Source organism: Microtus oregoni, unplaced genomic scaffold, assembly GCF_018167655.1.
Source record: "Microtus oregoni isolate MIOR12 unplaced genomic scaffold, Mior012 000003F_ref0000135, whole genome shotgun sequence".
In the NCBI taxonomy this organism is placed as follows: domain Eukaryota; kingdom Metazoa; phylum Chordata; class Mammalia; order Rodentia; family Cricetidae; genus Microtus; species Microtus oregoni.
In genome coordinates, this window is record NW_024543062.1 from 21,782,509 (window position 1) to 21,898,572 (window position 116,064).

At 49.0% G+C, this 116,064-nt stretch overlaps 3 protein-coding genes across 4 annotated transcripts; 1 reads left to right on the forward strand and 2 right to left on the reverse strand.

The window, feature by feature from the left end:
• Nucleotides 1-4,031: 4,031 nt before the first annotated feature.
• On the forward strand, nt 4,032-36,134 carry Tctn1 (tectonic family member 1). 2 transcript variants are annotated; one of them, XM_041649162.1, is made up of 15 exons: nt 4,032-4,344; nt 8,713-8,833; nt 13,766-13,896; nt 15,690-15,841; nt 20,112-20,211; nt 22,117-22,226; nt 23,014-23,034; nt 24,484-24,618; nt 25,579-25,704; nt 25,990-26,075; nt 26,966-27,106; nt 27,949-28,111; nt 31,357-31,476; nt 32,142-32,304; nt 34,591-36,134. In XM_041649162.1, exons 1-14 carry the CDS (start codon nt 4,032-4,034, stop codon nt 32,283-32,285), a joined length of 1,863 nt encoding a protein of 620 aa, XP_041505096.1. In that variant the 3' UTR covers nt 32,286-32,304; nt 34,591-36,134. The 2 variants fall into 2 exon arrangements, with proteins under 2 accessions (XP_041505096.1, XP_041505097.1); XM_041649163.1 differs by lacking the exon at nt 34,591-36,134 and adding an exon at nt 33,070-33,206.
• Nucleotides 33,185-59,529, reverse strand: Hvcn1 (hydrogen voltage gated channel 1). The gene is made up of 8 exons (XM_041649164.1): nt 59,449-59,529; nt 58,963-59,015; nt 53,556-53,677; nt 40,790-41,062; nt 36,682-36,786; nt 35,416-35,647; nt 33,621-33,733; nt 33,185-33,310 (listed from the first exon to the last, which is right to left on the reverse strand). The coding sequence occupies exons 3-8, from the start codon at nt 53,574-53,576 to the stop codon at nt 33,245-33,247; spliced, it is 810 nt and encodes a 269-aa protein (XP_041505098.1). The 5' UTR covers nt 53,577-53,677; nt 58,963-59,015; nt 59,449-59,529; the 3' UTR covers nt 33,185-33,244.
• A 13,479-nt stretch (nt 59,530-73,008) lies between these two features.
• Ppp1cc (protein phosphatase 1 catalytic subunit gamma) lies at nt 73,009-90,515 on the reverse strand. Its single transcript, XM_041648951.1, has 8 exons — nt 90,231-90,515; nt 78,993-79,124; nt 78,080-78,310; nt 76,211-76,315; nt 75,221-75,444; nt 74,893-75,027; nt 74,139-74,199; nt 73,009-73,300 (listed from the first exon to the last, which is right to left on the reverse strand). Exons 1-8 carry the CDS (start codon nt 90,283-90,285, stop codon nt 73,230-73,232), a joined length of 1,014 nt encoding a protein of 337 aa, XP_041504885.1. The 5' UTR covers nt 90,286-90,515; the 3' UTR covers nt 73,009-73,229.
• Between the last annotated feature and the right edge of the window lie 25,549 nt (nt 90,516-116,064).

A 116,064-nucleotide genomic window follows, 5' to 3' on the forward strand; every position in this document is an offset into this window, starting at 1 on the left:
ACCTCAACATTAAACTACAAAGTCAACATGTCACTTCACGTCAATGGGATTAAGAGCCAACTGAAGGTAGGTTGAAGATTACACACACCTGAGGTCCATCATCAGGGAAGCTGGCTCAGAAAGGATGAAAGCTACACAGTGAATCTCTCTCTCTCTCTCTCTCTCTCTCTCTCTCTCTCTCTCTCTCTCACACACACACACACACACACACACACACACACACCAAACAAACAGCAGCCGGGAATATGGTTCAATTCATAGTGTGTTTATTTACTACACAGGAAGCCTAGGTTTATCTCTGGTGTCATGTACACTGGGTATGGTGACATGCACCTGCTATCCCTTTCACTGGGGAGGTGGGAGCAGGGGAGCAGGAAGACCAGAAGTTCAAAGTCATTCTTACTTATCTGAGAGTTTCAGGCTAGCCTGTGCTGTGCGAGAGATTCTATCTTTAAAAAAAAAAAAGCCAACTAGTTAATTAACCAGCAAAGAGATAACAACAATGGCCTTTCAAGTTAGCAAAAAAACAAAAATGGAAATAAAATTGAGTAGACCTCAACTCCCAGTGTTTCAAGAGCTTGTGAAACAGGAGCTAATATACAAGTGGGGGACAAACTGGGAAGTCACTCTGGAGAAAAGTTGGGCAGTTTCTTATAAACTTCCAACACACATGACCATAGAACTCATCCCTAGGAAGGGCATCCAAGAGAAATGAAAGCATGTGCCCACTTAAAGTCTATGTTGAACCTGTTAGAGTGGCTATATAAAAATCACTGAAGCCAGGCAGTGGTGGCACATGCCTTTAATCCCAGCACTCGGGAAGCAGAGGCAGGCAGATCTCTGATTTTGAGGCCAGCCTGGTCTACAGAGCTAGTTCCAGGACAGACTCCAAAGATAGACAAAGAAATCCTGTCTGGAATAACAAACAATTTTTTTTTAAATCATTGAAAACTGAAAACAAGCCGGGCGGTGGTGGCGCATGCCTTTAATCCCAGCACTCGGGAGGCAGAGGCAGGCGGATCTCTGTGAGTTCGAGACCAGCCTGGTCTACAAGAGCTAGTTCCAGGACAGGCTCCAAAACCACAGAGAAACCCTGTCTTGAAAAACCAAAAAAAAAAAAAAAAAAAAAAAAAAAAAAAACTGAAAACAAACCAAATCTACTACCCAATAAATGGATGAGCAACTGCAACACATCCAGTTTTGGAATACTTGTTGTTAACAACAATGTTGGATGGGAAGAAACTCCAGCATAGATGGATTTACTGGCTATTTTTATTTAGGTAGTTTTTATTTTATTTATTTTTTATTTATTATGTATACAACGTTCTGTCTGCCTGTACACCAGAAGAGGGTGCCAGACCTCATTATAGATGGTTGTGAGCCACCATGTGGTTGCTGGGAATTGAACTCAGGACCTCTAGAAGAGCAGGCAATGTTCTTAACCACTGAGCCATCTCTCCAGCCCCCTACTTAGTTTTTAATAATCAAAGTGTCACATTTAGATTTGCTCTCTTATTTGTGGGTGCACACATGCAATGAGGTGCCCACGGGGCCAGAAGAGGTTTTGCATCCTTTAGAGCTGGAGCTGCAGAGGTTGTGAGGTGTAGGTGAACTTTCCTTTCCTGCCTACCAGTTCCCAAATAACCAATGCAGATACTTAATATTTATAAATGCTCAGCTGATCGCTCAGGCTTATTACTAACTAGCTCTTACAACTTAAATTAATCCATTTCTATTAATTTATGTGCTGCCAGGTAGCTCATGGCTTTACCTGTTCTTCAGCATGTCTTGCTCCCTCTGCTTCTCGTGGCTCTCTCCTGACTCTGTCCTCTTCTTCCCAGAATTCTCCTAGTCTGTTCTCCCACCCAATCTCTCCTGCCCAGCAATAGGCCAGTCAGCTATTTATTACCAATGACAGTAATATATATTTATAATATACAAAGATTGTTCCACAGCAGTGAGACACCGTGCAGGTGCTGGGAACTGAACCCTGGTCCTCTGCAAGAGCAAGTGCTCCTAGCTGCTGAATCATCTCTCTAGCTCCTAGGTGGACAGTTTAGGTAACCCACATACCAGTGTTTTGGGCAAAATATGGAACTGTGAATTTTTTAAAAAAAATAGTCTTGCCGGGCAGTGGTGGCGCACGCCTTTAATCCCAGCACTCGGGAGGCAGAGGCAGGCGGATCTCTGTGAGTTCGAGACCAGCCTGGTCTACAAGAGCTAGTTCCAGGACAGGCTCCAAAACCACAGAGAAACCCTGTCTCGAAAAACCAAAAAAAAAAAAAAAAATAGTCTAACAGAAATGGTCACCATTGTCCCTAAGGCTTGCAAAATGTAGGAGCAGATGCAATCTATATTTTGACTTGTAAAGAAGTCAAATATCAAAAAATTACATTGAGTTTATCAGGGATTGCAATTGGACAAGAGGACTTTGCGGACTTTTCACAAAATGTTTGAAAGCATGAGGCTTTAAGACTTGAGAAGTCAGGCAGTGGTGGCGCACAACTTTAATCCCAGCACTCGGGAAGCAGAAGCAGGCAAATCTGTGTGAGTTCAAGGCCAGCCTGGTCTACAGAGAAAGTTCCAGACAGGCTCCAAAGCTACAGAGAAACCCTGTCTCAAAAAAACAAAAATCAAAAAAAAAAAAAAGGACTTGAGGAGAGCTGGATAGTGGTAGTGCACACCTTTAATCCCAGCATTTGGGAAGCAGAGGCAGGTGGATCTCTGTGAGTTTGTTCAGGACCAGCCTGGTCTACAAAGCAAATTCCAGGACAGTAAGGACTGTTTCACAGAGAAACCTTGTCTCAAAAATAAAAAATAAAAAATAAAAAATAAATAAATAAATAGACTTAAGGAGGGGCTGGAGAGATGACTCAGCCGTTTAGAGCATTGGCTGCTCTTCCAGGGGTCCTGAGTTCAATTCCCAGCATCTACATGGCGGCTCACAACTGTCTATGACTCTAGTTTCACGAGTTCTGCTGCCCTCTTCTGGTGTGCATGCATATGAACAAAACACTCATATACATAAAATCTATAAATAAATAAACTTTTTGAAAAAAGAAGGACTTGAAGAAAACCTCCCAATTCATATAATCAATCATAAAGGCAGAAATGGAGGTTGGTGTGGTGGCATATGCCTGTTGTTGGAGACTGAGGCAGGACTGTCATGAGTTCGAGGTCAGTCCGGGCTACACAGTGAGATCCTGTCTAAAACAACAACAACAACAACAAAAAATTAAAGGTTCTTTTGTTCCTTCATCATAATACGTGGCTAGAGTAGTCTGGTGACCTTCTGCGGTGTATCGATAGGCAAAGAAGGCAATGCCTGGGGTAGGGAATTCAAGAACGGTGGAGAAGGGCTGGAGAGATGGCTCAGAGGTTAAGAGCTGCTCTTCCAGAGGTTCTGAGTTCAATTCCCAGCAACCACATGGTGGCTCACAACCATCTGTACTGAAATCTGGCGCCCTGCTCTGGCGTGCGGGCATACATCGAGGCAGAATGTTGTATACATAATAAATAAATAAATCTTTAAAAAAAAAAAGAACGGTGGAGAAGACTGAACTCCATATTCCTTCAAAGGTCCCAAGACGCTTCTAAAGTTCCCTCCACCCATCAGCAGCGGATTTTTTATTAGAAATACTCACTCCTAGGTTCTGTTTAGAGTTGACTGACTCTAAATACCATGAGGCTGTAGCTGGGATTCTACATTTTTAACGAAACCGCCACGCGACCCGCAGGGTCTTACAACAAAGTTCCTTAGAAAGAGCAGCCTCAGGCTCCGCCCCGGCGGGTTCTGGCCCCGCCCCTGCAACGCCCACCCAGCCCCGTCCTTCCCGGCGCGGCGTAGTCTCCGCCCCTAGCCCCGCCTCCTTGCGGAATCCTCGGGCTTTAAGCCTATCCCCACTGGCCTGGCCCCAGGCCCCACCTCCTCCTTCAGACTTTCCCGGCCTCGGGAGCCCTTTCCCGTGATACCTTGCGCTCGGCTGTGGCCGTTGCCTGGCAACTCACAGGCCTGGCTGCTGTGCTCGGCCATGGGGCCGCGGGGCTTCCCGCCGCTTCTGTTGGTGCTCCTGAGCTGCTGCGCTTCAGCGAGCACCCAGGCCGTGGCCACCTCGGCTGTGGCCACCCCAGCCATGACGCAGGAGGACCTCAACTCCACCGAGGCCACCCCAGACATGACGCAGGAGGACCTCAATTCCACCGAGGCCACCACCCCAGTCATGACGAAGGAGGACCTCAACTCCACCACTCCAGCCACTCTCCGAACCTCCGGGTCGCCTAGGACCCCGGGTACTCCCAGGGCCCCGGAGCTCTCTGGCCCCAGGCCCACCCCGGTCACTGACGGTGGGTACAGAGTGTTAACTCCCTAGAGCGGGTAGTGAGAACGTACGAAAATGATAACCACTCAAAGTTCCATCCTTGTTAGCCTCCCTGTCATAACCCTGAAAGAAAGATGGGATCTCCGGCACACAAAGTGGAAGGCAGGGGGGCCTAAATGAGACACTCTCAGATCTTGGAAAACTTCAGTAGACCCGAGCAACGTTAATGCCAAAGTTTATAATGAATAAATTTGCCCAGCTGAAGATAAAATTAGATAGTTTCTGGAAGGTGGAGGAAATGAACGCATAGACTCTGCTGAACTTTTCAGTTTATACATTTCAGACACCAAAGGTGTAGCTCACTTAGAATGAATAGGGAGGGCCCTTCTCTGTTGATTTCAGAGTGCCTCCTATGTTGTTTGGATGTGGGAGAGTGTAAGGTGAGGGCTTAGGCCCGGATATTAGGATTTGTGTTTATGGATAATGAATGCATCAGAAACTGATGTTACTTCAAAACAACATTACATTTACTTATTTATGTGTGTGGTGATGAGGTACCATGGCATGTGGAGGTCAGAGTACAGCCTGAATTTTGCTGCTCCCAAACCAAGTGGCTACCAGGCCTTCTGGTAAGTGCCTTTATCTGTACATATCACCAGCCCAGAAACTGATCTTTTCATCTTGCTTTACACATTAGAGAATTTTTTTTTTTTTTTTTTTTTTTTTTTTTTGGTTTTTCGAGACAGGGTTTCCCTGTGGTTTTGGAGCCTGTAATCTGACTTTACACCTGTGGCTTCAGGGTTCTGTGACCCTTTGAGTGTGTAAAATTTTGTAACCGCATTTTTCTAGGGTGAGGGATTGTAGCAGTCCTTAGGTTCTCCGTGGAGCTGTGATTTCAAATCAAGAACTTTAGATAGTCTTGTCCAGATTGAGAGAAAGAGTGTGTGTGGGTTTTTTTTTTTTTATTACTGTTTGAGAGAAAAAGATCTTTCACCCAGTAAGGCTGAGAGCATAGATCACTGAAAGAGCTGTCTTTGACTGGTGTCCTGAACTCTTTGAGCTAATTTCAGGTCCTTCTTCTTGGAGGCCTTCTATGAAAACTGGTTTGTGAGAAAAAGTACGAGGGCTGGTGGGTGGTGCGGGTCAGTGGTTGGGTGTTCACTTAGCATGCAGGAGGCCCTGGGTTCAATCCCCAGCACCAAAGGGGGAAACAAATCAGAAATACACTTGATACTTTAATATAGGAATCAAACTCTCTGCTTTATATTTCACCTGCTGACTTGTGAATTAGCAGAGATGTCCCGTCATTATATGTGGGGACAATATAGCCAAGTGTTCGTGTCTGAAACTCTACAAGGCTTTTTTAGGGGGAGTTTTTTTTGGGGTTTTTGTTTGTTTGTTTGTTTGTTTTTTCTTTCTTTCTTTCTTTCTTTCTTTTTTTTTTTTCGAGATAGGGTTTCTTTGTGTAGCCCTGGTTGTCCTGGAACTCACTCTGTAGACCAGGCTGGCCACAAACTCAGAGGTCCACTTGCCTCTGCCTCCTGAGTGCTGAGACTAAAGGCATGCGCCACCACCGCCTGGCTTCTCTAAGGTTTTTGAACTGGAATGTTGTTAATCCAGGTCAGTGCACCCATTAGTGATTTTTCTCCCCCAGATGAAGCTGTGCCTGAGCTGACATGCCTAGGGCTCATGTTCAGCGCTGGCATTCCAGGGATAACTATCTCACTTATTAACTGCCGTGCAGCAGGCACCCTGCCGTAACTCATTTAATCCTCACAACAACCCCCCCCCCCATGTGTCTCATCCTCATCCAGTTACTTACCAAGGTCGAAGCTTTGACTCGTGCTTACAATCTTAGACACGTGAGGAAACGGACCTGATTGCTCACTTTATTTTCTCATTGCGGTTCAGGAATTTTGGTATTAGTAAGCATACACAGGTGTCCTTGGCTAGAGAGAATCCTTTTTAGAGGGAGTACATTTGTCCCTCGGACTAAAGAAAGTCCTATGCATTTATCAATAAGCTTTCGTTCCTCTTCATGCTTCTCCAAAGCATGTTATACCATTTTTTGGAGAAGGGGATCTAAAACTTTAAAAAAGAATTTTATTTTAAATTATGTGTGTATGTTTTTTTAATTTATTTATTTATTCATTATGTATACAATATTCTGTCTGTGTGTATGTCTGCAGGCCAGAAGAGGGTACTAGAACTCATTACAGATGGTTATGAGCCACCATGTGGTTGCCGGGAATTGAACTCAGGACCTTTGGAAGAGCAGGCAATGCTCTTAACCACTGAGCCATCTCTCCAGCCCCCATGTGTGTATGTTTGTATATCTCTGTGTGAGTATGTGCACATGTGTGCTGGTGCCCTCAGAGGTCAGAAAAGGGCCCCAGAGTCCCTGGAGCTTGGTTAGGTGATTGTGAGCTGCCTGACTTGGGTGCTGGGAACTGAACTTGGGTTCTGTACACAAGCGGTATGTGCTTTTAGCTCCTGAACCATATCTCCAGCCTGCTCTAAAACTCTTCCAGTCTCCCACCTTCTCCTTCCTTCCCAGCTTCCTTCCTGACGGTTTTGCTGAGTGGCCCAAGCTGGCCTATAACCTGCATACATACCCTCTTGACTCTGCCTCCCAGCTGATGGGAGGCACAGGTGTGGAGCCTCTCATCTCCATTCATTCAGAGATCAAGAATGTTGGTGTGACATCCTATAAGCATTTGACTTAAATTCTTTCCTTTGTTTGTTTGCAGCTTAAGATTATTTTCAAAAAAAAAAAAAAAGAAGGAAACAAAACATTACAGTTAAGATTCAGTGATGCCCAAGCTGGGGGAAGGGAGGAACCACGGTACACGCCTGTGATCCTGAATTTTCTACATAGAGGTGGGACAATTAGGAGGCCAGCCTGCACATGAGCCTCTGTTTCAGGAAACACAGAACAGCAACAACAACCAAAAAAAAAAAAAAAAAAAAGCCCTGAATTTATTATTTCCTCCCTCCTCACAATAGTCTGTGTCATGAACTCAGTTTGTTATTTTCATGCTCTGGTATTATTTTGTTTTTTAAGATTTATTCATTTTATCTTATGTGGATGGATGTTGTCTTATATCTGCATGTATACTGTGTGTTGTAAGTGTGCCTGAGGCCAGAAGAGGGCATCGGATGTCCTGGAACCAGAGTCACAGATGGTTGTGTGCTGTCAAGTGGGTTCTAGGAACCAAAGTTAGATCCACGGCAAGGGCAGCCAGTGAGTGCTCTTAGCCACCCAGCCTTCTCTTTGGGCTCTCTTACACTTGCAAAGGGTTTTCTCCGTTTGACAAGAATGAATGCTAAATTGAAACAGTGTCACATTCTCAGCTCCCAGAGCTCTCCGAGACTGTTGGAGGAGGCTGTCTTCTGCGCTTGTGCAGGTTCTCTGTCTGCTAAAGGGACTGGGAGAGGAGCACTGAAGTCATGATGACCCGCAGAGTGGGCACAGGCAAAGTTGCTACGGGGTGGATTCCTGCTTTTCCTCCATGCTGTATTATCCTGCCATAAATTTATTACCCTGTATTGTAAATTTTTAAAGAACATTTTGACTGGCAGTGGTGGCACATGTCTTTAATTCCAGAGACAGGCAGATCTCTGCGTTCAGGGTTGGTCTGGTCTACAGAGTAAGTTCTAGGACAGCCAGGGCTACATAGAAAAACCCTGTCTCGGGGCCGGGCGATGGTGGCGCACGCCTTTAATCCCAGCACTCGGTAGGCAGAGGCAGGCAGGTCTCTATGAGTTCGAGACCAGCCTGGTCTACAGCAGAGCTAGTTCCAGGACAGGCTCCAAAACCACAGAGAAACCCTGTCTCGAAAAAAAACCAAAAAAAAAAAACCAAAAAAAAAAAAAAAGGAAAAACCCTGTCTCAAAAAGGAAAAAAGAAAAAAAAAGGACATTTTAAGCCAAAATAGGAACAGTTGATTATTGGTCAGGATCTTAATGACTAGGAGTTTATAGTTTCAAACCAACTGGCCAAAAAAGCCTTTAACCCTAACAGTTAATTCCAGCCTCAGGAGGCAGAGGCAGACAGATCTCCCGGTTTGAGGCCAGCCTGGTCCACAGAGTGAATTCCAAGATAGACAGGGCAAAAAAAAAGTTGGAAAAGAAAAAATTAAGAATAAAAAGCAACCAGGACATGTGAGGAAAGGGATGAGGTGGCCAAGAGTTAGATTCTACACTGAAGTAGGAGCGCAGGCATCTGCGGTCACCTCAGGGAGACACTGGTGTCCACAGGTGACTTTCCCCCAAGCACAATAGGAAGCAGACATTTTGTGACATTGACTTCTGGAATCCTTTGGTGGCAGGGAGCAGAAACAGCCTGCCTGCTATGGTCCTCTGACCCCCACTGTTTTTTTTTTTTCCTCAGTTGCTGCTCTGTGTGTCTGTGACCTGCTTCCAGCACGGTGTGATGTCAACTGCTGTTGTGACCCTGACTGCAGCCCCACAGATTTCAGCGTCTTCTCTGCCTGCTCAGTCCCAGTTGTCACGTAAGCATATGACAGCATTTTGATGGCAGGTTGGCTTGGGCAATAAAATTTGGGGACAGAAAGAATGTTCCTTGCTATTCAGAAACCCTACTGTGCAAAGTCCTGCACTGTCAGAAGCTGTGGTTTGTCTGCGTGCAACCCCACAAGAGTATGGGCAATGGAAGGGCATGCGTGTTGCCTCTAGAGCAGAGGTTCTTGACCTGTGGGTCGTGACCTTTGGAGGTCGCATATCCAATATTATGTATATCAGATATTTACATAGCCTTTTATAACAGGAGCAAGATTACAGTTATGAAGTAGCAATGAAATAATTTTATGGTGGTGGGGTGTCACCACAACATGAGGAAGTATATTAAAGAGTCATAGCATCAGGAAGGTTGAGAACCTCTGCTCTAGACTGTTATGAAGTAAGTCTCTCTGTCTATAGAGTAATAGGTGCATAGATAATGTGTTACCAGTTTGTACTTGTGAATTAGTCTCATACAGCCTAGGTGTGTGTGCACACCTTTGTGTGTGTGTAGTATATGCATGTAATCTTTACATTCGTGTGTTTGGCAGAGGTCAACATGGGTTTCATCATCTATTTCTTTTTATCTTACTTTTGTTTGTTTTTTTCGAGATAGGATTTCCCTTTGTAGCTCTGGCTATCCTGGATCTCATCTGTAGACCAGGCTGGCCTCCCCAGTGCTGGGATTAAAGGTATTCACCACCACCACCCGGCTCCACCTTATTTTTGAGGTGGGGTTTCACATTGAACATGGAACTCTTTTGGTTTTTTGGCTAGACTGACTGGCTAACAACTTGTCTCTTCTCTTGCCCAGTGTTACAGGTACCCACCAACATCTAGCTTTTATCCATGCTGGGATCCGAACTCAGGCCCTCATGCTTCTGAGACAAGCAATTTACCCACTGAGCCACCTCCCAGCCCCTGGATTTCCCAGCTCTTTCTGTAAACATTAACTAGGATGGTTTGTGTGAGACTCTCTGGTTGTAAACAAAGCGAGGATTCTCAGTTCACAGTACATGGGCAATGATGGAGAGAGAGATTCTCATGAGAGTACAGGTGAAGAAGTGATCCATTCTGAGTGATCTTGGCTCGTGGTTCAGAGGTTTTTCAAAAAAAAAAAAAAGCAGCCCTTTGAAAAGGCTCATGCATTCAGGGTGGGACCAGCTTACTGCGGAGAGAGCTGACTGAAATTCAGTGACAGCCACCTGGCAGCTTAGTCCTTTTGGAAACACAATGAACTCTTCCCATGAGAAACCCATTTTATCAACCCAGTGGAGAAACTGAATCCCCCTCAGATGTAAAGAAGTCTGGAGAGTGGGTTGCTGGAGGGGGTCCTTTTCTGGCCTCAGGACTAGAGCAGGGATTACCCTTTCTAGAAATCAGTTTGCTCTCATCTTGGGTCTTCCAGCATGCACCACCAGTCCTACAAGAATGTCATTTTTTGAATTGGATGCCATTTATTAAAATACAGTAATTTAATTTTTTTTTTGAGATAGGATTTTGCTGGGTAGCTCCAGCTGGCTTAGAACTTCTTATGTACCACACTGCCTTAGTCTCACAGAGATCCACCAATCTCTGCCTCCCGAGTGCTGGGATTAAATGTGTGCGCCACCACCGTTCAGCTACCTTTATTATTTTTATTTTTAATTATGTGTATGGATGTGTATCTTAGGCAGAGGGGGGCGGTAATGCACACGAGTACGGTGGCCTGCTGAGGCCAGAAGAGAGTATTGGATCCCTGAACCTGGAGTCATAGGAGGTTGTGAGCCACCCAACATGGGTTCTGGGACCCGAACTCAGGTCTTCTTCAAGAGCAGTACATACTTTTAACTAACTTATGAGTCACCATTCTGGCCCCCTTAAGTTTCTGAGACAGGGTCTCTTTATGCAGCCCTGGCTGTCCTGGAGCTCACTCTATAGACCAGCCTGGCATTGAACGCAAGAGATCTGCCTGCCTTTGCCTCTTGAGTACTGGGATTAAGGGCATATGTCATAACACCCAGCCCCTGTACAACTTTTTAAAGTTACGTTTTTATTTACTTTTTGTGTGTGTATGTTCATACTTTGGTGCTCATGTGGAGGTCAGCGAACAACTTTCGGGAGTCAATTTTCTCCTTACATCATGTGGGTCTCACGGGTCAAACTCAGGTCATCAGACTTGGCAGCAGGGACCTTTACCCTATGAGCCATCTTGCTGACCCCCAAATATGGTAATTCTAGATGTAAACAATAGTTTTTAGAACAGAAGATGGCAAGCTTTGAGGACCAGCCAGGCCACATGTTGGTCTGTGCGTGTCACTTGGGTGTCTGTTGCAGCTGCTGCTGCTATGGGAATGAGCAGGTGCCCTGTGTTGTGTAAAGCTTTATAAAAACAGACTGCATTTGTAGACTTGAGAGTTTGTTGTGGAGTATTAGTTTAAGATGTGTTACATTCATTAAAGCTGTGGAATATTTGTTTAATGGTGCAAAGGTTTGCATTATGTTGCATTTGTTTAACTCTGCAAAGCTGTGTTACTTTGCCTGTCGAAAACATTTGATTGGTTTAATAAAGAGCTGAACAGCCAATAGCTAGGCAGCAGAGAGGGATAGGTGGGGCTGCCAGACAGAGAGAATAAATAGAAGAGGAGAGGAAAAGGGGGGGAGGGGAGGAGAGGAGAGAAGGAGAGGAAGAGAGAGGAGGACATCAGGGGCCAGCCACATGGTCAGCCACGGAGTAAGAAGGGGGAAAGATATATAGAATAAAGGAAGGTAAAAAGCCTAGAGGCAAAAGGTAGACAGACTAATTTAAGTTAAGAAAAGCTGTCTAGAAACAAGCCAAATGAAGATCAGGCACTCATAAGAAAGAGTAAGTCACCATGTATTTATTGGGAGCTGGGTGGTAGGCCCCCAAAAGAGTTTTCTTTAAACAAACAAACAAACAAACAAACAGCTACAAGGGTTAGGGTTAAATCTTTCAGGAAAAGACTTCAGTTTTTTAAAACTTACAACCTCCCCCCAAAATATGAACCAAATTAAACTCTACTTAGCCTTAACTCCTTGGGGATGCCTGGGTCAGGAGGATCATTTGAGCTCTGGTGTTGGAAAATAGCCTGGACAATTATAGGGAGACCTTATCCCTAAAATCGAAAAAAAAAAATAGCAAAAGTCATATGCTAATTTGTAGAGTGTCCATTATATGGGCTTCAGTTCATAAAGGTTTCATTATGTTTAACTGCCAACAACTCCTCCTGCCATATAATGACTCGGTGGGCATCCTGAGCGAACCTATCCCTCATCAGATGGAACCTTCGTGAGCACAGGAGTGTGTTATAGGTGCTGTCAGTGCCAGCCCAGCTGATACCATGTAGTGGGCCTTCATTAAACTGTCTTGACTGGCAGGAACACTGCTTAGTGAGAGACTGCTGGCCTGGCACGTGCAAGGCTCTAGGTGTGTGTAGTCCCTGGTAACACACACCAGCTGACTAAGTGAGTAGAGTCCTGGTGTGACCTCTGCCTTGTCACCTTTCAGCAGATACCAGGGCAGAAGGGGACAGGATGGCAGCAGGGCTTGGCACCGGCTAGGCAGGTACTCCACACTTGGTCGGTCACCTTCTGTGCCTTTTTGAGCACCTCCTACTAGCCTAGAAACATAAAGCCGAGTTTGCCCTGCTACTTTTAAGAGCTTACTGTTAGATGAGGGAGAGGGGTGAATGAGGCAGGGCCCCGAGGAACACCAGAGATGCCAGAACACTCAGCTAGGCCAGGGAAGGCTTTCTAGAAAAGATGGTCCAAGCGGTGTTGAGTCCTGAGGGACAAGTACAAGTTGGGCAACATAAGTTTGTGGATAGGCATTCTGGGCTATGGCATAGGCTGAACAGGTAGCTGAGATAGAGAAGAACGGGCAAGAGAGCAGGGCAGGATGACCCAGTGGGTCAAGGTGCTTCCTACCGAGCCTGCCGGCCTGAGCTTGATCTCTAGCACCTACATGCTACATAGCAGGAGAACCAACTCATATAAATTGTCCTCTGTTTTCCACAAACACACACATACACACCAGACAAATATAGCAGAAATACTTCTAAAACTTCCTAGAATGTTTTTTTTTGGTTGTTTTTTTTTTTGTTGTTGTTTTTTTTTTTTTTTTTTGGTTTTTCGAGACAGGGTTTCTCTGTAGCTTTGGTGCCTGTCCTGGAACTAGCTCTTGTAGACCAGGCTGGCCTCGAACTCCCAGAGATCCGCCTGCCTCTGCCTCCCGAGTGCTGGGATTAAAGGCGTGCGCCACCACCGCCCGGCCCTAGAATGTTTTTATATTTATTTGATTTATATATGTGTGTGCATGTATGTGCTATGTGCACTAGATGCATGCGGTACCCACAGAATCCAGAAGAGAGCATCATATCCCCTGGAATTGGAGTTGCAGGCATGGGCTGCCTTGATGTGGGTTCTGGGATCTGAACCTAGGTTCTCTATAAGTGCAGGAAATGTTTAACCACTGAGCCACCTCTCCAGCTCCCAAAATATCATAATCTTAATGCTGACCAAGTTTATGGAATAGTGCTCTGTACTATATTCCACACCCAGCAGCCTCCCCTTAATATTATTGTTGTTGTTGTTATGTTTTTGAGATAGAGCTTCTGTATAGCTCTGACCGATGTAGAACTGCCATGTAGACCTGAACTCACAGACCCATTTGTCTACACCGCCCTAGTGCTGGAAATAAAGGTGTGCACCACCATGCTTGGCAGGAGTTATTCTGCATGTCCTCTTTCTGTTAGAGAGAAAAGCTTCGGTGCCACCCTCTAACAGAAATAAATACAAATGTTTGGACGTCAGACTTCATCAGTGCCCTTGTGGTTCTTCTTAGGGCAGTAACGCGTCTGGAAGATTAGGGTGATCTGGCTTAGATTGTGGACTGAAAACTTGCCGTTGTTTCCTTTCACTCTCAGGGGTGATAGACAGTTTTGTAGTCAGAAGGCCGCTGTCTACTCAATGAATTTGACAGCAGACCCTCCTCACCGGGTCTTTAAACTCATTGACCAGATCAACCCTTCCGTCTTCTGCATCCATATTTCAAACTGTAAGTATTTGAATTTGATAGATTTTGTGAAGCCCTGTTTTTCTTTTAAAAGTTGCTTTTTGGGAAAACACCTTATTCAGTTCCATTTAAAGCGCCCATTCTGTGTTTTGGCTGTGTGAATACTTCAAGGCTGGAGGCTGATTCGCAGGTAACTATAGACCCTTGGCACACAGTGTCTTCAAGTCCTTGTGCTGTCGCTGTCTTTATCAAAGATGTTTATGCCTAGTAACCATGGGAATCCAGGTTGTGTGTGTGCATGCATGCATGTGTGTGTGTGCACGTGTATGTGTGTGCACGTTTATTTCCTCTTGGGGTAATAGTTGAGAATCAGTTTCATCTTTAAGTGTTACCTGTGGTTTCCATTTCCCTTTTCTTTTTTATTTTTACTCAGAGTATTTGCATGAATACAGGATCTTTATTTTTACCTGAGCAGTCAGCCTAGGCAGTGAGTTACTCCTGAGGGTGTGCTGTTCTCGGGATATCAAAGAGCACAGGCACACTCACGGCTCTGTCAGTTAACCTTCATTATCTCATTCCAAATCTTCCCTATTTGGGATTTGTTCCCTCATGCATAAAGCCTTAGGGGTACTGTGCTGTGATTTGTCCTACGTGACAACTGACAGTGACTGTTTAAGCCACAACAGCAGCCTAATGGACATGGAGCCTGCCTCTACCTCGCCCTTCATGCCATGAATAAGTCTTATCTTCCCACAGCCACCCAGAGAGAATGTCCCCAGGAGGGGGTAAGAAGCAGACACTTGTCTGTGTGCTGGAGAAAGTGACCAGCTCTGTCCCTTGATTTCTGCTGTGTTGTTTTCTGCAGGCCTTCGAAGCAGTTACTACCAACCACACTGTTAGATGCAGCCAGGTCTAGTGATCCTGTTTGTTTGGTTATTGATTTTTCAAGATAGGGTCTTGGCCTGGAACTCATCATATAGACAAGGGTGGTCTTAAAGCCATGATGGTAGGGATTCTGTTCATTTAAGAAGCCTTAAATCCTGGGAGATGCTGGGCAGTGGTGGCGCACGCCTTTAATCCCAGCACTTGGGAGGCAGAGGCAGGCGGATCTCTGTGAACTTAAGGCCAGCCTGGTCTACTGAGCGAGTGCAAGGACAGGCTCCAAAGCCACAGAAAGCCCTGTCTCAAAAAGAAAAAAGAAAGAAAGAAAATCCCAGGAGAGGCAAATATAAAAGAAAACTTTTTATTTCTTTTAAGATAGGGTTTTTCTGTGTAATCTAGATGTCCTGGAACTCACTATGTGGACCATGAACTCAGATCCACCTGCCTCTGCCTATGCTAGGACTAAAGGCTTGTACCACTACCACCCGACTTGAAAACATTGAAAACTACTTTTATTTATGAGTATGCACATGCATGTACGCGTGCATAGGTTAGAGGGTGTCTTTTCTAGAGTTAATTCTCTCTTTCCACTATCTGGGTCCTGGGGATCCAACTCAGGTTGTCAGGTCTGGCGACAAGTGCCTTTATTTACGGAGCCATAAAGAAAGTCCAGAAAACCTTTTATTATATCAGCCTTTTTGTTTTGCTTTTTGAGACAGGGTTTCTCTTTGTAGCCCTGACTGTTGTTGAACTAGCTTTGTAGACCAGGCTGGCCTCTAATGGACTCAGAGATCTGCCTGCCTCTGCCCACCACGTGCTGGAATTAAAGGTGTGCACCACTACCGCCCAGCTTTTAACATCGGTCTTGTTGCTACTAAGAATGGGTTTCTAAAGTAGGGATGTCACATACTCCATACATTTCTGCTGATTTTCAATGCTTTGTCTAAAAACAGACAAGCCTGCTCTGTCCTTTGCTAACCCGGAAGTGCCTAATGAAGACAATTTCGACAGACTGATACAAGCATCGGGTGGCTTTATGCTGAGTGCCACATCTGATGGTCCTTCTACAGCCACCTCAGATTCCCCACAGCCCACTAAATACGAGGTGAGCCAACAAGGTGATGGAAGTCTCTCACACATCCTGAAATATCAGCTAATTTCAGTGTCAAGATAGAATGCCAAACTGCCAGCCCTTGGGACATAGTTGACACCACAGAGAGTCATTGCTGCTCCTCTCAAGGATCATGGGAAGCCAAGTGAGGGTTCAAATTCTGAACCCAGGATTTGAGGCTACTTCTGCAGTTGAAATTTTCTTTTCTTTTGTTTTTGTTTGTTTGTTTTTTCAAAACAGGGTTTCTCTGTGTAACAGCTCTAGCTGTCTTGGAACTCACTCTGTAGACCAGACTGGCCTCGAACTCGCAGAGATCCACCTGCCTCTGCCTCCCGAAGGCTGGGATTAAAGGCGCATGCCACCACCGCCTGGCTCTGTGGTTGAATTTTTTTAATTAATTTATTTATAATTTAATTAATTTATAATTTATTATACAATTATTTATTAAACAATATTCTGTCTGTGTGTATGTCTGCAGGCCAGAAGAGGGCACCAGACCTCATTACAGATGGTTGTGAGCCACCATGTGGTTGCTGGGAATTGAACTCAGGACCTTTGGAAGAGCAGGCAATGCTCTTAACCACTGAGCCATCTCTCCAGCCCCTGTGGTTGAATTTTTTTTTTTTTTTTTTTGGTTTTTCGAGACAGGGTTTCTCTGTGGTTTTGGAGCCTGTCCTGGAACTAGCTCTTGTAGACCAGGCTGGTCTCGAACTCACAGAGATCCGCCTGCCTCTGCCTCCCGAGTGCTGGGATTAAAGGCGTGCGCCACCACCGCCCGGCCCTGTGGTTGAATTTTATGTCACAAAATTTTCTGTTCTTTTCAGCCCAAGAGACCACAGCAAACTGATTGAAGCCTGCCTCTGGGCATAGGGAGTGGACTGCCTGGGTGCCAGGTCCTCGTCTCAGGATCATATTTTGTTTTACAGATATTAGGAAGCTGTGTGCTATTTTATATATCCCTTCATTAGCAAACCAGTAAAATATGACCCGTTAATGATGCATGTACTTTTTTTATTGATTTTTATTGAGCTCTACATTTTTTTCTGCTCCCCTCCCTGCCTCTCCCCTCCCTTTCAACCCTCCCCCAAGGTCCCCATGCTCCCAATTTACTCAGGAGATCTTGTCTTTTTCTACTTTCCATGTAGAGTAGATCTATACTGGTGCCCACCTATAATCTCAGCATTTGGGAGGTGGAGGCAGGAGAAGCAGGAGTTGAAATTTAAAGCAGCCTGAGCTACATGAAACCCTGCCTTCAAACAAAACAAGAGGTGTGTTGAGATCACTAAGTGGTTAGGTACTTGAGCCACAGCACAAAGACAGGTGTTCAGATCTCCACTATCCTCATAAATGCTTCAGGAGGTCAGCATAGAAAGGTGGACATGGGATCTCCAGGAGAAAGCTGGCTACAGACTAACTCTATCTGCATGCTCAGGGTTTAATTGAGAGACCTTGCTTCATTGAATAATGTAGTTGAATGACTGCAATGCTTCCTGATATCAACCTTAAGCCTCCATTTATTTGCCCATGTACCCATGTGTCCATGCAGACACACAGACACACACACACGTGTGTCCATGCACATACAAACAATTATATCATATACACACATGTGTATGGAAAAGGAAGGGCAAAAATAACCTTTTCCGAAGCATCCTTGGGAAAGGGAAGTCTAATATAGACTAGTTGGAGTGGGAAGCAGCAGAGGAGCCTCAGTAAAGATGGAAGACTCTCATTGGTAGAGTGCATGCTTAGTGTGCTCCAGGTTGTGGTGTCAATCCTGCTCTGCCCCTCCCCCCACAAAAAAAAAGTCCACATTGCAAACCTTTGTAAAAAAGGCTGGCTCTTATTAATCCTGGTCTGTAACTGTATCTACAAAATTTGTACATAATTGTAGAAGCAGGGTTCATGGCCACATTGTTCTAGAAAGCTCTCTTGTTTTTCTACAATAACCTTTGTGTCTTGCCATGTCAATAGAAGGCCAGTTACTGTTCTTTGAGCATTCCCTGTGTGCTGGGCACTATGGGGGCTTTCCCAGCATTACTGAATACAGCATACCGATCACTGCTGTCCCACTAAACAGAGAAATGGGTGCAGGAGAAGAGCTGTGGACCAGTGTCAGAGCATTTTGACAAGCCCGCCTGTGCGTGTCCCACCATTCCAGTCTTGGCAGCACTGGGGCTGGAACCACGCTGCTCATGGATCCAGCACACCAGTCCCAGCCCTTCTATATGTTTTTAGTTTTTCTTCTTTGATTCTCACTGTATGTTCAGCTGGTCCTTGAAATGATAATCATCCTGTCTCTACTTCCTGAGTGGAAGAGTACACCAGCTCTATCCATTCTTTTTTATTTTAATTAGAAACATTAATTATGTGTTCCTATTTCTTTATTTTGAGATAGGGTCTCACTCTATAGCCTTGACTGTCCTAGACCTTGCTATGTAGAATCAGGCTGGCTTCAAACTCATAGAGATCTGCCTGCTTCTGCCTTTGAGTGCTGGGATCAAAGGTGTTAGCTTACGTTGTGGTGGGGCATGTGCAAGTGAGTGTAGTGCCTGTGGAGGCCAGGAGAGGGCGCTGAGTTACAGGAGGTTGGAACTGCCTGATGGGGGCAGGTTAGAAACCGAATTGAGTCCTCTGCAAAGGCACTATGTACTTTTAGCATCTGCCCCACCATCCTTTCTTAGCAGATGCAAGCAGACCTGGTCTCAAAAACTAAGGTGAAGAGCAATTGAGGAAGACATCCAGTTGACCTCTAACCTATGGCCCCTCTCCCACATCCACACACAAAATCTTGTAAGATTTTAATAAGTATCACAACTGCCATTTAAATGAATGTTACTGAACAGTGATTTGTTCACACCTGTGCTCAGCCATCCGATTCCTGTTCACAGAGGGAAACACTACTTCAGCTTCTCAGCCTATGCCAAGGGGCATTCCATAATGAAACAGGGGACTAGAGTGACAGGCACACACAGGTGCACATGTTCTTTTTAGCCTGTATTTATTTACTTAAGGAAGGATCTCACTATTTAGCTGTGGTTCACCTAGAATTTCCTATGTGGACCAGGCTGACGTCTAATTTACAGACATCTGCCTGCCTCTGCCTCCCAAGTAGGAGAGGATTATAGTTAAACCTGGGTTAAAGGCATAGACCATCATACCTGCCTTAAACAACTTTAATCCCATCATTTGGGAGGCTGAGGCAGGAGGACCACTTGAGCCCTTTGAGCCTCAGAGGAGTTCAAGACCAGCCTGGGCATCATGATAAGACCTCATCTCTAGATAGATAGATAGATAGATAGATAGATAGATAGATAGACAGACAGACATATATATACATACATGAAAATTTAAGGGGCTAGCGCAGTGGTTCTCAACTTTCCAATGCTGTGGCTTTTTAGTACAGTTCCTTGTGTTGTGGTGACCCCAACCATAAAATTATTTTTGTTGCTACTTCAGAACTGTGATTTTGGCTGGGCGGTGGTGGCGCACGCCTTTAATCCCAGCACTTGGGAGGCAGAGGCAGGCGGATCTCTGTGAGTTGGAGACCAGCCTGGTCTACAGAGCTAGTTCCAGGACAGGCTCCAAAACCACAGAGAAACCCTGTCTCGAAAAACAAAAAACAAAACAAAACAAAAAAAAAAAAGAACTGTGATTTTGCTACTGTTATGAATGGTAATGTAAGTATTGATATGCAGGATGGTCTTAGGGAATGCCTGCGAAAGGGTCATTTACTTCCAGGTTGAGAATCACTGATCTAGGCCTCTTCCTCACAACTCAGCTAATTTCTGCTTCTTCCAGGCTGCTGACTGGTCTGAGAGTCTCCTTTGCAGCTCTGTTTATTTAGTCCCAGAGGGACTCTCATCTTTTATTGCTTACTCTGGCAGGGAGGGGCCTAGTGAATCTGTTCAGTTTCAGGGATTTCCTGAAGTTCCTTAGAGTTGTTTCCCTTCCTGCTTAAGGAGCTTCCCTGCAGGGCAGTATGTTTCAGTCATGGAGGAAACCATTACACAACAGTTTTAGCTGTGGAGCCTGGGCTGGCCTTAAACTCATAAAGATCCATCTGCTTCTGCTCCGAGTGCTGGGATTAAAGATGTACACCACCACATGAAGCTTAAAATTTATTTTAAAAAGGTGTGTTTGTGTGTGGTTGACAGCTGTGCTCAGCACTGCGTCCCCAAACCCACAGCTCTGTGGGCACTGCCATGTGTCCAGCACATGCTGGAGGAACAGTCTGGCTCACCTGTATGCTCTGTGTTTGCAGTACGGAGTTCCTCTGCAGACTGCAGGCACATCTTCAGGTTCATTTCTTAGACTGCCTTCGCCTCTCATGTCATCTCTGTGCACAGATGAGAACCCTGCAGGTAAGAGAGTGCCCCTGCTCTTCCTGTTAGTCAGTCACTTCAGCTTGCCAGTTAAACAGGCTTCATAGCCTAAAGACTTTTGAGGTAGAAAGGCCTAGAAGGTTGCCTGCCTGAAGAGGTCCTTTCTACCCTGGTCAGTGACTGCCTGAACCCTGCGGTAAGCACCTGGAAACAGTGACATACGGGTACACATTTCGGGGATTACAGATCTCTACAGCATTTGTTTAAGTACTTAAGTGTGCTGGTCGCCATGCTTCATGAGGCTGGTTCCTCCGGTTAACCATAACCCAGGGGCCAGTGACATGGCTCAACAGGGAAAGGTGCTTGCTACCAAGTCTGACGATTTGGGTTTTATTCCTGAGACTCATGGAGTGGAGGGAGGGAGTTGACTTCCACAGGCTACCCTCTGCCTTTCAGCCATGTGCTGTGTCTCTCAGGCAGCCACCCACCCACAAGTCAAATGTAATTAAAAAAAATTAAAATTGTTTTCACAGTATCCCTTGAGGCCATGCTAACATCGCTAGGGTTTTTCCCCCCAGAAGTTCAGTGGTGAGGTTTTCAATTTCTTTTCATTTGTGTTGTTTGTTTTTAGTTTTTGGATGGCTCAGAACTTGATGTGTCAGGCTGACCTTGAGCTCACAAATCTACCCACCTCTGTGCCTCCCTGTGTCTTTCCAATGCTGGAATTAAAGTCCCATGCTACCATGTCTGGCTCTCGCTTGTTTTCTGAGTCAGGGTCTTTTGTGTATCTCATCCTGGTCTTTCCAACTTTGTCTCCCCAGTTCTGGGATTCCAAGTGTGCACCGCATGCCTGCTTGTGTAGGATTTCTTTTGCTGAGTCTCACAGTGGGAACACTGAGACCGTTGTGCTCAGGGGCCTGGGTAAGAACCACTTCTTCCAGGAGCACAGAGAAGCCAAGGCCTAGGGCCTGGGCAAAAGAAGGCCGAAGCAGTGGCTCTCTAACCCTCAGCCAGCTGTGAACAACTGTGATGAATGACTGGCTAACAAGTGCTGATGAGAAGAAGCTTCTCTGCACAAAGAGGCCAAGGCCAGTTAAAACCAGCTGAAGCCTGGTGAGGCAGCATGCCTCAGACCCTAACTCTTGGAATATGGAGGGAGGATGACCAGTTTGAGGCCCACCTGAACTACATAGTGAGATCTTGTCTCAAAAAGCAAACAAGGCAAACTAAGAAGCCATTTCCACTTTTCAGAGTGACAAAGCTCAGAGAGTTTGAAGCTGTGGGGAACAGATATTCCCCTGCAGGAGCTGGTGGAACAATTGGTCCCACCCTGCCAAAGGCAGTATAACATGAATCAAAATTAGCGAAGCTCCTGCAAGAAGGCTTGGCCCACATACAAAAGCCCCATGCAGACTGTGACAGCGACAGCCAAGGCAGAGACAACTGCAGTGGCCATTAGCAGGGAGCTGGGGAGTAATTATGCCACTTCCACAAGAGAACACTAATTATCTCTTCACGGCTGCTGCAGAGTCTTCAGGATACACTCATTGCTCACGGAAAAGACGCACAGTTTAGTGCATCATGTGCACAGCTGTGTCCAAAGGGGGAAATAATTGTTTTTTAAAAAAACCTTTTACGTATGTGTTTTATTTGCATAGTATCTCTGAAAGCTTCAGCAGGCAGGCGCGACACTCCCTTGGGCAGGGACCTGGGCAGGAAACAGAATTGGGGAGACACTGTTCAGTATCTTTTGTGTCTTTTAAGTTTAGAATATTTTGTGCATGTATTTCCTAATTGAAACCCAGTTGTTAAACCCCATTTTAAACATGCTGCATTTGTGTTGTAGATTATTTTGCCTTTTATACAGTTTTTGTTCCCATTTGTTAGCTAAACATGTCTGTATTACCCCTCTCCCACCCCACCCCGGGATGTCACCTTCTCCAGCATTCCTGGTGAGCCAGGCCTTCGAATGCAGCAGAAGGGTGGACATAGAAGAGTGTGAACAAGTGGAAGCCCTCAGCATGGCTCATTACAGCAGCCCTGCCATCCTGAGGGTAAGGATCAGCTGGTGCACAGCTCTGTCTGTGTTTTGGTCTTCACACCCTCAAAGATTCAGAGTGATCTCAGCATGTGCCTGACATGGGTGGGCACTTGTGTTCTCTATCACTGTGGCGACAGTGGCTGCTGAAGTGATCTTTAAAAAAAGATTTATGTATGTATTTTATGTATATGCGTCTACATGTACATCTGCACACCATAAAAGGGCACTGAATCCCATCACAGATGGTTGTGAGCCACCCTGTGGTTGCTGGGAATTGAACTCAGGACCTCTGGAAGAGCAGCCAGTGCTCTCCCCTCTGAGCCATCTCTCCAGCCCCTGCTGAAGTGATCTTTATGTACTTGGGTTGTATCTTGTTTTTATTCAGTTTTAAAATTCCCTTCATTCAACCTTGAAAACAGCCGACCAAGGCCAAGTTTTGAGTGACTGCAAACAGCTTTGGAAGTCTGGTGTTTAGTGCCTGTGGTGTTAACAGTCCTGTGGGCACCAAAAAACGTGGGCCCTCAGAAGCAGCAGGGCCGTGAGGTGGTACGGAGTAGTGACACCAAGAAGGCAGGCCTCTGGAATGGTGCTTCTCATGGGAAGGACAAGGTTGTAGAAGGAAATACGGTGATTGGCACATAGATAGGAGCAGAGAGGACCAGCCTAAGTGGAGAGATTGCTGTCGTCTTAGCGATAACTCTAATGGATGACAGTGGCCTTTAGCTGAGGCCTGAAATGGCTGTAGAAATGCACCTGTTTCTTGTGCCTAACTAAGTTTATTGTGGTTTGCTTTTGTGCAGGTGCCTAGTTCAACGACACAGGTAAAAGCATTTCACTCTCTATCTCTGTCTCTCTTTCTCTCTCTCATTCTTTGTCTCTCTGGGGGTGGGGATGTGCACGTGTGTGTACATGTGTGTGCAGATGTTTTTGTCCAGGGGTCAGCCCATGAGTATTACATTCCACAAGTCATCCACTTTTTTTTAAGATTTATGTGTACCATCATAGAAGTAAATGTCTTTACTCCCAGTAATTGGAAGACAGAGACAGGCAGATCTCTGTGAGTTCCAGGCCAGCCAGGGCCACACAGTGAGATCCTGTTCTCAATCAAAACAAAGAAAAGAAATGTCAGGCCTTTCTGTGATGTCCTTCCAGCCTCTAGAAAGTGCTTTGATTCTACCATCCCAAACAGCTGGCCCAGTCACCATGGCGTCTGTAAGTCACAGACTCAAGCTGCTGGGGCGGCTTGGTAGGCAGACAGTTGTGGAGATTGCCTTTTTCTTTTTCTGTCACCCATGTCCCCACACTTGTCTGCATGGGAGCGAGTGATCTGACCTGGAAGGACAGTTGTAGGTTGTCTTGGTCATGGGAGCAGGCGTGTAAAGACTGCATCTTTATTTCTAAAGTGACAGCTCCGGCACTTGCCAGTTTAAGTTAGAAACATCTTTGCGTTAACTGAAGACAGTGTAAGAGCAAGTGTTCCGGCACCTTCCCAGATAGGCCTCCAAGAACTGAAGTGGAGCATCCCGTCAGAAGCGGCTGGGCTGTCTTCAGGAGATTGCTTGTCACTTCGTCACTCTTCTGGTGTTGGTCACAGTGACAAATGTCCCGTAAAAAGTTTGTCTGGCTGTCTTTCCTCAAACCTGCTGCCTACCTCGCCAGCAACTGTGTGAGGTGCCTGTGAGGTCCATCTCCTGAGGCAAGGGGCTGCTGAAACTGGGGTTCTGACCAATTCTGTGGCATTTAGTACTGCAGTCTAACCCCAGGATGTTTTCATCACACCGAAGAATCCCTGTCCCTGAGGTGTCGCTCGGCAGTCTCCTCTGTTTGCTCCAGTCTATGACAACCACTTTGGTTTCTGTGGATTCGCCTGTGCGGACATTCCATGTTTAGTGGAGTCTGCAGTATGTGTGACCTTTGGTGTCTGGGTTCTCTCACTTGATGTTTTCAAGACTCACCCATGTGGTAGCATGTTTTGGGATTTGATTTTTTATGGGTGAATAGCGTTCCTTGTGGAAATGGACTCTTGGGCTATTTCCATCTCTGTGATGAATAGGATCTTAGAACACTGCTCCAAATTTTCTCTGATCGTGTAGATATGTGTGTTTACATGGAAATATCTGCAGCATGCACAGGGCATGGCAGTGTGCATGTCCTCTACTTTGCATTATTGTCACTAAAGGTTCATTTTAGGCTTTGGTTGTTGTAACAGAGTCACTTGTGTTATATATAACCTGTAGTAGCCTCATAACCAAGGCTAACTTCCCTCCCAGGTCTCCATCAAGATCCAGTCTGTTCTGTATCAGTCTCTCAATCACACACTGACCCGGTTAGAAGGCCATGGCGTCCTGCGGCCTTCTCTGGTCAGCACTGGGCAAGACAGACTCTGCAGCAATGTTGTTCTCGAGGTGGGTGCCCAGTGTGACTCTGAAGTCCTGCTCTGATGCCTGATTCCAGCCTGTTGGCCTCCAGGGAAAACTCTGGCCCACACCATGATGGCACTTCTTGGTCTGACCTCCAGCTGCTTCCGCTGCTCTGTGGTCTTATCAAAGGACACGTCTCTCCATGTCTCCATAAATCCAGCTCCTTGCAAGGATACAACAAAGTTTCCTTGTCAGGCTGAGGAGATGGGGATAAGAATGTTTGTTTCACATGCATAAGGACCTCAGTTGGAAGCCCTAGCGCCCATGTAAAAAGCCAAGCATGGCTACTATACCGGCTGTAACCCCAGCTTTGGAGGACAGACAGGCAGAGCCCAAGAGTGCACTGTCCAGGAAGCCTGGCTGAAATTGAGAGCTTGTGGTTCAATAAGAGACTATGTCTCAAGGCAATAAGGCAGAGAGTTACAGAGGAAGACATGTCATGCTCTGCCCTCTATGTGTGTGTGCATGGATACATACACACATGTACACGTGTATACCACACGCACACAATTTTTTTTTGTTTTTGTTTTTTGAGATAGGGTTTTTCTATAGCTTTGGAGCCTGTCCTGGAACTTGCTCTGTAGACCAGGCTGGCCTCAAACTCACAGAGATCCACCCACCTCTGCCTTCTGAGTCCTGGGATTAAAGGTGTGTGCCACTACCCTCTGCCCCCCCACAATTTATTGTCACCACCACTTATTGATTAGATCTTCTCTGCTGCAGAAGTAGTCTGTTCAAATCATGAGTCAGCTGCTCTGAAAGATAAAAAATTGATTACAGAGAGACTGAGGGGGCTCTGTCCACTGGGACACTAAGGGGACATCACTGATGTGATTGGACAGCAGAGTTGGGGGTTGTGGCTTTTTTGGGACTGCTTCATCAGAGGTAGTAACATGGCTGCTGAGCAGTGGTGAGTGGAGATTGATGAGCCCCATTCTGTTCCAGGTGAAGTACAGCCTGCTGTACACAGCCACAGGCCAGATATGGGAAGCGGGCCTCTCCCTCGTATTGGGGACATTCAGCAGCACAGTGACTCTCCTGCAGCAGAAGTTTGAGATCCACTTTATTCAGGTAGGTTTGAGTGTTCTGTTCAATTATTTGGCTGCCAAGTTGAAGGAAAGCCTGACTTCTGGGTGAGGTATTTTCTAGAAGCATGACCCGGCTCCCCAGCCTGCACTTGCAGTGGTGTGTGGGGTTTGCCTGGAAGCCGGGTGCTGTCCCGTGCCTCATGTGGGCTCACAGAGCACTGTCCTCCCACTCTTGGGGATCCATTTATACTCCAGATGTTGTAAGGAGCACTGTGTTGCCCCCGCTGTGCCTCAGCAGTGCTGCACAGGATGTCACCTTGCTTTTCAGCACGACACCAAGCCTGTTCCTCGCAGCGGCAACCCTGGTTACAGGGTGGGACTCCCGCTGGCCGCTGGCTTTCAGCCTCAGAAGGGGTATCCTTTTTTTGGATCTGTGGAGAAGGTCACCTTCCCTGTCTGCATGGATGGGCTGTGCTTCCATTTGCTGCCAGGGATGCTGTAGGCAGCTTGTAGGAAGGAGACACCTGACTCGCCAGGGCTTCCTCTGAGCCGGTGAAATGTGGTGGGGCTGGGTGGAGTAGAGACTGGTACTTTAGGGGAAGAGAACACTGAAGTTAAAAGGGCACCTAAACTGGGTGTTGTGGTGCACTCTGGAGACGGATGCAGGCGGGTCTCTGTGAGTCTACAAAGCCAGAACTACTAAAGAAACCCTATCTTGAAAAAACAAAACAAAGCAACAAACAAAAACAACAACAACAAAACAAAACAAAAAAACAAGGACACCTGGAGGCAGAAGGGTTAGAATCATTCATTCCTTCACTTTTGTTTTTGTTTTGTTGAGACAGGATCTCTCTGTGTCCTGAAGCTCGCCATGTAGACCAGGCTGGCCTCAAACTCAGATTCTCCTTTGGGACTTGTGCATACCAGGAGAGCACCCTGCCACTGAGCTGTGTGTTCCTCAGCCCTTTCCTTATTCTTCATTTTGAAACAAGGCTTTGGCAAGTTGAGCTGGCTAGTCTTGAGCTCATTCTAGTTCAGGAATCCTCAAATGTGCAGCCCTCCTTAGCCTTTTTAGTGTTTTTATTACAGGCCCAGCCACCACACTTGGTTGGAATTAATTCTGAAGGTGAGCCAGTAGAAAGATTTCCTGGTGTCTTTTTGCCCCATTCTGGGAACAACCAGAGGCCCAGAGAAGGGAATGGATGGCACCTCGCTCGTGTCTCATGTCATATAGTGATGCCACTTTCTTCCTGGACAGTCAGGCTGCTCTGGAACCGTTACCTGTCCCTTAACAACCCGTGAATGTCTGGGATTATTCAGACAACAAACAGACAAGAACAGTTTACCATTCTTCATAGCACAGGCAAGCAGGACTGCCTTGCCAGCGAGGGGCTCCGGGACCCCGTGTTGTTTGGCTACAATGTACAATCTGGCTGTCAACTCAGGTGAGAGTGACTGCGGCAGAGAAAGCATCCTCCCTTCTCCTGTTTTAACCAGGTCACCAGCAAAACCGCTGTAGCCTTTTCGTTCCAAACACGGCAGAGGATGGATGGCAGAGCTTTGTGTGCTTCGTGGTTAAGGTTAAATAGCTTTTGAGTTCTGAGCAGAAAACATTTCCCTTGAAAGTCCTTCCTATTTCTGGATTTTTAATTTTACAGCATAAGAGAACCACTGAACAAAACTGGAATGTGACATGGGGGATAAGGTCTCCCTGCATAGCTCAGGCTTGTCTCAAACTCCTGGTCCTCCTGCCACACCCTCCTCGGTGCTGGAGTGGCATTTCTAGATCTTTGGTTCTGTGAATTTGTCACTTAATTCCCACTCTGTACAAACACGTGCCTTTGTCCCCTTCATTTCCTCTCTACCCATGCCCTCCCCACATCCTTGGCGTGGCTCTGTTAAGAGTTTGATTGCTAGCTCTGATCTCGGACCAGCATTTCTTCTGAGGGTCCCACTGAACACTTCCCACAGGATGCCAGGAGGCAGCAGCCCAGGATAAACCCTGGTTCCCTCCTGTGGAACTCACATGTGCCAGCGCCCTTCAGGAGGACAGGATATGGGAAGGCACTGTCCTTGCCATGCACATGGTACAGAGAGAGAGATGGTGGAATACAGGCTGGGAAACTGTTGGGGTCATCTCCATGACCAGGATGTCCCAAAATCAGGACCGCCCCAGGGGTTAGATGATCGCATTTTTGGAGAGGAAGAAAGGATGGAAGTATATAGTTTAACATGTCCTGGAGCTTGTCAGTGCCCCCCTGAGTTGGCCTCTCTTTCCTTCCCAAAGATTGACAGGCACCATCCCCTGTGAGCTGCTGGCACAGAAGATTCAGGGCCTACTGAGAGGCCAGGCCTTCCCTGACTATGTGGCTGCATTTGGGAATTCCCAGGCCCAGGATGTGCAGGACTGGGTGCCTGTGCGTTATGTCACCCACTCCTCCAACATGAAGGTAAAGAGCGAGAGGCTGCTGGCCACCTGCTAGTGTGTCTTTCTCTGCCAGGTGGGTCACAGGTGAGGAGGGAGGCACAGGGGAGGCAGTGGGGTGGCTGCACTAAGCTAGGCTTTCCAGCTCTGCCCTTCCTCACAATGCCTTTGTCAGTCAGTAGTTTTCAGCCTCTGCTTGCTTCCCTGTGACACGAAAACTGAAAGGAGCAGAGTCGGTACAGGACACCCCAAGACCAGGTTCTCAGTACAGAGGAGATTTATCTGCCCCAGAGGGTCAAAGGGCAGGGAATGACACAAAAACAGGAGCTAGATGGAGAAGGGAAAAGGAACAAGGGAGGGGGAAAGGAATATTTGCTTTGGAGAGATAAAGGCCCTCTTCTTTTTTTTTTTTTTTTTTTTGGTTTTTTTCGAGACAGGGTTTCTGTGTGGCTTTGGAGCCTGTCCTGGAACTCCCTTTGTAGACCAGGCTGGCCTCGAACTCACAGAGATCCGCCTGCCTCTGCCTCCCGAGTGCTGGGATTAAAGGCGTGCGCCACCACTGCCCGGCAAAGGCCCTCTTCTTTAGAGAGAGGAGACAGACATTGTCCATGGGCAAACAGCAGTTTATAAAGGGAAGAAAGGAAACCCCGTTGTTAGGATGAGTTGGTTTTTTTTTTTTTTTTTTTGGTTTTTCGAGACAGGGTTTCTCTGTGGTTTTGGAGCCTGTCCTGGAACTAGCTCTGTAGACCAGGCTGGTCTCGAACTCACAGAAATCCGCCTGCCTCTGCCTCCCGAGTGCTGGGATTAAAGGCGTGCGCCACCATCGCCCGGCTGAGTTGGTTTGTTTTAATTGGGCATGTTAACTAGGGCAGTCAGAAGGGGCTTCTGATTGCTGGACTTCAATACGTTGATAGCTGGACCTTGGTAGTCAGTCTCAGAAGGAGGAAGTGGCCAAGTAAGGGAATAGCCCCTGGTGGCTAGCTTTACGAATGTGATCTAACAGTTCAGCAAGACAGAGGGAATTTCCGGGGGAGGGCAAGTCCTGCCAGAGCCGTGTTTGCGATGCTAGGGCTACTAAAGCCCTTCAGAAACATCACTGACCTCACAGGGCTGTTCAAAGGGTTAGGTTTGTTTGGCTTTTGTCAGGACACAGTGGTTACTCCATAAACTAGAAGCACGAGTGACCACCACAGTCACTGCAGTTGAGAAATCCCCTCACCAAAAAATGTGATATCCAAACCCGAAACTTTCTTAGTGCCAACATGTCACCACCAATGCCTGATGATTACGGTCAAAACTTGGGCCCAGTGAGATACCATTAACTCTAGACTGGCTGAGTGAGGTGGACATGAACAATGGATTCTGTCTAGCCTCATGAATTTCTCAGTCATCATGGCTATGCAAATATTCCAAAATCCAGGATGGTCAACTTGGACAACAGTGATGCAGTAAGTCTTCCTAAGACATCTGGTGACATGGGGGACATGGGATGTGACCTCCTGTCTCTGCCACTTCCATTCCATGCCCTCTGGGCTGGAATGGCAGCACCCACACATGAGCTCTTTCAGTTCCAAAGTTCCCCAAAGAGTTTAATGGGAGCTGACATCCTACAAATAGCTTCCTGGTCACACGTGACTCCTCCGCCCACCTCCTCCTTTTGTCTTAGTGGCAAAGTGTGGGCTGTCCCCAGTGGAGGTGTGCACTCCATTCTCCCCTAATTGCTCAGCTGTTTCTTGTCACAGCTGCTTCAGGCCTCTCATTATCTGCTTTGTATATTTATAAGGAGTGGCACAGTGGGGAGAAGAATCTCACCAGATCCCACTCCGAGGACCGCCTCACCCCTGTGCCAGCCACCAGTGAACCTGGGGTATGGCTCTCTGGCACTGGGTAAAGACAGCAGTCATTAGTGCTGGGGAGCAGGCCCAGGGCATCTGCTCTTCACACCCACTGCACCTGCAGCTTCTCCTAGCAACGGGAGATTGGCAAGCTGGTCCAGTGCTAAGGTTTCTAAAGGCTCTTGCAAGCTAAGGAATCCCGTTACTGCTTTTGGCAGTTTAACTCCAGTTTAGCAGTTTGCTAGCTTTCTATGCCAGGACAGAATTTAGAGAAAATATATGTGGAAAGTCAAACATATGTGGCAGCACCATAGCAGAGTGGGCTCCCCATCTCCCCACTGTGCAGCTTCTGCGGTTCTACAGTTAGCAAAAGGATGGTCTGGAGGGCCTGATGCCCATTTATCTCAGGACTGTCCAAGCAAAGGTCCTAGGACAGAGCCAGGTTCCAGCCTTAGCTCAGATAACCCCATGCTGGCCCCTCAATGCAGATGAAGTGGTTCCCTTTGTTTTGTTTGTTTGAAACAGGATCTCTCTATACAGTCCTGGTTGTCCTGGAACTCACTGGAACTGTGTAGGCCAGGCTGGCCTTGAATTCAACCACCACACCTACCCTGTACCTTTGATAATGTACAGACACTGACTCTGCCCCGTGCTGTTTTGTCTTGTTTTTGTGGATGGGGGGTGGTGGTGCTGGGGAAGGTTCAAGATGGGTATCTCTGTGAACAATCCCTGGCTGTCCTAGAATTCAACTCTGTAGACCAGGCTGGCCTCCAATTCATAGAAATGTGTCTGCCTCTGCTTCCTGAGGGCTGGGAGTAAAGACGTGCACCACCATGCCCAGCGACTTTTTTTAAAGATTAAAAACAATTCTGTGTATGAGTGTTTGTATGTATGTGCACCATATGGGTGCCTAGAGTCTGCGGAGGGTGTTGGGTCCTCTAGAACTAGAGTTACAGGTGGTCGTAAGCTGCTGTGTGGGTGCTGGAGACTGAACCCAGAGCAGCTGGTGCTCTCAACCGCAGAGCCCTCTCTCCAGCCCCAAGTTGTACCTTCACTGCTAGTTGATGAAGTTAGATAAAAGCATGCAACATGAGCTACAATCAAATTCACCTTCTCTCTGTTACATTCAGTCATAGTCTCTTCCCTGCTGTCCCTCTGGCCAGCTTCCAGATGCTCCTCTGAGGTGGATGTGGGCTGGTAGAGGCCCCGAAGGTCCCACCACTCCATAGTGACTAGGCCTTCTTTGGAAACAGGAGGGGCTGGCCCTGCTTCTCTCTGGTGGTAGAGTGGAGGGAGCGGAGGGTGCTGGGACGGCTCAGGGCTCTGCAAAGCTGTTGTGTTCCAAAGACTCTGTGATACTCAAAGTGCTCAACTGCAGATTGAGTTTTATCTGTGGCTGTGTGATCTTCTGTTATAATCTAGTTTTCTCTTTCAGGGCCCTTGCCAGCTCCCTGTGGCTTTGGGTATAGAAGTGAAATGGACTAAGTATGGGTCTCTGCTGAACCCCCAAGCCAGGATAGTAAACGTCACTGCCCAGCTCATCTCCATTCCAGAGGTAGGCCTTCTGCAATGGGCTCCATGGGCTGGGGCGTGGCCCAATGGTAGGCCTGGGATTAGCCTGGGCCAACCCCCGGCCTTGCACCGAAAGAAATAAACCACAACAAAATAAAAGGAGCAGGTGAAGACAGAAGGCAAGGTGACTAGACAGCAAGTGTGACAGGAAAAGTTTATTACTTGGTATGAGAGATTATAATATCTTTTTGGATTTCAATTTTTTTTTTTTAAAGACAGGGTCTTGTCATAGCTCCCATGTTCAGGGACAGGAAACTAGCTAGTGCTGCTGTGCCTGGTGGGATTTGGTATTTTGACATAGGATCTGTCTCAAACCCAGGCTGGTCTCAAACTTGTGACTCTCGGCGTCAGCCTTCTGAGCATTAACGGGCAAGTGTGAGCATGCCTGACTATAATTTTGACTCCTAGAACAATTTCAAAATCATTCTTTAACTTGTACTTAGAAGGGAAATCTCACTGATGGGTTTTTTGTGTGGTCACAATTCTTGTGAACACTGAGCCATGGTTGCGATTGCTGGATCAGCCTGGAGCGCCATGCACTAGGCTGCGCTGTGCCCGGCTGACTCCGCATACCTGCCAGCCTCAAGCTGACAGTGCCAGTGGCTGAGTGAGGAAGATGAGTGAGCCTGTTCTGTCTTTACATTCCAGCCCCTCCCAGGGCCTGAGAGGACGATTGTCATTTCCACTACAGTGACATTTGTGGACGTGTCAACCCCTGCAGAGGCAGGCTTCCGAGCCCCGCCTACCATCAACGCCAGGCTGCCCTTCAGCTTCTTCTTCCCCTTTGTGTGATACAAGTGGACCCACAGGAGTGAGTACCCACCCTGACGGTCTTCCTCTGCAGCAGTGGGCACCCAGGCCCAAGGCTCTGGCGGACACCAACCCAGTTGCTCATTACCCTTAAACCAGCACTCTGCCCCCTCCACCTCCTTTTCCTCCCAGGAACCTTAAACTCTGCAGGGCGAGGGGGTCAGGTCAGGGTACCAGCACCCTGCACACACAGGTCACAGGCCTCCACAGTGCATTATCCTCTATCTGTCAGGATCTGTCTTCAAAATGCCCATCAGCATTCTGAGAAGTACAAACGAGCAAGAGGCTGTGTAAAAATGTGTACCCACAAGGGCATTGTACCCCAATATGATGCTAATTACAGGGCAGTCTGGGGGCCCCCCTGCAGTGAGCTAGCTCTATAACTGGTGGGCTGGTGTGGGCTGCCACCAAGGAGAGAATGTGGTAGGCAGGCCCAGGGGAAGGAGAGCGCTTATTTTATACATTAATTGCACAGTAATTGAGAGAGATGTGGTGGGTGCAGAGCCAGTTTGAAGCTGATGGTACAGCTGGGTGCTGCCCAGGAGAGGCTGGGCACCAGGATGGCTCCCCCAGGGGTGCAGCAGGAGATAAGAAAGGTTTTCTAGAATGGGCTGGTGCAAGGTGCCAGCTTCTGTCCTCAGGATGTGCTGTCCCCTACACACAGAGGAGCGATGGCGTTAAGTTTTACAAGCCCAGCTTCCTTGTCCATTTTCAAGCAACAGCAGAGTTCAGCTGAGAACAGGTGGTTATGATTCCTTTGCTACAGGAGGAGGGCGTGGACAGGTGGCTCTGGGTCACACCGAAGAGGCAGCAGAGCTGACAAAGATGTGTCCCCAGCATCCAGGGAGCGCAAGCCAAGGCAAAGATGAGAACTGGACTTGGCAGCACACAGTTGCTTTCTGGCCACCACCCAGCTTCTCTAGGGTAGAGCTTCTGGAAGGCTAGTTCCCATCCCCAAGAAGTCCATTCTGTCTCAACAGCTTGTTGAGTCTCTCAATTTCTTGTTCCTATGGTGAGAGCAGACAGACACTGGGCAGTGAGCTCTGAGCCACATTCCTGCAGGCCTGGGGCTACAGACAGCTAAGAGCCACAGTCTGTGGCATTCCGGCTGCTGAGGGGAGCCATTCCCAGGAAGAGCCCTAAGCAGTGATGACAGGAACAAGATGCCCAGAGGAGGGACTGGGCCCGGCTCCAGGAGCCCGTGCTTAAGCCAGAAAGACCAGGAAGAGGGAGCAACAGGCAGAGCTGTAGGCTATAGATGCGTGGGCAGTAGTGGGCTGGAGGGGACAGCCGTGGAACCGGTCCCCTAAGTCTCACCTTCTCAGAGCAGCTGAATTCCAGGTGCTGGATCTTGGTGGCCAGTTGAAAGTTTATCTGCTTTAACCTTAAGATCTGCCGTTCTGAGCGTGTCTTCACTGAGATGATGATGCCTGCAAGGGAGGGGAGGGTTGTGGTGCAACAGCTTGCTTTAATATTATGTTGTGTGTGTGGGGGGGGAGATCATGTGGACGTCAGAGGACAACTTGTGGGAGTCAGTTCTCTTCTTTCATCCTGTGGGCCCTAAGGCTTAAACTCAGGTCGTCAAGCTTAGCAGCAAGTGTCTTTACCCACTGAGTCCTCTTGTCGTCAGCCCCAAGACTTGTATTCTAATTCATGTATATACTTGGGATGTGTAGAGACAGATGAACAAGACAACTGTCACTGGCAGCCTCAGTGAGGCGGGCAAGATCGTCATTTCTGAGCCCTAGAGTATACAGCTGGGCAGTATTTCCCTGTGGTCCCCATGGGCACAGTCTCTGCAGGCCCCTGTGCTCCTCGTTCCCCAAGGACAAGCATCCCCAGGAGTAACTGAAAGCTGTTTGTCCTCCCTGGCCAGAGTTCAGAGTATGGAGACAAAAAGACCAAAGTAAAGCAGGGACCCCTGTGTTGGAGCATGGCCCGGACTAGTTGGCACATACCTGCTAACTTGGGATACCTTACACAGCCCCAGTGACTCAAGGCCAGTCTCAAGAAACACCAGTGCTGCCCTCAGATACAAACCCAGATAAGGGCCATGAATGCCACAAGGTCACCTGCCCAGCTGCCAAGTGAGGCTTCCAGCTCCGCTCAGCCAAGTGAGCCCCTCTGGAGCCTACTCACCGTGGCTGCACTATGGTGTATTTAATAAACCTTTTACCTCCGTCTTTTTGATAAATCCATTTAAACCCCATGGGTCACCGGCCTGTCACCTTTGTCTCCACATGACACAAAGGAACGTTCCTTGTTTGCTTTTTTCTTTTCTCCCCAGACCTAAGCTGCCTGAGCTGTGACCGTTTCAATCTCAAGTCGCAGCAGCCCACTTTACCTGCAGCTCTGCAGAACCCAAAGGGCTGTGTGACAGGAGGTGCCGGCCAGGGCTCCTGAGGTCATAGCCCCATCAGAGGACACAGTCACCAGAAACACAGCCACACTGTCACTCCCTCATCTCAGGCTTCCCAAGCTGGATGACTATCTAGATCTCCTGACTACACCCCCGACCCCACCCCGCTGCCCTCTGCGGGAGAACTGCTGGGAAAGTAGACACTGTCTTTCCTGGGAAGACTGAACAGTTTCAACACCGACCAGCCAGGGCCCGCAGAAGGGCTACTCCTCGGATATGCGCACCAGGGGCAGCGTTTGTGCCTGGAGGTAGGCAGAGCAGGATTTCCTCGTGTTCTCTCTAGAAGCCAGGGGATGGTAGCACATGGCAGCAATGGAGTGGTAACTCAGGGAGACAGGGAGCTCCATGAGGGGACTCTCGGGTTGGGCAGCCAGCACGGAGCGCTGCTCATCTACCTGCCTCCCTTCTGGAGGATGCCCTCCTGTGCTGCCCGGGGCAAGGGTCCCATGCTTCCATGACTACCTTCTGGTAACCATGAAAACTTGACCAGAGTGTGAGACAACTTTGGCGCAATCATGCTCTGCAGCTCGCACCAAATATTACCATCTACTTTTCGCCAGATTCCAAAGGGCGCAACCGTGATACAAACCAGGTATGAGATCGCGGGCATCTGGTGACTGTATTGCCACCTTGGTAGCAACCACAGAGCCCAGACCCCCACCCCCATGCAGTCTAGGAGCACAGGAGACACACCATTGATGATCCGGGCCACCCGCCAGAGCCGTAGCAGGATCAGCAGGCCAAGAGCTTCAAACTGGTGCTTCTTAAACAGGAGGACGAGGTCGAGGACGAACGACACCACCACCACAATGGCATCCAGGATCTCAAACTTATGGTGGAAGAACTCCAAGCGGAAGACAAAGATTTTAAAGAAAATCTCCAGCATGAAGAAGGCCAGGATGGCAAAGCTCATGTAGTGAAACACCTGAGGGGACAGAATGACAAAGAGCACTGACTGCCGCATGGTCGTCTCTGTCCACACCGTCTACCCCAAGCACGCCTGCCTGGTCACCAAGGATGACTCAGTGCTGGAGACAAGGTTTCCACCCTTGGAAGATGATTAGGCATCCCTGGCCATGCCTGACTGTCAACCCAGGACTTGGGAAGGTGAGGCAGGAAGATCAAGAGTCCAAGGCCTGCCTGGACCAGAGTGAAACTATCTTAACTAAAAAGATGGGCTGCAGCCACAACTCTGTCATGAGTGCTTCTCAGGTTTGAAGAAAACCACCTCAGCTCTCCAGTGTCCTTTGGCCCAGCCACCCAAATGAGAGGGACATGTTCTATGGCTGAGCAGGCACTTGCTCAGAGCCACATCGGTCGGTCACGGCAGTACAATGGGCAAAACCCAAATCTGTGTGGAGGGGACAATGTCATCGTTCAATAAAAGGCACACACAGAATCAGGAGGATCTCTGTGAGTTCGAGGATAGCCAGGGCTACACAGAGAAACCCTGTATATCTATGGATGGATAGATGGATGGATGGATGGATGGATGGGTGGGTGGGTGGATGGATGCACCTGCTAGACAGATGCTGGACTTCCTGTACCTGTTACTCCACTGCTGATGACGGGCAGGGTCATACATTCCCTGGGAGCCATAAAGACTAGTGGTACCTGAAGAGTTCCCAGGTTCTTGCTAAGGCAGCCAGGAGGCAAAGGGATATTCCAACTCCTGCGGTCATACTGAGGCTCACAGTGACCACAGTGCGGACCACAGTAAGGCCTGTACCCGAGGGAAACGAAAGAGCTGGAGGAGGATGGGAGTGTCACATGCACTGAGCAGCCAGTGGCTCAGTCGACACCCTCCCCGCCTGCAGATAACGACCCCATCAGCAGCACCCTACATATGCCCTGGCTGCTGTGGACCTGGGCTGTGTACATGCGTGACCTGGGGGGCTGGTGTATACCTGCTGTACCACCTATGTACCCGCACCACGTGTGCTTGTGCTGTGTGCATACCTTGACCGCGTAGTATTTCTCATCTGGCTCAATGATCTTGAGATCCAGAAGGAGCTCAGCAAGTACCAGGAGGGCGTCCAGGATCACCAGGCAGATGATGACAACCTGGTGGGAGGAGCAAGAGGACATGAGACCAGGATGGGACCACTCTCATTCTCAGGAACCAGGAAACACATTAAGAACGGGATCCTGGCCCCTTTCCCCATCCTCCCACTCTCCTGGGTAGGCACGTTACCCTCTGGGAGTAGCTTGCTTTGCCAACTGTGTGAGAACACTACCACACCACTCCCTGAGGACAGATAGCCTTTGGGGGGCCCCTCTGGAACTCAGAGTCCCAAGGCAGTGATGTGTTAAATCACTTACTGAGCATGGTCTGTGTGTGCCCTAGCAACAGCAAACTACAGAAATAGAAAAATGAAACTTAAAAACAAAACCCTATTTACCTTTTAGGAGTGGCATTTGCTTTGAGAGATAGTACAGGAGAAACAGACTGGGTGACCCAGGGGCAGGGAGTAGGAGAGACTGTGGGCCCCTCAGGGAGACGAGTTCCCAAGCTCCCCACAAGGTACTCAGGGGTCTTATTCTTTTGGTTTGTTTGTTTGTTTTCAAGACAGGGTTTCTCTGTATTGTCCTGGCTGTCCTGGAACTAGCTCTGTAGATCAGGTTACCTATGCCAAGTGCTGGGATTAAAGGCGTGCACCACCACCGCCCAAGTGGCATAGGCTCACTAGACTAACCAGCTGGCAACCCCAAGGCTCCTGTCTCTCTTCAGCACTAGTACACCAGGATCTTCAGTCTTCTGTTAAAGCCTGGGTTCTGGTCCAGAACTTGGGTTCTCTGACTCAGACAGCAAGCACGTTACTGACAGAACCGTCTTCCCAGTCTGGAATTTTTTTTTTTTAATTTCTTGTTTGTTTTAGAACCACGGGGATTAGCAAAGTCACATGGTCTAAAACCAAAGCCCAACTGTATTGAGAACAGACTTAGAACACAGCTAGCAAAGGGCATGAAGCATGGGCCTGTGCTACTGTGGGGATGAGCTGTGAACGTGCTACACTGAGTGCAGGCAACCCGACCCACAGGCCACGTGTGATGTGACCCCTAGAACACAGATGCAATGCAGACTGCAGTTCTGGTGGGGCAGGATGGACAGGGAACTGGCTAGTGGTGAGCTGTACAGCGCTCTGTGCACCACACACCACAGAAATACTTTAAAATGATTCATTTTAGCCGGGTGGTGGTGGCACACGCCTTTAATCCCAGCATTTGGAAGGCAGAGGCAGGCGGGTCTCTGTGAGCTCCAGGCCAGCCTGCTCAACAGAGCTAGTTCCAGGACAGCCAGAACTGTTATACAAAGAAGCCCTGTCTCGAAAAACAAAACAAAATAAAAAGATTAATTTTACATCTTGTGACTGTCACCTGAAGTTGGAAATGAGAAAGAGAGACCAAGAAAAGATGATTTTAATGCTTAACCTCTATGAACTGATCAGCCAAACCTCAAACCTGCCCCTCTACCTGGTTACTTTTCATGGAGGGGAGTCAACCCCTTTGTTAACCCCTACTTTCCCCTGTGGGGTGCCAGCTTCAGGGCTCCATCAGCCTCCCTGGAACCAAAGCTCAGCTGGCCACACTCTGTACTTCCAGGGACGATGGGCACGCGAGGCTAGGTTTGCAGAGTACGCTGCTCTGGCTGTCTCTTCCCAGCCATGTCCCCTCTTGATTCTACCAGCTCATGTGACAAGTGACAGCGTGCTCTGTCACTATGTCTTGCAGATCCTACCAGCAGAGAGCAAGACTCCTCCCATCCCATCTGGCTTCCATCCAAGACCCTCAACCTATCTGGTCATGTCACCCCCTCACGGCCCATCCACAGCAGCCCCTGCCTCATTAATAACCTTGCTGCTTTATCCACAAGAACCTCACACCCCTCCTCTACTTTCCAACACAGTAGGCCATAGTCTCCTTTCTTACCGGTCCCTTGACCAACTGAAACATGCCTTCAACCCCTGAGGCCTACTATGCTTGAGTGCCAGGTGACAATCACCCAGTCTGTCCAGAGCTCTTCGACTTCATCCTTACCACTGCAGGGGACAGCTAACCATGATGCTAAGGAGTATCCCTGCCACTCCACAGACTGTCACGTCCAGCTTGCTGCCATCCACAATGGGGGCCAAATGAGGGGTCACCGTCCCCTCAGAGGATAAATGCCTTTATGATAGTCACCATTTTTTTTTCCCAGCCTGAGAGTCAGACCCATGACTGGCAGGCTGAGAGGTGGGATGAGTCCCTTCCAGAGGCAGGGACATCTACAGGGGGTGGGCCTGGGGCTCTCTATACAGCTGGAAGGAAGTTGGCTCCCTCTGTTTGCTTTGAATTGCAGGTTTGGATTTCAACCCCAACAACATAATACTATGTTTCCTGCCACAGTCACAGAGGGGCTGGCAGAATGCAAGGGATGCTGGGTTGTTGGCTTGCTTTAAGTGGGGAAAAAAGACCAATATAACCTCCCCACCCCGAGAACAGCGTCAGCAGTGAGTGGAGCTGCTGTTCCCTGCTTCCAGGGACTTGGGCTCTGATGCCCCGAGCGCATCACCAAAGTGCCTCTTTGTAGCACTGGACCCGCCAGGAGCTGTGACTGTCCCCATGCCCTTGGTCTCTTGCATTTTTCTGGAGCAGCCATGCTTTTGGACACCAGCTTGCTACCTAAGAAGCCTGCCCTTGTTCATAGGGCTGGAGAGATAGCTCGGTGGCTAAGAATGCTCACTGCTTGCCAGGCGGTGGTGGCACACGCCTTTAATCCCAGCACTCAGGAGGCAGAGACAGGTGTATCTCTGTGAGTTCGAGGCCAGTCTGGTCTACAAAGCAAGTTCCAGGACAAGCTACAAAGAAACCCTGTCTTAAAAAAAAAAAAAAAGAATGCTTGCAGAGAACCTGAGTTCAGTTCCCACACCAGGTGGCTCACACACAGCCACCTGGAACTCCAGCTCCAGGGACTGGACACCTTCCAGCCTCTGAGGGCTCCTGCACACAAATGGTACACATAAACTTGTGAAGGCGCATGCATATATAAATCAGATGATAAATCTTTTTGAAAAATTGCCTTTCACAAGATTGGGATAGATGGCCCCCACAGAGCTCAGCCAGGAAGTCCCTTCCCTCTCCCCATGACAGAATCCGGAGAGAGGCGGTGACAGTGAGAGCCAGGCACATGTGTGGAGTGTGTGTGTGTGCGTGTGTGCATGCGCTCTCCCATGCACACACGTGGAAGCCGGAGGTCCATATTACTCTTCACCTAATTCTCTCATGGAACCTGGGTGCTCACCAACTGGCCAGTGAGCCCCAAGGAGCCGCCTGTCCCTGCCTCCCAGTACATACTGCCACACCCAACTTCTCCCTTGGGTGCTGGGGAACCAGACTCAGGTCTTTATGCTTACACAAGCACCTTACCCATTTAGCCATCACCCCAGCCCCACGTGTTTTTGTTAATTCTCCATAAACGGGTCTGAGGCCCCATGGAGATGATGTTTTGAGTCAGGAAACCCACATGGCTTTGTCCAGAAGCAGGCACTGTGGAAGGAAGGCTTCTCTCGGTGGACGTGGAGACTACACACAGGGAGATTCCCAATGGGAGAATAGCAGTATAAAGTGACCATGACTACCTAAAGCTCTGAGGTGGTGGGTGGAGTCTGCAGCCGCCACTGTCTGCTTCCCGCGTACTTTCACCACCCGAAAGGAAATCCCATCTCTCTCAAGCAGCTGCCCCCTCCATTCTTTCCTCCCTCCCACGACACCCATCCGTTTACCCGGCTGTGAGTATTCTGGGCGATTCAGCTACCTGGCACCACACACAACTGGGACCTTCCCTGTCTGGCCTGCCACTCAAGTCATATTTTCTAAGTGGCAGCATGCGTCCACATGTCTTGCCCTCCGGAGGGACAGGCGCCGGGACGACCTTTAACCTTCTATCATTTCTCCTCCCCCACTGTCAGTCCAGGTCAGACCACGGAGCAGGGCATGTGGTCGGTGTTCAGAAACACCTGTGCGGTGCACAAATGGCAGTGGCAGAGGGGGCTCCCACCTTGGGGACATGGTGGCTTCACCCTCTTACCTGAAACCTGTGCAAGCTGAAGAGTTTCCTCAGCCTGTTCCTAAAGTCCAGGGTCGGCCTGGGTGTGGGGCCAGGGCCAGCCTCGGCATCTGCACCCACGGCACTGCCTTCACCTTGGGCCGATGTGGGGGCTGGCTCCTCCTCGTCCTCTTCGTTCTCCCACTTCTTGTAGTTGATGTTCCATGTGTGGTAGTCATCCCCAACCACTGTGAAGTGCTTCAGGAACCTGCTCATCCTCTTGGTGGGAGCCACCTTGGCTCTGCGAGTGATGGCCTGGAGGGGCGGGGCAGAACATGCACTTGAGGTTCCCATGGCTGTGATGGGGAGCAGGACCCAAACCAGGTCCCAGGGTGCACAGAGCACCCTAGCCCAGGTCAAAAAAGGGGGGTTTTGGGGGGGGCGCTTATTTTTGGAACCTAATATCGCTGTATATGAGGCAACAGGAAACCCCAATCCCACCAGACATGTCCCTGCAGTCTGGCCAGCAGTCACCAACGGTACTACAGCCCAGTCCCTACAGGAGGCCCACGTGTAAATACCAGAAGAGCCATGCACTCTCAGAGAAACTGAGAGCTGGTGATGGCAGTGGAGGAAGCGTCCAAAAGTCCAGTGTTACAGAAAACTCAGAGACGCCAACCCTACACTCCACAGGCCAGTCCTGGCCAGGCAGATGGAAAGGGGAGTTCCTTCCAGGATTATCCAACACAGCACACACTTGTAATCCCAGCATTTGAGAGGTGGAGGCAAGGATAAGGAGGATAAGGAATCGAGGCCAGCCTGTGCTGATCGGTAAGGACAGAGAGAAGCCCTTTGTGGGGCACAGACACACGAGATCACACAGCAGACACAGACAAGCACACAAAAGGCACAGTTATAGTCACACTCGGGAACAGAAAGATTCCCAAGACTTTGTTCTTCAGCAGGCACAGGTTTCCACAAAGGACAGAAGAAGCAGGAGGGAGCATGTAGGAGAATTCAAATCTGGACTCCCTCTTGGCTGAAAGACTTGAAGGGAAGCCAGGGGCAGTGGTGGCACACACCTTTAATCCTAGCACTTGGGAAGCAGAGGCAGGTGGATCTCTGTGAGTTCGAGGCCAGCCTGGTCCACAAAAGCCAGGACAGCTGGGATTGTTACACAGAGAAACCCTGTCTCAGGAAAAAGAAATACTGGATGGGGAAGTGCTTTTATTCCTTAATGTGACATGAATGTGTTATTGGCGACTCAGAGTTAACCACTGACGCATACAGTCCACACAGGCAGTTCTGAAGGTGCTGCCTTTAGACTCCATTGCGAACCCGCTCCCTGAATCTCTAATCCCATCGTTCTCATCCATCTCAGCCTGAAGTACTGCAGCAGCCTCCTGCCACTGCCCCAGCCTCCTGCCACTGCCCCAGCCTCCTGCCACTGCCCCAGCCTCCTGCCACTGCCCCAGCCTCCTGCCACTGCCCCCTTCTCTATGGAACTACAAAGACCTTCGTAACATATAGTGAGACCACGGGCATGTCGTTGCCTAGAGTTCTCCAGGGAGTTCTCCAGCCCCCACATGAGGCCCTCCCACTGCTGTCCTTCCTGCCGTTCATGCTCTCCTCTCTGAGAGGCTGACCCCACTCTCTCCCCACCCTGGTTTTGTGTTTTTATTGCATCATTCTAGTTACACTGAGGCAGGAAAGAAAGACCAGGAAATTAACGGGCTAAGAAGGGACAGAAGCTCTTGCCCGCTAGGATTCAGGCTGCCTCTCCTGCTGACTGAACCTTGAGCAATTTCAATGCAACCAACAAAGCAAAGGCTGTCTTTCTGGCCTCCACATGTGCACCATGGCATGAGTGCACCCGCATTCACACGGATGCACAGGCACGCTCACGCACACACAAAGATTTACATACAGAATTATCAATTGGCTGAAAGTAAAAAGAACAGAACCTCAGGAATGCTAACCAGTGTTCGAGCATAGGGACACCTGCAGTATCAAAAGATGAGAGGGGGAATAAAAGAATAAAGGCTGAGGTTGGCAACATGGCTTGGAGAGTAAAGGTGCTTGTTCCCAAGACTGGGAAGCCAATCCCTGGGATTCACATGCTAGAAGAAGGGAACCGACCCCCCTGAATCCTCCACACGCATGCTGTGCCACAGGCTCATCCAGGCACATACACAAACAAACAGGAAGGTACATTTTAAATGGCTGAAAAAATATTCACATCTGATAGGATAGACATGTAGCCTGAGACACAATGAACTCTAAACAGGAGGACGGTTCAAGGAAATGCACAGAGGCCTGTAAGCACAATGGGTAGAGCACCTGCCTAGCACTCTTGGTCCTGGGCACTATACTCAGCAACACAAGGAATAAAGAACTTGTGCCCTTGGGTCGGACTGGAGAAAGGGAGCCTGTCTCGCCCCCGTCCACACCCTGCCCTGGGTTCTGTGTGGTCTTATGTTTCCAGGCTCCAGATTTGGTCAACAGTCCCCTCCCACAGTCCCAACATCTTCTAGCTAAGTGCCAGGGGGAAGTCCCATTGTCGAACCTGGGGGACAACTGAAGTGAAGTGCGGAAGCGGAGGCTCTGCAGGCATCTGAACCCCAGGCTGCCTCGCTGCCCCCCCCCCCATATTATATGGTACCTCAGGAGCCGCAGCCTGCAGATTTCTTCAAAGGCTAGGAGGCCCAAGGAAAGCTTGAAATAGTGCATGGCCTCCTGGGGGCAGCTCCATCTAATGCCTCAGCCACAGAGGCCTGCCTGCATCTTAGCACCCCCCACCTCTGCATCTTAGCACCCCCCACCTCTGCCAGCCTCCTCACCCAGCATTCTAGTCTAAACCTTTGTCCTCAGTGGCCCAGGAAGGCTGCATGGCCTCCTACTGATCCCTGAATTTTCCATTCTTTCCCCAGGCCTGAGCAGGTCTCACCTTGGCTCTGTCACAGCCCTCCTCACCCTGACAACTGTTCCTTTGTGCTCTCCAAAAAATCCAAGGGAAACACCCAAGCCTCTTCACGTGGTGGGCACAGCCCCAAGAGGCTCAGCCTCTCTGCTTCCAGCAGCCTGCCCCTTCTCCCTTGCCCCTCAGAGCACTGTAACCTGGCTGCCCACACCTCATTCTAACTTTGGTTTATTTGTCCCCAAGCCTGAAGACTCAGCTGGCTGCAATGCCACTTCCTCAGAGTGGTCCTTCCTGGATCATGAGCCATAGCCAGCCTCCTCTCCCAGTTCCACAGCCTCTCCTTCCCCTTCCATTCTCTGCATTTCCTCAGAACCCCCTCTCAGTACCGAGGAGGGGCTGTGTATCCTGAGCCCACTGCGACTTCTGCCCAAGGCTCCCTCCTCCTGGACAGCCGTGAATTCCCCCAGGAAATACCTCACCCCTCAGGCAAAAGCCGCTGAGGCTCAGGCTCTCTGCCAAAACCACATCTCACAGGAGAGGCAAGTTTTCGCTCTGAAACTTTCTGAACAGTCAAGAAGTGACTTGAGTAACTTGGGATGAAAATACTTGTGGTATCCAGCAGAGCAGAAAAGAATTCTGGTTTTAAGTCAAGACTGCCGTGTCAGAAGCAGGAAAGTTCCAGAAAAGGGCTGACCACAGCCCTTGTCCTCACCCTGGCCTCTCACAAACCTAGAAAGATGGGTTCTGTGACACCCACTGAGCACCTGCCCAGGCCAGGCTCCTGTGGCCTCCGTGGCAACTCTGTGTCACCAGTGTGGAAAATCATTCCTCCCCCCCTTCGTCCCCTGAAGTTGTAGGTTCTGTCACATGGGCCCAGGACTTGCAGACCTTCCAGGGGAGGGATTGGCACCGACACCAGGAATCCCTGCTATCCACATTTTTCTCTGACCTGGTGTTCCTCGCCCTGTGGCCAGAGCCCAGGCTGGAGCTGCAGAGATGTTCAGCAGTATGTGCTGTGTGAGTGTAAGGACCTGAGTTCGAATCCCAGCACCCACATAGAAGCTGGCGCAGCAGCTGGAGAGACAGTTCAGCAGTTAAGAGCAAGGGCTGCTAAGCTTGTAGAGGAGTGAGGCTCGATTCCCAGCCCCCAGGGCAGGCACCTCAGAACTGCTGGTAGCTCCAGCCCCAGGGGATCTAACACCTTCTTCCAGCACCTGCACTCAAGCGCACACACCTGCACACATAAAGAGAATTTTAAGAATAAAAATAAAATATTAAATAAAAAGTTGGGTATGATAGTCTATACAATCCTAAAGGGAGACTTCCAGGCCAGTGAGAGGCTCTTTCTCAAAAGCAAACAAACACATGGCAGATAGCTCCTGAGGAACAGCGGGCAGCTAACCTCTCCCTGCACCTGTGTAGAGTGCACACTCACACACACACACACACACGCACGCACACACATGCATGTGCACACACACGCACACACACATGCACGCGCGCACACACGCACACACACATGCACGCACGCACACACGCGCGCACACACTCACAACACACACACGCACGCGCACACACACACGCACACACATGCACATGCACACCTTCTCTCTCACCAGGTTCTGATCTGTCAATCATCACCCAGACTGCTGACCCCATTTTTCATGACAGGCTTCCACCTCTTTCCTCTCCTTGCTTGGTCTCTCATGACTGGCTTCCTTGGCAGTCCGACTCTGACCTTGGCAGGTCAGGGCCTCTCCACTTCCAGTGGTCTCAGCAGTCCTGTGTTCAGTGTTGCTCATGTTCAAGTACACAGCCTGGTCTCAGCTGCTGCCATCTTGGTAGCATGCTGTGGCCCAAACTCAGCTCACTTCCCCACCAAATCTGCTCCCCCGGGGCCACAGCATCACTGCCACGGTGCCCAAGTAGAGAGCTGAAGATCCGGTTAGGTTCCCTGCCATTGTCCTTGCTCTACGTCACCTAACAGCTCTCAGCTCCTGCGTCCCTGCTGTGGCCATTGCCTCTGGCCTGGACTGCTCCACTCCCCTCACTCCTGCTGTGTCTCCCACACAGCGCCAGCCAGGCTGGGTCCTACCTTTCCCACTGTCCCACCCACACTCCAGCTCCAGGGTCTCACTGGCTCAGGACTGGGACCCATCTTACCCTGTATATCATCCAGGTCTTGGACCTAGGTGTCCCTTCCCCAGCTGTCCCCTCCATCAGTAGTAGCTGCTAACACACGGTGTCAATTCACAGTACCCCGTACCCCTGGGAAGGGCTCCATGAACAGTTAATGAACAAATTAACACATAATGGAATCGGGGAGCTGTCTCTCCAAGGCAATGCAATGACATGTGACAAGTGTCACACCAGACAAATGACTAACCTGGGAAAGGTAAGTGGAGACCTACACATGCCTTCTAAGGCTGTCTGTCTGTATTCTCACAGGGGCCAAACTGCCACCTGGAAGAGGGGAAAGTCCCTCCCTCCCTGCAGAATGACCTAACACCACAGAAAAAGATACTTTTTAAGAAACACAGCCAACTCCCAAGTCCCTGTTCCCCAAAGCCTTTCCCATGTCCCTGCTCCCTCTCAGAGCTACTCTGGGGGCCTTGACCACAACCCTCGACCCAGAACTCCAGCAAGACCCTACAGCAGCAGCATCTACCACCACCACGCCCGTGCATCATGTTATATAGCATGACCACAAACCATCTTCTCTTCCACAGTAGTCCAGGCCAGCACGAAGGGGCTCAGTGTGGGGAAGATGGCAGAGTCAGGCTCAGCCCCAGGGCTGTGTGACTCAGAGACCATGTTCTAGAACACAGGGTCAAGAGAACCCAGGCAGTTAGTGGTTCCCTGCCGGAGCATTCACAGGCTGAATTTCGGGGTCCCTCTGGAACAATGGGAAGTGACCTTTTTTGAATGGGGTCTCGGCTGACAAGGTCACTAAGCTATTGAGATGGAGTCACTCTGGATGTTGGCAGCCAGTGTCTGTAGGAGCAGAAGAGATCCGAGGACCAGGTCACATGATGACCAAGGCAGGGATTCTACAAGCCAAGAGGAGCTGATGTCAACTCCAGACCATCCCTTCTGCTGGGACACACAGGCAACCCCACTTGCTTTTACATAGTCCTGAGAAGGAGGCAGGGCAGGGGGGCACAATTTCTGCATTCATAGGAGGGGAAACTGAGGTCAGAGGAGGCAAAAACACTGGCCTATATCACAAGTCAGTGGCGGGAGACAGGTGCCAAAGAGGGGACACTCCTACGGCCCCCAGAGAGGAATGCTTTGAAGGCAGTACCATACTGGCTTTTTAGCCCCTTTTGTTTTTTTTGTTTGTTTGTTTGTTTTTGGTTTGTTTTTTTTTTTTTTTTTTTTTTTTTGGTTTTTCGAGACAGGGTTTCTCTGTGGCTTTGGAGCCTGTCCTGGAACTAGCTCTTGTAGACCAGGCTGGTCTCGAACTCACAGAGATCCGCCTGCCTCTGCCTCCCGAGTGCTGGGATTAAAGGCGTGTGCCACCACCGCCCGGCAGCCCCTTTTGTTTTTTAATGTGAGATCTCATTGTGCTGCCCAGGCTGGCTTCCTGAGCTCAGGCAATCCTCCTGCCTCAGCCTCCCTGATAGCTGGGACCAGGTGCATGTCACCATGCCCATTTTCTAAAAGCATACTAGAAAGCTGGCTTTGAGGTGGCGCTGGCTGAAGGCTCTAACCACTGAGCACGATGGCCTGAGTGTGATCAGCAGACCCTGCATGGAAGGAGAGAACAGAACTGCCCTCTGACCTCCTCTCATGTACCCACTCACACAATAAATAAACAACACGAACTAGAAAGCCTGACAGTTTACAGCTGTACCCCCAGCACATGGGAGGTACCAGCGGGAAGCTCAAGAGTCCAAAGTCTGGGCTGGAGAGATGGCGCAGAGGTTAAGAGCATTGCCTGTTCTTCCAAAGGTCCTGAGTTCAATTCCCAGCAACCACCTGGTGGCTCATAACCATCTGTAATGAGGTCTGGTGCCCTATTCTGGCCTGCAGACATACACACAGACAGACTATTGTATACTAAATAAATAAATAAATGTTTAAAAAAAAAAAAGAATCCAAAGTCATCCTGGGCTACATAGTGAATTCAAGGCCAGCCTGGGCTCCTGAGGCCCTGTCTAAAAACAAACAAACAAAAAGCTAAAACCAGCCAGGCCGAGGTGAAGCACACCTTTAACGGCAGCACACAGGAGTGTGTGTGTGTGTGTGTGTGTGTGTGTGTGTGCGCGCGCGCGCAGGTGCTACAGAGGCCAGAAGAGGGCATCAGATTCCCTGGAGCTGCCAACATGGGTTCTGGGACCTGAACTTGGCTTCTGTGCAAAACAGAGTGTGCTCTTACCCTCCGAGCCATGGCCCCAGCCCCTGCTTTAATTTCTAACCGCGACAAGAGCTAGGACTGACAAGTGACAGTGGCACGAGCTCCAGCCAACCAGGAGTTCTGTGACATGTGGCCAATGAGGAGAAGATGTAGCCAGAAAGCCCCCACCTCTTGCTGTGTAGCTCAGGCTGGCGCCAAACTCAAAATCCCCCTGCCTCTGCCTCCTGACCGTTGTGATCACAAAAGAGTGTGCCTCCGTATCCAACTACAGAGAAGCTGGTTCTTAAAGCTACCTGAATGAGGGGCAAAATCGAGGTTTGAATATACTGTCTTCTCTCTTTGATAGGGAAACTGAGGCCCTGTCACATGGCAGCCAGCACGTCAGGGTGTAAGCTGTGTCCACACTCAGGCAGGCACCTCATCCTTAAGCATGGCCTTTACCCCCCCATGCCCCACAGCCTGTGAACTTCAGCAACTGATGACTCTTGACCTTTGACCTGTCATCTGTGCCTTCCCAACATTTGCTACTGTCCTTGCTTAGATTCTGCCTCTCACTTGAAGGATGACCCTGCCTATAGTTTCCTGCTGTCACCCTGCATCCATGCATGTGTGTGCACACACACATACACCACACACCCCACACACACAACACACACATGCATGTGGAGGCCAGGGGTCAACCTGAGGTGTCATCTTTAGGCACTGTATGTATAAAGCCTCCCTGCCCCAATAGGCTTTCTCACTGAACTTAGAGTGCACAGGCTAAACCAGTGAGTCCCCTTTGTCCTAGTCCCGAGATTACAGCATGTACCAACAATGCCCAGGTTTCTGCAAGGATTCTGGGTTGGCACTCAGGTTCTTATGCTCACACGGAAAGCCCCACACCCATCCTTCATTCTTGCATGTGTGTGAAGGCACAAGCACATGCACATATATGTGGGGGCCCACCCAACATTTGTGTTGGTTTCTGGGGATTCGAACTCAGAGCTGGTTCCCCAGCTCCACCCCCATCTTCCCACCTGCAGCCTGAGGGCTCCAGAACCTGCTTCCATCTGTACAGAACAGAGAGAGCTTAGGTGACTGGCAGCTGCTGTCCTCAGACAGCCTGCCTGCCTTTCTGCCTTCTGGCATCTCAGAACTTTGCTTCCTAAGGGACATGGCATCCTGCCTCTCCCTCCTATAGAAAGCAGTCTCCTTTACCCTGACCTTTTGCTGTCCCTTTAGCCAGGGGAGTCCCCAAGAGATCACCTCTTCATAGGACTGAGCCTTCTGGTGCACACCTGGGACTCTTGCACCTGGGAGGCTGAGACAGGGGATTGAAAATTCAAAACAAGAGCCTGTCTCATAAAACTAAAACCCCTGGGGTGTGGTCTGGTGTCTAACGGGCTTCTCTGGTCCTGAACACCCCGTGTCCTGTCACAGCTCATTGCTAGAGGAAGCAGCATGCCCTCTGTAACCCCGGGGAGGAAAGTCTGTTGCGTGTGGCCAGCTTCCTGCGGTCTCAGCCCAATGCCTTCCCCTTGGCTGGCTTCACCTGGGGTTCATGTCTGCTTTCTTGCAGCCTTGCCAGCAAGGCACTGAACACAAGACGGTGTTTGTGACCCTCCCATAGTCCTTTGCTTAAAATGTCTCTGGTTTCCCCCTACTCTAAATGGTAAAGAACAGCTCCCCCCGCCCCCCTCCCGCTGCAGCTCTGCCTACGTACCTGGTCTCAGCTGCCTCTCCCTGCTTAGCCACACTGCCTCCATTCAGCCTTTGTACTAGGCAGGTTTGTCTGGCCTCAGGGCCTTTGCACACATACGTGGCTTCCTCTGGCCTGGAATATGTAACCTCTCTCGTGTTGTCATCTAGCTTTTCTTTCCTCTTTTAGGTTCCTTCCAAGTATCCCAGCCTGTCCTGATCATACACTCCTGCACCTCCTCTGTCACCCTCATGCCCAACTGAACACCCCAGGGTGCAGGCTGCACAGGTTCCTACACACACCATACCTTCCCCGCCCCCACCCTGGCTCCGTGTGTGTGTGTGTGTGTGTGTGTGTGTGTGTGTGTGTTAGGAGGAATTGCCTATTTATAAAATCAGGGAAGTCTGTAAATAGGCGTTGAAGTCTTTCCTTCTCAAGGGTGGGGAGGAAGTTTGAGGTTTGCAAAAACAACCCCTCTGTGGCCGACTGACTCAGGTGTGGGGGACTGGTGAGCCAGGTCTGTCGAGAGCCATGCTCAACTCACCTTCACCTGGAAAGTCAGGGATGCACTTGGAGGCTGTGTGGGACAATGACTTTCACACAAGAATGGGACGGTGGCGCGTCCTCCCCAACCCTAGAACAGCCACTAACTCAGGACCTCTATTCAGAGTTGCCTAGAACAACACCACATCCCGACCACATGGCTCCAGATTGGCCTCATTTACTGATGCCAAAGAAGAGAGGATAAGAGACTTGCTAAGAGTCAGATAGCTAGGAAACAGCTGGACTGTAATCCAGGGTGCCTGGAGGAGTGGCCCTTGACTCCTATTCCCCACTCAAGATGTAGCCCAGGGCTGCTGAAGCCAATGCTGTGGGACAGAAGTTCTCCAGACAGAAGTATTGTCATGCCTCATCCCTGGCACTCTCTGACACGTTACCCTAGGTGGACCCCTCTACTGTCCACCTCTCCACTCCACTTCTATAGGGCTGATGGCCACCCTGTCCCAACAGGCGGGGAAGTGTCCTGCTCCTTTCCCTAGAGGACAGACATGATGATGTTCAGGGAATGAGAGACAGATGCAAAGCCTGTGACACCAGCCACTCCACATCGCCCAGTATCACAAGCTGGGCTGCTTCATAAAAGCAGAGGAAGGGCAAATTTTCCATCTGGAAGCTGTGTGCTGTCATCTGGTTTCCAGTGTGAGGGTGATGCTCCAGCCATGGAGTCCACAGAAGAAAGGCCTCGGGCCCCTCCTTGCTACTCCCTTCTGGAAAGAGCCAAGGAACATGGAGGAGACAAGGAGAAGCCACTCTCGCCGCCATCCAGCTTGTGTCTCCAGCTACCTGAGGAAAACCTCAACACAGCTGACAGAGCAGAGATGACCTACAGGGACAGTTTGGTGTTGCTCCGAAGACACCTCAACCATGAATGTCAAGGACAAGTGGATTGTGCTCACTTAGGGCTGGGCGTGTGTGACTTTGAGCCTCCTCAGCCTAAAGAGTGCAACCTATTTTTTTTTTTTTTTTTTTTGGTTTTTCGAGACAGGGTTTCTCTGTGGTTTTGGAGCCTGTCCTGGAACTAGCTCTTGTAGACCAGGCTGGTCTCGAACTCACAGAGATCCGCCTGCCTCTGCCTCCCGAGTGCTACTTTTTTAACATGTAGCTGACACCTGCCAGGTGGTGGTGGTGCACACCTCTAATCCCACCATTCGGGTGGCAGAGGAAGAGTCAGGCAGATCTCTGTTGAGTTTGAGACCAGCCTGGTTTACAGAGTGTATCCCAGGGCAGCCAAGGCTGTTACACGGAGAAATCGCGTCTTGAAAATACCCACCCCCCACAAAAAAAAGAAGAAGCTGAAACCCGTGCCTTAAGGCTGTGTCTGTCCTTCCATCTGTCTGTCTGTCTGAATACTTAATGAACTCACTACCTTTGTCTCAGTCTGGCTTGTCCTGAAATTCTTCTCTATGTCATGGTCAAGGGTCTGACTTTACCCAAGTGGAGCTTCCCGACAGGGAAGGAAGCTCTCAAAGCTGTGTCCCCACCAGTACCACTGGCTGTGCACAGAGGGCCAGCTGCATGTTAGAATGGCCGGGAATCATTCCTGCAGAGCTGGGATGGAACCCGGGGGGCCTCCTGCAGAGCAGATCAGCCTCTTGCTTGGCATACAAGGGTCACACTCAGAGCTCCCAAGCACCCCGTAAGTGCGCAGTGAGGCTGACAGCCACAGCCAAGCTCGGCGCCTCCAGAGGAAATGAGCCAGTGGGGCACCCCACCCCCGGCTCTGCGCACCTGGCTTCCAAGCCCTGCAGATGGGCCAGGCACGTGCATTCATCTGAACTGTGGAATAAGACCAGAACATGTACCACAACCCTTGCTTGTCCTATCGTGGAGTCGGCAGCCTGTGACATAAGTGGCAGTTGCCCCCAGGCACCCTGCTAATGCCACAGACCACTGTTAGGTGTAAGTCTCAATGTATTTCTGTGGGCTAATGTTATTGTTCCCGTTCCCCAGAATGGAAAACTGAGGAGCAGGGAAAGGAAAAAGGAGAAAGGGGCTCTAAGGAAGTGTGGCCATGCCCATCTCGGCAGAACTGGTGACCACCAGTCAGCTCTGTGCGGAGTTGCACACCCACCACCACCAATGCCTGTGTTCTCAAAACCTAGGAGGGCCAGGAGCCAACAACATGGTTCAGCAGGTAAAGTACCTGCCACCAAGCCTGACCACCAGAGTTTGATCCCCGGGACCCATTTGGTCGAAAGAGAGAATGAACTTCCACAAGTTGTCCTTGGGCAGCTACAACTATGCCACGGCACAGTACACATGCAAACACACAGACACACAAATACATAAGTATAATTTAAAAAGAGAAAAATCTAGGCATGCTGGACAAGTTCAAAGCATGGTGTACCAGGCCAGGCTCAGCCATGTCAGGAACATGCCGCCTGCCACAAGGGGTCCTGGCCAGCCATTTAACAATGGAGATAGACCCTCTGTGGTGAGAGTATGCCCCACCCGGCTCCAGTTTCCCAAAGTGTGTCCCAGCTGGGTTCTGCATTCCAGGATCCACTTCCCCTGCTGGCCCACACCCTGGTACAGGCTGGTGACAAGCCTTCAGCACCTCGCAATTTATCCCTGCATCTGTCCAGCTTCATTCTGATCCCCAGACCCACCTGGACCCCTATTTTAGTTTCAGCTATGGCTGCTCCTTCTGGGGACACCTCTGCCTATATCAGTGCTCATAATCACTAGTACAAAAACACACGCACAAACTAAAACGCAACCTGGACCAGTGTTGCCATCATCCCCGCCATGTCACCTGTCTCTCACTATAACCAAAAACTGAAGACAACTTCATCCCACTTGTCATAGGTGGCAGACCCATACCTTCCATGCTGGGTCCCAAGAACCTTCCTGAAGAGCCCAGCAGTTTTACCAAGCCCACTCCTCACTGCAAGTACCCACAGCACCAAGTCTGAGACCCTGCTGTGCTTTCTCGCAGTTGGACGCCAAGGAATCCTGACTTTGCTTCAATGAGACAGTGGCAGGTCTCAAACTCCCTGTAGCCGAGGATGACCTTGAACTCTTGACCCTGACCCTCCTGTTTTAGGATTGTAGGTTTGCCCCACCACACCCAGCCAAGCTCTGACGTCATGGTTCTTAAACTAGAAATCAGGGTTTGCATGGTGGACCGTGGCTCCCCTGCCTCCGGGTCCTGTGAAACCTAGCAGCAGCTTTCCCGTCCTGACTGCAGGCACAGTGCAACCCTTACACTGGGGGTTCTCTCTGACCTGCAGGAAACTTCCACAGGTTGCTCCTCTCACAGCGGGAGCCTTCAGACAACATTTACCTTTTGGTCTTGGGAAGCCATTTTCCCTTTTGTCTCAGGATCCAACAATGACAGAACTGATGTGTCACCCTGCTGTCACCGAGGGTACGCTCTGCAATCTGTCCTCACAGTTTGAACAGCGCCTGAAAATAAGGTCACAAAATGTGTTGGAAAGGTACAATCTGGGAAGACAGTCAAACCAATATTAATGAACACCTGTTTGAGTGCTGGATCCACCCTCCAGCATCTGTGAGATGGATACAGTAGTCACTGTTGCCAGGGAATAGAAACAACCACGTCCACCAATGGAGGGATGGCTAAAGAGCCACACAATGGAATCTAGCCTTCAAAAAGGAAACACTAACAGCTGCTACAGTGTTAGAGCCCTGAGAACACCACACTAAGGGAAAACAGCTAGATTTAGCACCTTGTATGCTGAGCCTGGCATGGTGGTATATCTGTAATCTGGTACTCAGGAGGCTGAGGCAGGAGGATTATGAGTTCAAGGCTAGCCTGGACTGCATGGTGAGGTCCTGTCTCAAAATTAAAAAGGAAAATTGGGCTGGGCTTTAATCCCAGCACTCTGGAAGCAGAGGCAGGTGAATCTCTATGATTCGAGGCCAGCCTGGTCTACAGAGTGAGTTCCACGACAGCCCGGGCTGTTACACAGAGAAACCCTATTTTGAAAAACAAACCAAAAAAAGAAAAAAGAAAACAAATCAGAGATGGTGAGATGGCGCAGCAGGTGAAAGTAAAAGTGGTTGCACCATATCTGACGGCCAGTTCACGGCGGGGAGAACAGACTCTCACAGGTTCCCCGCTGGCCTCCACACTGTGCTGTGGGACACACACACACACACACACATACACACACACACACACACACACACACATACACACACACACACATACACACACACATACACACACACACACACATACACACACACACATACACACACACACATACACACACACACACACATACACACACACACATACACACACACACACATACACACACACACACACATACACACACACACATACACACACACACACACATTTTGAAAAGAAATTCTGAGACAAGCTTGTAACATGTAGCTCTGGCTGGCCTGGAGCTTGCTATGTAGACCAGGCTGGCCTTGAACTCGCAGAGATCCACCTGCCTCTGCCTTCCTAGCACAGAATTAAAGGTGTGCACCCCTCAACAAATAATTTTCTTTTAAGATTTATTTTTAAAGTGTGAGTGTGTTGCGGTGTCAGGGTTGTGCATGTGAACGCGAGGGCCCTCGCAGGCCAGACAGAAATCCCCCTGAAGTTGCAGTTTCATGTGGTTATCAGCTGCTCAGCGTAGTTGCTGGGAAACGAACTCAGGTCTTCTGCAAGAATAGCACACATGCTACCCCTAAGCCATCTTTCCAGGTCCTGGCCCACCTTTTTTTTTTTTTTTTTTTTTTTTTTTTTTTTTTTTGGTTTTTCGAGACAGGGTTTCTCTGTGGCTTTGGAGCCTGTCCTGGAACTAGCTCTGTAGACCAGGCTGGTCTCGAACTCACAGAGATCCGCCTGCCTCTGCCTCTGCCTCCCGAGTGCTGGGATTAAAGGCGTGCGCCAAAGGAAAACTTTGGGCCTTGGTAGCTCTTTTCTTTCTCTGGTTCTGGAATGACTATGTGTGATTTTTTTAAGATTATTTTTAACATAGGTGACAGAGACATATAGTAAAACTTTCAACAATAGAGAGATACATGCCGGTGAGCCAGTCTCTACCCTGCGCCTCCTTCCCAGAAGTGTCTGCTCTGACCAGCAACTAAGTGACCTTCTGGGAGTTCACTTTTTCCCACGAAGGGGGTGAGCATGCTCCCCCTTCACTTTCTTCTCACACAAACATGAGTGACATGCTCCTCTCTCAGAACCGTACTTATATCCTTTTAGGGCGTAGTATGTAGATTGACAGCCCCCCCTGAGCACCCAGGCCCCTTCATCTGGAACCCAGGAGTTTGTCACTTTATGTGTGCACAGCCATTAAATTCAAGATTGTGCAAGAGGAGACTGCCCAGGTGGACACGCTGTCACCAGCAGCAGAGGTGTGAGAGCCACAGAGCTGCCAGCAGAGAGAAGCCCGAAGATGTCGGGTGGCCACCACCACGGAGGAAGGCTAATGCATGCTATGTGCACCCTTAAAATCTGGCAAGGACCCTCAGACGCACCCGGAGCCTCTGGAAGGAAGGCTTGGGGGCCTCTCCGTTTGGACCATGGAAATTGCTTTTAGGCTTTTGACCCACAGAACTATGAGATAAGAGATGGGGCTTTTTTAAAACCACCAAATGTATATATATAGCCCCTGCTACAAACTGAGAACACTCACAGTCCCCTGGGACCACACAGTGGCAGCTCACTCTAGATGGAGGTACTCCACTGTGGGAATGCAGCGAGGCTGCTGGCGGTCACAAGGGATGTATCCCACCCCCTTCCCATCCCAGAACCCCAGTGGGTAACCCTACACACCTTGCATGTGTGTTTGTACATATTCCCAAATGTGAGCCAAGCCAACGCCGGGCATCTTTCTCTGTCTCTCTCCAGGTAACTGTTTTGTGACAAGTCCCCTCACGGAACATGGAGCCAAGCAGTTCAGTGGGACTAAGCAGAACGTGGAGCCAAGCAGTTCAGTGAGACTGAGCCTGAGCGGAACGTGGAGCCAATCAGTTCAGTAGGACTGAGCAGAACATGGAGCCAAGCAGTTCAGTGGGACTGACTGCTAATGAGCCTGCGTCTCCCTGCCTCTACCTCCCAGAACTGGGATTCTGGACAGCTAGCATCACCAACAGCTTTTTATGTAAGAACCAGGGTCAGAGTCAGGTCCTCATGCTGGCACACCAGGCACATTACCAACCGAGCCATCGTCTCAACGCCTCCTGAGTTATTTTTCTAGCTACAGAAGCAAAATATCATCAGTTTGAGAAAAATATTCGAAGATTTAACCCCTCAAAAGCTCCCTCTCCCTTGAGCCTCGCTCTTCTCTTGTGCCCTCCATCCAGCCCAGTGACTGCCAGGGGCCTCAGCAGCTTTGGCAACAGTGGAGTTCAGCTACTACACAGACAGGAGATAACTCAAGGGCAGCCTTCACGACTGCAGGTGAAGGGCCACCAAACCTGACAACCTGAGTTTGTCCCACAGAGTGGATGGAGAAAAATCAACTCTGGCAGATTGTTCTCTGACCTCTACATGCATGTACACTGTGCAAACACATACACACACACACACTAAATGTAGTTAAACAAAAAAAAAGTTGGGTGTGGTGGCAACATCTTTAATCCCAGCACTCAGGAGGCAGAGGCAGGAGGATCTCTGTGAGTTCGAGGCCAGCCTGGTCTACAAGAGCTAGTTCCAGGGCAAGCTCCAAAACCACAGAGAAACCCTGTCTCGAAAAACCAAACAAAAACAAAAACAAAACAAACCAACAACCTCCCTCCATGTAGGTAAAAGGAGAAGTTAAAGAACCCTTGAGGTCCCTTTGTTTTTAAAACAGAACTAACTCACAGAAAAACATGGCTTCTCCAGCCAAGGGCAGAGGGTTTCTTTTTTTTTTTAATTTTATTTACTTATATGTATGAGTGTTTTGTATGTATACCTGCATGACAGAAAAGGGCATCATATCCTATTACAGATGGCTGTGAGCCACCAAGTGGTTGCTGGGGACTGAACTCAGGACCTCTGGAAGAACAGGCTGTGCTCTTAACCCCTGAGCCATCTCTCCAGCCCTGACTGAGGGGTTCAAACTCTCGTGTCTTCCACAATAAACTAGTCCAAACATAAAGATGATAAAACCCAATGCCTGAGTGGCTATGGAGAAACTTCGCCATGGCTGGAGAGATGTGACCTAGACAGATACCTAGCAACAGGGACCAGCACCTTCCAAATGGCTATGTCCTAGACTTGGCCACTCTGTTTCAGAAACCATCCCACAGGACTCCCTAGCAAATCCATGGGCAGCAGTGTTCTAGCAGAGCGGATGGTGTGACCAACCACAAAAACCTGCACAGGAGAAGCTGAAAGCCACACGAGCGGGGAGGAAGGCCACAAGAGGGTCTGGGCAGAGGTGGAGAAAGCAGGCCATTGAGCAACCAGCCTGATAAGTCTGTGCTCATTGCTTGCAAAGCTATGGAGGTGCTGTGCTGAGCCCAGGGAGCGCAGAAGGATGGAGCCTGGATACACAGACACCACAAGGACAACACACAGTGCTGAGGCCTTCCTGGTGGGTGACAGCAGAAAGACACAAGATGAGAAGCTCGGCTCTTTCAGGTGGAGTGGCCAGGCTCCTGAGGAAGTGACACAGGGGCTTCCTGATTTCAAGAAGACTGTGGGGACACGAGGAAGGTCCTTTGACAGCGAGAACTTAAGAGGACATAGTGGCGCATGGGCAAGAGATGAGAATTAAGATAAATTACAGGAAGTGGGGGATCTACCAGGGCTCCCAGCTAGTGAGAATGATGAGGAGCTGGGGGGACAAGAGTTACGGCAGGGACACGATGAATGGAGGTCTGGACTTGGGCATCATAGTGGCCAGACTCACCATCTGTGTAGGTCAGAACTTGTACTTCGCCTAGATGGAGTGGGAGTTAGGATGGGGCGGCGAAGACTCCAGCCACACACAGGGGTGGCTGGGAAAAGAAGTCCGGTGACATAAGCGGTCCGTGCTTCCTCCTTGCTAAACCATGGCCAAGGGAGGGCTGTGGGCCAAAGGAAGCTCTGGAATTGGGTAAGTCTCAGCCTAGAGATTTTCAAACCCTGCCTTGACCAGCCTTTCGGCCAGGGGAGTCCTGGACGCAGAAGTTGCTGGCTGCCTTACTCAAGAAACCTCAAGCTGCTGGTGGGTGGTCAGGAAATACTGCAAACCTCGGCAAGTCCCCACCAACCTGAAGCAAAGTGACCAGGATGCGGAAACACTTTCTGAGGGGCAAGGCAAGCTGTGGAGGAACACAGCTCCCAGGTGACCCTGTGCTAGACGGGGAGGGGGCTATGTCTCCCCCAGTTATCTCAGCAGACCTGGGAGGTGGGTGCCACTCAGAATGCCCTGGGAGCAGAAAAGGGCACTAAGACACAGAGAGGCTCAGCCCCACAGCTAAGGTGCATAGAGCCCTGCACTCAGCGGGCATAGGCGCTAGGTAAAGGTGTGGGACTTGGAGGGAATGCATGCTGCTGTCAGTCTTACAGTATACCCTGGCCCCAGCCCACCCACCAGGGAGTTCAAATTGTTTCCAGAAGGAGCTGCGGAATTGGGATTCCTCCTGCTAGGATGCACCAGTAGGCTGACTTCTGGGGTCTCCTTCTGGGGCACTAGCACTACCCCAACCCCCTTCCCTCCTGCTGTCTCCCTGGAGCGGCTGTGGGGCTCTGGGGTGGAAAACAGGGCTTAGGGCTTTACACCCACCTGCTGGCCGTGCTGGCTGAGCTGGCTGTGCCTTCTTCGCGGACTCTTTCCACCTGTAGGAGGGGGACACTGTTACCTCCTCCACCGGTCACACAATGATGGGTGTATGTGGTTCCTGGTAACACCCACTAAGAGAGGAGATGCTTGTCAATACCCCATTCCCCTGGGAGGATAGCGGGGTGGGAAGTTACAGTCCACGAAGTAGCACGGGACCTCAGTCACCCCACAGCGCCTGCCAGGCCTGGCCTGGTTCCCCCAACATCCCCAACCAGGCCCCAGCCATGACGGACAAAGGTCCAGCCTAGGAACAGATGCGAATCACGAGGATGGAGGGTGGCCAGGGCTTCCTTCCTCCCTCCAGGCCCCCAGGCCGGTCGGCTGCCCCGCAGCAGCCACGTGCAGGGCAGGAAACCCCCCAGCCCGAGATACGGCTGAGGTTGGATGGAAGAGGGGCGCCCCTGTCTCCCCCAGCCCCATCTTCATTACCTGACTGCAATCTGCTCAGCTCTGTTCTCACTCTAGGCTAGAGACTTCGGCACAGCCCTGCTCTGCGGAGCCCAGGGGGCGGTCCTGTGTCCCTGGGGGTGTGGTGTGGCGGGAGTTTCCGCAGCTAAACTCTAACTTGCTGCAAACCCGGGCCCTACGGAGGCACCAGCGCGCTGAGAAGCCCCAACTTAAGCAGCTCTCCAATGACCAAGGCCAGGGTATGCACAGGGCTGGGACACTTCTGCAAGGCTCCTAGGTGACTGGGTGTTCCCCTGACTACGTGGGCCTCCCCAAGGACCACCTCCTCTCGCCCTCTTCCAAAGCCTTTGTGCTTACTGGACGAGATGTGCTCCTTAGCTGGGTTCACGGGGGCAATTGATTCAAGAGAAGGTTAAAGAGAAAATTTTTCTTTTTTCTTTTCTTTTTTTTTTTATTTTTACTTAAAAATTTCCACCTCCTCCCCTCCTCCAATTTCCCTCCCCCTCCCTTTCCCCTCCCTCTCCAGTTCAAAGAGCAGTCAGGGTTCCCTGCCCTGTGGGAAGTCCAAGGTCCTCCCCCCTCCATCCAGGTCTAGGAAGGTGAGCACCCAAACAGACTAGGGAACAAAGCCAGTATATGCAGTAGGATCAAAACCCAGTGCCATTGTCCTTGGCTTCTCAGTCAGCCCTCCTTGTCCGCCATGTTCAGAGAGTCCGGTTTGATCACGTGCTCCATCAGTCCCAGTCCTGCTTTGGTGAGCTCCCATTAGATCAGCCCCACCGTCTCAGTGGGTGGGCGCACCCCTCAAGGTCCTGACCTCCTTGCTCATGTCCTCCCTCCTTCTCCTCATTTGGACCTGAGAAAATTTTTATGTGCACATGGAAATGGTCCCAAGAAGTCAGACCAGGATGTAGCTGGGGAAGGAATGACAGCACCCATGCTCTCTGGGTTGGGGGCGGGGTAAAATGGGTGGGTTTCTGAGCATGCTCATTCAGACCCGCTGCAGTCCCAAATAGAAGACCTGCTCCAACCTTTTCAGAGTCCCAGCCCTTCAAAGCTACCGCGTGTGAGACTAAAAGCCTTCTACAGTTCCAATGCTTCAAACAGCCAATATGTCAGTCCAGCCTCATTAAGTGGACCATCTACAACACCTGTTTCACTGTAAGCGCCTACAGGCTGTGGGCTAGCCTCCCTTCCCCCCTCATCTAGTGGACTACCTCAAAGCTGCGGTCTGACTTCAGCAACAGCTCCTGCTGGGAGTTACAAACAGTGCCGACAGGAGGTGCCTTCGGCTCCTCACCCTCAGGCTCCGACCCCCTGCTGTACGGGCTGGTTCCTTTTAGCTCTCAACTTGACACAATCTAGAACACCTGGGAGAGAGTCTCAGTGAGGAAACTTCCAGATTGGGTTGCCTGTGAGCGAATTGTTCACTGGTGTGGGAAGAACCAGCCCACTGTGGGCGGCATCATTCCCTTGGCAGGGGTCCTGCGCCATAGGAGAGGGGAGAAAGTTAGTGGAGAGCAATGAAGCGAGCAGGATTCATGAGTTATTCTCTCCCTACTCTAGACTGTGAGCATGAGGCTATTAAGATCCCGCCTTGATGTCCACACTATAATGGCCTGAATTGCGAGGTTTTCGTCAGGGCATTTGTGACAGAAATAGAGATGAAGCTAGAACACCGTATAAATTAGTAACTGGGTGTTGACCACCTGTGGTGGCTACTGCTATTAAATACTGTAAAAGATCCAGGTCAAGCCAAGCAGTGGTGACACACGCCTTTAATCCCAGCACACAGGAAGGAGGCAGAAACAGGTGGATCTCTGTGAGTTTCAGGACAGCCAAGGCTGTTACACAGAGAAATCCTGTTTCAGAAAACCAAAAGAAAAAAAAAATCCCAGTCAGTCAAAGCAGTAAGGCAAGAAACAAGGAAGGTCGAAGATTAAAAAGAGAAGCGCTGTCCTCTGATGCCATTGTGATCCCTGCCTGGGACATCCCACAGACACAGCAGACAGACACCCGGTTCTGTTTAGATACTCAGTGACAGTCATAGAATGACTTCAGTCCCCGTAGAACTCTCGCCCCGGCTGGGTAGAGAGGTGAGGCCACCGTTCAGTAAGATAGAACGAGTTCAAGAAGCCTGTGAGCTTGGGTGGGAAATGGTCTTTATTTCCAGTCATTTGTGGTAAGCAGCAAACCAGAAATCACGACAGAGTCAGGTGGTGGTGGTGCATGCCTTTAATCCCAGCACTCAGGAGGCAGAGGCAGGAGGATCTCTGAGTTTGAGGCCAGCCTGAACTACAGAGTAGGTTCTAGGACAGCCAGGTCTACACAGAGAAACCCTGTTTCAAAAAGCCAACAACCACAATAATAAAAATCACAACAGGTAAATATCTTAATATAACTTCAAAATCATAGTAGTTAAGAGTAGCTATGAACTGGGTTTTCATTCTTGTGTTTGCTTTTGTTATCTTGTGATAGTATCTATGTAGTCCCAGCTGTCCTGGAATTTACTATGTAGACCAGGCCGAGTTCGAACTCACAGAGACTACCTGCCTCTGCCTCCCAAGTGCTGGGCTTTTCATGCTTATAGTTAATATTCACAAAGAACAATAATTCAACACTGCATTTCAAGGTCACTTTGTGCACAGCGAGAACATTGCTCTGAGAAGAGGCCACAGTTTGCAAAAAGCCATGGAGTTGGGTGAGGCGCTGGGTCTTGGAGGCGTGGCCAGGGAGTTAAATAAGCGGGTCAGGAGCATGGCCAAAGAGAAAGGCTAGCGGACTGGGCATGACGAAGCTAGGGAACTTTGTGATTAGACATTGCCAACCTGTTCTCAACTAAAGTTGCTGCTCCCTTTTGCCCCCCCCCCATTCACACTTCTTCCCCAACTTGCCTGAGAGTCAGCCACTGTCCAGTAGTTCTCTGTAGTGGTCCTGCCCTCTCTCCTGATGCTCATAGAGCATATCCAGGAAGATGTGAGCCCGTCCCTGAAGGATGTGTCTACTTGAGCTCTCTTCCCTCTCCCCCAGCACGAGGAGAAGGCCGCCTCCAGGGGTTCACGTGTCCCCAGTGCTCCTAGTTGCAGCAGCCGACCACTGACCACTTCCCTTTGCAGAGCACAAGCTGGGTCCAGGCTCTGAGAGAACATGAGAAAATCAAAAGGGAGTGAAATGGAACCGGGCGGTGGTGGCGCACGCCTTTAATCCCAGCACTCGCGAGGCAGAGGTAGGCGGATCTCTGAGTTCGAGGCCAGCCTGGTCTACAAGAGCTAGTTCCAGGACAGGCTCCAAAGCCACAGAGAAACACTGTTCCTGGGATGGGAGGGTTTTCCCAGACTTACATCTGTTGCCTGGGCCCACTCCGTGTGACTCACCACCAGCTGTAATAGCCCCATGACCACATCTGCATGGGGTCGGGGACCTGTGTGTAATGATGCAGCATGGGAAGGCTGGGAAGGGAGCTCGGTGGAGGAAAACTTGCCGAGCATGTGAAGCCCTGGGTTCGAGCTCGGGCACCACCAAAGTGTGTTCTCTGATGCCAACGTCGGCTTTGTTGCTCAGAATGGTATAGAAGAACAGAAGGGCAGCAGTTGGCATCAGGCCTGGGGCTCCCTCCATCCTGCCTGTGCTAGCTGGGTGAGCTTTCATACATTCAACAGATAGTCTCCGAGTGTCACCTAAGTGCAGACGTCAAAATAGCAGAGGCCGGTGGGTACCACCAGTCTGCACCAAGACCGTTCTGTACAGAGAGACACAAAAGAGCATGGTAAAAGGAAGAATGAGGGGAGCTCATGGCCAAACATGGCAGCTGGGGGTGGGGGTGGAAGTGAGGACCGTTGAGGTATAGAGGTCAAGAGAGGATTCTCAGGGAGGTGACATCTAAATGCTACTAGAAATGAGGTGGTACCCACCCTGAGATGAGCCACAACCTTTGTTCTTTGTTCGCTTGCTTTTTGAGACAGGATTTCTCAGCCCTAGCTGTACTGGAACTAGTTCTGTAGACCAGGCTGGACTCGAACTCACAGAGATCCACCTGCCTCTGTGTCTCAAGTGCTGGGATTAAAGGTGCTATCACTGCCCAGCAAGTGACACTCTTAACACCCTTTGTAGTAAGAAAACAACACTTGCAAGGGGCCTGAGGTGGGTAAAGGCTGTGTTAAGACCAAAGGAGACCCAGGGTTACTGATGGATCAAGAAGTCATGGGCCTTTGAAGCAGGAAGGGACACAGTCTGATTGTGATGTGTGTGTTAAAACATACAGAACATGAACCAGGTGTAGTGGAACACACTTATGATCCTAACACTGGGGACACTGACATAGGGGGTAAGTTCATGACCGGCTTAGAAGACATAGAGATTTCCAGGTTAGTAAGAACTGCCAGCTAAGACCAAAAACATTAAGAGAGCCAGGTATGGTGGTGCACATCTTTAATCCCAGCACTCAGGAGGCAGAGGCAGGCAGATCTTTGTGAGTTTGAGGCCAGCCTGGTCTACATTGTGACACCTTTCTCAAAAGCAAAAACATTATAGCGAGAAAGGGCTGGCATGAATGCTAACATTTCAGCCACAATAAAACGTGTAGTTGGAGAAAAATTTGTGAAATCAAAAAAAAAAAAAACCAAAACAAAACAAAACAAAAAAAAAAAAAACGTGTAGTTGGGGCTGGAGAGATGGCTCAGAGGTTAAGAGCAGTGCCTGCTCTTCCAAAGGTCCTGAGTTCAATTCCCGGCAACCACATGGTGACTCACAACCATCTGTAATGAGGTCTGGTGCCCTCTTCTGGCCTACAGACATACACACAGACAGAATATTGTATACATAACAAATAAAAAAATATTTAAAAAAAACAAAACAAACGTGTAGTTGTGGAGGTGAGGTGGCTTAGTGGGTAATGTGCTTGCTGCTAAGCCTGAAAGCCTGAGTTTGAACCCTGGAATGCACACAGTGGAAGGAGAGAACCAATTCCTACAAGTTGTTCTCTAACTTATACACACACACACTGAGGCACACCCGTATACATACACACTCATCATGAACACAAATAAATATACAAGCATTAAATTCTAAACAAAAACCTCAACCCTGGCTCTGGTTGCTTGGTGGATGGCGATCACTGGGAGATAAGATCTTAAGTGCAGGTCAGCAATGACCTGTGGGCAGATGGGAAGAAATAGGGGAGAGAACTGTTGCATTACAACTAGGGGCTGGCTATGGGGGGAGACATCCGTGAGCATGGGGAGCTGGAGAGTCTGTGAGGGGTTATCCTAGCTATGCAATCCTGTGATCTGAAGTCAGTGGGCAAGTGTCAGGCAGGCAGTAGTGAAAGACCCTCAGAGAGGACCTTCTCTCAGGAGGAGACCCCTGAACCTAAGGAACAATCCGAGACCACTGGCTGCAAACTGCAAGAGGTTTTTTATTGAGAGTACACAGGTACCTGCGGGCATCAGAGTCTCTTTGGAAGACTTGCGAGCCCTCAGGCTGGGCAGGTCTTTTATATGGAAACAGGCGGCAGAAGCATGCATGGTTACAGGGATTCCATTGGTCAGTTCGGATGAGGTGATGGGTTCACTTGGGGACAAGCTCCTCGGGAACATGAAGATATGATAATAGCTGACTTGGCTCTATCTAGGGCACATGTAATTTTTCCCAGAACTTTTCGTTCCCCTCCTAGGCCTGATGTCTGACCATAGATATCCTGTTTGGCAGCCTAGGAGTACCGACTTTACCTTGAACTTATTACTTGTTTGTGTGAAAGCCTTGCAAAATGGCATTACAGCAGCTAAACCGGGGTCTTTCAGTAGGTTTGATTGATTGTGTATGTGTTTGTGTCAAGTGGAAGCCAGAGTTCAACCTTGGTGTTGTTCCTCAAGAGTCATCTACAGGGCTGGAGAGATGGCTCAGCGGTTAAGAGCACTGACTGTTCTTTCAGAGGACCTGAGTTCAATTCCCAGCAACCACATGGTGGCTCACAACCATCTGTAATGAGATCAGGTGCCCTCTGGCCTGCAGGCATACATGGAGGCAGAATGTTTTTTTTTTTTTTTTTTTTTTTTTTTTTTTTTTGGTTTTTCAAGACAGGGTTTCTCTGTGGTTTTGGAGCCTGTCCTGGAACTAGCTCTTGTAGACCAGGCTGGTCTCGAACTCACAGAGATCCGCCTGCCTCTGCCTCCCGAGTGCTGGGATTAAAGGCGTGTGCCACCACCGCCCGGCTTGGAGGAAGAATGTTGTATACATAATAAATAAATAAAATCTTTTTTTAAAAAAGAGTCATCTACATTATTTTGTGAGACAGGGTCTCTCGTGGACCTGGAGCTCACCGATTAGGTTAGGCTGACTGACCAATGATGTCTAGGCTTCTGCTGTCTCGGCCTCCCCAGCGCTGAGATCACAAACATGTACAACCATGCCTGGATTATTTCATATGGCTGCTGGGGATTGAACCCAGGTCCTCCTGTTTCTATGATTAGCGTTCGCCAACTGAACTGCACTCTGGCTCCTTTTATTGCTGTTGTTAAGACATCTCATATAGCCCAGGTTTGCCTCAGACTTCCTAAGTACCCAAGGATGTCCTCCTGCCTTTGCTTCCCAAGTGCTGGGATTATAGGCACCACCACATCCCACCAGTTAGTCGAATCTGGAGCTGGGCTGAGGTGTGTGAGCATCCTTGGTGCACAGCAGGTGCTGCAGACATGAACTGGGCTGGAAGTTCATTACAGACACTAAGGCTGGAGGAGAAGGTGAAGGAGAGGCTGCGGACAGAGAGGAGGCCAAGGCAGAAGGGAAATCTCTGGGCACTCAGTGCTCTGGAAGCTAGGAGGGCCCCTAGAGGGAGTGGAGCCATGTGCCAGGATAGGTTGTGTCCTGAGCCTTCCTGGGGTCTTCCAGATAGGGTATCACACAAGGCAGAGTCCTCACTGGCAAACAGCAGCTCTGCCAGCTCTGCCTTGTTCCCCCTGCTGGTCACTGGTAGAAATGACCCTCCTTGGCATAGCATGGCCTGGTCAAGAGGGAGCTGGTTGCACATGTGGTGGTCAGAGGACAGCTCTCAGGAGTCTCTTCTTCCATGTAGGTTCCTGGGGATCATCGTCACTCAGGTTGGTGGTAAGCTCCTTTCCCCACTGAGCCATCTCACTGGTCCATCCTTGAACTTCTGATCCCCCTCCCAACACCTCCCGAATGCTGATATTACAGGGGTGAACCTAGTTTATTCAGTGCTGGGAATCAAACCCAGGGCCCCATGCATGCTAGGCAAGTACTCTCCCAGCTGAGCTACATCCCAGCCCCCACGGGCTCTGAAAGTCTTGACAGTCTGTTCGTTATAGAGGTTTCACTTTCTTGAGTAGGATCCAAATGCATAAGAAACTCAAAGGAAGAGAATCACAGAGCAGTGGGAAATAACCCCAGCAAAACATCCTTCATAGGAACCTGCTGGGGGTGACTTCACAAACATTCAGTACAAAGTTAAGGAGAATTTGTACTTGAAGCAGGGACCTGGATCAAAGTAGGAGTGTGAGGTACATCCACAGCCACCTGGACTCCAGCCTCTCAGGGGCTGAAAGTCTGACTCCAGACCCCACCACACACAGCAGACACTGGGAGCTGACTCAGAACAGAGCCCTCTGGATTAAAACAATGGGCATAGCCTGGTGTCATGGTGCACACCTTTAATCCCAGCACTCTGCTTCTGGCTGTCTCAGGTTTGTGTGGGCACGTGAGTGCAGGTGCCACAGAGGCCAGAGGCGTTGGGTCGTCTGGAGCTGGAGTTTACAGGTAGTTGGGAACCACTCAACATGGATGCCATATCTTTTTGTTCCTTTTTTTTTTTTTTTTTTTTTTTAATCACATGTGGTCTACAGCCAGCTAGCTCCTGAGAGACAGCGAATGCGGACGCTCTGGAGAACCCAGCAGAAGCAGAACCCAACAGAGGCAGAGGCAGGCGGATCTCTGTGAGCTCGAGGCCAGCCTGGTCTACAGAGTGAGTTCTGGAACAGGCTTCAAAGCTACAGAGAAACCCTGTCTCAAAAAAGCAAATAAAAAATAAATAAATAGAACAATGGAAATGCTGAGAGGCTAAGAACCTGTTTCTAGCCGCCAGACCTGTCACCCAGATCAGTGGGGGGTAAAGGCGGGAGGGTCACAAGTTCAAGGTCAGCCTGGGAAACTTAGTGTGACCGTGTTGCAAGAAGCAAAAGGAAAGCTGAGGCTGTCACTTAGTGGTTCCAGGCCCAGTACCAGCCCCCAAAGGCCATGGTTTTAAAGAGTTGGTTTTATTTTCTGTGTTTTGTCTGCATACATTATCTGTGTACCATGTGTGTGCAGTGCCTGTGGAGGCCAGCAGATCCCTAGAACTGGAGTTACAGATGGTTGTGAGCTGCCATGTGCCATGTTTGTGGTAGGAATCGAACTTGGGTCCTCTGGAAGAGCAGACAGTGCTCTTAGGCACTGAGCCACCATTTCAGCCACCCCAAACCCATGTTGTTGTTGTTTTTTGATTGTTTTTAAGAGCCAAAACTGGTATGACAGATTCACGGGCCAATTCCATAACATGGGAGGAAGGTAAACACACACAGGCTCTGAGCTTGCAGTCTTTGGAACCTTCTGCTTCAGATTCTCCTACGGTGTCAGGACAGACAGGGAGCCCAGGAGTGATTGAGATGGGACATTTCCTGGGAAGCTGCTGTGTGTGTTTGTAAGCCCCAGACTACGATGTTGCTGAACGCTGTAGACACCTTGCTTGGCTGGTCGTGTTACAGTAGTCCTGGAACATGGTTGAGGATATGGTGGACAAGGGAGCTGGTGCGATGGCTCAGCAGGGAGAGGTGCCTGCAGCCAAGCCTGATGGCTCGTACCCACAGTGGAAGGAGAAAGGAGACTCCAGCAAGTTGTCCTCTGTCTTCCACATGTGCGCTGTGGAATGTGCACACACAAATTAAAACTTAAAAAATGTCTGGGCGACTGCTATAAGGAGTCAGAAAGAATGTAACACCAAGCTGGGTGGTGGCGGCGCACACCTTTAATCCCAGTACTTGGGAGGCAGGCGGATCTCTGTGAGTTCGAGGCCAGCCTGATTTACAAGAGCTTGTTCCAGGACAGAATGCAGAGAAACCCTGTCTCAAAAAACAAAACAAACAAACAAAAAAAGAACGCAACACCAAAAGTGGAGAGGAGAATGATGGAGAAAGGAAACGCTCTCCCACTTAACAGCCTCAAGAGGGGAGTCAGACTCACACCCCACAGTGCTGCAGAGGAACCTGACCACAGGTGAAGGGGGGCTGGGAGCTGAGGGCAGTGCCTCACATGTGTCTTTGGTAAACTTGTGAGAGGAAGTCCCAAGTGCCCAGAGCGTCCGCATTAGCTGTCTCTCAGGAGCTAGCTGGCTGTAGACCACATGTGATTAAAAAAAAAAAAAAAAAAAAGGAACAAAAAGATATGGCATCCATGTTGAGTGGTTCCCAACTACCTGTAAACTCCAGCTCCAGACAACCCAACGCCTCTGGCCTCTGTGGCACCTGCACTCACGTGCCCACACAAACCTGAGACAGCCAGAAGCTGACCTTAAACCCACCCAAGTCAGGCTCCCAGCTACACCCACTCACTTCAGACCATGGAGCCTGCGCAGTTGCGAATCCCTCCACCTGGGAGATGGATGGAGTTCACGGCCTGTCAACTTCGGCTCTCTTAATCTCTAGTGTTGGCACCATAAGGAAGCTATGTGGTTGTGTGAGGGGAAGATGAACTGCATGCTTAGAAGGAAGTGACTTGGGGTTCAGATTCAGAATCTGACTCCCCCAAAGTCCCAAGGAGCTGATGGCTAAATTCAGCAGATAGGAAATTCACTACCAAGGCCCCGGGGAGCCCCTCTAGCCCACCCACTCTCCCTACTACATGTACATAGTAACAGGAATGGCTGGAGAGGCAAAGTCGCCAGGCTGTCCAATATGACAAGTTTACTTCACCACCAGCCCTGAACAACTGGTGTGTGGGTTGGTCCTCACTGGGGACACAATATCTGCCGCTGTGCTAATTGGGTGGCTGGAAGAGAAAAAGAGAAAGTGTTTTTAAGTGACACCTTGAATTGCTTCCCAATGACATCTTGGCCAAGTGAGTATTAAAATTAGTACCTGTCCCAGGAGCCATGTCACATGCCTTCACACTTGGATGGAAGCGGGTACAGAGACAGGAGGATCAATGTCCAATGAAAGCCTGATTTGTATGATGCTCTCCAGGCTAGCCAGGGATACACAGGTGGACTGTCTCAAAGTGGGGGTGGTGGCTCAGCGGGTGCAAGCCTGAGGACTTGAATTTGGCTCCTAAGGACCAACATAAAGATGGACGCATAGGGCTGGGCAGTGGTGGCGCACACCTTTAATCCCAGCACTCGGGAGGCAGAGGCAGGATCTCTGTGAGTTCGAGGCCAGCCTGGTCTACAAGAGCGAGTTCCAGGACAGGAACCAAAAGCTATGGAGAAACTCTGTCTCGAAAATCAAAAAAAAAAAAAAAAAAAAAAGATGGACGCATAGTATGCAGCAATGAACAGAAGACCAGCATGGATTACCCTCTGACCTCCACAGGCCACCTATGCACCTACCTCTCTCTGACAGACAGACACACGCACACACAGTATGAGGTCCTAAATAAGTCAGGGAGCTAGTTTTGGGTACTAGGGTAAATCTGAGGTTTTAGTTACCCCAAAAACCTGTGCTACGGGTGGGTTAACATAAATTTATGTGTACAGGCACATGTGTGCCTGGTGATTGTGGAGGTCAGAGGAGGGTGTTGTATGACTTGGAACTGGAGTCACAGCTGTGAGTAGCTGATACCTTTAACTGATGAGCCACCTCTCCAGGCCCATCTATGATCTCAATCAGCTCAAGATAAGCTTTTGAATTTATCTAGGTTAGTATTTATTAAATTCTTGCAAGCTCATCCCAGCACAGGTTTATATGTGGGTGGAGGCCAGAGGACTGCCTTGAGTGTCGTTACTCAGACACTGTTCATTTGTGCCACCATGACCTTAGCCTCTCCTTGGCATGAAACTCACCAATAAGGCCAGGCCATCAGGATCCGTCCTCCCTTGTGTTGGCACTACAAGCATCACACCAGCCTTTTCTTCTAAGGGTTCTGCTGATCAAGCTGGGGGTTCATGCCTGTACAGCTACTTTACCTGCAGTCTTGAAGCCAGTCCTGAACTAGCTCTTGTAGACCAGGCTGGACTCAATCTCAGAGATCATCCGCCTGCCTCCCAAATTCTGGGATTAAAGGCATGTGCCACCACCATCTGGCTCTGCACTTAAAGTCTTGTGTGGGTCTGGAGCTACAGACAGTTGTTAGCTGCTCTGTGGGTGCTGGGATTTGAAGCTGGGTCATTTGGGAAAGCAGTCGGTGCCCTTAACTGCTGAGCCATCTTTCCAATCCTAGCAGTTCTGACTTTTTTTTTTTTTAAAGATTTATTTATTATGTATACAACATTCTGCCTCAATGTATGCCCGCACGCCAGAGGAGGGCGCCAGATCTCAGTACAGATGGTTGTGAGCCACCATGTGGTTGCTGGGAATTGAACTCAGGACCTCTGAAAGAGCAGCCAGTGCTCTTAACCTCTGAGCCATCTCTCCAGCCCCCCCAGTTCTGACTTTTTGACCACCGAATTGTTTAAGGTTTTATTAAGAACCCTTATTTGTACTTTATGTAACTGACAAAAACTGAAAACATGGAAATCATGAAAAACATCTACCCATATTTGAAATTACTCGGAAGTCAATATAAACACCAAGCCTGTGTGTGGGTATACTCTTTTGAGGGGATGGAGGAACCTGTGGTTAGGTTTGCACAGGACAGCAATTCAGGAAGCATTCTTTTCCAGTTCCGCTTTAGGCCGAGGAGGCAGTCTACAGTCCATCCTTCTTTCCTGGGAACTGCTGGGAAGTGAGTTTTGCTGTGTCTGCTTTCCCCAACACAACATCACTGGCTTGGACCTTGAGTCTTTGCTGTCACTCTGGCTGATGTTGCCTGTGTGCTTGTTATGTGTGGAATCAGGATTAGTTTTCTGAGTTAATCCTGCCAGGGAATATTCTGGTTATTCTGTCAGCCTGGGGCAGGAAGCTAGTCTGGGCTGGTGTGTACCTAGAGCACACATGTGACATGCAGAAAGGAACTCAGCTGTTCCTCCCAAGTCCCACCCTCAAACCACACAAGTGACTCACTGATTAAAAAAAAAAAGCAATTTTCTGAAAGAGCCCAATAGCCAACTTGAGCCTTTTTCAGTTAAAAATTTGGTGTACGTCTTGTGTGTAGGGCACCACAAAGGCCAGAAGAGGGCACCGGAATCCTAGAGCCCGAGCTATGCACCCTAATATGGGTGCAGGGGACCACAGGATCTGTCATCCTACAGCCCCGCTGTTTTAACTCTCCATCCTCAAGACTCTCCTTCCCTGTCTGCAGGAGCCCCACCAGGACCTTTTTTCTACCAATCACCTTACACTGGATCTACAATTCCCTACACTTGTCTCCCAAGCTTCCTGTCTCAGCTTGCCTTTGGCTTCTCTCAGCTGCCTGGGCTAGCCCCTACTGGGATGCAGAGGGCTCTGCTTCCTCCCCTGAGTCTAAAGCCAGCCCTTCCCTCCTGGATTAGCACTTGTCCCTGGTCTCCACTTGTTACACAGGTGTGTGCTGCTTGGTGGTCTTTACAACTATGGCATACTGTATAGAGCAGTATGGCTGACTGCCCAAACCAGTTTCAGAGGCTTTGACATCCTCAGCTTCAATACCTAGGGGGCAGCATCACCTCCCTCTGCGCTATTCTGCTGCGATGAATACTTGTCAGTAGTTATTACTCAGCAGGGATGCCCATCCACTCACAACTGGGACAGTAAGGGCCAGGCAGTCATTCACCTTACCCACGGTATAGCCAGGGCCCTGGCTCTGCCCTAAAGCTTCTCACCTAGCTGTAGAGCCAGAACTTGAACATGACCCTTTAGGTTACAAGGGTGTATGCAGGCAAAGGGACAAGACCCTGTACAAGTTATTTTCTCTGCTCAGGGTCCTATGTCAGAAGGCCAAGGCTGATGCCCTTGAACAGCCTCTGACGTAATCAATGGCTCCCATTCCCCTTCCTCACTGAAGAGGTCTACAGAACATTAGGTTCAGGCTCAACAAAGCAAATGTGTAGGGGGTGGGGAGTAGAAAAGCACCCAGGGCCAGCTCTCAGGCCAGACCAAGACCCCATCTCCGGTCTTGCCCCACCTCCCCACTACCACACATAGGGTGGAGGCCAGAGGTTGTCCCCAGCTTGGAGCAGAGCACCTGGCTTAACACACACAGCATTCCTCCAGAACTGCAGAAGCAGAAGCAGCAGCAGCAGCAGCAGAAACAGAACCACCACCATTCCTCCAGAACTGTGAGATCAAAGAACAAAAGTAGAGCTCAAGACAGTCAGGAATTAAGGCCAGAGCTCTGCAGACAGCCCCTCCTCCCTCGTCCAGGCTACACAGCAAAGAGCTAGGCCCCACCCCCAAACTGACTGCATGAGAAAAGGCAGAAGTGAACTCAGAGGGGCTGCGAGAAAGACAGACAGTCACAAACAGGTTAACAAGCTCGCATTTAATAAGTCTGAAGTCATTCTCAGCACATGGCATTGTACACGGGCATCTGTGGAAACAGATTCATTTTTAACAGGTCGTAGTTTAAAAAAGTCATAGATACTGTGAGTTCTGTATAAACGGGTGGACGGCAAGTTAGTTCCTTTTGATTTATAAGCCTCAGCGTCACCGCAGAATAAAGAATGTAGCCAAAGAAAGCGCTATCGATCACTCGTATAGGACAGTGTTGTTTCTATAATTTGAAGCTTTCTGAATGGACGGGTTCAGGCCTGATCCAACTGTAAAAAGATCACTCAGTAAATAGACTATCTGGGAATTGTACAAATTGTCATTAACTTCCATCATTAATAGCTTACCCAGCACTACATCACTATTGCTATTTAAAGTAAAAACCTGCTTCTGAGTCCCCACGGAGGCAGCCTGTGCACGCAGCCTCGATGCCCTGGCCACCTCATGTCCAGGGCGTGCCAATACAGTCCAACAGAAACTTTGGCTTTAGGAAGGAATCACAAACATTGAAAAGAATGGCTTTAATTGTCATTAAGAGTGCAGTGGGAGGGAGTGTGCTTCAGACAGTCTGGGCAGTATGGGCAGCAGGTCACTTCTGCTGCCAACGCTGCAGACACTTTGTACATGACAAGACAGAGGAAAAGCAGTCCCTTTCAAACAAACTTAAAAAAAAATGTTCACAGTGGTTCGTATCAACAGAATGCATTTATGACAATCACACGTACAAACTCACACACCCTAGGCTTTCTTTATATCCTAAAGAAAACGAGCATTTACATTATTCATGATTTATACTAAATTAAAAAAAAGGTCAATTGTACACTTCTCCCTCGGTCAGGATAAACTGCCGAGGTGCATAGCTTAATACCATCATCAGAGTTGTCTGCAAAGGGAACAAAAACGCTTTCTTGACTGAAGTGCCTTTCACTCGCTGCTATAACCAGCAAGTGCCAGCAGGAACCAAAATGAAGGAGGGCCTGGCAGGTCTACCTGGGCAAGCTGACCAGCACATTACATTTAAAAATGAAGGTTATGTACGTTATGTTACAAGTCCCAACTAGGCAGTGTCAAGTGACATCTATTTCTTTGCTTGCTTTGTGATCATACCCCTTGGCGGTGTAACGGGTCTCGTGGCGTTGGGCTTCTTTTTCTCTGCAGGCTTTAAAATCTGCAAACAAGAAGACAGCAGGCATCTTAGGGAATGCACTCAGGCTCTGGAAGTTCCTGCTAACACTGCCCCACCCCCAACTCAGAGAATCCCTCTAGCACATCACACAGATGGAGCTACTTAGTACATGAGCATTTTTGTGGAGACATGCCATAACATACAGCTAAAATATGTGACTTGGCAAAAAAAAAAAAAGTTCCCATTGGGGGGAAAAAAAGTCTAGAGCTCCCATAGCCTTGTGGAGTTCTGTGGAAGGCACTGGAGTTTGCAGGCTCTGGGAGGTGCTGAGGGCTACCTCAGGACTTCCAGGGCAACACTAACATTTACAGCTGAATGACACCGAGCAAATGTGAGAAACAGCCAACAACTGAGAAGATGTTATGGCAAAGGAGCCCCATATGGTGGCGCACACCTTTAACTTCAGCACTAAGAAGGCAGAGGCAGGTGGATCTGTTACATCAGAGGCCAGCCTGGTCTACATATGGAGTTCTGGGCCAGCAAGGGCCACACAGACTGTTTACTGGGGAAAGGTCCCTGTTATTTTTTCCTTCCTTTAGAAAGAGTCCACACATTACCCCATGGAACAAACACAGGTTATTGGGAAAGAAAACAGAGCCTGCTCGGGAAACAGTGATAACTGTTTTTCTGGAAGTCAGCACAGCCGCAAGCTCATGAAAAGAGCTGCTGTCTCACCTGGAAGGAGCACATGAGGGTTTCATCCACACTCATCATGGCGCCTGCATTGTCAAACTCGCCACAGTAGTTGGGTGCAGAAAACAGAGTGACTAACTGCCTCTTTGCAAAAAACTCATACCCATCTTCAACCACCTGCAGAGAGACAGTGTCAGTGTGAGCATTGCAAGCCTGAGCTGTGCCACGCTCCTTCCCCACAGAGCTTGGCCTCCTGCCGCTCTCCCCAGAGGCACACTGTGTGGCAAGCCATACCTACCCACCAAAATCAACAAGGAGAATCTGCTCACACACATGCTCTAAGTGTACATGTAAAATTCAAAATCAATACCTGATGGGCTCTACATATAAGATCCAAATCATGCTTATGGAGAAATTTTGCAACCACTTCTGCACCAAATGTGAAGGACACTCCTCTGTCATTTTCACCCCAGCCTAAGACATCTTTATCGGGGTCAGACCACAAAAGATCACAAAGAAGACCTTGATCTGGTACATCAGTTGGTCTCATAATTCGCCGAATCTGCTCCATAGATTGAAGATCTGGTGATAAACCTATTAAAGAGAACAGGAAAGAACAGTGAAGCAAGCAGAATTGTTCTAAGCATACTGGCAGCCCCTCCTGTCTAGAGGCTGGTGCTGCCAACGCTGCAGTCAAGCCCGTGGCTCTTTTATTTACTTGGTTTTGGTGAAAACAATGCAGCAACAAAAACCTGCCACCAAATAGGTACAAACTTACTGTCCTGGTGTGCAGAGCAATGGGATAGTCACTTCAACACAGAACACTGTAAAGTAACAGCCAGTGACTCTGAATCCACACCCCTCCCAACAGAGGGCAGCAAGGCAGATGCACCACGTGCCACCATACCAAATGCAATGGCTGGGCCCAGGAACATTGCTTGGCTGTGAGGCTGTCCAGACCTCCACATCTACATGAACAGCCATGACACATTGTTACTCATGTACCCTGTGCTGCCTTAATATAATCTGTGTTTTTTGATAGCTGCTTAATTTCCAATATTATCCCCAACTCCCACATCTTTTCAATCTCTGTATACCTCACACACAGCATAGCCAATGGAGCAAAGCAAAACTACTTTTGGAAGGAGACCCAGCAAGAAGAGTCTAGGAAAACACATCTGAACAAATGTACTAGACTGGCTCTATTTTCAGTCTTCCCTCACACTTGACCCAAAATGACACTGGCTATGTCACCATGGACAAGCCCTAGTGTGTGTACAACAGTGGCCTGGCAGAGGCCATCTTGCCCAGTCTACCTTTCGGAAGGGGTGAAGTTACTTGAATGCAGGTGGCCACATACCTCCATGACAGCAGAATATCTTCTCATCCACGATGGCTGCTATCGGTAAGCAGTTAAAACAGTCTGTGAATGTTTTCCACAGCTTAATGTTGTATCTTCTTTTGCCTGTGAGAATGCAGACGGTCACTCCATTGTCCATGTAACAGAAACATGCTAGCATAAAGAGACCTCACCAAACCAAACCAAACCGAGTGCCTTTTCTATGGAATACATCTAAAGGCCTAGACTCACTCCTTGCAGGGCCTAGCAACAATCTTTCTGAGCCAAGCTTTCAGGCTAGACAGACCACACACCCCCAGCACCCAGATCAGGCTTGTACTCCATCCCTAAAGAGGCCACAGATTCCACGGATAACCCTGGAAACTGAAAGGAACACAGCGAACATGTCCAATTACCAGCAATTAATGGGAATAACATCAAGCAGAAACTGAGGTCAGATGACTCTGACCCCACTTCAAAATCCATCTGGTCCTGTATCCTTTCTCTGTTGAACCTGGTGCCTAGGCAGGCACTCACTGCCTTTGCTGAGGGCTAGATAAAGGTTCTGTGTCTGCAGTGAGAAGGCCCATGCTCCAAGTGCCCAGGCTGCCTGCAGGCCTCTATGGTCCATATGACTTTACTACAAACCATGGTATGTGTGTGTCACATTAGTAAGTGCTAAGCCACCAGACTCCCTTAAGCACCTGCCACCCAAGCCCAAAACCCTCTCCTGGTAGAAACAGCCCAGAGGATACTGCAGTCAAATGCTCAAAACTTTGGACATTTTGTTTGTGTGACACCCCAATCCTCTAAACGAGCTCCTTTTTTTTCTTCACTAATTCTTTTCAAGGCTTTGGCATCATTTCTGTCAATGATCAACTCAAAGTACAGTCTCACTAGATAATCCAGAGCTGTGTGGGGTGGGCATCTGAAGTCCCACAGCCAGGATAAACTGGAGCAGGAGCCACAAGGCTGAGACCAGCATGGGCTACTCAGTAAGAGTATTTCAGAAAAACTCAAAGTAAAATGAGATAAATCCAAAAGACCAGAAAAGGCACAAAACATTATTTTGAAATAAAATGGAGAGCCAGTGTGATGGCTCAAGGTTAAAAGGTTCACTGTGCAAGCCTGGAACCCAAGTTCAATCCCCGAAACTGAATTAAAGGTGGAAACAGCCGACCCCACAAACTCTGACCTTCATTCCTGTACCCCTCCACATCAAACACACAATTTAAAAATTAAAAAACCAAAACAGCTGTTTAATGATTTATTTATTTTTATTTTTCGTGCGTTGTTGTTTTGCCTGCATGTATGTCTGTGTGAGGAGTTGGATCCACTGGAACTAGAGTTACAGACAGCTGTGAGTTGCCATGTAGATCCTGGGAATTGAACCCAGATCCTCTGGAGGAGCAGATGGTGCTCTTAACTGCTGAGCCACCTCTCCCGCCCCACAAAATGTCATTTTTAAAGCATTTCTTTCTCCATTAAGCATTATTTCAGAAAAGTCAATGCCCCTTTCCTAAGTACAGCTGTGCTAAAAGAACATAACATGCATCTCAAAAACAAACCGTTTCACTGCCAGATCCCACTTCTTCCGCACACTGCCCCCAGCACAGTAATGCCAGCAACAGATGCTCTCAACAGAACCGACCTAAGCAAAGTTGTGAAAAGCAGAGCCATTTGGACAGGTTCTCAGAGCTGCACTGGGAACAAAGCCAAGGGTGTCACAGTGGGCTCTTTCCATCCAATCCCATCAGTACCCACATTCAGGCAGCAATCCGTAAGACTAGGATAAGGGCAGCTCCATTCTCACCAGCTCAAGGGAGTGGTGACATCTTTGCCACCACAGTACCTTCAGGTCCCTTGTTCTTAGACTCACAAAGTACTTACATTCATCGTAAAATCCGTAGATTCTATTGATGCTGGCACACTCATGGTTCCCTCTGAGAAGGAAAAAGTTCTCCGGATACTTGATTTTGTAGGCCAGCAAGAGGCAGATCGTCTCCAGTGACTGCTTGCCCCTGTCCACATAGTCCCCGAGAAACAAATAGTTGCTTTCTGGCGGGAAGCCACCGTATTCAAACAGTCGGAGCAAATCATAGTACTGCCCGTGAATGTCACCTAGAGATGAGAACTTCTCAGTATTGCCATCTGCACAGCCTTCAGCTCAATGACAAAACCCTGGCAAAACACCCCTTAACTGTTCATCACACATGACAATGGCCTCTAACAAGTTCACAGGCAACACTAATTCCCAACCCTGTAGCATATTTAGTCCAACAGACCATGTCCAGAGCCCCCCACAGATGCAACTAATTAATTAATTTTGTGGTAGAGTATCTTGTCTCAGCAAGTTTCCTGCCTAGTACTGCAGTGAACTGCAGATCACCGAGAAACCTGGGCTCAGCTTCAGAATCCTGTGTCAGTCCATCCTCTGAGTGTCCAGTGAGCCTAGCTCCTCACAACACTAGCAGCCCATGCGCTAGCACAGCCACAATCTTTAAATGCAGCCAGATCAAAGCCAGGGGCGCCTCACTCTGAACATACATGACTTACCCATCCCATCCAGACTGCTTAGTTTTAAAGGATGGCCTGTACCTGCCGACAGCAGAATGAGCCCAACTAGACCAGGCCACCACCCGACTCCTGCTGCAGGACCCTTAATCCTTCAGAGAACAACTTTAAAACTCAAAAGCTGGAACATTTTCTCGACAACTACAATTTCACTCAACATGAAGGGCCATCAAGGTGCCCAACTGAGGGTCAGTTGAGTGGGGGACGACGCACTTAGTCCCACACTCACCACATATCTTGAGTGGTGCTTCAAGTTCTAGAAGGATAGGCTGACTGAGGAAGATCTCCCGAGACTTCAAGCAGAGTCCTCGGATTTCGTTCTCCTGTAGCTGGACATTCTTGCCTGGCTTGGACCCCCTCACTGTGGAAAGAACAGCAATTAGGACACAGCTTCACATAGAAACATTTAATTTAGGGCCTCAGTAGCCAAGAGCCCTACTGTTCTTGCAGAGGACCGGAGCTCTAGTCCCTTCAACTGTGGCAGGCATCTGTGGAGCCTTGGCTGGCACCTGCACTCGAAACGCACAGGGCCATATGCATAAATAAAAAAAATAAATAAAACTTCAAAACTGGGCTGGGACCGGGCAGTGGTGGCGCACGCCTTTAATCCCAGCACTTGGGAGACAGAGGCAGGAGGATCTCTGTGAGTTGAGCTAGTTTCAGGACAGGCTCCAAAGCTACAGAGAAACCCTGTCTCGAAAAAACAAAACAAAACAAAAACAACAACAAAAAAACCAAACAAATAAAAAAAACTGGGCTGGGCTTGGTGGTACATGCCTTTAATCCCAGCACTTGGGAGATAGAGGCAGGCAGATCTAAAGTTCAAGGCTAGCTTGCCTACAAAGGGAGTTCCAGGACAGCGAGAAACCCTGTCTCAAAACTTAATTTGAGAAGGGGGGAGTGGTGTGATATAATTTTTCTTTTAATGTTAAACACCTGTTAGATAGAAGTTGGCTGGCCTATAAGGTCTCAGCTGGAATCTTAAGATGTCAAAAGTTATATACTTCAAGCCAAGCCAGGTTCCTTCACAGTACTCTCAAGATCACCCTAGCTGGGCCTGGATCTCATGTGTCAAGAGTGCCATCCCCAAACATCCTCCTACCCTGTGCCACATCCAAGATACCAGGACAGTGCCTTGTACTTCCAAGACTCTCTAGTTTTAGAATGAACTCAACTTTGCATTGGGAAAGGCTACACTATCTTGTAATATCACTAAGTCTGTCCTCAGAACAGCCTGACTTAATTAATAGTTACAAATGTTCAGAATCGTCTCCCCATCATTGTTTTCAGAATCGAGTGTAATCCCATGGTCTTTCATTTATGAGGTCTGAGTGTTATTTGCATTTCATTTTAAAATGCCACAGTAAGAGCTGCAGAGGTCATTGGTTAAGGACACTAGCTACTCTTGCAGAGAGAACCCAGATTCAACTCCCAACATCCACATGACAGTTCCTAACTCTGTAACTCCAGTTCTAGGGGGTCCAACACCATCTCTGACCTCTGAGGACACTAGACAAGCATTCAGTGCACAATCATACATGTAGGCAAAACAACCACATACATACAACAATTTTTTAAAAAAGCACTAGAAACTAGAAAGGTAGACGGCCTGGCAACTATGTTGCAAGCAAGTTTGAGGACTTAGGTTTGAGCCCAAGAACTCAAAGAAAAGAATGCCAGCCTGATGGCCCACATCCACAATTCCAGTGCCGCAGAAGCAGAAATAGGCAGATCTCTGGAACTGGACAGCCAACCAGCCACCTAATCTACTTGGCAAGCCAGTGAGAAATCCATTTAAGGGGAGAGGGAGCGCTCTTGAATGAATGATATGATACAACTCCAAGGTTGTTCTCTGGCATCCATATCCAAAATATGCCATAAGCTTCGTATGTATCCTTTAGTAAACACTGTGAACACAATGAGAAAGGTCAGCACTGGCTTCCAGGCATCCAAAACAACTCTTGGCCCAGCACCAGTCATGGCGACTCCTGAGCCCAGAGACAGCCCTGAGCTCCACTCACCGCCTTAATAAAGTCTGGCCTCAGCCCACGCCTCAGGAGGCAAGTACGACAGCAGTGGAGACATCTGTGCGAGTTCCGGTTACAAGAGCTGAGACAATCATTATGTGGATGGAAGAAACAGCTCTAACTGCCAAGGATCTGAACTCTTCAGTTCTGAAGCGGCTGCTTCATGGAACAGCTGATACAGGCCCCGCTTGCTGCACGTCTGGGTTGGTCCAGGGGCCTGACCCCTCAGTGTGTTGGAATCTCTGCTTTTTGGTACCAAAGACCGATGAAGCAGGCACTTGGGTCCCTCAGAGCCAGGCTAAGCAGCCCATTTAAGACTGTACCTATTCATCAGAAGCCAGTGTCAATGAATTTCTTTTTAGTAAACCCTAAACCTAAATGATCTCATTGGCTTAAACTTTGTTCAAATTGCAGGCTTTGTCTTCAAATCAAAAACTATTTGGCCTGATAGCTAAGTAACAACAGAAAGTCTAACCAAGGCTTACACAGCTTTTGGTTCTGCAGTAGAGCAGATATTCCCCGAGAGGTCTGCTAGGTATCTCCTGCTATATAAAGCCGTGTCCACTCAAGGCTGCACCTATGCTTGAAAACCAGAGCCTTAGGGAAGCTGGCCTTTCTCTGAAGGAACAAGTTCCTCAGGAATGGAATGGAATAGTATGCAAAGCAACATCAGTTTTTCAGTGAAAAATGAGCAAGGAAGAACAAGGAAAGGGTGAGCTTTCAAAGCAGGGAGGAAAAAAAAACAGGCACAAGAAGGGATAGGGAGCCAGCCAGGAGCGGATCCCTATGTGCAGCTTCGCACTAACCCCAATATAACTGGACTGAAAGACAAAAGTGGGCCGGGAGTTGACTGACACCATTGGGTGTCCTTCTATTCTCTACCTTACTTTTGGTTACACTGGAGGACTCAGGGATCCTGTCTGCCTCAAGTACTGTGGTAAATGAAACCTTAAAAAGTAGAGTCTGGTGGAGCCAAATACAAGTCTCACTTTTTGCTTGTTTTGAGACCTGGTTTCTCTGTGTAGCATTAGAACTGAAACTCAACTCTGTAGACCAGGCTGGCCTCACACTCAGAGATCCGTCTGTCTCTGCCTCCCGAGTGCTGGGATTAAAGGTGTATGCCACCACTGCCTGGACACAGGTCTTGTATCTGTAGCAATTTTTAGATACTGAGCCATCTTCCCCAGCATCACCCCCTTTCCACCCTTTTGTGCAGTCCCAGGGATTGAACCCAGGGTCTCCAGGCTTACATAGCAAGCACGTTTACCCACTGAGCCATCTCTCACCAGTCCCTCTTCTATGTTGGTATAGTCCAGGCTGAGCAAGTAGCCTTCAGGCCTGACCAAGTGAGAGATAAAGTAGCCCAGCAATAAGCATTTGAGAGAGGGGAAACAGCAGCCAAGCAACAAAAGCTTTTCTTTTCCCCCCACAGACAAGATAAGCCGCAGACAAGATAAGCAGCACTCAGGACAGAGACGTGGGGGACCTCTGCCTTACTGGCCAGAAACCTGGGCAGGCTGCCCAGCAGGAGACTTATTTTTGGTTAGAAGGGAACTCTTGGACGCTTCTGGTTTCAATAGGAATTTTCTTCAGCAGAGCCCACACTTGTTAATGAGTGACCCATTCTTATGTCTTTAATGAGAATCTTCATTATCTAACTTCTGGTACAGCTCACAGGCTTCCTTTGTTACAGGGTTCTACTGGAGAAAGTCAGATGTTGCTAATATTCCCTGGTTCTGAAAGCATTCACTGCCACTTTAGACAGTTTATGAGCCTTTTATTTATTTATAAGATTTTTGAGATAAGATCTTACTACATAGCCCTGATCAATCTTGAACTCAGAGATCTGTCTGCCTCTGCTTCTGCAAATGCTGAAACTAAAGATGTATATATACCACCACTACCAGCTGTTATTCTTGACACAGGAGTTCACCAAGCCCAGACTAACCTTGAAATTCAAAATCTGTAGCCTCGTAGCCTCATTCCCTCCACCTGGCTTCTTTTCCATTTTCCCCCCAGAATGGGACAGGAGTTGAGTATTGTTCCTTCTGATGAGATGTAAAGATTAGATGCATCTCTTACAGCCAATTTATTTCTATCTGAAAACTGGTACACATTATTACTCATGGCGTCAGAGCTTAACTCTGACATCTAGGTAGTTCAAGGGAAAACAAACTACCAAAACCATCTGCTGCCAGAGCTGGCAACAGCTGCTAACTGCAAGGACTTCTCTTCAGCTGAGGCCGCTCCTTGCCCCAGAAGCACACAACTTTCTGAACCACTGGCAACCAGCTCCAACTGTCAGTCTGACTGGCCTGCTCATTGGGACCCCCTGATGTAGGAGGAAGTCTGCACCCATCTTTCCTGTTAATTTAAAACTTTCGAATCAAAACACAAAACATACCTTTAATCCCAGTACTTGGGTAGAGAGGCAGACAGAACCCAAGGCCAGCATGGTTTACACAGAGGAAACCCTATCTCAAAAAGCTGCCCCCCCCCCAAAACATAGGTTTATACTCTTCAAAACAGGCTTTGCAGCCGGGCGGTGGTGGCGCACGCCTTTAATCCCAGCACTCGGGAGGCAGAGGCAGGCAGATCTCTGTGAGTTCGAGACCAGCCTGGTCTACAAGTGCTAGTTCCAGGACAGGCTCCAAAACCACAGAGAAACCCTGTCTCGAAAAACCAAAAAAATAGGCTTTGCCAGGCATTCCCAGTGAGCACTAGGTATGTTCTAAAAACTGCCAAATCAGAAAGATCTTTACCTCTCAGTGCCAAGCAGAATGACTCCAAAAACTAAGTTGGAGGACCTACTAGTTCGGCCTGGCTTGGTGCTATAGATCTTCACTGCTGCTGGGTCTGCCTGCCACTCCCAGTGGCATCTTCTGGCAAGAAGGGGACCTAGGCATGCTGGTAGCTAACAGCAAAAGCTGTTCTGCAGAAACTACTCACCCAAACATCACTAACATCATCAGTACATCATAGAAGTTTCACCGAAAACTCCACTTAACAACCAGAGCAATAAACCCAAGGTCAATCAGGGTGCTACCAATGGTCATTTGCACCCCTGGCATCTCTCCAGACAGCAGTAATTTTCCACAGCCTAGCAACAAGCAAAGGAGACAGCATTACAGGAGGAGTAGAGGAGATTGAGTAATGGGGGCTAGAAAAGCCTTCTCCATGGAGCTGGTGGAACCCTTGCCCATCATGCACTAAGCCCTGGGTTCCACCCCTGCATAAAACTGGGCTTAGTACCAAGAGAATCTGAAGCTCAAAGCCATTTTCATCTACACAGAAGTGTCCAGACCAGTCTAGGACACAGGAAACCAAGAGCAGCACAAAAGAAGAAGTCAGCAGCCCTTGCTATCTGAAGACAACCCTACTCAAGGAGCATCAGCTTTACTGCCAGCACTTGGGAGTTAGGATCAGGCAGGCTGCTGGGAGCCCAAAGCCAGCCTGACCTACACAGTGAGATCCTGTTTTTTTTTTAAAAAAAAATTACCTTAATAGTATTTTAAAATTTGTTAGAAAAAGATCAAGGCCAGCCTGGTCGACAGAGAGAGTTCCAGGACAGCCAAGACTGATACACAGAGAAATCCCGTCTCAACAAACAAACAAACAAATCAAAAGAGATCTGAAACTAAATAAATTTAGTAAATATTTGTGACACTGTACACTTTCTCACTAACAACCAAGTTATTTTCTACAAAACCTGGAAAGCTCACTTGGGAGGCAGAGGCAGGCGGCTGAGTTCGAGGACAGCCTGGTCTACAAGAGCTAGTGCCAGGACAGGCTCCAAAGCTACAGAAAAACCCTGTCTCAAAAAACAAAAAAGAAAAAACCTGAAAGCTACAGAAACTTTCCAAGAATCCTCTTTTCCTCCCAACTACCAACAAGAAAAGTACTCTTCCCACCTCACTGCTGCACACCATCCCTGCCAGTGGGCTGGGACCTGCTGCCATCATGCACACTCCAGACTTTAAGGATGATTCCCATTTCCTCAATGTGGAAAACGGAAATGTGCCTAAAAGAGTTCTAGCTGCTGGGCAGTAGTGACACACGTCTTTAACTCAGCATTCAGGAGGCAGAGGCAGGTGGATCTCTGAGACCAGCCTGGTCTACAAGAGCTAGTTCCAGGACAGGCTCCAAAGCTACAGAGAAACCCTGGCTCGAAAAACCAAGAAAAAGGAAAAGAAAAACAAAAACAACAACACTCTCAAGGACTCATTTTATTTTCTGTGCTGAACATGAAGCCAATTCAATGAAAACAGAGTATTTAGCCTAAGTCAGGTATTGGGCTGTCACTGTCACCTCTACAATCTCATCACTCAGGTGGGAGGCAGGAGATCAAGAGTTTGAGGTCATTCTCAGCCACAGGTGAACACATTTTAGCATCAGTGCCTTACCCATCTAACCCTATGAATTTCCATTTCTTGTGTAAGCCCTAGAAATATACCTTTCAAAAATAAGGATGTCACTAACCCTAATCCTGGAGGGGGGAAACATCCACAGAACCTATAAAGGCAGCATCTTGCCTTCATCCTCCTGATAGACAACTGTGACCTCAAGACTAAGATAAAAATTCCTTCCAGAGCTGGGCGGTGGTGGCTTAAGACTTTAATCCCAGCACTTGGATTAAAAATTAAAAAATTAAAAGAAAAAATTCCTTCCAGAATTCCTGCTCAGGGAAATGGGATCTGCCTTACTTTAAGGGGCCTGTGGGGTTTCTGCAGCTACAAGGCAGTTCCCACCTGGACCCTTTCTCCCTCATATTGTAGACTGTGAAGTGTGCCAGCAGCCCCAGCATAAACCAATGAAAGCCTAGGATAGTTCTGCTGCCCCACGTCTCCCAAGCAAAGGGGCAGTCAAGGTTCTGGGAGTCATCCTTGCCAAAGTGGGGTTTTTAAAAAGGCCCAAAGCACCTGCACATCAGTCCTGCCCTGTCTTTCAGCTGAAGTATGAGAGGACAGACCTGTCCATGCTGAGAGCCAACCTTTAAGCCAGGAAGTCCCTATTAAAATGATCTTGCCTAGCCGGGCGGTGGTGGCGCACGCCTTTAATCCTAGCACTCGGGAGGCAGAGGTAGGCGGATCTCTGTGAGTTCGAGACCAGCCTGGTCTACAAGAGCTAGTTCCGGGACAGGCTCCAAAACCACAGAGAAACCCTGTCTCGAAAAACCAAATAAATAAATAAATAAATAAATAAATAGATAGATAGATAGATAAAATGATCTTGCCTGTGTATTCTGCTCAGTTTTAAGATCTGCTTCAAGACAGCCTTATCTTTCAGAAAGGACCTTAGCTACAGCCATCTGGAAACTCTAGAGCAGGAGCTCTGAAGAGCCACAAGCAGATTTAGAGACTTAGGACTTCAGACTGTCTTCAGAAAGAGGAAAACTGATTGGTAAGTACTCTGTATTAATGCAGCCACTTCCCCTGCCTTGCACCCTGGCCATGACCTTCCTTTTCAGAAACAGGCTTCTCGCACACTGAGATGTGAAGCAATTACAATCATCTGGTACTCAAGAAAAATGCTAGCGGTTTCATGACGCACCCCAATGCCAACCCCCCCTTAAAAACCAAAATAACAGAGCAAGAGGCCAAGTCCAAACACAGCTAGACTATTTTCTACTTAAATCTCTTCTGCTTGAGCACAGAAGCAGCAATGTGCTAACATCAGAATGTGCTAAGGAGTAACACATAGATCTTCCATCAGCGTGGCTGACCATGGACAACACGGGCTGGACTCAGGGAAAAGCTACTGCATTCAGTGATGCAAAGCTGTAGTGCTTTTGACCCAAACCCAATTTCCTGTTTGTTTCTTTAAATAGGATCTCTGTAGTCCAGGCTGGCCTCTAATGAACTCATTATGTAGCAGAGGCTAGCCTTGACATCCTGACTGCATCTAAGTGCAGGGAATACGGGTATACCACGTCACTATTTAGGCTTGGGTGGCCTGTAACTGTAACTTATTCTGTGAACCAGGCTGGCCTTGAACTCAGAGATCCACCTGTGCTTTCCAGATTTAGGATTAAAGGTGTGTCACCATGCCCATCGTAAAATTTATTTCTAATCGTCTGTCTGTTGGAGTTAAGACCTGTACTTATGTGCCATTAGAAGCCAGGTACCTGATCCCCTAGAACTAGAGTGATAGGAACTGAGCTGCCTGCTGTGAGTGTTGGGAACTGAGCTTGGATCCTCTGAAAGGAATAATATATGCTCTTAACCATCTCTCCAGCCCTTGTTTGTTGAGACAGGTTCTATGTATGGCTGGCTGGCATGGAATTTGTTATGTGGACCAGGGCGGCCTTTCAACTCACAGTTCTGGAATTAAAGGTGTGTGCCGCCATGCCCAGTGTCACCTTTTATTATTAAAGAACCCCTTAACTAGTTCATACAGCTCTCAAACTAGGACTTTCATGAGACAGATGTTGGTTGCTACCCAACACAGCCTGGCCTAGAACGTCTGGATTATCATGCCTCAGACTCCAAAGTGCTTAGGGTTGCAAGGAGTCCCCACTACAAAAGATCAATTATCAATGTGAAAAAAATGCCTCATCAAGTGACAAATCTTATTTCTCCCTTTTAGAATTAAACTCTTAATTTTTCTTAAATTTGTATTATGTGTGTGCAAATACACGCTTCCCAGGAGTGTTTGTGGAGGGGAGGTGAATGGATAACTTCTAAGAGTCTGGTTCTCCTCTCAGTTTCATGTGAATCCTGGGGATCAAATCAGGTCTTCTGGGGTAAGGGCAAGAGCCATCAGGTGAGCCATCACTATAGTCTAAGAATTACTTAAATCTTACTTCCAGTGTTTAAAGATAAAGGTCCTGAAGGCATTACAGAAAGCATAATACCACATTCTCTAAAAATGTACACACATTCTCAGCAGATGGCTGTGGTTTCTGTTAAGTTCATGTACAGAGGTAAAAAGAAACATACTGTGCAGGTAGGTTATCATCAAAAGCATTTAGATAGTGTCTTACTCTATTAATTTCAAAAGAAAATAAAAACCACACAGAGAAACCCTGTCTCGAAAAACCAAAAAAAAAAAAAAGAAAAAGAAAATAAAAACCAGCCTGGACATGGGGGTACAGTACTGGATTTCAAAACTTAAGGAGGCAGAGGCAGAGCCGGGCGGTGGTGGCGCACACCTTTAATCCCAGCACTCGGGAGGCAGAGGCAGGCGGATCTCTGTGAGTTCGAGACCAGCCTGGTCTACAAGAGCTAGTTCCAGGACAAGCTCCAAAACCACAGAGAAACCCTGTCTCGAAAAACCAAAAAAAAAAAAAAAGGAGGCAGAGGCAGGCAGATCTCTGAATTTCAGGCTAGCCTTTGCTTCGTAGTGATACTCAGACTCAAAATTTAAAAAGTAACTGTCAAGAAACTAAAGGGGGCTAGCCAATTGTGGAGCATGACTTTAATCCCAGCACCTGGAAAGCAGAGGCAGGTGGATCTCTAAGTTTGAGGCCAGCCTGGTCTATACAAGAGAAACCCTGAACCAACCCCCCCTCCAAAAAAAGGAAAGAAAAGTGTGGGGGGGGGCAGTGAAGTGATGGTTCAGCAGTTAAGAGTGCTTGCTACTCTTGGGGATCATCTTGGTCCCATTTCCAGCACAGACGGCAGCTCACAACCATCTCGAACTCCAGTTCTAGAGGACCCAATGCCCCTTTCTGACCTCCTTGGGCACAGGCATGCATGTGGTGCACATATACACATGCAGACAAAACTCAAAATATAAAATCTAAAAACAAAGTTTTTTAAAGGCTGAGAAAGGAAAGCTAGTGAGGCAAGTCTGACCTATGTTAGATCTCCAGGATCTACACAAAGATAGGAACCAACTACACCCAACAGTCCTCCACTCCCGTGTGCTGTGGCCTGTACGCACCCACACACATCCCACACACAAAAAAATAAAAGTAAACAAATTTAAAAACAAAAGATGAGCCAACTTTCAGCACAATTTTAAGCATTAAAAAAAACAGGCTCAGGTGGTAGCACATGCCTTTAATCCCAGCACTCAGGAGGCAAAGGCAGGTGAATCCCTGTGAGTTCGAGGCCAGCTTGATCTACAAGAGTGAGTTATAGGGCAGCTAGGATTGTTACACAGGGAAACCCTGTCTTGAAAAACCACACACACACACACACACACACAAATTTAAAAAAAAAAAAAATCAAACCTGAATTGGGGATGCAGCCCAGGTGGTGGAGTGCTTACTCAGCATGGAGGAAGCCTTGGGTTCAAAACCCAGCACTTCATAAACACAGGCTTGGTGGCTTGTAAATTCTAGCACTTGGGAGGCAGAAGGATCAGGAGGTTCAAGGCCAGTGCTGGCTCCTTGAGACTCTATCTAAGGGGAATGATGATAAAAGCCTTTAATCCCAGCACTCAGGAAGGGGAGGGAGGCAGATGGATCTGAGAGTTTGACCCTAGCTGGCCTACATACTGAGCTCCAGACCAGTCAGGACAGTGAGACCTTGTCTCAATTAAAAAAAAAAAAAAAAAGAGAGAGACCCTATCTAAACAAAGCATAGTATTAAAGGGAGAAAATGCACAAATTTTTAAAAAGACACTTTACTTCTCTTTCAAGGCCTCACTTGAAAACCTCCACCAGCAGAACTATGCAGTCCGTCACCATGTCCATACTGCATGTTACACTCCAAAAGCAAAAGCAGTCAAAGTAGCTAGTTAACACTGTCAAGGGCCCAAATCCAGAAAGAGATTCGGAACACCTCAGCATTTGCTCCGGAATTAGTGGGGAGCGGGACTTTGAGACCCTATGTAAATCCCATTTTAATCTCACAAGTAGGAACCCACTGCAGCGCCCCCGCCCCCCCCACTCCGTCTTAAGTCGGACAAAAGAAAGCTTTATCTTTAACCTTTCCTATGCCACAGGGTATACCCTGCGCTCCCACAAGGTGAACAGTGAAAGATAACAGGTTCTGTCTAGATCTTGGCTGCCAGGGGTTTGAAACCCGACTGTTGACTGCGTCCTTGGTCCAGCGAGGTCTTTGAAGTTTCTCCAGAGAAACACTTCCAGGATAACAGCACCTACCTGGCAGGGCGCTCGCTGAATGAATGCAGCAGCGCGCCCCTATCACCCGGGCCGGGGCCGGGTCCGTGTGCAGATGCACGTTCAAGGGGAAAGAGCGCGGGAGGGAGGATGGTTTGAGTGGGGAGGAGAATGCAGACTCCGGGCTCTCATCGCCCTGGGACGTCGCCCCGCCAAGTCACACCGAGGAGTCCCTGGGCGCTCCAGATTATGAGAATGTGAAAGCAAGGGCGGGGAGGTGGGGTCATAAAAAGACAGGGTCCCCAGACCCAGAGGCGCTGTGTGCGCGCCCCAGAACCAAGAGGCTTCCGAGAAGGACCGCCCCCCCCACTGGGCCTGGTGCCCACCGGCCCCCGGCCGCCGCCCGCCCGCCCGCCCGCGCGCGGCTCACCTTCCAGCAGCCGTTGGATGATGCTGTCGATGTTGAGTTTGTCGATATCCGCCATCGCCGTCCCGCCGCCGACCCTCCCGCAGCGGCGCCGCCGCCGGCTCGCGCCCGGGTCTCACACGTCCTCCTTCCTCACGCCACGAGCCCCACGAGCGGTGGTGGCGGCGGCGGTGGCAGCAGCAGCCGCGGCGGGTCCCCCCCCCCAGCCGCCCCGCTCCCGGCTTCCTCCTCCTCTCGCCACTGGAACCACGAGAAGAACAAAATGGCCGCCGACTCGTCAGGCCAGCCTTGGGCGGCGCACGGATGCGCGCGCGGGAGTGCAGCGGCCGGGCCGGGACTTCTTTACAGGCCCATAGGGCGCGCGGGAGGGGGCGGGGCCGGCTCCGGGAGGGGGCGGGGCCTCCTCGCGCAGGAGGCGGGGCCCTGGCAGAGACGGTTGAGCGACACCGCATCCGCGCGCGGGATCCTTCCGCCAAACGGGCGGGGGAGAAATAGAACCCCCCCTCCCCCATGGCTGGAGAGTGAAGTTGCAAAGTTGGCGCGCGCGAGTTATCGGGCGGTTGCGCGCTGCGAGGGTGAAGGTCTCCTCTCGGTCCTGCTGCTTTGGACAGACAGATGTCGGCTGACTTGGCGGGGTGGGAGCCCACCAGGGAGTCACCCCTCGAAACCAGTCTGGGTTGAGGTTGCCCATGGAGGATCATAAGGAGGTTAGAGCGTTGAGGATTCAAATACGATGGCTCATACTGGTGAACAAGAGAAGCTAAATACATGGCTCATGGTAAGAACGCTTGTCTGGTATGTGTGAGATCCTGGGTTCAAGCACTGCCAAGATTTTGTAATACTACAATAAAGTATCTAAGTTCCAGTATTTGAAAAAAAGAAAGCCTGCCCCAGATAAACCAAAATGTTAATCCATCGTGAGTGGCGTATATTTCAGTGACCTGGGTACCTCTTGCGTGCGCTTCTGCAATTTTACATTTTTGGCAGAGGTTGGGAGAATTCTGTAAGGTGCCAGAATTATCTTTGAATTATTCTTCTTGAACTCAGAAAGTTATATAATAGCTGAAAGATTCTCCCCTGGATTTAGCCCGAGCTGGATTGAATGAGCGTGCGTCAGAAAATAAGATGGAAATTTGCCGGGCGGTGGTGGCGCACGCCTTTAATCCCAGCACTCGGGAGGCAGAGGCAGGCGGATCTCTGTGAGTTCGAGACCAGCCTGGTCTACAGAGCTAGTTCCAGGACAGGTTCCAAAGCCACAGAGAAACCCTGTCTCGAAAAACCAAAAAAAAAAAAAAAAAAAAAGATGGAAATTTGCACATTTCGCCGGGTTAGAGGCTGCTCTGCGCCCGCCGGGCTTCAGCATATTGGGCCGTTGCTTGCTTCTGGCTTCCTCGACTCCCCAGAACACCCTTCTCCAGGGAGCCCCCAACTCTACAGCCTTGAAGGCTAACTGGATCTGGAATTGCACACCCACCTGACCCTTTTTTTTTTTTTTTGGTTTTTCGAGACAGGGTTTCTCTGTGGCTTTGGAGCCTGTCCTGGAACTAGCTCTGTAGACCAGGCTGGTCTCGATCTCACAGAGATCCGCCTGCCTCTGCCTCCCGAGTGCTGGGATTAAAGGCGTGCGCCACCATCGCCCGGCCCACCTGACCCTTTTATCTCTCCAAGCAACACTTCACAGTTCACAAAGTCTTCTTCCCCACCCCCTACTCCAGAAGCTCACGATTTTCAATGCAAGAGGGATGCGCGGATTCCCTTTCTTGTGTGCCCTGCGAGGTGGCTTCCCCATCTGGAGATTCATTTTCTGCAAGCATTGCCTTCCCAGGCCGCAGCAGCATGGCGTGGGGTGCACCGACCCGGATCTCTGGCACCCTTCCTGCTGCTGGCTGCCATCCACGGTGGAGCTTCAGATGGCCCCGGTGCCTCTCAGGGGTCTGCTCCATTTTGCTCAGTCACCAACTGACTCTCTCATGCTATGGTTTTGTCAGCCCAAAGCACCTGGCTCAGTAGACATCTTGACATCTGGGGTCGATGCCAGTCCCTGCTGTGAATATCTTGTGTGGCTCCCATCGAGTTTCTGGGACCTTGGGCTCCTCCAGGGCAGGATGTGTCTTTGCAATGTCACTTTGGGGGAAGGAATATGAAAGACAGGTTCACGCAGGAGTCAAATATTTATGGAGTGCCTACTCTGTTTTTGAGTGTTTTCTAGGCGTGGAGCAGGGTGAGCAAGACAGAGAAAACCTCTCTCTTTCCTGGGAGATTCATATAGAGACAAACACACCACACTCTTACTTGTATGAACCAAAAATTGTCCCGTTGTGGGGGCCAGCTAAATGACTCTGTAGGGTAAAGGTGATTGCCACCAAGCCTGCCAATCTGAGTTCCAGCCCCAACACCCTAATGGAAGAAGAGAGAAAAATGCCCACAAGTTGTCCTCTGACCTTCAAGCAAACATATATACAAACTAAATAAAATGTAACAAAATATTTTAATGGCCAGCCTAGTCTACAAGAGCTAGTTCCAGGACAGGCTCTAAAGCTACAGAGAAACCCTGTCTCGAAAAACCAACCAACCAACCAAACAAACAAACAAACAAACACTACAAAGAACCCTGTCTCAAAAAATAAAAGCAAACAAAAAAATTAATGGAAAAAATTACCTCAAGGCCGGTTATACAACTTTAATCCCAGCACTGGGGAGGCTGAAATCCCAATACAATCCTAGAGATTATATATTCCCGTCATTCCCATTTTCCACAGATAAAGTTAGGCACGGAGAAGCTAGGTGGTTTGCTGAAGGTCACACAGCTGGTGAGTTAGTTCCAGGACAGGGCTAGAATTGGAGACAGCCTGAAACCACAGTATTTTGTTAATAAATTCCTAAATGAGGCCTCAGGAACCCAACAAACCGTGGCATACACTGTGTGCATCACTATGGGAAAACCAATGGAATGATCTAAATGTTTATGCCCACACTCGTAATTCTCCAGATGCCAAACAGTAGGTGTGTAGGTCACTCAGTCCACATGGTGACGGCTGAAGGAAAGTAACAGAGTGAGCTGATACGGGGGGACAATTTCTGCCACTCAGGCAACCTCAGGGGGCAGTTCCCCTCCAAAGTCCAGAACCACACCTGCTTCTTGAGAATGGGCAAAGCTCAAGTTAAGAGCCTGAACTGCATCCAGGAACCCAAAGCTGTTAGAGACTGACCTTCAGCTAGTCATCCCCCTGCCTCCACCTCCAGAATGTTGAAATTGCTGGTGCCACTGCCATAGTGGAGACAGAAGCCACGCTAGGAGACCACTCTCCCAACAGAGCCACGTCACAGTCCCCTCGGGAAATTTGAACATACAGGTTTTAAAATTCAGTGTTCTGTCTGACCTACAGAGTGAATTCCAGGACAGCCAGAGCTGTTAAACAGAGAAACCCTTCTCAAAACGAAAACTGCGGGGGCTGGAGAGATGGCTTAGTGGTTATTAGCACTGGCTCTTCCAGTGGACCAGGTTCAATTCCCACCACCCACGTGGTAGCTCACAACTGTCTGTAGCCTCAGTCCCAGGAGCTACCAATCCAATATCGTCTTCTGACCTCTATGGGCACACACACACACACACACACACACACACACATTCACACAGTTGGATCTGTGTGAATTCAGGGCCAGCCTGGTGTACAAGGGCTAGTTCTGGGACAGCTAGGGTGGTTACACAGAGAAACCCTGTCTGCAGGCATAGAGGTGGTGCACACTTTTAACCCCAGCGCTTGGGAAGCAGAGCAGAGGTAGTCAGGACTCTTGAGTTCTGTAGCACTGAGAGTCTCTTAAACATTTGTCTCCTAAAACTTTTTTTTTTCCCCGAGACTGGTTAGAAGCTTGTGTAGACCAGGCTGGACTCCAGCTCTCATGGGTTCATCTGGCCTCTGCCTCCAAAGTACAGGAATTAAGTGTGCACAAGACCATCACCCCACCCCGGCTCCCTCAGCTTTTATTTTGCTAATTTTTACTTATTTATTTGCTTCTTTGTTAAATTTTTGGTTTTTCAAGACAGAGTTTAGTTTCTCTGTGTAACAGCCATGGAACTTGCTCTGTAGACCAGGCTGGTCTCGAACTCACTGAGCTCTGCCTCCATCTGCCTCAGGAGTGAGTGCTGGGATTAAAGGTGAGCATCACCTCACCCATCTCACGCTCCCATATTTTAAAATGAACACGTGCTGGTTTACCTTGCTTGTCAACCTGACTGGAAGGAGAGGTGCCTAGAGATTGGGGGCGTCATCTTGATGTGTCTGTGAGGTGTCCCCAGAAGGCCCTCAGCCATCCGGGGTCTAACCCATTGAGGATGTTGGGGGAATTTTGGATGAAGTTGGTCACTAGGGTCTTGGCTCTGGGCCGCCTCTTTCCTGTGACTTTCTGTTTCCTGGGCTAAGGGATCAACAAGGAAGATCCTGGCAAGGAAGTGCAAAGTGGTGTGGCCTCCTAAGCTAAGGACTCTGATAGCATCTGCCAGCCTCTAACTCTGTCCCTGGAGCCAGAAGACTGGTGGTGGTGCAGGTTCACACACTAAGGAATCTCCCCCTTCCCCAGGAGAACAGCCACCCTCCTGATAAGGCTGCACCAGCACACCAGCTTCCATTGGTAATTAAAACTTCAAGAAGGCAGAGTAACAAACCTACAAAAGGAATCTTCCACACTAGAAGCCCCTCTGCCCACAAACATCCCCCACCCCAATCCACTGGCGGACCCATTCCCTCAGATGGTTCAGACTGAAGGTCATTTTCTTTGTTTTAGCCTCCCTCAGTCCTCAGCTAACTGGGCCTTTCCTTGAGGCTCTCTCTGTCTTGTTGAAGCCCTTCAGGCTATGGGATCTGACCCTCCCCTCCCACCCTGTAGCCCCACCTCCCAGCTGATTTCACGTATTTATTGAAAAACCACTTTCTCACAAAGAAGCCCAGGCTGACCTTGAACTTGAACTGTCTTCCAGCCCCAGCTTCAGGAGGAACTGGGATGGCACACCTCCCCCTCCAGCCCTGTTGCTAAAATATCTTCATCAAAGGCAAGAAACCCTGTCCCATTAGCAATCACCTCCTGTCTGCTAGTCTCTCTCCGGGTAACTTCCAATCTGCTTCCTTCCTGTCTTGGTAGATTCTGGACATTGAATGTCATGTGATAGGTGGCAGACCCCTCGATGTGCATCAAAGCTGTGTCCACTTGTGTGACATTCCTTCCTCTGCTGGCTGACATTTGCAGGGTCTCATCCCTTTTGGGCAGCATTTTTTTTTTAAGTATTTATTTATTATGTATACAATATTCTGTGTGTATGCCTGCAGGCCAGAAGAGGGCACCAGACCCCATTACAGACGGTTGTGAGCCACCATGTGGTTGCTGGGAATTGACCTCAGGACCTTTGGAAGAGCAGGCAATGCTCTTAACTTCTGAGCCATCTCTCCAGCCCTGGGCAGCATTTTGTTAAAGATTTATTTTTCTTTTATGTGCATGCACATTGACCTGCGTGCCTAGGGAGGTCAGAAGAGGGAACTGGGTCCTCTAGAACTGGAGTAGTAGATAGTGTGAGCCACCAGGTGAGTGCTGGGAATCAAACCTAGGTCCTCTGGAAAAGCGGCAAATGCTAATCTTAATCACTGAGCTCTCTCTCCCCAACCCCACAGCCAGGAATGTTAATTGGCTCCTTTTGGTCCCAGAATAAACAGAATAGCAGGCCTGTGTTCCTCTTCCTTTATTTATTTATACAATTAACTAATTATCTATTGTTGTGCGCATGCTTCCCACAGCACAGGTGCAGAGGTCACAGGACAACTTTTTGGTGGCAGTTTGTTCCAGGTCTCTCTTTGTGCGTCACAGGAATTGAACTCATATTGCCAGGATCGCAAAGGACCTCCTTTCCTGCCCCCTTTCTTCTTTCTTCTTTCCTCTTTCTTCCTTGTCCTGGAAGTCACTCTGTAGACCAGGCTGGTCTTCAACTCCTGGGGATCCACCTGCCTGACTCTTCCTGGAATTAAAGGCATGCACCACCACTCTCAGCTCCCGTTTCTTTTTATCTGGATGTTCTTCCTCCCTAGGATAAGTGGAACGTGTCTCCCTTGGCCTGTAGCCGGCAGTTCATCCTTTCCCTTTTGAGAATTGGCTGTCATTTTTATGCTTGGTGTGGTTCTGGTGGGGCTGTAGCTCAGTTAGGAGTACTTGCTTAGCACACACAGAGCCGAGGAGCCATTCCCAGCACCGCAGGGAGAAAAGCAAAAACAAAAGAATAGGCACTGTTGGTGCCTACTTGTGACCCTAGCTTTCAGGAGACAGGCAGATCCTAAAGTCAAGGTCACCCTTGGCTACAGGGTCACTTTGAGGCCAACCTGGGAAATATAAGGCCACAGTTCTCTGTGCAGTAGGATGGGACAGTCCCCTGTCCTGTCCAGTGGGATGGCACAGTCCTTTGTCCTGGCTAGTCTGGATGCCACAGTCCTTTGTCCAACCTTTCTCAGCAATGTATCATAAAACCATCAAATACTGGCCACAGACAGAGCAGCCAGGGTCCCCAGAGACTCTGTGGTCTGTGCGCTAGCCAGGCCTCTTTTCCAAGAACTTCGATTGCGGTGAAGAGAACAGGATAAGCCAGGCTAATGTCAGGGTCCTGGGCTACGTGCCCTCCACAGTTCCAACATAACCAGCTCCTGGTCACCATCCTGTTGGTCTCCCCACCGGCCCGATGTAAGGATCTGCAGAATCAGAAGAAAGCCTCCAGGGTCTCCTTTAGACAGAATGTATTTTCTACTCACATGTCACACCTGTGTCCCCAGTGTCCAGGGACTGAGTCCTTCCATGCTGTTCACATTTGCAGCATCCCAAACAGACATTATGTAAAAGGCACAGTTATCAGGCTAAAATATCTCAACTGTTATTCCACACAGCCAGGTGCCTCCCGAGTACTGGGATTAAAGGCATGTGCCACCACCGCCCGGCTGTAATTCCAGCTCTTGGGAGGCAGAGGCAGGTGGATCTCTGTGAGTTCGAGGCCAGCCTGGTCTACAAGAGCTAGTTCCAGGACAGGTTCCAAAGCTACAGAGAAACCCTGTCTCAAAAAACCAAAAGAAATGTCACTGAGGTTATTTTTCTTAAAATTAACTTACTTTGTAGAAAATAATGGATTCAGTTAACATTTCAATTTATGAACAAATTTAGGGTTATGAGCATTATAGAATACCAAGGGCTTTTACTATATAAACTTTCCTCTTTAAAGACCTAGATAATTTTGGACCAATTGAATGTTGTGTACTGAGGGAAAACAGTTTGTAATAGATGATGACATTGATTTTTAAGATTCATTTCCATCAGTCAGTAGTTTTGAGTGGTTTCCCATCCAGTTTTCTCACTTTTAAGTTAATTACATGCCTGTATATATTTTGAAATTACTTTACCTGAGTATTTAGTACATGATGACTTAATACATTTTAACTTAAAAAAAAACAAAAGAGGCCGGGCGGTGGTGGCGCACGCCTTTAATCCCAGCACTCGGGAGGCAGAGGCAGGCGGATCTCTGTGAGTTCGAGGCCAGCCTGGTCTACAAGAGCTAGTTCCAGGACAGGCTCCAAAACCACAGAGAAACTCTGTCTCGAAAAACCAAAAAAAAAAAAAAAAAGAAAGAAATAAAATAAAATAGAGAGATGTCCCAGAATGGGTTACTCATGAATGCCTATGACTACAGGGCCAGGGTCCAACAATGCTGTCTTCTGGGCTCCACCAGCATTTGAATTTACATGTGCACAGAGCACACACAGATAACAAATACAAGATCTTCAAAATAAAATGAAAATATTTAGCAACATGTGTTTGTGAGCATTTTGCCTGTATACATAAAAGAGCAACATGTTCAAGCCTGGTGCCCTAGTATTGAACTTACAATTGTGAGTTACCATATGGATGGTAGACATCACACCTGGATCCTCTGCAAGAGCGACAGGCACTCTGAACTGCAAAGTCACCTCTCTACCACCGCCCAGCTACTTTTTTAAGTTTTTTTTAATATTTATTTATTATGTATACAATATTCTGTCTGCATGTATGCCTGCAGGCTAGAAGAGGGCACCAGATCTCATTACAGATGGTTGTGAGCCACCATGTGGTTGCTGGGAATTGAACTCAGGACCTTTGGAAGAGCAGGCAATGCTCTTAACCATTGAGCCATCTCTCCAGCCCTACTTTTTTAAGTTTTGTAAGTAAAGTCTGTGCTAGGGACAGAACTGAGTCTTTCCCAGTTCTGCATTGCCTTCCTCAGCTCCACCCTGCAAGCCTCAGGATGTGATGAGGGAGTGAGGGAACCAAAGAGATGGCTCAGTAGGTAAAGGTTCTTGCCACCAAACCTCCAGGCCTGCATTCCAACCCGGAACCTGCTGGTGGAAAGAGAACCGGCTGCCACGAGCTATCCTCTGATCTTCACACTGGCAGTTTGACATGGGAGTGGAAGCAAAAACAGAGGGTGGTGATGACACAGTTGTTACGGACACGCAGGAGACCAGGGATGAAGGATGCTGGGAGTGTGGTCATCTGCCAGCCGAGGAGCATCCTCAGAAAGAAGCTGCAATGCAGAGACATGAAGGAGGAAGGGGAGAAGGGTCACTGTGGCAAAGAGAAAGGAGTCATTGCTCCAGCCCATCAGATTCCTGGAAGACAGCAGTGGGGCTGTGTGGGAACAAAAGATTTAGTGGGGTGGGACAGCGATTGAGACATTTACATAGAAATCTTACAAAGTTGGGGGGTTAAAAGATTTAAACCCTTTGTCCTAAACATAAGCTTTATAATATTTGATAGAAAAGACTCAGATACTCAACCACTAGCATAAGGCAAAGGTAGCCAAGTCCATATGTAAATGCATTGCTGTGACTGTGTTCTAATAAAACTTTATTTACAAAAACATGAGACAGCTGGGCGGTGGTGGCGCACGCCTTTAATCCCAGCACTCGGGAGGCAGAGGCAGGTGGATCTCTGTGAGTTCGAGGCCAGCCTGGTCTACAAGAGCTAGTTCCAGGACAGGAACCAAAAGCTACGGAGAAACCCTGTCTCGAAAAATCAAAAAAAAAAAAAAACAAACAAACAAACAAAAAAAAAAACATGAGACAAACCTAGGGTTTGAGCATTGGTTTACTCTCCAACTGTATTCATATTTTTCATTAGATGCAATCATGATTGTAAGGAGAAATGGTGAAATGTAGCAGGGTCTTAAACCAATAATTTAAATTTTTTTCTTTGCAGGGCTCGTGTTTCTTTGCAGGGCTCCAGATGGAGTGGGGAGGGAGGGTTCAACATCCCAGGAAAGTGCTCTGCCATTTGACAGTAATCACAGCCCTTGGGTGTTTAAAAGAAGGCGTATTCTATAGCAGGCCTTCAATCCTATCTCAGCTTCCCAAGTTGTTGGGAAGTTCTCTAGGTGTGCATCTCCCCGCACCTAAGCCTTCATTGCTTTGAGACAGGGTCTCGTGTAGCCCAGGCTGTCTTTAAACTCCTAAGTAACTGAGGATAGCCGAGAACTTGTGGTGCTCTGACCCCACTTCCCAAGCACCGGGGTCACAAGTGCATCACTGTGCCTGGTTCATGCATCCCCGGGGCTGGATCGCAGGACTTTGCACACGCTGAGCATGCACTCTGCCAACTGAGTTTCAACTCTAGCCCAAATTTTGTCTTAAAAATATTTCTTTTGCCGGGCGATGGTGGCGCACGCCTTTAATCCCAGCACTCGGGAGGCAGAGGTAGGCGGATCTCTGTGAGTTCGAGACCAGCCTGGTCTACAGAGCTAGTTCCAGGACAGGCTCCAAAGCCACAGAGAAACCCTGTCTCGAAAAAACCAAAAAAAAAAAAAATATTTCTTTTTAAGCCGGGCGGTGGTGGCGCACACCTTTAATCCCAGCACTCAGGAGGCAGAGGCAGGCAGATCTCTGGGAGTTGGAGGCCAGCCTGATCTACAAGAGCTAGTTCCAGGACAATCAGGATTGTTACACAGAGAAACCCTTTCTTGAAACCCCCCTCAAAAAAAAAAACCCAACTTTTTTTTTTTTTTTTTGGTTTTTCGAGACAGGGTTTCTCTGTAGCTTTGGAGCCTGTCCTGGAACTCCCTTTGTAGACCAGGCTGGCCTCGAACTCACAGAGATCCGCCTGCCTCTGCCTCCCGAGTGCTGGGATTACAGGTGTGCGCCACCACCGCCCGGCTCCCAACTTTTTTTTATATGTGTGTTTGAATGTACATCTATATGTGAGTGCCTGCAGCACCAGAAGAGGCCCTTGGGTCCCTTGAAGGTGGAGTTACAGGCAACTGTAAGTCACCAGACATGAATCCTGGGATCTAAACTTTGGTCCTAATGATTGAGCAACAAACACTTAACCTGAAACTTTTTTTTTTTTTGAGACAGGGTGTCTTAGGTAGGGTTTCTATTACTGTGAAGAGACACCATGACCAAAGCAACTCTCATAAAGGAAAACATATAATTGGGGCTGGCTTACAGTTCAGAGGTTTAGTCCATCATCATCATGGTGAGAAGCATGGCAGTGTGCAGGTAGACATGGTGCTGGAGAGGTAGCTGAGAGTTTTACATCTTGATCTGATGGGAACAGGAAGTGAACTGTGTACCACACTGAATGTAGCTTGAGCATAGGAGACCTCAAAGCCCACCCCCACAGTGACACACTTCCTCCAACAAGGCCATACCTACTCCTCAAAGCCTAATAGTGCTGCTCCCTATGGAGGTAATTTTCTGTCGAGCCACCACACAGGGTCTCACAATGTATCCTTGACTGATTTGCAGATCAGGTTGGCCTTGAACTCACAGAAACCCCTCTACCTTTGCCTTTTGAGTGCTGGGACTAAAACCCACAATGCCCGGCTTAATATGACCTTTTGACTAGTGGTATAAATAGGTTTTGGAACTTTAAAAATGTATGGAAATAATTTTATCTCCCTTCTTCTCTTGGCCTACGGCTCCTCATTACCCTTTATAAATCCTTTGTTAAAATCTTAGAAATTCCCCAGTATTTCCCTGGTAAACAGTTGAGGATGGGATTGTCTGAGGTGTCCCTCCTCCCAATGCACACCCCCTTAATTCTATAGGCTTCACAGCTTTCCACTGAGGCTACTCTGTCTCCTTAAACTACTCCCCTGTCCCCCCCCCTTTAGGCTGATGAATGGCATTTTAACAGGAAATAAAAGGGCTGGAGAAAAGACTTAACGGCCAAGAGCCTCGGTTGTTATCGAAGGGTGCCTGGTTCCATTCCCAGCACCCTCGCCGTGGCTCAGCTCCAGGGGTCAGAGGAGTTCTTCTGAGCTGGCAGGCACCAGACATGTGAGGTCTGACACTCCTCAGCATTGAATAAAGAGAAATACTTTTAAAGGGAGTGAAATCAACAGTTTTGAGCATATCTGGAGACTGGTTTTTTTTTTTGTTTTTTGTTTTGTTTGTTTGTTTTTGATACAGGGTCTCACTCTGTAACCACAACTGGCCTCAAACTATTTATTCATCTTCCTGTTGCGACTCTTGAGTATAAGCCTCACAGGTAGGTGCCACTATGTCTGACTGGAGTAATCTTTTACAGCTGTTTTACTATCTCAAAGCGTTGGCCTCCTCTTAATCATAAAGAGGCTGCTGCAGCTCTTGACATCACAGACACTTCCAACAATGTTAATTCAAGAAAGGGAGAGGCGTCCTTAAAACATAATTTACATGGGGGGAGTGCATGCCTTTAATCCCAGCACTCAGGAGGCAGAAACAGGCAGATGTTTGTGAGTTCAAAGCCAGCCTGGTCTACAGAGCAAAGTCCAGGACAACCAGAGCTGTTACACAGAGAAAAACAAAAACAAAAAACAAACAAACCAAAAAACATAACTTACAAAAAAATTTCAGTGAATTGTTCTAGAAACTTCTTGTGAGATTTCCCTTCAGGTTTCACCAGACAAGAAAGACAGTTGCGGGAAAATAAGTATTTTCAGTGTGTGTATTGACGGCAGCATGGGCCAGCATTGGAGAAGAGGACGAGGGAGAATAGCTGGCCATTTGTTTCTCACAGTCATACTGGAATTGCTGGTTTCCAGTTCTATGACTTGGGCCTCTATGAACCTTTGTGTGGCCGCCATCTGTGTGGTGACACTTGGGAAACTGGAGTTATCAAGGAGACTCATGCAATGCCCTGAGGACTTGCCTGTCAGCATCAAGAGGTCAGTAAGTAATGGTTGCCATGGTGACTACACTGTCAGGCCTAGGATGATAGAGGGAACTTGGAAAAAGCAACGGACTTTGAACCTTGGGGTTTCAGATATACAGCAGGTTGTTAGTGAACACACCCTGCTCACACCAAGCTGCTGGGCTGTGTTTTCCTTATCTGGAAAGTGGGGCAAGGTCCAAGGGCAGGGCTCCCTTCCCATCTGCTCAAAAAAACCACTCCTTGGGCTGGGAAGATGGCTCAGAAGATAACATGCTGGCTGCACCAGCATTGGGGACTACGTTCTGATCCCCAGGACTCACTAAAAGCTGGGCAGACTTGGAGGGTGGCTGTAGCCCCAGCCCTTAAGAGGGGACACAGGACATTCCCATGGCAAGCTGGAGAGAGGGAGGGGCCCTGCCTCGGTAGGTAGAGTGGAAAGCTGTTGAAGACACATGTGTGCCTGAACACATGGAAAGAACGCTCCACACACACGCACATGCACACACACATCATGTACACATGCAAATGCCCACAAAATAAAAGCGCTTATTGAGCACCATGCCAAATAGGATTGGGGCAATGAGTAAAACACACCCTTCCCCCCACACCCTTCATGGGGAAGATAATCTTTTCATGTCACAGCTGAAGGAAGCAGGGGACACAGACTAACTGAGGAGGGAGGGAGCCGCAGGTGATGTTAGACTATGACACCATGGCAGCTGAAGAACAGAGCACTGCACTGCCATTTGCAAGAACCAGAAAACCCAGGCAACCTGCATGGGGGAAAGTGCATAAGTGCAGGCAGCCAGAATGGTTCACACCTTCAATCCCAGCACTGGGAAAGACAAAAGACTAGATGACTATGGGAATTTGAGGCCAGCCTGCTCTACACAGTGAGTTCTGGCTAGCCTGGGTCAGTTAGACAGTGTCTCAAAAACCCAAACTAAACAGACACAAACAAAAGAGTGAATGAATAATTTAAAACAACAAAATTCAGGTATGGCTTGATCTAGCAGTTCTGGAATGCTCTCAGGGCTGATCTCTGTCTCTTGTCTCCCCATCATTCAGTTCACCTCGGCTTCGTGTCAATCTGGTTCCCTCAGTCAGGCCTTCCTCTCTGGGAGGGGAGCCTGATGCAAGCGTCTCCCTCTCATTCTTCCACTATGATACCCAAAAGCTGGGTGAGAAGGTGGCAGCTTCATCCATTCAACAACGGAAGCAAAATTTTTGGCCCTGATTGTGTAGTGGTGCACACCTTTAACCCCAGCACTCAGGAGGCAGAGACAGGTGGATCACTATGAGTTCGAGGCCAGCCTGGTCTACAGAGTGAATTCCAAGACAGCCAGGACTGTTATACAGAGAAACTTTGTCTCAGGAAAACAAAAGTAAATAAATAAATAAAATAAAAATTTTGGGGTCTTGGTGCTCAGTGGTCCATGGAGTCACAGTGGTTAGAGTCATGGGATGATCTGGTTGGGCAGCCTGAGTCTCTGGAAGTGCCATTAGCACATCCAGGACCAAGTAAGTGCAACAATATTGGGATGGTGTCCTAAGGCAAAGCCTGGGTTCTTTGAAGAAAATAAGGGGTGCTGGTTGGAGGCACAGGGTCAAGGACATGGTAGCGATAGCTGAGCTTGAAGGCGGGTGCTGACTTCTCTCCCGAGCATTTGCCCAGCTGCACCCCTGCTGGCATCAGAAAGTTATTTCTGAACATTGTTACTCAGGTCTGCTGTCACCTGCTAATTTTTTTTCAAATCATCTGTGAGGAAATAAAGGGCCAGCTGCTTCATGAAGGTGCCTGCAGGAACGGGACAGGGCTGCTCTGGGCTGAAAGCCCCACCGTGGATAAGGCCACAGTGAACGAAGTCCTTGCTCAGCACAGATGGTGTCTCTGGGTCAGTCTCATTTTTATTTACTTATTTATTCATTTTTGCTTTTTGGGACAGGATGTTAAGTAGCTCAGGCTAGCTCAGACTTCACTATATAGCCCGGATTACAGTCAAATGCCTCCATGTCCTACTTGCTGCTTCCTGCCCCAGCCTCCCAGGTGCTCTCAAGTCTTGGCTTCAGAACCATTATTTACCCAGGCAGTGGTGGTGCACGCCTTTAATCCCAGCACTCGGGAGGCAGAGGCAGGCGGATCTCTGTGAGTTTGAGGCCAGCCTGGTCTACAGAGCGAGTTCAAAGACAAGCTCCAAAAAGCTACAGAAAAACCCTGTCTTGAAAAACCAAAACCAACCAAACAAACAAAACCCACCAGAATAAGCATTTAAAGAAAGTGCCAGGATGTGGTCTAGTGGGTACTGGGCTCACCTAGCATGTACGGTTTGGTCCTGGGTTCTACTCCCAGCACTGCATAAACCTGACCTTGTTGTACACGCTTGGCATCCCAGGATTCAGGAGGTGGAGGCAGGAGGATAAGTGTGATTGCTCAGGAAAAGAGAGTATCTTCTTCCCCTACCTCCCCCCTTCCCCCCAGTGAGTGAAGGGAGCTGGTAAGGAAAGCCCAGTTTTCGTGTCTCCAGCAGCACTGCCATGGTGTTTTCTGAGCTGAAGCAACCTGAAGCGGTAACACATTTGACCAAATCTGCCTTTTCTGTTAGTCAGCTTTCCAAACTGCAGCAAAACGCCCGACAATGAATTTTTTTAAAATTTTATTTATTTATTTATTATGTATACAACATTCTGCCTCCATGTGTGCCCGCATGCCAGAAGAGGGCACCAGATCTCATTACAGATGGTTATGAGCCATCATGTGGTTGCTGGGAATTGAACTCAGGACCTCTGGTAGAGCAGCCAATGCTCTTAACCATTGAGCCATCCCTCCAGCCCCCGACAGTGAATTTAAAAGAAGAAGTTTGTTTTGACTTAGTTGTCGACCCTTTATTGACTTGGTGGCTGCTGGTTCTGGGATAAGGTGGGAGAACGTGGCTGGGAAGTGAGATGGAGAGGGAAGAAAGGGAGGGAGAAGGAGAGAATGACAGGCTTCCCAGTATCCTCTCAAGTATGAGCCCCCAGTGAGTTAACTTCCTCCTTTTAGGTTCCGCCCCGCCCCTTTATTTTTGGTTTTTCTTTTTTTTTCCTTTGGTTTTTTCTTTTTTAAAAAAATATTTATTTATTATATATACAATGTTCTGTCTGTGTGTATGCCTGCAGGCCAGAAGAGGGCACTAGACCTCATTACAGGTGGTTGTGAGCCACCATGTGGTTGCTGGGATTTGAACTCAGGACCTCTGGAAGAGCAGGCAATGCTCTTAACCACTGAGCCATCTCTCCAGCCCTCTTTGGTTTTTTCGAGACAGGGTTTCTCTATGGCTTTGGAGCCTGTCCTGGAAGTAGCTCTGTAGACCAGGCTGGTTTCGAACTCACAGAGATCTGCCTGCCTCTGCCTCCCGAGTGCTGGGATTAAAGGCGTGCGCCACCATCGCCCGGCTTATTTTTGGTTTTTCAAGACAGGGTCTCACTATGTTGCTCTGAATATTCTGAAACTCGCTCTGTAGACCAGACTGGTTTTGAAATCACAGAGATCCGCCTGCCTCTGCATCTCAGGTGCTGGGATTAAAGGCCTGTACCACCAACTCCCTGTGGTTAGGCCCCACCTCTTAAAGGGCCCACTAGCTCCCAGGGGTTTCAGTGAATAAGCCTTTAATACATGGGCATGGCCTGGGTCACTTTTACAAACCACGGCACCTTTTATTGTTGTTTGTTTTTTGTTTTGACAAGATTTCACCCTGTAATGGCCAGGCTGGTCTTGAACTCACAGTAATCCTTCTGCCTCTGGTCCCAGAGTGCTGGAAGTACAGGTGTGAACCTGGATTCACAGCGTCCTTTTGTTAACTTCTTCCCTAGTCGCTGTCTCTCTCTGTCTCATCTCCCAGCCTCCCAATTTACAGAACAACCCAGGCATCCTCGCCTCCCCCCAGTGACAGAGAGAAACTCTGGGCTCTCTTAGTGCTGGTATGGAAGGCCTTGGGGGCTTCTGGGAGAGGAGTTGCATCTCAAACATAAATATGCAAGGCTGTGAAGCCGGTGTGCGCAGGCCCACGGAATCTCCGGCTTGAACGTTCCAAGTCACCCAGGCTAGCCAAGAGTCCTCAGGCTTCAAGAGTGTACCAAGTCACTACAGGAAGGGCACACACAGATTCATATAAATGAACAAAAACCAAACAGGACTAGGGAAGTAACTCAAGCTGGTAAAGTGGCTGCCTAGCATGCATGAGGCCCTGGGAGCAACTTAAGATAAGGTAAACCAGGAGTGGTGTTGTATGCCTGTTATCCCAGCACTCTGGAGATCAGCAGAGGACTCAGAAAGTGGAGCTCACTCTTAGCTACACAGTAAATTCAAGGACAGCCTGGGTTATGTGAGACCTTGTGTAAAACAAAACAAAACAAAAAAACCCTCATAGCAGAAAATGAGGCCACGTCCAAGCTGCCTTACCTACTCTCCCTACTGTTTCTAAAGCCTTGGGGCTGTAGAAGGATCTGGAAGGTGGCGGTTGTGTATAAGCAGATGAGAACCCTCACCACGTGATTCACAGTGGCAAGTTCAGGCAAGATCAAAGCAACCCAGTTTATCTCTGACGCCAGCAATGTTTTTTCCATTCAAGACCTCTTCATGTTTTGCATGTGTAGGTGAAAGTAGAGAGAGAAAGAAAATAGCAAATGAGAGCAGCCATGCTTTGGGGCACATCCTTCCAAATTTCAGCAGCAAACAGGACGAGGGTGGGGTCCCCACATGGATTCTAGTGTCACCTACCTGTGCTGGCACTCTAGCCCTGCCATCAGCCATCTGTGTGACTTTGCAAAAACACCCTAGCCTCTCTGGGCCTCTGTGGCCTCATCTGTAAAATGGGCTAGTAATGGCACCCATGTCCGGAGGACCCTGCAGACAGGAACAGGGTACTGGGATGGGTCTGATGCATGATAATTGCTCAATGTCAGGAAGACTAATGCTATGGCCATTGTCACTGCTCTTGGGCTATGGGTAAGGCAGTGGGAACCTATTAGGGAGACTAGTAAGAAATGAGGCAGCCAGATCCTGCTGTGACTCCAGGCCTTGGTTTACACAAAGATGGACATGATACTTACTGCAGGGATGACTGCCGCACAGACTCTGTGCTGAATGTTTGCTGTCCTCTCTAACCTTCACAGTCACTCTCTGGAGGATGGGCAGTGAGCACTTCCATCCCCTAGGGAGGAGACTGGCCACAGAGAGGGACAGCAACTTACCTGAGGCAACACAGTTGCTTCTGATTTTGTTATTATTGCTGCATTATTATTATTGTTGTTGTTATTGTTGTTATTATTATTGTTTATTTAAGTGTGTGCATACACACACACACATAACATGCATACATGTTCATATGTGGGAGCCAGATGACCAATCGTGAGACTCAGTTCTTGCCTTCTATCAAACCCAGGTCCTCAGGCATGTTGGCAAGCACCTCCACCCACAGAGTCATTTGTCACCAGCCGAGGTCACACAGTTACACAGCTTCAAAGATCCCTGGAGGGGTGTGAGGTCAGTGTTGTCCACCTGTCCCGGAGTTGCTGGTGGAGCCCACTACCCTGTCCTGCCCCATCTGTAGGTCTTTCTGGCTTGCCAGGCCCTGGCATTGGGAATTGGTCTAGGGAGGGTTTTGGATCTGATGAGCTTGGAACCTCTTCTGTTTTACAAATGGGTCAGGGCTATGGCTGGCTTTCCCAGCAGCCTCTGTCTCCTCTGCGTCTCCTTTCTCATTTCATGTCCTCTTTCCCGGCATCTCTGGAAGTCATGTGAAGGTCTCAGGACACCAGGGGAAGGTGGCCAAGCTGCCTCATCAGCACCAGGCTTCTTAGCTGGACTAGGGAGGAGGAGAGTGGGTGGGAGAGTCCAGGGGCAAAATTCCAACCGGAGCTATTAAGGGATGCTGCTTGGGGCTTGATGGAACCAGGGCTCGGCACCCAGTCTCAGAGAGCTGAGAGTGTACAAGTGTGTCCTCAAGCAGACAGAGGACATCCGGCAGGGGATGTTTGGGGGGAGGGGACCAGGAAGCTGTTCGATTATTCAGCTGTTTCAGTCTAAATATGTTGCACATCTGGTGGCCTAGAAATTGCCTGTGATTTCATAGTCACTGACTTGCTGTCTGGGCTTGAGCTTGGCTCTAGGGGCGGGAGGAGGAGGGAGGAGGGAGGGAGGAGGGCAGAAGGAGGAGGCAGTCCAGAGAAGGAGAAGAGGGGCAAAGGGTTGCGGGAGGAGCAGAGGAAGAGAAGGGTAGAGGGGGAGGGAGGAGGAGGAGGAGGAATTGGACAGAAGGACAAGTTCATTTGCACAAACAGCCACTGGGCTTCTCTGTTCTGCCAAAATTGGAGTTGGTTTGTGCCAGGCCTTAATGCTAAGTGCTGATTTCTTCTGAGTAAGAGCGGGCTTGGAGAGGTTCTTAACATAAATGATGGGCTGCTCCCACACAGGCCCATTGGCTCTCTCCTTTATAACAACAGGACTTCCTGAGAGGACCAAGGACAGTGCCAGAGCGGTTACCTGCTTTCTTCTACAAACACAGAGCGTCTGTGGTTTCTTTATGACAGGATGTGGAGAAATGTGTCCGCGCAAGAGTAGGGCCTTTTGACGACAGCTGCGGGGCCCAGAGAAGATGGTAGTCTGGAAAGTTCCAAAACAGGGAAGGAAAATTCCTTGTCCCCCTCCAATAGGCGATGAGCAGTGGTGGCTTTGTGGTGGCAGGTGGGGAGTTCTGAGGCCAGATCTCAGATGAATGAGTTCAGTATGGATTGTTAATGTCTGTCATTAGGTTGGCAAGGGCAGGCTGGGTGGGTTTGCTGTTCCATTGTCTGCAGATTCAAACAGCTGTGTGTGTTGAAAGTATTTAGAAACAGTAGTTAAGGCAGCAAATTTGAGTTTGAAGAAAGATGGGCCTGGGTGGCATCACATTCACTTTTTTTTTTTTTTTTTTTTGAGAGAGAGCATTTCAAGATTTCAAGTAGCCCAGGCTGGCCTTGAACTCCTCAGTAGCTGAGGATGACCTCGAATTCCTGATTCTCCTGCCTCCACCTCTGAAGTGCTGGGATTATAGGCAAGCACTACCATACCAGGCACAGGCTGCTACACACTTGGAACTGGGGAATGGAACTCACCCCATGCTTGCTAGGCGAACACTCTACTAACTAAGCCACACCCGCAGATCTCTGCTCTTCACTTTTCTTTTTAAATTTATTTGCTATGTATACACGACATTCTGCCTCCATGTATGCCTGCAGGCCAGAAGAGGGCGCCAGATCTCATTATAGATGGTTGTGAGCTACCATGTGGTTGCTGGGAATTGAACTCAGGTCCTCTGGAAGAGCAGCCAGTGCTCTTAACCACTGAGCCATATCTCCAGCCCCTCTGCTCTTCACTTTTGAGACAGGGTTTCATTATGTGGCTCAGGCTGCCCCTAGGTCATGATCCGCAGGGCTGGGATTCCAGGCATGCACACTCCCCCTAGCTATCTACCATGCCTGGCTGCTGCCTCAGAGATCATCGTCTGTGGGGATGGAGGATAAAGAGGCCCAGCTCTGTTAGCTCTTCCTGGCTCAGGATCTCCTGCCTGCCTGCTGGCCTGGAACAAACAGTGGCAGGCAGGAGAGTACTAGCTAATGAACTGGGCATGGGTCTAAATGCTCAGAAGTTGGACACATCAGAAACTGAGTATGAGCCAGGTGTGGTGGCACACACCTTTAATCCCTGCACCTGGGAGGCAGAGGTTGGTGGATTGCTGTGAGTTCGAGGACAGCCTGGTCTACAGAGTGAGTTTGAGGACAGCCAGAGCTGCATAGTGAGACCCTAACTCAAAAGAGAAAATAAGAAAAAATTAAAGAAATTAACTGTGGTTTGTCCACAAGCCCCTGGCCCACCTGCCCAAGGGGGCTGAGCCCTTTCTGAGCAGCCTGGTCATAAGGCATGCCGGCAGTCACTGTATATGCTATTAGGAGGCGAGGCAGGTAGGTTAGGTGGGCATCACCTCTTCAGACCGGGAATTCCCAGAGGTGACCTTGAAGAGCTTGAGGTTGGACTTACCTAGGTGCCTCAGCTCAGGACTTCCAGGCTCTTCTGAATTGCCCGGCCGCAGATACAGCCATGGCCCAACATCTTGGGAGAAATGCATTGGCAACTGGTATCTCTTTCCCACTGGCAGCTTGGTTCGTTCAGCTTCAGCACTACAGCCGCTTCCTCCTCCCTGACATCATTTCCAGGAATAGACAGCAATTACCACCCCAAGCCCAGTGTAGCACAGGAAATGAGGCGGCATATGATCTGATTCTGGCATGTGAGGACCTGTGCAGTGCCCAGCAGGCACATGCCCCCTTCCCTGATGTCTCCTCTCAGTGTGTCTTTCCACGCAGATGCCAATCTGCTAGGTCAGCAAATCTCTGAGGCTGCTTGGGCCATGGCACTTCATAGATGGGGCAGTTGGGCAGGGCTAAGCACTATGGGGGAGAATTACTCTAAGGAAGTTTGAGGACTGGTTTTTATTAATTAATTAGTTAATTGTTTGTTTTTGTTTTTGAGAAGAGTTTCTCTGTATACTCCTGGTTGTCCTGGAACTTACTCTGTAGACCAGGCTGGCCTTGAACTCAGAGATTCACCTGCCTCTGCCTCCAAATGCTGGGATTAAAGGTATATGCATCATCACTGCTTACCTGGGAACTATATTTTTGTTTCTGTTTCACGATTTATATGTGTGTGTGTGTGTGTGTGTGTGTGTGTGTGTGTGTGTATGTCGGGGCCTTTTGTAGCCTAGGCTGATCTGACTACACAGGGAGTACCTGTCTGAAAATAAACTTTTCTAATTGACAGCACATCCCACGAGGACATACCCAGAAACCAGCCTTCTCTTCCTGTCTCTGGACAGAATCTGCCACGTGGAAGGATCTGGAGTCTTTGTATCCACCAGATAGATCTCTCTGTGGCCCTGGCCAGTGGGCACAGAGGAGACAGGAGGGGGACAGGCTCTGATTTGTTGGGAGGTGGCAGTATCTGCATCCTGCTTCCTCATCCCTGGAGCTGTCCCCTCACTATTTCGTGAAGCTTCCCTGGCTTGTTCATTTCTTCTTTTGGCTTGTCCCCGTGTCCAAGTGGGTCACCGGCTGGCGTTAGGGTCCCCTCCCCAGCCTCACTTATTTTCCAGCCTCCACTCACACAGATATCCAGCTGTTCTGAAGCTGTGCCAACCCTGGCCTGTGCCCATGCTGTCCGATGACTTCCAGGTGGTCACCCCTTGCCAAGGGGTGCTGGAGTCACTACAAACCAGGCTGTGTGGTAGCCTACTTAGGTCTCATAGAGTGTCTGTCACATGGGTGTCATTGTTTCCTAAGGCTAGAGAAATAGAGACTCGAACAGAGAAGGGCAAGGCTGGGTCATGGGGAGACTGAGCTAGAGCCCAGTGAGACCAGATGTCTCAGTGACTCTGCGCCTCTGGTGCTCCCTGAGTTCTGAGCCAGAGAGTCTCATTGGGAAATGAATGAGACTGAGGGAGAGAGAGAGAGAGAGTTGTCCCAGGTGAGTCCCAGGTGAGTCCCAGGTGAGTCCCAGGTAGGAGCTCCCTGCAAAGAAGATTGGGTTGGAGCTGAAGTGTCAACGGGAACAACATTCCACACGGATGAACAACCAAGGAGAGGAAAACAAAACAGTAGAAGAGCAAGACTCAGCAGTGGGGAAAGGCGCTTGTGGCCAAACCCAAAGACCCAAGTTTGATTCCCAGAGCCCCGTGGTGGAAAAAGAGAACCAACACCAGCAAGCTGTCCTCTGACTTCTGCATGCATGGGGCAGCTTGTGCGTGCGCAGACACAAGAGATGGTGTTGGGCTTTGGGGAGGAAATCTGACAAGATGAGGTTGCGGGTGGGCATATGGACAGATCCAATGTGAGGTGGGGGTAAGAAGAAGCCAGCTTTAGAAGTAGGCAGGCTGGAGGACAGGACTCCAGGGAGGGGGACATGACGAGGGTACTGAGGTCGTATCAAGACGAGCCTGTGATAGGCAATCTTGACTGTCAACTTGACCACACCTGGAGCCAACTAAACCCAAGCATCTGGGCACACCTGTGAAGGGTTATTCTTGATCAGGTCTTCTGAGGTAGAAAGAGCCACCCTGAATCTCCTCCTGGTGGCAGCCTGCATGAAGGATGCGGAAGCTTTTGCTCTTTGCCTTCTTGCCCTCTCTCTTGCTGGCAAGTCCGTCTGTTCTGCTGGAGATGTCCGTTCACTGGTGTTTGAGGCAACTTCCAGCATACATGGAAGTCCAACTGAGACACCTAGACTCCTGGGCTGAGCTACAACCGGAGTGTTGATCTTAGGGTCAGCCACTGTTGGTCTAGCCAGACCATAGCCCCATAAACCATTCTTATAAATCCCTTTATAAATATATGTCTCATAGACTCATTCTCTGTCCAGTTCCTCTAGAGAACCCTGACCCGAGAAGCCCTCACCTTGCAGGATCCAGGCAACTTCCTGTCAGTCTTTGTGCCTCTTAGAGTTGTGTAACACAAGGTCTTTGCACCAGGCCAGGGCACAGAGAGGTTAAGTTGCTTGCCCAAGTCACATAGGCTGCACATAGCAGAAGAGGGATTTGAGTTCAGGTCTAACCAAGTCTGTCACATGTCCTCCAGCTCACATGACAGCACCCATGGCTGAATTCCCCACATGGATTTCCTAGAATGGACGCAGAGAGAGTGAGCTCATACCTACCACAGCCTTCACAATGTCTGGGGCGCAGCAGGCAGCACCTCGGCAGTGAGGGCTGAGAGCCAACCTGGGTGTCAAGGAAGAGAGCTGCCAGGACACCGTCCCAACCCAGAAGCTCAGGGTGGAAGGGAGCCCTAAAGGACAGGTGCTGATAGCAATGACACATGACAGGAAGGGTCTTAGGCATGAGGTTGAGAGACGAAGGAGGACAAGACAAACACGCTAGAGCCTGGAAAGATGACTCAGTGGGCAAAATCAGTTGCTCTGAAGGCGTAAGGACTTGGGTTTGAATCCCTAGCACCTACATAAAGAAGTCAGACATGGTACATGGTCAATGCACTCCCGTAATCCCAGTACTGAGGGGCAGAGATGGGTGGCTCCTGAGAACTCTCTGGCCAGTCAGCCTAGATGAAATCTCTCTCTCTCTCTCTCTCTCTCTCTCTCTCTCTCTCTCTCTCTCTCACACACACACACACACACACACACACACGAGACATACACAGGCATGCAGATAAAAGCACATGCCAACTAAACATTAAAGAAAACTGCCCAGCATGTGGGAGGCCCTGGGTTCCATTCCCAGCACCCAAAGATAAAACCACAAAAAGGCAACAAAAGATGAACACTGCCTTCAAAAGGGCCACCTCTCCAGTGCATCCTGAGCTGTCTTGGAGCTTGCCGGCAACTCTAATTCTTTAAGTGACCTCTGACTTGGTCTCAGCTTTTATCTTTCTAGACCATTAAAATCGGTTTAAGGTGACCCAGATCTGGAGCAGGGCAGGGGGATGTCCTGAGATGACAACTCTGCCTCTCTCGCTTCTGCACAGAACCAAGGTGTTCCCAAATCCACCCCCACAACTCCCCCCACACCCCCTCCCCATCCCCGCTGGGACTGATTATTGGCGGATGTGCATGAGTGAATTTTGGGGTCACAGGGAGTAATCGGATCTGGCCAGGCTGAAGCAGGTGACCTGAGCTCTTGGATAAGGGGATTCATCTAAATCTGTCAGAGAAGATGTCTTCTCAAGGCGGCCTAGGGGCCAGGACATGAAAGCCAGGCTTGGGAACCCCCTCCCCACATTCACAACTCCCATGCCATGTGAAAATCCTTCCCTGAGGCCAAGCCCCTCACTGTGGGTGAGAAGCCCAGATCACAAAGAGCCTGGAGGAGGAGATGGGAAAGTGGGTGTGGGCGGGGCGACCTGGGGCCTTTAGGCCCTCTCTGACCCGTTCTGGATGAATGCCATTGAGTGAATGGATGCCATTAGTGAGTGAAATGTCATTGTGGGCGGTGTAGCCAAGGTGCAGACTTGTTAGATCTGTGTTGTTCAAACCTCATCACCCTAAGGCAGGCATGCCCGTTGCTAGGCTCCTGGGAGATAACCTCCAGCCCCAGAATAAATGCTGTGGGGTTCCCAGCCTTGTATTTGAGCGGGGCCTCTGGAGTAGGTGAGACCAAGTGACAAAGATTGGCCATGCAGGGTCATCTGTGTTCCCGTGTCTGACTCTCAATAAGCATGTAGATGCCAAAGTTTGGGGGTATCTTCCTATTGTCAGTAATTTGCGCCACAGGCTAAAGCTTTGTGAACTCAACACAGGAGATTCCTCTGGGAGTCCAGGTCCACTGTCTCCCAGACTCTGACCCTTGTCTTTAATCTTGCTGAGTTCAGTCTGTGTTTTGTCACTATGATAAGCCATGACCGGGTTGTTCCTCCAGCCTTTCTGAGGGCTTACTGAGGGCTTACTGAGCACAGCTGATCTGAGCCGCCATCATTAGAGACGGCCTATAACAGAAGTGATGGCAGCAGAGTCTAGTCATTTTGGGGTGCCTCTCCCGCCAGAACACCTCCTCCTGGCTTCTTTAAGCCTCGCTTGCTTGGAAGCTTGCCCAGCCCTGGTCCCCATGTTCCGGGTGTGGCCAGAGGGTCACAGTAATCTAACCCCAGGACTGGGCATGCCCAGCAGGAGCCGCTGTGAAGGAGGAGGAAACTGAGATTGAATCCAAGAGAAGCCAAAGCCTGGTCCAAAGGCTCAGGGCTAGTTAGCTCCTGGCAGCCCAGGTCTGTGTAACTCTAGGACCTCGCTAGCTCTCCACGCTGTGCTGAGGATGGGACCATAGCGGCAGCCTTGGGAAAGTCTGTGGGCGTGGACTGGGCCACCAGGGTGTGTTGCAGAAGGCCATAGAAGGGAAGGGCCATGACTGATGCCTTCCTCGGAGCTCTCCACTTTTTCAGAGGTCTGAAAAAGTGCTTCTCCTCCATCAAGAGAAGCAAGATGACATTCACTTAAAAAATGTTTATGTCAAGCCGGGCGGTGGTGGCGCACGCCTTTAATCCCAGCACTCGGGAGGCAGAGGCAGGCGGATCTCTGTGAGTTCGAGGCCAGCCTGGTCTACAAGAGCTAGTTCCAGGACAGGCTCCAAAACCACAGAGAAACCTTGTCTCGAAAAACCAAAATAAATAAATAAATAAATAAATAAAAAATGTTTATGTCGTATTTATTTATTGATTGGGTGGGGGCAAGTGCACAGCACAGAGCATATGTGCAGGTCAGAGGACAGCATGCTGGAAACGGGTCTTTCCTTCTATCGCGTGGGGCCCAGAGGCTGACCTCAGGCTGACCGCTGGCAGCAAGTGCCTTTACTGAATGAATGATCTCTCCTGCCTGGTGCTACTCCCAGGGGATTGAAGAGAAGGAAGGAGAAGCATGTGGGATCTTGGATTCAGCTCCTTCCTGATTTGTGTGTGGCAGCTCACCCTGTCATACCACAGAAGACACAGACTGGCCCAGTGTGCCACCCCTTCAGACCCTGGCTAGCGGGAAGAGGCTGGGAGGAAGTCAAACTCCAGGGACTTCTGGCTTTCCCTCTGGTGCAGGGTCCAGTTCTCTGTTAGCACAACGAGGTGCGGCAGGAGTTGAGAATGGCAGACAGGG

Bases quoted from the DNA above. Each gene is read 5' to 3' on its own strand.
- Tctn1 (XM_041649162.1), top strand. From the start codon at position 4,032: ATGGGGCCGCGGGGCTTCCCGCCGCTTCTGTTGGTGCTCCTGAGCTGC. The intron at 24,619-25,578 runs GTGGGTGCCCAG...ATTCTGTTCCAG, and splicing joins GCAGCAATGTTGTTCTCGAG to GTGAAGTACAGCCTGCTGTA. The intron at 27,107-27,948 runs GTGAGAGTGACT...TCCTTCCCAAAG, and splicing joins CAATCTGGCTGTCAACTCAG to ATTGACAGGCACCATCCCCT.
- Hvcn1 (XM_041649164.1), bottom strand. From the start codon at position 53,576: ATGGCTTCCCAAGACCAAAAG. The intron at 36,787-40,789 runs GTAAGAGGGTGA...TCCTCCCACCAG, and splicing joins TCAGCTTGCACAGGTTTCAG to GTTGTCATCATCTGCCTGGT. The intron at 35,648-36,681 runs GTATGCACACAG...CTGTCCCCTCAG, and splicing joins AGAAATACTACGCGGTCAAG to GTGTTTCACTACATGAGCTT.
- Ppp1cc (XM_041648951.1), bottom strand. From the start codon at position 90,285: ATGGCGGATATCGACAAACTCAACATCGACAGCATCATCCAACGGCTG. The intron at 79,125-90,230 runs GTGAGCCGCGCG...TTCTTTCCACAG, and splicing joins CATCCAACGGCTGCTGGAAG to TGAGGGGGTCCAAGCCAGGC. The intron at 74,200-74,892 runs GTGAGACAGCAG...TCTTGTTTGCAG, and splicing joins CCCTCATGTGCTCCTTCCAG to ATTTTAAAGCCTGCAGAGAA.